The 144179-nt window shown below is 42.1% G+C and overlaps 3 protein-coding genes and 2 pseudogenes across 8 annotated transcripts in view; all 5 read right to left on the reverse strand.

The window, feature by feature from the left end:
• The window catches only part of LOC123464067 (zinc finger protein 260-like), a 12019-nt gene extending 10253 nt beyond the window's left edge, over positions 1 to 1766 (reverse strand). Inside the window, exons 1-3 of the mRNA XM_045160659.1 lie at positions 1742 to 1766; positions 851 to 879; positions 573 to 686 (exon numbers count right to left, since the gene is read on the reverse strand). Of these exons, the coding sequence (XP_045016594.1) occupies positions 573 to 686; positions 851 to 879; positions 1742 to 1766 (168 nt within the window). The remainder of the gene's footprint in view (positions 1 to 572; positions 687 to 850; positions 880 to 1741) is intronic.
• Positions 1767 to 26447: 24681 nt separating this feature from the next.
• Positions 26448 to 75372, reverse strand: LOC101611988 (zinc finger protein 883-like). 6 transcript variants are annotated; one of them, XM_045160285.1, is made up of 6 exons: positions 75287 to 75372; positions 67759 to 67912; positions 33576 to 33702; positions 33245 to 33337; positions 28828 to 30138; positions 26448 to 27896 (listed from the first exon to the last, which is right to left on the reverse strand). In XM_045160285.1, exons 2-6 carry the CDS (start codon positions 67771 to 67773, stop codon positions 27877 to 27879), a joined length of 1566 nt encoding a protein of 521 aa, XP_045016220.1. In that variant the 5' UTR covers positions 67774 to 67912; positions 75287 to 75372; the 3' UTR covers positions 26448 to 27876. The 6 variants fall into 6 exon arrangements, 5 of the variants coding, with proteins under 5 accessions (XP_045016220.1, XP_045016219.1, XP_045016216.1 ...); XR_006639306.1 differs by having other exon boundaries at positions 26448 to 27115; positions 27826 to 30138; XM_045160284.1 differs by having other exon boundaries at positions 26448 to 30138; positions 67787 to 67912.
• Positions 68498 to 75186, reverse strand: LOC123464068 (annotated as a pseudogene).
• A 23202-nt stretch (positions 75373 to 98574) lies between the features above and the next one.
• LOC101616423 lies at positions 98575 to 99498 on the reverse strand (annotated as a pseudogene).
• A 4239-nt stretch (positions 99499 to 103737) lies between these two features.
• Positions 103738 to 104184, reverse strand: LOC101612282 (60S ribosomal protein L23a-like). Its single transcript, XM_045160045.1, has one exon. It carries the CDS (start codon positions 104182 to 104184, stop codon positions 103738 to 103740), a length of 447 nt encoding a protein of 148 aa, XP_045015980.1.
• Positions 104185 to 144179: the final 39995 nt, after the last annotated feature.

Genomic DNA, 144179 nt, shown 5'->3' on the forward strand with positions numbered 1-144179 from the left:
GTATGGATTTAGGACCTGTGTCCTGTCATTCAGGGCAAGGTTCTTACCCGCAAGGCATCTCACACCACGCGCACTACCCCATGGCCTCTCCCTCACAGGGCAGTTTCCAGACTCTCCCCATAAAGGCCTCTCCCTAGCCTTCGCTTGATCTTTTAAGACTCCTGCTCCTGGTGCATGCAATTCCCCTTCCTCTTCCTCCACCCACCTCTGCATCTCTACCTCCCCCTGCCTTAAAACAAAGTCTGGGGTCCACGAAACTGTCTGGGTGCTCCCTTGCAAACTCCGAATCTAACAGGTGACAGCAGGAACGTGAGCTCACACCACTCACCTCTCTCAGCCCTTGCTGGCTGCTGATACTGGACTTGTCCACTTCAGAGACAGTCTGGAAATCCTCCCGGACCCCTGGAACCACACACCCACACCCCTCCTGGCGCCGGGTCTGGAGACACTGCAGTGCTGAGGCACAGGCCACGTGGCCCAGCACCCGGGGACCGCGGGCTCCGCTCCCCGAGCCCCCCAGACCCGTCACGTCCCCCTGGGCCCCGCGTCTCCGCCGCAGCGCCAAGGCCCACCTGTGCTCCTGCCACGGCCACGCGGGGGATGCGCGTCCGCCGCCGGGACCCCGAGGCCTCGGCTCCCCGCCCTGCCCCGTGGCCAGCCTCCGGGAGCCCCGCAGCCGGCCTCACCTGCGCAGCTCAGCCCACAGGGGCGGCCAGAAGGACACCAAGGAAACCGGAACAGCAGCTCTCCTGGTCCTGCTGTGGATTGGCCTGGGCGCGGGGACTACATTTCCCATCAGCCTACGGGGCTAGGAAGGCAGGGCAAATGGACCAGAAGCTCCCTTTGGTACAGCGATGTGGAATTCCTCTTTCTTAAATCCTGTGTTGATAACGCAACACATTGGGCAAAACGTAGGCTGCATTTTTCTCAGCTTATTTCAAATTATTTCAATCCAAGGAACCACGTCTATTCTTCAAACATCCATTCAAAAATATGAAAACCAGTGTCAATATTGCTTTTTATTTCCCACCAAATTAGAAACACGTGTAAAAAGATGTTTATTGTCACTGAACCAATTAGTTCCTCTTGTAATTATATAAATTTTCTGGAACTCTCTATCCTAATACAAAACTCGTATAAAGTAGCAGTGTCATACTCTTAAGTGAACCACATATTCCTTGTGACAATTTACAGAGAGTACCACATAATTAGTGGAGCAGGTTCCATGTTTAACCACCAACATATAGAAATATATAACAACTATAGTCATGTGTGTGTGTGACAGAGAATAAGATAGATAGACAACGAGAGAAACTTTTCCAAGGAATATTTGAAGGGATGCCTTTGTTGCACTATCCCTCACTCCTCATTCCTGTGCTATGTTTTCCCCTCCAGAGCACTCAGAATCATCACAATGATCTTGGAACAGTTCCCCTCCATGTTTCTGAAATGCACATGATTCAGGGTTACAGAGGAAAACTTCTCAGTTCCATATCTTTAGCCAAGCACATTATTACATTACAAGTTTAAATTTGATCAAACTGTCTGAGCATGGACAGCAAAACACAGCCAGCTCTTATGGCCGTAACCTGGTTCCAACAAAGTTCTCTGAGGTCTTCTTTCCCCTTAAAAAGTTCTTAAGCAAAGCGTCCAAATATATTCCTCTCTGTACTTAGCATTTTCAGACTCTCACCAGAATAATCCATAAAATTTGGCTTACTACTGTGTAAGGCATCCTCACCTGCAATTACCAAGTCCATGCCCATTCCTCCAAAACAAAAGTTCTGAAAGACCAAAATCCACATGGTTACCCACCCCACTTCTGGCACCAATTCTCTCAGAGTCAGCTTCACTTTGCTGGGATGAACTTCCAAACCAGGCACAGTTTATGGGACAAAGGGATTTATTTGAAGCTTACAGATTCAGGGAAAGTTCCATAATGGTGGAAGAAGCTGGCCTCCTTTCACAGGTCCATGTAGAGAGAAAAACCACCAGTAGCACCATAAGCAAGCACACTTCAGAAACCCCAGGTAGAGCTCAAGCACTCTGCACATGTTAGGATGGAATTCAGATCGGCCCCAGTAATACCTTAGGGCTGGACTCCAGGATCTAACCACATTGACATCTCCTCCAGCCAGGTGACTGGAGATCTATGTTACAAGCTTTAATGAACTCCTGAATCTATTGGGGGACATCCATTCAAACTACCACAAATGCTCATATGGAGTCTTTGGGTAGATAACCAGGAAAACAGTTTATAATTAACAAGGGCATTTCTTTATTAATTGGAGATGACATGATAATTCTTTGGTTTAAGTCATTAAGATCATTTTTCTTATTTATTTATTTATTTGAGAGCGACAGACACAGAGAGAAAGACAGATAGAGGGAGAGAGAGAGAATGGGCGCGCCAGGGCTTCCAGCCTCTGCAAACGAACTCCAGACACGTGCGCCCCCTTGTGCATCTGGCTAACGTGGGACCTGGGGAATCAAGCCTCGAACCGGGGCCCTTAGGCTTCACAGGCAAGTGCTTAACCACTAAGCCATCTCTCCAGCCCCATTTTTTTCTTTTTAATTGAAACAATGTCTCACTCTATCCCATGCTAACATGAAACTTCCTCCGTAACCCATATTGGCCTTAAACTCACAATGCTCAGCCTCTTAATAATCCCTCTCTGGGATTATATACATGAACCACCACACTCTTAAAATATTTTTATTTATATATAGAGAGAATGGTTGGATGGATGAATATGGGTGCACCAGGGCCTCTTACCACTATAAATAAACTCCAGACACATATGTTCACTTTGTGCATCTGGCTTTACATGAGTATTTGGAATTGAACATGGGCCAGTAGGCTTTGAAATGAAGTGCCTTTAACCACTGAGTCATCTCCCCAGACCTTAAGTTCTTTCTTTAGTGAATATTCATTGTTAACTAAATTTGTCATTATGTAGTTATGTATACATTTATTAATTCAGTCATAACTTTCATGTCTAACCTCTAGGAATGTACTTGTGGGCCCATTATCATGCTATCTTTCTTGCACTTTCTTTATAAGGGAATATTTTGTTAGTTTTGTTGTTGTTGTTTTTCTCTCCCAGCTAATCACTTTGAATTCTGAACAGGACATTCATGGACCAAGGTGTGCATATTCTCTCATGACCTCACACCATCCACCACCCTTACCCATATCTCCAGTGTCATTTGTGTGTTTCCAAGAGCAAAAATCAAAGAAACAAAAAGAAAAATGAGTGAATGTGAGGTGAGTTGTTATTCACTGAGTTACATACTGTTTCATGTGTGTTCATGGTGTAGACATCAGGAAGAGCTGCACAAGTTCACAGAGAGAACAATGAGATCCCAACTCCCAACAGTAGACACTGTAGAAATTATAGATACTTTTAATAGATTAGAGGTTCCCTTATCAAGTCTAATCATTTATATTTTTCCAAAATGTAAAATCTCCTGGCCATTACCATGTGTGGTAGTTTGAATAGATGGTCCCCAATATATTCAGTGTTTTGTTAGTTTGTAGTTTGCCTCTGCAGCCACCTGGCTGGAGTTGGTGTCACTGGGCAGATCTTAAGGTGTGGTGGTATTGAGATTTCAATATAAAGAAATGCAATGTGTGCCTAGCTGGAGTTCCTAAAGCATGCTATGGCTTTTGGCTTGTGCTTCCCTCTCAGTCTCTGTCTCTGTCTCTGTCCATCTGTCTGTCTCTCTCTCTCTCTCCTTGGACCTGTGAAGGCAGACCAGCTTCTTCTGCCATTATGAAACTTCTCCTGGGTCTGTAAGCTTCAATAAAACCCTTCCTCCATAACTGTGTTTGGTCTGGAAGTTCATCTCAGTGAACCTGAAGCTGTCTGCTACAATTATAATTACTTACATTCTTCCAAAATGTAAAATCCCCTGGCCATTGCCATGTTTTTTAAAATTCAAGAAATGACTTTGAAATTACTTCTTTAGAAAGTATCTGCCTCCAGTGTACCAATATTCATTCAAAAGAAGCTACCCACTAACTTACTAAATGTTATTCCAGAAATCCATTCTTCCAAAGCAGGCTTTGGACAGTACACTATTTAACTCTGTCTATAAGACTACTTAGTCCATTAGAAAGCAAAACAGCAAGGCGGGGAAGATGGCTTCATGGTTAAAGGAACTTGCTTGCAAAATCTGCTGGCCAGGTTCTGTTTCCCTGCTGCCCATGTAAGCCAGATACAACAAAGATGCAAGTGTCTGGTGTTGGCTTACAGCCACAAGAGGTCCTATGTACACTCATGTGCATAGACAAATAAACAAAAAATTAAAAAGAAAAAAATTATCCTTTAGGTCTTCTGTATTTTTATTAAAACATTAGGTTGAATCCTTGCAGTGGAGCCATTTATTACAAGCCAGCAAGTCTGACCTGTTTTCTATTTCTCCCAAATGCATTTAAAATTGGAGCACCTTTCATTAATGCAATTTTGCTTTTATTTTTCTCAAAGGCAAAGAAAGTAGGCCAGGCAACACTTTATACTTTTCTCCCAGAACACTCCTTACACAGACCACTGAGATGTGGAGTCACACTTTCATATTTCCATGTCAGGGCAGATAAGAATTGTACTGCTGGGCTGGAGAGATGGCTTAGCGGTTAAGCGCTTGCCTGTGAAGCCTAAGGACCCCGGTTCGAGGCTCAGTTCCCCAGGTCCCACGTTAGCCAGATGCACAAGGGGGCGCACGCGTCTGGAGTTCGTTTGCAGTGTTTGGAAGCCCTGGCACGCCCATTCTCTCTCTCTCCCTCTATCTGTCTTTCTCTCTATGTCTGCTGCTCTCAAATAAATAAATAAATAAATAATGAACAAAAAAAAATTAAAAAAAAAAAAAAGAATTGTACTGCTGTCCTCTAGTCCATATCCAGTGACACACTCATCCCTGTCCTTGAGGCTGTCATCAACAGTAGACAAGCCCTTCCACCTTGCCTAATGTCATCTTTTAAACCCCTCTGCTCAGAGGCCAGCCAGTGGCACACACTCCATTATGATGGCAAATACGTAGCTATGCTTTTGTTAATTTATTGTTAAATTAGCTGTACTTCAGCTCTTATTACAGAAAACCTGATAGAAGAAACCTAGGAGAAGGGCTCCTTCCTTCCTTCCTTTCTTCCTTCTTTCTTTCAACTCATGGTAACAGAGGGTTCTACCCATGGTTCCCTGGTTCTGTGACATGGGCAGAACATCATGTTTGTGAGAAAGAACATGTGGCTGAGAAGCAGCTTCACCTGACTGAGGAGAGCAGAAAGAAGGGATGAGCCGGGTGTGGTGGTGCACACCTTTAATGCCAGTACTCGGGAGGCCAAAGTAGGGGGATTGCCATGAGTTCAAGGCCAGCCAGAGACTACAGAGTGATTTCCAGGTCAGCCTGGGCTATAGCAGACCCTACCTCAAAAAACAAACAAACAAAAACAAAAACAGGAAAGATGACCCTGGCCCAGTAGTCTACTTTCTCTAGTGGGTTCCACTTCCTAAAGTTTCTACTACATGGCAAACGGTGACACCAGCTTAGGACCAAGGATTTAATAATGAACCCGGGTGGACATTTTTTATTCAAATTACAACACTGCCTAAAACACATCCTCAACATGTGCCAACTTAAAATAGTTTCATCTGGGCTGGAGAGATGGTTTAGTGGTTAAGGCACTTGCCTACAAAGCCAAAGGATCAGGTTTGATACCCCAGTATGTACATAAAGCCAGATGCACAAGGTGGCACCTGTGTCTGGAGTTCATTTGTAGTGGCCCTGGTGTGCCCATTCTCTATCTGTCTCTATCTGCCTCTGTCAAAAAAAATATTTAATTAAAAAGAATAGTTTCAGCCGGGCATGGTGGCGTATGCCTTTAATCCCAGCACTCAGGAGGCAGAGGCAGGAGGATCACTGTGAGTTTGAGGCCACCCTGAGACTAAATAGTGAATTCCAGGTCAGCCTGGACTAGAGTGAAACCCTACCTCAAAAAAAAGAATCGTTTCTTCTGACCTGTGACACTGCATTAGGGATTCTCTGCTAATGGCTTCTCTACTGTAGTTTAGGAAGTGATTGTATCATCTGACAGCAGAGCTGGGATGCTGTCCAGAAAGACTCACCATTGCCTAGCAGTGGATAGTGGGTAGGAAGTGGGGGAGCAGGGAGTTCAATGAGGGGCTCTTGTTCATGGTTTTTCCTGCGCTTCCCTGTGAGACTGTCTCAGGGTAGCTGCATTTCATACCTCATGTCTGGCTCCCATAAAATTTAGTGTCCCATCTGTCTGATCATATTATCTTTGAAGAGAAGTTCCTGTCTTCTCTTCTAATTTTATAGCTTGCTATGTTTTCCTTCTGTTTATTTGTATTCTTGCCAAATTCTGTGGTAAAGAGAACTGACAAGGACATCTTGTTCATCTGATCTTAGAGGAAACATCATTTAAAGAGATTTAACATTGATAACCCATGAGGTTAACAACTTTGGTGTCTTCCAGTACACCATTTACTGAAGTGTTTCCATGTATTTCTATTTTGTTAAGTGGTTGCACTATGAAGGTTTTCATGTAACTTTGGTCTTGGGTAATGCTGTCTCAGTAGGATGAGTTTAGTACTGTCTCCTTCATTTTGTAGAAAAGTTCAGGATCAATGTTAATGAGATAAAGTTACTCAACCTGCAGCACACACTGCCTCATAACCGTGGCTTTGGGGGCATCTTAACATCCACACTGTCAGTATTAAAATTTGTTTCTTTTCTCCCATATTTTCCTGGAAGTTTTGGGTATTTTACCATTCCTTACATTTTTAAGAGTCAAAATTATTTTGTTGGCATTCAGAAAATACACTGCTTAGCCAGGCATGGTGGCTCACACCTTAATCCCAGCACTCAGGAGGCAGATGTAGGAGGATCATTGTGATTTTGAGGCCACCCTGAGATTACACAATGAATTCCAAGTTTTTGTGTGTATGTGTGAGAGACAGAAAAAGAGACCAAATGAGAGACACAGAAAGAATTGGCATGCCAAGGCCTCCAGCCACTGCAATTGAACTCCAGATGGGTATGCCACCTTGTGTGCATGTGCAACCTTGCACACTTGTGTCATCTTGTGCATCTGGCTTACATGGGATCGGGAGAGTCAAACATGAGTCCTTAGACATTGAAGGCAAGCATCTTAACTGCTAAGCCACCTGTCCAACCCTCACTGAACTATTTATTTGACTTATTGTATTTTCCATTTCAAGTATTATTTCAGTTTGGAGTTTCTTAGTATTTTTTTGTAATATGAGAAAAAGAGAATTGGCACATCAGGGCCTCCAGCCACTGCAATCAAACCCTAGACATATGTGACCCCTTGTGCACATGTATAATCTTGCATGCTTGCCTCACTGTTTGTATGGCTTATGTGAGACATGGAGAATGGAACATGAGTCCTTAGGCTTTGCAGGCAAGTGCCTGAACCACTAAGCCATCTCTCCAGCCCAGTGTTTCTCTTTATTGAATCTGTTTTCATATCTTAAAAAAAACATTTATATAATCTGCAATGAGAAGTGAGGGGGAGAGAATGGATATGCCAGGACCTCTAGCCACTGCAAATGAACTCCAGATACATGCATCACTTTGTGGATCTGTCTTTGCATTGGTACTGGGAAATCAAACCAATCAAACCCAGTTTGTTAGGAATTGCAGACAAACACCTTAACCTCTGAGCCATCTCTCCAGCCCTGTCTTCATGTCTTCCATAGACTTCCTCATTTCTTTTAGCTGCTTATTTGTGTTTACAAAAATCATTGCTTTATTTGAACTTATCAACATCATTCTTTTTGAGGGCTCTTTTTTTTTCAAGGCAGGGTCTCACTCTAGTCCAGGCTGATCTGGAATTCACTATGTAGTCTCAGGTTGACCTCAAACTCACAGTCCTCCTACCTTGGATTACCAAGTGTTAGGATTCAAGACACATACCACCACACCCTGCTAATGTCATTCTTCTGAAGTCTTTGAGTCATTAAAACACTACTATGGAGACTTCCAGTTAAGATGGCGGTGTGGGAAACATGCCAAAGCAGCCTAGGGGAGGAAAAGCCAAAAAATTAAAAAAAACAGCAAAATACATTCTTCTAAAAACAGTGAGGGTATAAGAAATTATCAACTATAGCAGAGAAGTAGGAGAGATCCAGAGCATCTAGAGCCCACAGAAGCAGGCAGAAGTGGCTCCAGCATTGGTGGCACCAGGTCTGCATGGCCACAGCTACTAGGCTTGGCCTGAGCCATGGGAAAAGCCAGCTGAGAGGATTCTCCACTCACACCAGCCTCCGCACAAACTCAAGAAATGTGAAGGGAGAGGCTGGAGAGGTGGCTTAGCAGTTAAGCGCTTGCCTGTGAAGCCTAAGGACCCTGATTCAAGGCTCGATTCCCCAGGACCCACATTAGCCAGATGCACAAGGAGGTGCACATGTCTGGAGTTCATTTGCAGTGGTTGGATGCCCTGGTGTGCCCATTCTCTCCCTCTCTCTCTCTCTCTCTAACTGCCTCTTTCCATCTGTGTCACTCTCAAATAAATAAATAAAAATAAACAAAAATATTTAAAAAATGAAATGTGAAGGGATGATGGCAGGGAAGAACAGAGGAACCACTAGTGAGGAAGAGGAGCACAAGGACTCGAGGGAGAACTAGAGCCACCAACCACAGACTCCCCTTCCCGACCACCAGCACAAGCACCAACGAGCACCAGAGACCTGGGGAAGGGAACTCACCTGCACAGCACCCACCACCCGGTATAGGTGACCAGAGCAGTGACCCAGTGACCCAACCACCCTACCTGAGCCCACAGTGCAGCAAAGAAGGAACCAAGTGGGAATGCAGCATAACTGAGATCAAAACAATCCCAAAAGGTAACTGGGATGGCACCAGGTCAGTACCTGCCAAATAAACCTGGTATATAGGATTGAATTGGAAGTGCTAATTGTACCTTCCTTGTCAGGATAAGTTATATGTTAAATCTGATGGATGGTTGGATTTGCCATTGGTAAATAAGCTATATTTGGGCTTGTCATTTGTTGCTTCTTGATTTATAGTGCCTTTGTTTCCTCTTCTGTTTTTATTAGGAAAGGGACTCACTTGGTCACAGGCTGACTTGGAACCTTCAACAGACCAGAAATCTTAGCCTCCTAATTGATAGGGTTAAGGGGGTGGGGCAACACACATCCTAAGGGACTGTGACTCTGTAGAGAATCTGGTTGTCATAATACCTATTCCTGCATAAATACTCTGCGCTGCTTTTCACTGAATCTATACATTGTTTAGTTAAATTTTAGAACCGGCCTGTATTTTGCTGCACTCACCCTACTTGAATACTCTCAAAATAGGCAAACCCAACACCTAGGGTCACTTTTATAGATACTTTGAGAGTCATAAGAGCCACACCTAGCACCTTCAGCTCCTCCCCTGAAGATATCAGACTGACTGATACATCTAATAATATTGCAGCTAATTAGAAAATCCAAGCATTAAATTAATCCAAGATGCAAAAATATGTACATTATAACACAAGAAACACAAAAATTTAAGAAAATATAAATCCACCAAAAAGTATGAATGCATCAAAAATGACCTCTAGTGAGACTGATTTAGAGGAAATGAGTGAGAAATTTTTCAAAAGAATGTTTATAAATAGGTTCAAAGAAATTAAAGAGGAAATCAAAGGAATGAAAGAGGAAATCAATTTAATGGAATGAGGTCAATACAAGACATAAATAAGGAAATATAAAAAATAAAGAAAAACCAGTCAGAATTACTAGCAATGAAGAACACAGTTAATGAAATTAAAAACTGTAGAAAATCTCACCAGTAGAATGGATGAAGGAGAGGATAGAATATCTAAGCTAAAAGACCAGGTGGCAGATCTAATACAGTCCAACAAAGAGAAAGACAAAGTAATAGGAAAGTATGAATGGGAATTTCAAGATATTCAAGACACTATGAAAAGATCAAACATAAGAATTCAGGGTATAGTAGAAGAAGAAGAATTTCACTCCAAAGGCATAGTAGGCAATTTCAACAAAATCAGAGAAAATTTCCCCCAAATTGGGAAAGAGGTGTCAATGCAGGTACAGGAAGCCTTTAGAACACCAAACAGACAAAACTTGCAAAGAACCTTTCCTCACCATATTAAAATTAAATTACCAAATATACAAATGAAAGAAAGTATCTTGAAAGCAGTTAGAGAGAAAAATCAAGTCACATACAAAGGCAAGCCCATCATGATCACAGCAGATTACTCAACACAAACTTTAAAAGCCAGAAGGGCTTGGAATGATGTATTCCAACTTCTGAAGGATAACAACTGCCAACCAAGGTTACTTTATCCTGAAAAGCTATACATTCAAATAGATGGAGAAATAAGGACCTTCCACCAAAAAAAAAAAAAAAAAAGCGAGCTAAAGGAATATTTGAAGACAAAACCAGTATTACAGAAAATACTTGAAAGAACCCTCCATGCTAAAGAGAAAGAAAAGCACACATATAAGGAACCTAGAAAAACAAACCATACTCAAATACCAGTTAATACAAGACAGCAAAGGTAAAACAGGAAGAATTACAAAACCCAAAAAAATGGCATAAGTAAATACAGACCTTTCGATAATAACTCTTTTTTTAAAAATTTTTTATTTATTTATTTGAGAGCAACAGACACAGAGAGAAAGACAGATAGAGGGAGAGAGAGAATGGGCGCGCCAGGGCTTCCAGCCTCTGCAAACGAACTCCAGACACGTGCGCCCCCTTGTGCATCTGGCTAACGTGGGACCTGGGGAACCGAGCCTCGAACCAGGGTCCTTAGGCTTCACAGGCAAGCGCTTAACTGCTAAGCCATCTCTCCAGCCCTCAATAATAACTCTGAATTCAATGGCCTCAATGCCCCAACCAAAAGACACAGGTTTGCAGACTAGGTTAAAAAGCAGGATCCTTCAATTTGTTGCCTCCAAGAAACTCACCTTTCTACAAAGGATGGACTCTATCTTAGGGTGAAAGGTTGGAAAACAATGTTTCAAGCAAATGGGCCTAGAAAACAAGCAGGGGTTGCTATCCTAATATCTGACAAGGTAGACTTCAGTCCAACATTAGTTAGGAAAGATAAGGTCACTTTATATTGATTAAAGGCACACTCCAACAGGAGGGCATTACAAACCGAAACATATATGCACCTAACACGGGGGTTCCCAACTTCATCAAACAAATGCTATTAGAACTAAGGTCATGTATAACACCAGACACAGCCCACTCTCAGCAACGGACAGGTCATCCCAGCAAAAAATAAACAGAGAGCCATCTAGATTAAATGAGGTTATAGAACAAATGGACCTCACAGATATATACAGAAAATTTCATTCAAGCACTGCAGAATACACATTCTTGTCAGCAGCACATGGAAAATTCACTAAAATAGACCACATATTAGACACAAAGAAAATCTTAACAAATACAGGAAAACTGAAATAATTCCTTGCATTTTTATCTAATCACAGTGGGATCAAACTACAAATCAATGGCAAGAAAAGCTAGACAGCATACACAAAATCATGGAAATTAAATAATACACTCCTAAATGATGAATGGGTCAATGAAGAAATCAAGAAGGAAATCAAGAAATTCATAGAGTCAAATGATAATGAGAACACAACATACCAAAACCTTTGGGACACAATGAAAGCAGTCCTAAAAGGGAAACTTATAGCTTTAAGTGCCTATATTAAGTTAGAAAGGTCACAAGTAAACAACTTAATGCTTCACCTTAAAGCCTTGGAAAAGATGAACAAAGCACACCGAAAATCAGTAGACAGGAAGAAATAATAAAGATTAGGGCAGAAATTAATGAAATAGAAACCAAGAAAATAATCTAATCAATCAATGAAACAAAGAGTTGGTTCTCTGAAAGAATAAACAAGATTGATAAACTCTTAGGAAATCTGACCAAAAGAAAGAGAGAAGAGACACAAATTAATAAAATCAGAGATGTAAAAGGCACCATCACAACAGATACCAGAGAAATTCAAACAAATCTTATAGACATAAGAACATATACTCCACTAAGTTTGAAAATCTGAAAGCAATGGATGATTTCCTTGATTTATATGACATACCTAAATTAAATCAAGATGAAAGTAACCACTTAAATGACCTATAACAAGTATGGAGATCCAAGCAGTTATCAAAAATCTGCCAACTATAAAAAGCCCAGGCCCAGATGGATTCACTGGGATGCCTCAGAAGGCATTACGGTGTGAGAAGAAGTGACAGAGGTGTACTCAGCACTACAATATTTCTATCACACCATCCAAGGCTCAGGGTCCATCTAACCACTTACTGTTGCCATTATGATTACCACTTCTCAGTACAAGTTTAAAGCCTGGAGTAAAACTTTACTCACATTTCAGTCCCTTCACCACTAGTGAAGCTTTTTTTAAATATATATATATATTTAAATATCTTATTTTTATTATTTACTTATTTATTTGACAGAGGAAGAGGGAGAGAGAGAGAGAGAATGGGCATGTCAGGGCCTCCAGCCACTGCAAAAAAAAAAAAAAACTCCAAATGCTTGCACCCCCTTGTGCATTTGGTTAACGTGGATCCTGGGGATTTGAACCTGGGTCCTTTGGCTTTGCAGGCAAATGCCTTCACTGCTAAGCCATCCCTCCAGCCCATATATATATTTGCAAGCAGACAGAGGTACAAGATAGAGAGAATGGGCATGCCAGGGCCTCCAACTGATGTAACTGAAGTCCAGATGCATGGACCACTTTGTGTATCTGGCCTTACGTAGGTATTGGGGAATCAAACCTAGGTTATTAGGCTTTGCAGGCAAATGCCTTAACTTCTAAGCCATCTCTCCAGACACCTAATGAAGTTTTTAACTCTAGAAAGTAAAAGTTTTGTGTCATTAACAAACTACCAAAACAGGAAGATAGTTTCTATGATGTTTATTTTCTCCTACCACATCAAGTACAAAGCCAGGTGGATGATATATAAGGTATCTGTTAATGCCTTCCTCCCTTCTAGAGAAGCAGGATGTCCACATTCATGAGGGAAAACGTGCAGTTACAGGACATGGTGTCATTTGAGGATGTCACCGTGGACTTCACCTGGGAGGAATGGCAATATCTGGACAACTCTCAGAGGACGCTGTACAGGAACGTGACGCTGGAGACCTTTAGCAGCCTGGTGTCCTTGGGTGAGTGAAAGGCCTGCAGGTCCGAGGACAAGTGTGTTCACCTCAGGAAGTGCAGCAGCACTTATCAGGCTCACATTGTTTATGTGCAGTGTTCTAGGCCATGGATTCAGTGATTGCTCTTGAAAATATCTGGCCTCACAGAATTTGTCAAAGGCTGACATTCTTTCCTGTTAACAGGGCGATGCATGTCCAAACCTGAGTTGATCCTCAAGCTGGAATAAGGAGCAGAGCCATGGATAGGAGAAGAAACTTCCAACCAGAGCCTGCCAGGTCAGCCAGTGTACACTCTATGGGGAGGCAAATAGGAGAACCCCATAGGTTTTAACTGTATGGAAATTATTTTATCAGTGTATCCCCACATTCCAAACATGATGACTCAAACATCTTCTTTACATAATCTATGAGCTGCATTCTGTCTTATAGGCTTACCTTTCCTTGGGTACATTTTTTTCTCCCCCCCCCCAACCCTTATTTCTTCTCAGACATCATTCTCTGCTGTCTATCTTCTCTGTATTCTTCATTTCTTCTTATGTTCTTCCTTTGGACATTTTTTTTTTTGTTTTCAGTCATTTATTCATGAATTCTTTTTTTTGCAGCAGTGTATCCTAATAAATCAGGTTTAAAATTCTGATAACTACATACTTGCAAATATGACAGAATCATTCCAAGTATTGACCTTATTTGACAGAACTTAAATTCTGATGAAAGAAAATACTATATTGATGCTAAGTTGTTAGAATAAACTATAGATAATATTGAAACAGCATAAAAAGGAGAGAGTGGGGGCTGGAGAAGATGATTTAGTGGTTAAACACTTGCCTGTGAAGCCTAAGGACCCTGGTTTGAGGCTTGATTCCCCAGGACCCACGTAAGCCAGATGTACAAGGTGGCACGCACATCTGGAGTTTGTTTGCAGTGGCTGGAGGCCCTGGCGCTCCCAATCTCTATCTATCTGCTTCTTTCTCTCTCTGTCTGTTGCTCTCAAATAAATAAACAAAATAAGCAAAAAACAATTTTTTTTTTGTTTTTTTAAAAAACAATTTTTGAAAGGAGAGATATACATGGGATATGACAATTAATGAAGGATGAGGTGTGAAGACAGTGTTCACAGTAACTATCTTCTTGTTGTTTACTTGTATTTATGTGTGTATATTGTAGACTGTCAAATCCAGGGCCTTGGTTTGCTAGACAAGTGGTCTTCCATTGAGAAGACCTTCTCATGGAGAACAGTAGGTGCTTCCTATGAGTAAGCTTCAGTTTCAGTGATTAATTGCAAAATATACATAAGGGTGATTACACAGCATCTTTAAGACCAGAGTGGTCATCAGCTTCTCTCTCTCTTAATAAATAAATAAAGTATTTTTTAAAGTTATAGAGTACTTCACCTTCGGTGTGTCTTTTGGCAAAAAAAAAAAAAAAAAAAAAAAAAATCTAGCAATGTATTTTACCGAGCTAATTATATAGGAAGAAAAGCTATATATACTTATAAGCTTGTACTCATGATTTTGATAAAAGTCATGATAGTTGCCAGGCGTGGTCACCCACACCCAGCACTTGGGAGGCAGAGGTAGGAGGATCACCATGAGTTCCAAACTATCCTGAGACTCCACAGTGAATTCCAGGTCAGCCTAAGCTAGAGTGAGACCCTGCCTCCAGGAAAAAAAAAAAGTCATGAGTATGGGCTAAGAAGAAATCCATTCACATAAACTTAAAAATTCCTTCAGAAGTGCTTTAGTATCATTCATAGAAACTTTTTCTCTTCTTATTTCAGATGTCCATAATGTGGGGGATAAAATTAAGGACATCCATAAAAGTCAAAACAGATACTTAAGGGAGGAGGGTACTTAATAGGTTGATATTGTATATATGTAAGTACAATGATTGTGATGGGGAGGTAATATGATGGAGAATGGAATTTCAAAGGGGAAAGTGTGGGGGGGTGGGGAGGGAGGGAATTACCATGGGATTTTTTTTATAATCATGGAAAATGCTAATAAAATTTTTAAAAATAAAAAAAAAACCAGATACTTGTGTCAAGTTATTTCCGTCAGCAACAATGCACCAACTGAGGAGACGGTTGGGTTAGAAAACACGACTAATGGGAACTCAGCCAACACTTGGCATCTCATTGGAAATGATGGAAAGTTTTTAGGAGTGAGAAATGAGGAGTTGAAGAGATGTCAAAAGACTTGTGTGCCATGTGAACCTCATGGAATATATGCTGTTGAGACTGATGACTATCATAAAATAGGGAAATCTCTCAGGTGTCCTAATGATCATGGTCAAAATTATAGGATTCAAACTGGACACCAAAACTTTGAATACAGCCGACAAGACAAAACTACAAAGGAAGCAAACTGAAAAAAAAAAAATACTCCAGGTAAGAGCTGGAACTGACTTTCTGTATAAATAATGCATGTGAGGAAACCAACAATGCCAAGGTAGGAAGGAACACTTTTTCCCAAATATCTAACCTCACTAAAACCAAAAATCTCACTCAATTGGTAAATCCTATGAATGTCTTGAAACAATGTCAGCGTTCACTAGCAAATTAGACCTAACAGTTTGTCAGAAGACACATGAACAGAAAAAAGCCTGTGTGTGTATTCTCTGTGAGAAATCCTTTACCAATAAATATCCCCTTAATGCTCATGAAAGAATTCATTCACACAAGCAAAAATCTTTATGTATGTAGCCAGTGTGATAAAACACTTCATCGGCAGCCAGAACTCACTGTACACCAGAATATTCACATGGGGAAGAAGGACTTTTGCTGTATTGAATGTGGAAAAGCCTTTCAAAACAAATGGGCCTTACACAGTGTAAGAGAATTCACCAAGGTGAGCAATCATATGAGTGTAAAGTGTGTGGAAAGGCCTTTCTAAGCAAGTCATACCTTAGCATACACCAGTGAACCCACACCCTTCAGGACCAAGTCACAGCTCAACGCGCGCCAAGGTTCTCACACAGGTGAGAAACCACGTGAGTATAAAGAATGCGGAAAACCTTTCACCAGTGGGCAAGCCTTGGGATGCATGAGAAAAGTCACATGTGGAAAGGCCTTTAAGCATAAGACACCTCAGGGTGCATCAGAGAACTCAAGACACACCTGACAAAGCATCAGAGAACCCACACAGGTGAAAAGCCTCATGGATGCAAAGTCTGTGGAAAAGGCTTTGTAAACACGTCCTGTCTCAAAACACATCAGACTACTCACACAGGTGAGAAGCCAAATGAATGTAAGGAACGTGAAAAGGCTTTTAAACATAAGTGGTACTTCAGGGTGCATCAAAGAGCTCACACAGGTGAGAAAATATATGATTGTAAAGACTGTCCCAACTCATTTTTCCAAAAAACACTACTCAGGAGGCATCAAAGAACTCACATGTAACAGATCATTTAAAGAATGTGGAAAAGCCTTAACATGTCTTCTTACCTCACCACACATGAGAGAATTCACTCTGGTGACAAACCTTACAAATGCAGGGAATGTGGGAAAAAAGCATTTTATAACAACTTTGTTCTCAACAATTATCAGATAATTCACCCAGGTCAGAAGCCCTATAAATGTTTTTTAAAGGGGGTGGCTGACGAGATGGCTTAGCAGCTAAGGTGCTTGCCTTCAAAGCCAACAAGCCCAGGTCCAATTCCCCAGGACCCACATAAAGCCAGATGCACAGCATGGCGCATGTGTCTGGAGTCCATTTGCCATGTTTAGAGGTCCTGGCATGCCCATTCTCTTTACATAGCTGCCTCTCCCTCTCTCCCCTGCCCTCTCTCTCTCTCTCAAATTAATAATAAAAGATTAAAATAAAAGGTAGTTAACCCTGAGCATCCTGAAAGTCTCAGGTGAGAAACCCTACAAATACATTCCAATTGGAAACTGGTTTCCACAGATGTCAGCTCTCATTGTAAATGACAGAGTTCATATCAAAGAGAAACCTTATGAGTGTATTTGGAAAAACCTTTGCCCACAGATTAAGCCTAAGGAAACATTAGACAGCTCACAGGCAAGGGAATACCAGTGATTCTAATGAGTACAGAAATGCATAAAACTAATTCAGTCCTCAGAACACATCAAGTGTCTAAGCAGAAAACCGTAAGACTGTGAAGAGTGCAGAAGACATTCTTAAAGTGAATCACATTTCAGTACATGTGAGACAGTCTTGGGAGTGAAATGTAGTTGTTGCATGTAGAGGGACCTTTCCAGAGAGTCTGTGATGTGCCGGTCTTTGGAGAAATCACACAGAAGGGAATTCCTCAATCCAGATGTCAGACTTCAGTGTATATAGCTACTCACATATGAGAAACCATGTGAAGAATGTTGGAGAATGTTCTTAAAGGCCTAAATATTCCAAAGAGAACTCATAGGAGGGACACTGAAACGTCATCTTGAAAAACCTTTTATGTCAAACCAGTCCACAGGTAGCATCAGAGTATGCACATAAGTAAGAAAACATGCATGAAAGCAATGTTGTAAATCGTTTTTTTTTTGGTTTTTTTTTTTTTTTTGAGGTAGGGTCTCACTCTGGTCCAGGCTGACCTGGAATTAGCTATGTAGTCTTAGTGTGGCCTCGAACTCTCAGTGATGCTCCTACCTCTGCCTCCCAAGTGCTGGGATTAAAGGCGTGCGCCACCACACCCGGCTGTAAATCTTTTTAATAACAGTAGTGCCTTATGAAATATGAAATAATCCATGCTGTGAAGAAACTATTGAAATATAAAACTAAGAAAATGCTGTCTTGAAGTCATTCCTCCATAAATGTGCAATGAATCCTTTGAGGAAAATAGGAAGTAGCATGGATAAAATGTCACAGGAGGGATGGGGATATGGCTTAGTGGTTACAAGCAATTGCCACTTAAGCATGAGGGTCTCATGGGATAAAAAATGCTGAATTCAACTACCAAACCACATACAAATCTGGGCATGCCAATGCCCTAATGTAACCACAGTGTATGTAACCACAGTGTGTGGGGAGTAGAGACTGTAGAATTGCTGGGATTCACTGACCGACTGTAGTTCTGGTTGAGGGACAAACCCCATTCAAAGGTAGTATGCAAATGAGCCATAAGAGATGGACACCTGATGTTATTCTTCTATGGCCTCTATGCCCATACCATGGTGTGCATGTATGTGCATACATGTACAGACATCCTATTGCAAACCACACATTACAAACACATTTCACCTCGTGTATCTGAATTCACATAGGTGGTAGGTTCTATGAGTGTAAGAAATCTGTATATCTGAACACATTTGGCAAAGGAAACATGTAAATGTTGAATAGCCTTTCACTAGTAAGGAAGTGTCTGATACCTCCCACAAAGAGAATGGAATAACTCCAGTGGTAATTATTCCCAAATAGTATCTCTTTCATTATAACACCTATGATCCCCTATTGGTCATTGATTTTATGAATATATTTAATGTTTTATGAGAAATGACAGCATTTTATCAGGACATTCACACAGAACAGAAATCTTCACTGACGTCTTTCATCTCCAATTTTTGGAAGAATCAAATGTGGAGGGTGAAAAAAGTGATTTGTATTTGGTACTGTATTTATTGGGTAGTATATCTAGTTAGATACTTAAAAACAGGAAAATATAATTATTTTTCCTCAACAAATACAAATGTAAAATTATGTAATGGATATAAGTGTACCAAGTGTTATATCTAATATGTTATCAAAACCATGAAATAGGGCTAGAGAGATGGCTTATCAGCTAAGGCACTTACCTGTGAAGCCTAAGGACTCCTGTTTGACTTTCCAGGTCCCACATAAGCCAGACGCACAGTGACACAAGCTCCCAAATACCACACAGTTTTACAATCTCAGTTTCTATAAGTCATGAGTCTATAGTTTAGGTGAGTGTTCTGCTTGTGATCTCAAAAACCTTCAAGTCAATTTTCCTGTTAGGCTGCATTCTCAGAATCGGAAGACTCAGCAAGGCCTTGTATGGCCTTTGTTTCCTCCAGGCATAACATGATGCCATCTCTTGTCTTGATAACCATGGCTACTGTTGAACAGAACAATACAGTAGTCCTGGGTGGTTCTGTGGTCATTATACTGGAGCTGTTTCGATTGTCTGGTATAAGGAAGTTGGGGAGGGTCCCATACCCCTCACACAGAACTCCAGCTAGTACTCCTTGACCACCCCTTGCTGAAAATGATCATGGGAGATGCTAGAGTATCTAGGAAGTAGTTTAACTGGAGTGAGAACTCTGCAATGCAGCTTCCACGAAGTCATTATCTGTCATGGGGTGAGAATTTGGAGTGTTATACGTTATATAGACACCCACACTGTAAGTAATGCCTTGTTGTGCTTTGTAAGTAACCCAATGAACTTACTGGCTCACCAAATTGGCCTTTGGTGCAGTTGTACTTTGGTCTGTCCTTGTTGGATAGACATTCATTTACCTCCCCTAAAGAAAGGTTATTGTGGGCTGGAGAGAGGGCTTAGTGGTTAAGCCCTTGCTTGTGAAGCCTAAGGACCCTGGTTCAAGGCTCGATTCCCCAGGACCCACATTAGTCAGATGCAGAAGGGGGCACACACATCTGGAGTTTGTTTGCAGTGACTGGAGGCCCTGGTACGCCCATTCTCTGCCTCCCTCTCTCTCTCCCTCCCTCCCTCTTCCCCTCCCTCCCTCTCTCTCTCCCTCTCTCTCTCTCTCTCTCTCTCTCTCTCTCTCTCTCTCTGCCTCTTTTTGTCTGTTGCTCTCAAATAAACAAATAAATAAAAAATTTTAAAAAGCTTAAAGAAAGGTTAATGTGAATTCACAGGACATCAGAATACCATGGTGGAACCAAAAGGAAAATTAGCTCGCTCCTGGCTAGCCCTCATAGTGACAGAAAGCTTTATGGGAGCTGCTGGAAGACAACAGTTACCAACAGCATAAATACGCAGGGTATCCTGCAGACTATGAAATCAACCAGCCAGACAAGAGGTACATATGTGCAATAGTGGCACACAGCCTCTGTGGGTAACCAACTGTTCTCTTATTGGACATGAGGCCTGCTCAGTGGGAGAGACCTCATATTTGGTACTGGAAACCAAGTCAGGATCACATGGTCAGGACACTCAAGACTTCACAGACAAGGCCCCACTACTCTGTGGAGAAGAAGAGTAGGCTGGCACATCAAAAATCTCTCAAATATAAGCTGGGTGTGGTGGCACACACCTTTAATCCCAGCACTTGGGAGGCTGAGGTAGAAGGATCACAGTGAGTTCAAGGCCAGCCTGAGACTACATAGTAATTCCAGGTCAGCCTGGGCTAGAGTGAGACCCTACCTTGAAAAACCAAAATAAATAAATAAATTTTAAATATGAAAAAAAAAAATCTCTCCTGCAAAGCTAAAAGACCTCAGTTCAATTCCCCAGTACCCACATTAGCCAGATGCACAAGATGGCACATGCATTTGGAGTTCATTTGCATTGGCTGGAAGCCCTGGCATGCCCATTCTCTCTCTCTCTTTCTGCCTCTTTCCCTCTCTCAAGTAGATAAATAAAAAATAAAATATTAAAATGGCAAAAAAAAAATCTCTCAAATAACTTTGTGTGTCTCCTTTAATCCAAGCTGCTCTCACTCCTGAGTGAAGAATCTGTTTTATTTTACAGAAGGCAGAGAAACAGAGGAGAATCAAGATCCATCAATAAGACCAAAAAAAAAAAAAAAAAAAAGCCAACTGCCAACCAAGAGATGTGCCGCCTCTATCAAAACTTCCAGAGCCCAGGAGATACTAAAGAGGAAGGGGCAACATGACTACTTCTCTTTCTACTTGCCTGACAACCAGCTCCAGGGTGATGTTGATAGACACAGTGATCAATCAAGATCAATCAAAGCAGAAATCCAGAGGCTACAGAGAACTCAACACTAAATCAAACTGCCAACAGGCCTCCCATGGCTCAGGGAACACTGTGGAAGAGAGGGCAGAAAGATAGTTAAGAGCCACAGAGTGGGTAGGAATACCCTGAGGCATGGTTCCCCCCTACCCCACAGGGACTGACTGAAGCCTTCGTGAACCCACAGTGAATGCCATAACCCCACTGAGGAGGGCCCCAGGGAAATGGGAACAGGGGAGAAACAAGGAGATGTACAGAGTTCAGTAATGAGAAATGAGGGTTCAGAGAAAGTGATTATAAAAACTCTGCAATGCAGAGAGCCCTGACAAGTGTGCATCACAGACAGGAACAGTGATCTGTGCATATACCCCCAACATATACAAGGTGTGGGAAAGACCAGGGGGGAAGAAAAGACTTGAGAATAACCTGGGAAATGAGGGTTCCATAGGGCTAGGCCACCTTCCAGAACCTGATGGAAGATAAGTGAGCCTCTCCATTTGCTCATGCCTCTCTGATGAGCTCCCTTATGTCTTTTCTGTGCCTACTCCAATCTATAGGACCAGTGGTTTCTTTTCTCTGAAGCATGGAACTGTCACTTCCATCATGCTGGGAAATGCTGTGGGAGGACAAGCTCACTAAAGGATATTCCATGTGTACTCCAGGGCCTAATTCTACATCTTTTCAGTTGTTTTTGTTCTAAAGTCACCACAGCATATTTACTATTGGAAATTAACATGAGGATAAATTAAGAGGAACTTTAAGTAACTGCTGTGATAAGTCATGTTTTTAGTTTTATGGATCACCTCATGTGTGTGGTTGATGTTTCTTGCTTCATTGAGAAACAGGATCTTGCTGGTTCGTGCTTCTGTAATTTCTAGTGCTAAATGACTGTGGTGTACTTGCTGCAGGTTTGTGGTTCTGTGCTGATGTTCTGTCTTGTAAGGTACCTGGTCTGTAACTAGTATTCCTGTGATGGTCTTCAATTGTATCTTTGGTAGCTGTCTCCTAATGGCCAAAATGCTTTACTATGGCTAAACTACCTTGAAGCTACAGACAGGATCTTCCCACTATGACAGAAACAATGGTACAAGTACCTTCCCAGTGGCCACACATAGACACCAATGAAAGGAATGTATATATCAGGCATGCACTGGAACTGCTGTGCCATCTCTCTAGCCCAGGACAGCATACTTTAAAGGCAAAACTTTCATTCTAATGTTATGTGTGCAGTTGTGGCTCCATGTCTTGGGGAATTTTCTAGAGAATCATGGGAAGAGGAGATTCATTATACTATGACTTAAGAGGATGTTATACTTACTTTCATGCTACTGGGACAAAAATCTTGACCAAAAGCAGCTGATGGGAGGAAACGATTTATCTTAAGAGTCTCAAGAGGAAGCTTCACCATAGCCAGGAAAGGATGGTAGAGCAGAGGCTGTACACAATGTTGCCATACCAGCTGGCACAAAGCAGCAAGAGTGAGCTGAGCTCTGGCAAGGGAAAATCTGGACTGCAACACTCCAAAGCCCACCTCCCAGAACAGACCTCTTCCAGCAAGATGCCACCTCCCAAACTGCCACTAGCTGGGGATTAAGCATATAAAACACGTAAGACTACTGGGGACATCTTATTCAATCCACAGTTCTTCTCTGGCGCTGATACACTATGACCAAATTATGATGCAAACTGCATCTAATCCAACTTTGAAAGTCCTCATAGCTTTCTTGTTTTCCTTTTTCTATCTTTTTTTTTTATTTGAAAGAGAGAGAATGAGTGTGCTGGGACCTCCTGTCACTGTAAACGTTCTCCAGATGCATGCAGACTTTGTGCATCTGGCTCCACGTGGGTACTTGGGAATGAAACCGGGGCCATCAGCCCTTGCAAGCAGGTGTCTTTAACCACTGAAACATCTCTCTCCCCGCCATGCTGTTTTTTGTATGTTTGTTTGTTTATCTTCTGTGGTAGGGTCTCATTCTTGCCCAGGCTGATTTGAAACTCACTCTGTACTCCCAGAATGACCTCAAAGGCATGCACCACCACACCTGGCCCCATTGATGTTTTTCAAAATATTTTCTTATTTCTATTTATTTGAGAAAGAGGGAGGTGGGGGAGGGAGGGAACTACCATGGGATATTTTTTTATAATCATGGAAAATGCTAATAAAAATTTTTTAAAAAAATTTTTAAAAAAACATGTTGAAATGTCAGCAAAAAGAGAGAGAGAGAGAGAGAGAGAAAGAGGGAGAGGGAAAGAATAGGCATGCCAGGGCTACTACCCGCTGTAAACAAACTCCAGATGCATGAGCTAGCTTGTGCATCTGGCTTACATGGGCCCTGGGGAATTGAACCTGGGTCCTTTGGCTTTGCAGACAAGTGCATTAACCATGAAGCCATTTCTCTAGCCCAGCCCCATTGCTGTTTTTTAGTCAATCTCAACACTGTTTAAAAGTCAAAAGTCTTGAGGGCTGGAGAGATAGATGGCTCATCAGTTAAGGAACTTGCCAGCAAAGCCTAAAGACTCAAATTCAATCTCTCTCACTCTGCCTCTTTCTCTCTCTCAAATAAGTAAATAAATGAAGTCCATAGTCTCATCTGAGACTCAAAACAGTATCTCAACTGTTAGCCTGTAAAATCAAAACACAAGTTAAATATACATAGTAGCACCAAGTAATCATTCCCACTACAAAAAAAAAAAAAAAGTCTTAAGATACTGGACAAATGCAAAATGCAAGATAGAAACTAAGCAGGGCAACCATCAAATACTGCAGGTCCATGTCCAGCATCTGGGACCTATGGCAAAACTGCTAGGCTCCAAGTCCTCTCCTCCAGCTGGTCTGCTTGCCGCCTAGGGAGGAAAAAAATCTATCCCAAGCAAGCAGCTCTCCTTGTTGGCCATAGACCTGGCATCTCCAAAATCTTAACTACGCTTAATCTCCAGTTTAACAGAGGATTTCACACTCTCCTTTTTTGAGTTCATAATGTCTTTATTTTATAACTTCTAAATAACTTTTAATATGCCCATCAACTGCTTATGATTGATGATTTCCTTGGGTATTTTTCATGTCTAAAAGGGAAAGAACTTGGTACTCAACTAAAACAATGCCAAAACTACAAAACAACAAATAATCTTCCATTAGGCATTATTGTTATAAAACTTCTAATCTGGAGGCTAGAGAGATGGATCAATGGTTAAGGCACTTGCCTGCAAAGCTTCAGGATCCAGATGTACAAGGTGATACACGTGCCTGGAATTTGTTTGCAGGGGCTAGAAGCCTTACCAGACCCTTTCTCCCTTTGCTGTCCAACCCCGATAAATAAATAAATAAATAAATAAATAAATAAATAAATAAATAAATAAATATTTAAACTTCCAATCTAAGCTGGGTGTGGTGGCACACGCCTTTAATTCTAGCACTCAGGAGGCAGAGGCAGGATGATCACTATGAGATTGAGGATACCCTGAAACTGCATAATGAATTCCAGGTCAGTCTGGGATACAGCAAGACTCTACCTCAAAAAAGAAAAAGCAAAATTTCCAATCTGATTGCTCCTCCAGGTACTTTCTTTTGAAGGCTATAGTAGCTGACAGTTTTATATGGTCACTTCCAGAGTAATTAATCCCTGAAATTTCTATAGAGAAAGTTCTTTTGGCTAGCAGTGAAAAGAGCCCTCATTGAATCCACCATTTCTGCAATGTTCCCGGGGCCATCGTGGGTGTGACTGAACTGACTTGCCCAGAGCTAGGCACTCGGCTTTCTCCTCTTGTCATTTAGTAAGTCAGTCCTGGGTCTTCCTGGCATTCACCATTTCTGAAAAGCAGGTTTTCTGGGCTGAAGAGATGGTTTAGCAGTTAAGACGCTTGCCTGAGAAGCCTAAGGTCCCATGTTCAACTCTGCAGATCCCACAGGATCCAGTTGTACAAAGGTGAGGCAAGCACAAGGTCATACATGCCCACAAGTGGCACAAGCATCTGGAATTGATTTCAGTAGCTGAGGCCCTGACGGGCCAATTCATTCTCTCTCTCTCTCTCTCTTTCTCTCTCTCCCTCTCTAAAAAAATAAATAAAAATTCCTAAAAAAGAAAAGCATGTTTTCTAACCAAAAGTGAATGCAACATTAATCCAAGAGGATTAACACATTTGCAAAGCTTTTTGATGGGAATAATGCACTCATTTAGCCAAACAACAGTGGAAGCTTCCCTCTAAGGTCCATGTCCTCTCTAACCATAGGCTTTTGACTTGATTCTCAGTATTAGGGATGATTTTCCTATCACTGGGTAGGCCTCATATCCAATCAGAGAATAGCCAATCAGAGAATCACCCTTATAACTTATGTACCACTATTGTACCTCTTGGTAAAACTTGCCAGGCTACTTGTTTTTGTGGCTTGTAGGATCCACTGTCTGTTCACAATGTTGATGACCTATCCATCAGCATAGTGCTTTGGAGAACTATGAAAGATATCCAACAGGAATATGGTTCCATCTTAGATCCAGCTTGATTTCTCAATGTCCTGTAATTGCAGCCTGTGGTGTTTTCATCAGTAAGATTTGCCATCTAGTTTCAGTGAGTAACCAAGTGCTTTAGCAATGGCCTGCATTTTGTTTTTTGGTGGGGGGAGGCTCATGAGCCACCCTAACAGCTCACTGGGGGTGACCCATCTCCTGCACTTGGATTCACATACAATTTATGGCTTTCAGGTAAAGCTTTCTTTGATACTTTCATGTTTTTAATGTTGAACATTTTTTAACTCAGAAAATTCAGTCTTCATCACTCTAGACTGTTTTTTAGTGGGGTCTTGCTCTAGCCCAGGCTGACCTAGAATTTTCCAGGTAGTGTCAAGATGGCCTTGAACTCATGGTGATACTCCTACCTCTGTGTCGGCTACCAAATCCGGCTCATTTCTTACTTTTAATCATTAAATATTTGATTCCTCATTTTATTATTTCTACATTTTTCAATTTTAATTAGAGTTTAATGCTTATGGCCACATATAGCTCATAGTCACTCTGACTAACATGACTCAGGACCACCTGTGTTAAACAATCAGCCTGTGTAAGACAAAGAAAAGCAGCCTCTGCAGACATGTTGGAGGCTCAAGAAAAGATGCCTTCAAATTCAGGGGAATGCAGTGGGTAACACTTCCTTTTCTAGCTCTCAATTGTCAGCCCAAGTTCATTTTTATTTTTCTTCTTGAATATTCCCTTTAAGTCAGTTTTTTAAGTTAATTAACTTTAGGCAACACCAATTTATATATATATTTTATTTATTCAGAGAGAGAATGAATGAATGAAGATGCACAAGGACCTCATGCCACTGCAAATGCAAACTTCAGATGCATGCACCACTTAGTGCATCTGGCTTTTTGAGATTACTGAGGAACTGAACCCAGGCTGTCAGGCCTTGCAAGCAAGCACCTTAATCTGCTGATCCATCTGTCCAGAACAACACCAACTTTTTAATGTACAGCTTGCATTTATCTAATAGACTCTAGAATCATGTATCTGACAGTGTGATATCCTGCATATGGGACCTAAGACATACTACATGTGTCATCAAATTCCTATTCATTTTATTACAAGTTGTACTTTATAACCAACGTAAGATGGCTGTTACAATCTTCATAGACAGTGTATCAGAATCCCTGGCCCTATTCACCAGATAGCATTAGTAGGTCATAACACCCAGTTAAGTGAACCAAAAATGTCTATATTATTAGTTACATATAACTCAGGAGGCTATATCATCAGTTATATTTTATTTATGATAAGTACTCAAAGTTTTTGATATTATATTTAACAATTCTTTTGAAAAACCTATATACATATCCATATTACAAGAATTGGAAATTTTCCATTTATTACAAATTTTGATACATAACAATAGAAGTGTGATTTAAAGATTTGACAGATTTAAAAGATTTACATTTTCTAAGAGATATTCTTGCCTGACACATTTCCGAATAAGTCATTTCTTCACATTTGATTGACTTGAAGATGAAAGATGAAAATGTTGGTCTCTCTTCATTATGAGTATCCTCACTGCTCTCATCTCAAAAAGATGAATTATAACATGAATTACTTATAAAGTGAATTACCAACAAGGACCTACTAGTGTAATAATCAACACTATAAGTGCTTATTACTCATTTATGTAACAGGTAAAGGACACTCATAAAATAGGTGGGATGACCTCTGTTCAGTTTTTATGAATCCCCAATAAATTTCATCCAGTGATGATTACAAAGAACATCCTTAGGGTCACCTGTACTACATACTTGCATGAGGAGCAAATGTAAATAGCCTGGCTATTGTCTTTTGGTTAGTAACATCTATGAGGGCTGTTAGTTAGGCTCGTATTCCCCCTCAATAAACTGGTCACAACCACAATTAGGAGAAGCTAGGAATTACAGGCTTTGTCCAGAGATGTAAAAGCAAAAGATTTCTGGAAAAAAACAAAGCTCATTTCTGTCACTCAATATTTTTCATTTGTGATGTAACCAGTGCTTTATTTCTGAGGATGTTGTTACACATTTGTAGGACTTCTATGTGAAGTGTTAGATACATACTGAGGTATGACATGGCTGATAGTTTTGCTACATTTATAGGGTTTCCTTTCTGTATAAATGTTAATTCTCTGATACTTTTTGAATTTAACTTCTAGCAAAAAGCTTTCCCACACTAACTGTATTTGTAGACATTTTTCTTGCAACATCATCTCATATTTTTTTGAGGTAGGGTCTGACTTTAGCCCAGACTGACCTGGAATTCACTATGTAGTCTCAGGGTGGTCTCAAACTCATGGCAATCCTCCTACTTCTGCCTCCCAAGTGCTAGGATGAAAAATAAAATAAAATAAAAGGTGTGCGCCACCACGCCCAGTTCATCTCTATTTAGCAAGCAATGATTTCAAGTCAGTTTTCTAGTGATTGTATTTGAAGTTTTTCCCCCATGTGGATTATCTCATTTATTAATGCATGTGTACTGAAAAACAAATTTTATGTAACATCTAGTTATATTCATAGGATTCTTAACTTTAATAAAGGTTTCTGATGCTTCTTACAGACTGAATTTGCATATTCACAATGTTCATAGTTTCTCTCCAATATGAGTGAGTTGTCTCAACACATTAAAGAAAGATATAAGGTAAACCCTTCTCTTACATTTTTTATATTACTGTGTTTTCTCCTGTTGAACAGCTGTATGCACTAATTTTTTTCACTTGTGATGAGAGGTTTTTCCACATTAATTACGTTTGTAAGATTTTTTCCTCCTACATGAGTTCTCTGATAACTGCTGAGAAACGAATTTTGTTGGGAGTTTCTCCAATTCAGTGCACTCCTACGATTCTTCCTGTGTGAGTTATCTTATGTGAAATGAAAGGTGACTTGTGATAGGAAGATCCACATTGCTCAAATTCATAGTTTCTCCTCTGGAAGTATCTATGTATTCTAATGCGTGAGTTTCAGTCCATTGTTTCTCTGTACTTCTTAGCATCACAGGCTATCCCATATCTGTGAGTTTTCTGATGCCTACTTAAGTTGGAATTCTGGGTAAAGGTTTTTCCACACACATTACATTCATAGGGTTTCTCCCCACTATGAATTAGCTCATGTACAACAAGAGATGATTTCTGGGCAAAAGTTTTTCCACATAGAAGGCATTCATAGGGCTTCTCACCTGTGTGAGTGCTATAATGCTTACTGAGGACTACCTTCCACTGAAAGGTTTTCCCACATTTGTTACATTCATAGGGTTTCTCACCTGTATGAATTACTTGATGTCTGTTCAGGTATGACTTGTTTTGAAAGGCTTTTCCACATTCTTTACATTCATAAGGCTTCTCACCTGTATGAGTTCTCTGATGGATTCTGAGGTATGACTTGTTTTGAAAGGCTTTTCCACACTCAATACATTCATATGGTTTCTCTGTATTGTGAATTCTCTGGTGCCTCAGGAGGTCTGAATTATGGTAAAAGGCTTTTCCACACTCATTACATGCATACGGCTTCTCACCAGTGTGAGTTCTATGATGCATGTTGAAGTATGATTTGTTATGGAAAGTTTTTCCACATTCTTCACAATGGTAAGGTTTATCACTCTTGTGAGTACCCTGATGCATGTTCAGATATGACTTGTTTAAAAAGGCCTTTCCACAGTCTTTACATTCATATGGCTTCTCACCTGTGTGAGTTCTCTGATGCACACTGAGGTACCACTTATGTTGAAAGGCCTTTCCGCATACATTACATTCAAAAGGCTTTTCCCCAGTGTGAATTCTCTCATGTGCAATAAGTGCTGACTTCTGGCGGAAGGTTTTATCACATTTATTACATCCATAGGGCTTTTCCCCTGTATGAATTCGCTGATGAATGGTAAGGGAAGATTTGGTGCTAAAGGCTTTCTCACACTGGACACATACATGGGCCTTTTTTGTGGTAGGTGTTTTTTGATGAAATGTAAGCTCTAATTTGCTTGTGAAAGTTTTCTTACTTTCAAGGTATCCACAAGATTTCTCCCTTAATTCTGTTTCTTGGTGTTTAGTAAGTTTATAGTTTTTAACAAAAATATTCCTCCTTACCTTGACAATCCCAGCTGACTTATCAATTGCCTGCATAAATTCATTATGTTTACATGAAGTCAGTCCCATAGGGAGCCTTTTATATGGAGTAGTTATTTCCAATAACTCTGCCTCTCTCATGTCTTTATTTTGTCCACTATATTCAAAATGCTGTTGTCCCATTTGAATCTCCTGGTGCTGACCAAAATGGTCAAGACACCTAAGGGATTTCCCTGTTATATGACATCCATCAGATTTCTTTACATTGTTTTTTCCATGAGGCTCACAAGGAAGATATGTATGCTGAAATCCACTTAATGCTGAAGTCTTCACTAGTGAACAGTTTTCATTACTTATGATGAAATCCGAAAATTTGATTGAGCTCAAGTAAACAGTGTTTTCTAATTCTATTAAATCCTCAGTTGCTGTACTGTGTCTATTGGTAAAAACTTTCCACATAGGTCTGTCTTGACTTTTCTGGCTGATCTTAGTTGTGTCTTCCACATTGTGGCCCCCTAAAATAAAAAAAAATAAAATAAAATAAACAGAAAAGGAAATACCTATGAACAATATCTAGGCAGTTCTAATGGGATTTTCATGTATATAAAGTTTCTTCCTATTACTATTACCAAGATTTTTATCACAATCATGAGTATTGGCTAGTATGTATGTAGATTTCCTTCCTAATGACTTAATGTACTTAAATACACTGGTAGCTTTTCTAATTTTAAAATGTTTACCATTGTTTAATTTAATTTAATTTTGTTTTATTTTCGAGGTAGGGTCTCATTCTAGCACAGACCGACCTGGAACTCACTCTGTAGTCTCAGGCTGATCTCAGACTCACAGCGATCCTCCTACCTTTGCCTCCCAAATTCTGGGATTAAAGGCATGTGTCACCACTCCTGGCTAATTTTTGTGAAGAAATATTTGAATAAAATATTTACCTATGGCTAGGCATATTTTTCCAGTCAAGGAAGACTTTTCCTGTGGTTTTTTTTTTTCCTATTATTTTGTTACTATAAAAATGATGAATTTTGAGGCCAGGCATGGTAGTGCACATCTTTAATCCCAGAACTTGGGAGGCAGAGGTAGGATCACCGTAAGTTTGAAAAACACCCTGAGACTACATAGTGAATTCCAGGCTAGCCTGGGCTAGAGTGAAAACCTACCTTAAAAAAAAAAAAAAAAAAAGATGAATTTCTCTTGCTGGCATTCTTATTATTCTCTTAAGGGGCTAATAATTTCCAAGTCAAGTTCTCTGTAGAGTAAGAGTGAGCTCTAAGAGACTGCCATCTAATCTGAAACTTCTCTTTTGGGCAGGGTTTTGCATCTTTATTTGCTTAGAATTGTTACTTGAGACGATACCGTATAAACTACTGATATTTGAAATATAAAATCTCTTCCTTTCTGCTCTACACAGAGCAACTTCCAGCAATTTCTTAACTGAATCTCAGTTCCTCTTCTTTGGACCAGAACAAGTACAGTATGCTTCAGTCTGCCGCCCTGAATATGTTTACTGCAAATCATTGAAAAGCGTGTGGGTCTTTTTGAGATCATCAGCTCTGGAGTTCTCCCCAAAGCTGCAGTACATGCACCTGTGCCTAATAATTCATGTGTTGTCAAGACATTACTCTGCTTACTGGAGTTTTAGTTATATATGAGTTTATTAGAAAATGGAGTCTTCTATACAATTTTCATCCTCTTTGCTGATTTAGAATTTAAAAAAAAGGCTGGAGAGATGGCTCAGTGATTAAGTGAACTGGTTTATATAAGCATGAGGAAAAGAGACTGTTAAGAGTTCAAATCTCCAGATCCCACATGAAACAGCTGGGTGTGGGCATATGCACCTGTAATCCAAGTCATACGGGGGAAGAGATACCTGAGGATTATTGGAGCCTCATAAGCTCAGGAATTAGTAAAATGAGACTGACTCAAAACAAGAGCATGAGGGAAGAGCAATAGAATGAACACACGAAGTTCCACTCCAGCCACTGTGGGCAAATGCCCCTGACATATGGGGTACCACAAGGACACGTTAAACAGAGAGCCAAAGAGAAAGGGAATGAAATGCTACATTCAAACTATACTGCTCCTCAATATGCTCTTGAGTTCTTCAATATGAAAACCTGTTTCACTTTTCTGCTTAAGAACAAGAATCTCTTGATTCTCAAATACAAAACTATCCTGTTTCATGTGTTTATATTGGGTCCTCGTCATGACTTCTGAAAGCATGAGTCACAAATCTAATTTCTAGATATATTTCTAAATTTTCTCAACTCTATATCTGTAGCAGTCTGTAACTTCTATCTTTAAGTGACTAAATTCCAAATTTGTATTTCAACAGCTGGTATCCATTCTAGATTTCAGATATTGTATTCACCTATTATACATAATATTTTGAAAATTAACTGAAACTGAAGTTTTCCCAAAATAAGCAGCTAATAATCCCCAAAAGAACTTAACTTAATGGAACAGTACATGCTTAGCATGACAAGACCCTGGGTTTGAAATCAGAAACATAAACACAAGTAAATAACAGCAGCCAAGTACCCTTAAGACAGTTTTCTCTGATAACCCTTCACCAATTGTCACACCTCCTCTTTCTCCTTTCACTCTCATTCAACATTACATGTACCTGCTTTTGAAAACTTAGCACAAATAAATGCTTGGCTTCATTTTAACCAGAATTTCTATAAATTATAGGCAACATTCAATCATTTCTGTCCTATGTACAATTATACAATTACCAGAGCATGAAACCTGCTCCATTGGGATGTCCTGAAGCACAAATGATCATAACTCAATGTCTTTATACAAAAGGTCCATGAAAATAATAGGTAAGCTGGGCGTGGTGGCACATGCCTTTAATCCCAACACTCAGGAGGCAGAGGTAGGCGGATTGCCGTGAGTTTGAGGCCACCCTGAGACTCCCTAGTGAATTCCAGGTCAGCCTGGGCTGGAGTGAGATCCTACCTCAAAAAACCACACACACACACACTCACACACACACACACACACACAAAATAGCTAAGAGAAACCTGAGAGTACTGACATGGAAATTGCAGATAGAGTTTTAAAATTATTTATTGATTTATTATGTGTGTTGGGCACACCCATGTAACACAGAGCATGTGTAGAAATTACAGAACAACCTTGAGGTGTTTGTGCTCCACCTTCTTTGAGACAGGGTCTCTTGCTGCTGCAAATGAATTGTCAGACCACAGACTGTCAAACTAGCTGACTCTCAAGGCTTAAGATTCTCCTGGTTCTGCCTCCCATTGTTCTAAGTGCATTGGGATCACAGATGTTTGCATCTGACTTTAAGTGGGTTCTGGGGGATTGAACTCAGACTGGAAAACTTTATAAGCAAATGCCATTAACCACTGAGCAATTTCCTCAGACTTGAGGAAATGTTAGAAATCACTCAATGCTATGAAAAGTAGGAACGTATGTGTGAGAAACGCTCCCTGTATATAATGTCATACACATGTGTGAGGCATGCCAACCAGCTTCCTCACCTCCGGGACATGGGGGTAAACTGGTGAAATCAGCTTAGCCTGGTAAACCCTTGCTGGGCTCTCCTCTATTGGCCTCCCCATCAAGTGTGCACTGACTGACCTGGCAGGCTCTGGTGGGCAGGATCTCCTCCCGTCCATGGCTCTGCTCCTTGCTCCAACTTGAATATCAAGTCAGGTTTGGAAATGCATTGCCCTGTTGATAGAAGTAATTTAGAACTTTACAAAGTTCTAAGCCAAGTTCTTTGATGAAAAAAAAAAAAATTAAGTGTTAGGAATTGTACAATGAAATAGAAAATGTGCACTTTTCGAGTGGTAAGCAATCACATTATTCATGGCTCTGAACAGCATTAAACTCACAAGGGCTAGTATACTAACTACAAAGAAAGTGCGAACTCTTAACACTTACAAGGGCGGGGGGGGGGCACACTCACCCAGGGCCACCAGGCTGCTATAGGTCTCCAGCATCACGTTCCTGTACAGTACCCTCTGAGCATCATCCAGATCCTGCCACTCCTCCCAGGTGAAGTCCACAGTGACATCTTCAAATGACACCACATCCTGTAATAGCACATTTCTTCTCAAATTAGTTACTCTGGGCTTAAAAACAAGAATGTGAGTATTCATCTTCTTCAGAGTAGAGAGCAATAATACTATTTTGTATATTTACCTTGTTTTGCACTTGATATGGTATGAAAATGAAATGTACAAAATTATCCTCCTGCAATGATTTATTAATTTTAAAAGTACAGTGTTGGACTAGAGAGATGGCTTAGTGGTTAAGGCATTTGCATGCAAAGCCAAAGGATCCAGGTTCAATTCCCCAGGACCCATGTTAGCCAGATGCACAAGGGTGTGCATGTGCCTGGAGTTCGTTTGCAGTGGGTGGAGCCCCTGGCCCGCTCATTCTCTCTCACACTCTCTCTCCCTTTCTTTGTCAAATAAACAAATACGAAAAAATAAAATACTTTTTTTTAAAAAAGTACAGTGTTTACCAGAGGTAGGAGGATTGCTGTAAATTTGAAGCCAGTCTGAGATTACATAGTGAATTTCAGGTCAGTCTGGGCTAGAGCAAGACCCACTCTCAAAAAACAAAAAAAAACAAGTACAATGTTTACCTTGTAGATTTAAAACCTTCATCATTGTTGGTAGGGACTGATTTACAAATTAACTTTAGCTCCTTCAAGGAGCTTTACATCTGACATGAAGAATGTGTAAGTATAAAGACCCACAGTCAGTGGTTATATCAAACGAATACACAGAGCTTCAGTGTAAACAAAGCAAAACATCGTAACTTTTTGTTTTCATTTTCACATTTTCATAGTTCTGTGTTTATTATAAGGTTTCCGGTCATTGAAAAACCAACTTCCAGCTTCAAGTGTAGGTCACTTCCTAGAATAATTAAGAAGCGCAGAAGTCCTGCCTCAACAACAAACTCCACACAGATGGTATCACAGACATGTGAATGAACCTAGACTATGACAATGGATAAACACAGAATTAAAGGAACTGACCATGGAGGGAGGGATTATGTATTTACTCAGCTGAACAAATTTCAAACAACATGAATTTTTACATGCCTATTGTTACTCATGACTTTAATATTAAAATCATGTACTCTGAAGCCAGGTATGGTGGTGTATGACTTTAATCCCAGCAATTAGGAGGCTGAGATAGGAGGATCACTGTGAGTTCAAGGTCAGACTGGGGCTATAGAACATATTCCAGGTCAAACTGAGCTAGAGTGAGACCTTGCCTTGAAATAAAACAAATAATGTACCCTAGCCTTCCAACCAGGTCAGTAAACTGAGCAGAACAGCATTTCAACAATCATTACTTAGAAAAACTGGCTTATGGGAGAGCCAGAGAAGAAACTGGAGTGAGATTCTGGCTCTATCCCAGGCTGGCCTTAAATTTAGGTGACCCTCCAACTCACAGTGATCCTCCTACCTATGCCTCCTAAATTCTGGCGTTAAAGATGTGTGCCACCACACCCAGCTAGAGTGATATCTTTAAACAGAAAAACACACACACACAAAAAAAAAAAAAGCCCACAAAATATGGAAGTATTCTAAAGTGGAGAAAAAGAAAGCAAACAAGCAACCTGAAATAATCTGGCACTGACTTGGTGAGACTAGGAAAAAAGAAATTTATCTTCCAGAGTATCTACATGAAACTGCTAGTTAGATACTGGTGCTATAAGGTAAAATATGGAAAAAAGAAGAATCTGATGGCAAAAGGCAGACATGAGCACATATACAGTATGTCTCAAGTCCCATATGTGAGATGCCAAGCTGTAAAGAAAAAGAATGTGTATGGACACATACGTGCAAGCATGTATACATGTATATATAGCTCCACAGTTCTGCAGACAAACACAAGCTGTACATAAAGAAAGTTAGTGATCTGATGTTAACCAAGGGAAGAAATTGCTTAATGCAAATCTAAGTAATTCAAGAAAAAAAAAATCACAAGAGTAGAAGCTGAGGATATACATATTTAAGTAGAAAGCAAAATGAAAGAAATAGATTACAAAGAGTAAATTTAAGGCTGGAGAGATGCTCAGTGGTTAAGGTATTTGCCTGCAAAGGCTAAGGATCCTGGTTTGATTCCTCAGTACCCATATAAAGCCAGAAGCACAAGGGGGCACATGTATCTGGAATTCGTTTGCAGTGGCTTGGAGACCCTGGCATAACCATTCTCACACACACTCTCTCAAATAAATAAAATAAAAACAAAGAATAAATTTTCTGAGTTGGCCTCACAAAATAAGAAGAGTCAATATTCAAAATAAGAGATAATCACATCAATTGAAAAAGATCCACAAAAACAAATACTGCATGTTTTCGCTCATATGTAGAAATCATAAAGTAAACAAGATACTACTGGAATGGAACAGGGAGGGGAACATGAAGAAGAAAAGGGAATAATAGAGGGGAGAATATGATCTCAGTACATTAGCAATATATATGGAAAAGACATAATGAGAGCTGGAGAGATGGCTTAGTGGTTAAGGTGCTTGCCTGCAAAGCCAAAGGACCTGGGTTTGATTCTCCAGGACCCACATAAGCCAGATGCACAAGGTGGCGCATGCATCTGGAGTTCCTTTGCAGTGGCCAGAGGCCCTGGCGCACCTATTCTATCTGCTTTTCTCACTCCCTTAACAAATAAAATAAAATGAAGGGTTTTTTTTTTAAAAAAAAAAAAAAGAAGAAGAAGAAGAAGAAGATGAGATATAATGAAACACTGTATAACTGTGGTGCTGTTAAAAGAAGGGCTCAAGCCAGGTGTGGTGGCGCACGCTTTTAATCCCAGCACTCAGGAGGCAGAGGTAGGAGGATTGCTGTGAGTTTGAGGCCACCTGAGACTCTATAGTGAATTCCAGGTCAGCACCTGTGTAGAAAGCAAAAAACCCTACCTTGAAAAGCCCAAAGAGAAAGGGCTCAAAGCTGGCATGGTGCACACATATCACGCAGCACTCAGGAGGCTGAAACAGGAGGAACACACTGTGCTCGAGGCAGCCAGGGCTAACGTGAGCCTCTGCCTCCAAACAAACAAACAAAGAAATAGCTTGTGGAGCTGGACAGATGGCTCAGCAGTTAAAATGCTTGCCTGCAAAGCCTAAAGACCTGCATTCAATTCTCGAGCACACACACAGTACACACACAAAGCCAGATATAAGCCAGGTGTGGTAGGGCATGCCTTTAGTCACAGCACTCAGGAGGCAGAGGTAGGAAGATAATTGTGAGTTCTAAGCCAGTCTGAGATCAGCCTGGGCTAGAGAACACACCTCAAAAAGAAAAAAAAATAGCTAAAGCCAGATGCACAAAGTGGTTCAAGTATCTAGAATTAATTTGTTGGGATTGAGACCCTCACTTACCCATTCATACTCATTCATTTTCTCTCCCTCTCCTTTTTTTTTTTTTTTTAATTTATTTGAGAGCGACAGACAGAGAGAAAGACAGATAGAGGGAGAGAGAGAATGGGCGCGCCAGGGCTTCCAGCCTCTGCAAACGAACTCCAGACGCATGCGCCCCCTTGTGCATCTGCCTAACGTGGGACCTGGGGAACCGAGCCTCGAACCGGGGTCCTTAGGCTTCACAGGCAAGCGCTTAACCGCTACGCCGTCTCTCCAGCCCTCCCTCTCCTTTTTTTTTTCTCTCTCTCCCCCCTTGCAAATAAAAACATTTTTCTTGGGCTGGAGAGATGGCTTAGCGGTTATGTGCTTGCCTGTGAAGCCTAAGGACCCTGGTTTGAGGCTTGATTCCCCAGGACCCATGTTAGCCAGATGCACAAGGTGGTGCATGCCTCTGGAGTTCATTTGCAGTGGCTGGAGGCCCTGGTGTGCCCATTCTCCCCTCTCTCTCTCTCTCTCTCTCTCTCTCTCTCTGCCTCTTTTCCTCTCTCTCTCAAATAAATAAATAAAAAAGAATAAAATATTTTTAAAATTTTTTTCTTTAAAAAATGCTGTAGAAGCTAGGGAGACGACTCAGTGGACAAAAAACTTAGTTCTCAAGCCACATAGCCAAGTTCACATGTCCAGACCTACGCAATAGCTGGAAGCAGTCACAGGCCTCGGTAATCTCAACATGCTGACAGCAAGGAGGGAGGCAGAGACAGAACTTCCTGGAGGTTCAGAATGAGCACAACAAACAATAGTGAGATGGAGAGAGACACCTGCCTTAAAAGAGGTGGATGGCTGGGGCTGACTCCCCAAAAGTTGCCCTCAGGCCTCCACATTCATGCTATGGCACACACGTCTGTACAGATGTGTCTGAATTCACACTTTAACACACACACAAAAAAATTATTATTATTTTTTTTTTTTTTGGTTTTTCGAGGTAGGGTCTCACTCTAGCCCAGGCTGACCTGGAATTTACTCTATATTCTCAGGGTGGCCTCGCACTCATGGTGATCCTCCTACCTCTGCCTCCCAAGTTCTGGGGTTAAAGGCATGTGCCACAACGCCTGGCTAAAATTTTATTTATTTATTTATTTAAGAGTAACAGAGAGAGAAAGAGGGAGAGAGAATGGGGGTGCCAGGGCCTCCAGCCACTGCAAAGGAACTCCAGATGCATGCGCCCCCTTGTGCATCTGGCTAATGTGGGTCCTGGGGAGTCAAGCCTTGAACCGGGGTCCTTAGGCTTACAGACAAGCACTTAACCGCTAAGCCATCTCTCCAGCCCCAATTTTTTTTAATAAAAAAGGTGGGGGCCCAAGAAAACGGTTTAGTCGTCAAAGCCTGACAGCCTAGGTTCAATTTCCAAGCTACCCATGTAAGCCAGACACAAAAAGTGGTGCAAGTGTCTGGGATTCATGTGCAACAGCTAAAGGTCCTGGCATGTACATGTACATATATGCAAATAAATAAATGAAATAAAGTAAAATTAAAAAGGAAGGATCTAATAAGATAATTGTATTGGTGAATGACCTTCCTAGAAAGACTCCAAACCTAACTGAACATTCTGTGAGGCTGAAATACTGATTGGAACTTCTATGACTATAAAGAGTTGGAATATTGTTAAAGATGCATTCTTGCAAAGCTTACCATCCTGGGTTTAAGTCCCAAGTACCCATGTAACACCAGGTACACAAGGTGACCCAGGAAACTGGAGTTAGATTTGTAATGGCAAGAGGCCCTGGCATGCCCATACTCATTCATATTTATTCGTTCATTCATTCATTCGTATTCCTCCCCCTCCTCTCCTCTCTTCCTTCTTTTTCTTTCTCTCTCTACCTGCCCCCTCCCTCACAAATAAATGTTTAAAAACTAAACTACTTGAGAGCTGAAGAGATGGATTAGTAGTTAAAGGACTTCCCTGAAAAGCCTAAGGACCCAAGGCTTGATTCCCCAGTAGCAATGTAAACCAAATGCACAAGGTGATGATGCATGTGTCTGGAGTTTGTTTGGAGTGGCTAGAAGCCCTAGTGAGCCCATTCTCTCTGCCTCTTCTTTTCCCTTCCTCTCAATTAAATAAATAAATATTTTTAAAAGCTGGACTTCCAGTTAAGATGGTGGTGTAGTAGCCACGCCAAAGGAGCCTGGGGGAAAATAAACAGAAAAACAGCAAAATGCACTCTTCTACTGAAAAGTGAAGGTGTACAAGGAATTATCAACCACAACAGAGAAGCAAGAGAGACCCAGAGAATCTAGCCTAGCAAGCAGGAAATCTGCCAGAATCAGCTCCCGCTAGGCACCAGTAGTTCTGGCCCACACACCTGCCTGGCCCAGAACCACCAGAAGCAGAAGCCAGGGGAAGGGTTGTCCACTCACACAAACGGGACCAGCTGAGCAGCTCTGGCGCCACTCCAGGCATGCTGCACAGCCTCCCTCCTCCCAACCACCGGTGCTGTGAGCCGCCAGAGAGCTCACCCACCCCAGCCACATAACACCCAGTACAGCCAATGAGAACACCAGATCCAAGGACCCAAGCTGCCTAACCAAGTCCGCAGCTCAACAGAGAAGGACTGAGGTAGACACTCAGCACAGGTGAGATTAGCAGGCATCCTGAAAGATTTAACAGGGCCTTGTCAAAACATGCACACAGAACCAAAGGAGTTAATGAACACAAGGATGAGGAAGGCTCTCCTTGACACTTATGTTCCTGGAACAAAGGGTTCAGAACACAACAGCCAGTCTCTTGGGTCATGATGTACGTGTGTTCATGCTGCCCTGTTTCCCACTTTCTCTAAGATAACATTTGTTCTCACTTTAGTGTTTGTCCTTGAATAGTGTGACTAGTTTCCTTGGAGCTTGAGTCTGTAAAAAAACTTTGTTTTTCAAGATGTGTTCCCTAATTGCCTTGGATATAAACATGGCAGGCTCTCTGCAATAAAGTGTCAGATGCATAAGACTTCTGGCCCCTATGTCTTCATTTCAGGTCTCTCCTCCAGGATCCCGTGAATGGAGAATTCACAGCTGGCGCCTGAACCGGGACCCTGAAAGAGGTTGACTGAGCAGGGGAGAGATCTCTACAGAAAGAGGTGAGTAGACAATCATGGGACAGAAGGTAAGTAAAAATCCTTTTCTAGAAATTGTTCACCATTGCCTTAAATAGCAGGGAGCTACAATATCAAAAGCACAGTTTAACAAATGCTGGGAAGTAATAATTGAACACAGTCCCTGGTTTCCTAATGAAGGTACATTAGACTTGGGTGTATGGGAAAGAGTGAAACAAAATATTCTTAAGGCTCATAGACAAGGATGACATGGGCACTTATTTATGTTGTAATTCTCAGTATCAATGGGGAAAATGTAGATCTTGAAAAGGAAGCAGAGATCACTCATGAGTATGAGTCAGATGAAGAAACCCATGCAGAAGTAAAGACAACCCTTTTACCTTACCCACTGGAGAGGTGTTGCTGTCAGGCCCGCCTGACAAAAGAGTTAAAACAACTCTGAGCATCAAGCTTGTGGAAGAAATATGGAGGTCATCTCATTTGTATATTTCAGATAATGAGATGGAAACTCCCTGAAAAATCCAAAGAGCAAAAGCAAAAGTAAGGGAATTGCAGAGGCTGCAATTAAATGCTGCTGCTCTGGCTCTGCGATGATGAGCTTTCCCAATTACTTTCAATTATCAAAATCAAAATGGATTGAATAATTGGACTGGTTCTAGCTTCGACACAGCCTACTTCAATTTATTGCATGGAATTTTTATGAGCCTGGTGCCAAGAATCCATTTGGATTCCTGATGATTATTTTGCTATGGCTAGAACGGTGTTAAGTAAATCACAATTTCTACAATGGCAGATGTGGCTCTGTGATGAGGCTCGAGAAAAGATGAGACAACAGACTCAGAATGGAAATCCTGCTGGGCTATCCTTTGAGATGCTCACAGGTTCTGGACAGTGGGTTAATACTGCTTGTCAAGTTGCTAATACTACTCTTCCAGCAATAAGGCATGTTAGAGATGTGGCTCTCACTGCATGGGAAAAGACTAAATCAAGAACTGAGTTTCAAGGATCATTCACAAAAGTAGTGCAGGGACCTACAGAACCTTAGGCTGATTTCATAAGTCACTTGAAGGTTGAAATTGAAAAACAAGTTAAAGAGAGTGAATTACAAACACTGTTATTATGATAATTAGCATATAAGAATGCTAATTCGGATTGTCAAGCTCTCGTAAGACCCATTAAGGAAGAGGGAAATGTGATGGAATAGTTAAAAGCATGTAGGAATGTGGGAACTATAGGACATAAAGCTAAGGTAGCAGCAGCTGAAACATATGCAATTCAATTCAAAACCAGAGTTCTCTGAGATGTTCTAATTGTGAATAAACAGGACATTTTAAAAAGCAATGCTGATTACCATTACCGGGAAAAAGAATTTCCAATAAAAAAACACCTCTGCCTAATATTAATAAATTTCCACATGGCATAAGTCCTAGATGTAAAAAGGGACATTGGTTAAATGAATGCTGTTCAAAATTTGATGAACAAGAAAATCCTTTAAGAAATGCTAACGATTCTAAGCCATCCCCAAATCAAGCTTCATGCAAGGATCAGGGAAACTTTGTGTGGGGATCCCCTGTAGCCCTGTGAAACAAAGAGGGCAAATGTCATAGAGTTATGTGTTGCCACATCAGGCAGTGCTGTCTTCCTAGTCCTGATCATTATAAATTACACCCGGCTCAAAACCCTCATAAGATAAAATTATGCGGTATAGCAGTTAAGGTGTGTGCACAAAGCCAAAGGACCCAGGTTCGATTCCCCAGGACCCACATTAGACAGATGCACAAGGGGGCTCACGCATCTGGAGTTTTTCTGCAGTGGCTGGAGGCCCTGGTGCCCATTTTCTCTTTCTCTCTCTCTCAAATAAATAAATAAAAATAAAATATTTTAAAAAGATAAAATTAGGATATTATGGCCCTATCCCTGCCAATTCAGTAGGTCTGATACTAGGAAGAAGTAGTTTGTCATTGAAAGGTATCACTGTCCATAATGGGGTTATAGATGAGAATATTCAGGAAAAATTAGTCTTGATATCTGTTCAAGTACCATGGCATTTTAAGAAGGGAGATTGCATAGCTCCGTTCCTACTATTACCATATATTAAGCCTCCACACATAGACAGACTCCATACTGGAGGTTTTGGAAGTACTGATCCTATTATTGCTTACACTACTCTTATAAAAGAAGGAGAAAATCCCATAATCGATTTGCAACTTAATGAAAAGAGTTTTACAGGTCTTTTAGATACAGGAGCTGATCTATCTATCTATAATACAACTACAGAAGTGGCCCTCTCAATGGCCAAAGGAATTGGCCCCTCTTGTATTGACAGGCACTAGACACAGTAAAGCCCAAAATATGTATGCTAACACTCAATATCTTAAAGTAGAAGGGCCTGAAGGAATTCAGGCCATACTAAAACCTTTCATGACCAATAAGAAAAGTTAACAGAGAGGATGGCTGCCCTCACTTTGCCCAAGAGAAGGCAATATCGCCCTAATCAAAATAAAAATGTGATGCCAACTTGGGGTCAAATTTAGGCTCTTTCTTGCAAAGCTGAGGCCACTATTGCAAATACAGGCATGAACAGATCACCTGAAAATTTGTTGTTGGCTATGGTTGCTGTTTTGTCATGTGTCACTATGCTAAGTGCTAAGTATACCTATTGGACATATGTTCTGCATCCTCCTTTGCTACAATTGGTAGATTGGACAATGACAGCTCCTAATGTGTATACCAATGATTCTATTCATTTTACTAGTCCTTGTAGCACAGAAGGGCCAGATTTCCCCAACAAGGAAGGGAAAAATCTAAATATATCCCTGGGATATGAAACTTTGCCTATTTGTATTGGAGATGGACATAAGCAATGCCTAAAACTACGGTCACAATTATAGGGGCTATCATGCACAGACTCATATAGGATTTCATATGGGAATATTTGGAACCAATACCTTTTTATTTAGTGCAGAACAAAATTATTCTCATTTCATTGCTAATGTTACTAGTTTTCTAGGAAAACCTCCGGAATCCTGCTATGCTGCTGTCTCTTGGAAGAAACATGGATTCTTACCAACTCACTGGAGTACTTGCAGGGGATGAGTGGGAAAATTAACTAGAGGACTGTACTTTTGTGGGTTGGAGAACCCATGGTTATTCTGTAACAAATTGTAGAGAGGAAGAACATTATGACTATTGTGACCACAGTACTGTCTGTTTTAATATCTCTAGGTGAGGGTTGTAGAATGAACGACAACCTTTGCTCACATGGTTTAATGGAGGACTGTCACCTCCTTGCCCTTGTACCATACTTAATCATAAACTAGGGCCTGAGCACTGGCATATTTGGAAAATACCTTCAGCCTTATTTAGTTTTGTGTTATACACAGGAGGAGCACATACTTTAAACCTCAAAATTATACTTTTACCAAAAATAGTACAGGATATATAAAAACATGTGTAGCTTTCCCCTATGTCTTAGCAATAGGTACCATCTCATTTAATGAAACTTTACAAAGTAATGATTGAATTGGATGTAAACTTTGTACCTGTCTCACTCATTCTATCCATTTCAACAAAACTACTCAGAGTGTTTTAATTTTAAAACAATGATTAAAACTATGGTTACATGTTCAATTAGGACAAACTTAGCAGGAATCAGCTACATCAAATTTGCTTTTTGAATTCAGAGATAAGACCTTAAGACGGACAAAGTGTTTTATAGGATGGATTGTGTTAGTTATCATTAGACTAATAGCCATAACCATAATCACTACTACTTCAGTAGTAGCTTTGCATACAGCCATCCAGAATCATGACTTTATTGCAAAATGGCATGACGACTCACATACATTATGGATACATCAGGCTGTAACTGATACTTCCTTAGAATCAAAACTACAAGATGTGCAAAATGCAGTTGGATGGTTGGGAGAACAAGTAACGGAATTGCAACATTGGTTAACCCAGAAATGTGACTGGAACTTTACATAATTTTGTATCACACCATTAAAACATAATGAGACTTGACACCAATGGCCTGCTATAAAAGCACATTTAAAAGACTTATCAGAAATGATACTTGAAATATTCAAGAACTACAAAAGGAAATAGAGAAATCATTTAAAGACAATTTATCTATTGTTACTGGACAAAACTTACTGGAAGGAATTCTTCAAGGCCTGAACTCTATTAATCCCACCACATTGTAGAACACACTTAACTATGTATCTGCTTCTTATGGCTTAATATTAACTGATGTTTGTTTTGTGCTTATCTTAGGATACCTTAAAATGCAAAGAAAAATATATCAAACACATCATAATTCTTTAACTGTCATGTTAGCAACTTTATCATTACAAAAATAAAAGAGGGGGACCAGACCAAAGGAGTTAATGACCATAAGGACAAGGAAGGCTCTCCTTAACATTTGTTTCTGGAATGCAGGATTCAGAACACAACAGTCAATCTCTTGAGTCATGGTGAACATGTGTCTGTGCTATCCTGTTTCCTGATTTCTCTAAGATAACATTTGTTCTCAGTTCAGTGTTTGTCCCTGAGTAGCATGACTAGTTTCCTTGGAGTTTGAGCCTGTAAAAACAACTTTGTTTTTCAAGATATGTTGCATAATTGCCTTGGATATAAACATGGCAGGCTCTCTGCAATAAAGGGTCAGAGGCATAAGACTTCAGGCCCCTGTGTCTTCATTTCAGGTCTCTCCTCCAGGATCCTGTGAATGGAGAATTCACAGGGTCTATTTACATAAAGCCAGGTACATAGGCCTGCACTGGAAGTGCAAATCTCACCTGTCATGTTAGAGCAGGTTATGAGTTAGATTTGATTGAAGTATCCTTGGTACACTTTACCACTCTCAAATAAGCTGTATTTTGGCATTGACTACTATTGTCTTTGACGTTTCTTGATGGATAGGCCCTTTATCTTTTTCTTCTGTTATTACTGGGGATAGGATCTGACTCCGCCACAGGCTGACCTGGAACCCATTTCAGACCAGAGATCTCACCCTCCCAGCTGACAGGATTAAAGATGTAGGGTAACACACACCCTTAGGAACAATGACTTTATTAGATTATCTGCTTACTTTAATCCTCACTATTGCATAAATACTGTTGGTTTTTATTAAATGTGTATATTGATTAGTTGAATTTTAGAAATCACCAGTAATTTGCTCCACCAAGCCTACTACAATACTTGTATAGCAGGCAAACTCAGCACCTAGGGTTACTTCTGCCATTATTCTGGGAGTAATATAGCGGCCACACCTGGCACCTTAAACTCCTACCGTAAAGATACAAAAAGTCAGAATTATATGTCTAAGAATACTGCAATTATAAAATCATTCAAGATACAAAAATCTTTACATTAAAATACAAGAAACAAAAAAAAAATCAAGAAAATAAAGCTGGGCGTGGTGGCGCACGCCTTTAATCCCAGCACTTGGGAGGCAGAGGTAGGAGGATCACCGTGAGTTCGAGGCCACCCTGAGACTACATAGTGAATTCCAGGTCAGCCTGGGCTAGAGTGAGACCCTACCTCAAAAAACCAAAAAAAAAAGAAAAGAAAATTTCACCAAAAAATATAAATCCATCAGAAACGACCTCCAGTGAGATTGATTTAGATGAAATGCCTGACAAAGAATTCAAATAAATGATTATATCAATGTTCAAAGGAATCAAAGAAGAAAACAAACTCCTGAAGGAATCCCAAGAGAACACAAGAAACCAGCTTAATGAAATAAGGAGATCAATACAAGACATGAGTAACAAAATAGAAATATAGCTGGACAGACAGCTTAGCGTTTAAGGCACTTGCCTGCAAAGCCTGAGGATCCATGTTCAACTCTCCAGATCCCACATAAGCCAGACTCATAAAGATGAGGGAAGCACAAGCTTACACATGCCCACTAGGTGGCGCAAGCATCTGGTGTTCAAATTCAATGGCTGAGGCCCTAAGGTGCCAATTCTCTCACTCTCCCACTTTCTCTCTCTCTTTCTAAAAATTAAAGAAAAGAAATAGAAATAACAAAAAAAAACAGCAATCAGAGATACTAGGAATGAAAAACAGAGTAAGTTAAATTGAAAACTCTGTAGAAAGACTCACCAGTAGAATGCATCAAGGAGAGGACAGAATACTAAACTAGAAGACCAGTGGCAGATCTAATACAGCCCAACAAAGAAAAAGACAAACTAAAAGGAAGGCATGAATGGGAATTTCAAGATACTCAGGACACTCTGAAAAGATCAAACATAAGAATTCAGGACATAGTAGGAGAAGAATTTCACTCCAAAGGCATAGCAGGTATTTTCAACAAAATCATAGAAGAAAACTTCCCCTAAATAGTGAGAGATACGAATACAGATATATGAAGCCTTTAAAATGCCAGACAGACAAAATCAGAATAAAAACCTCTCACCACCATATTATAATTAAACTACTAAACACACAAACCAAACCACACACACCCACAAAAAAAAAAAAAAAAAAAAACAAAAAAAAAAAACTGTATTGAAAGCAGTTAGAAAAATTAAGTCACATATAAAGGCAAGCCCATCAGGATAACAGTAGATTACTCAACACAAGCTTTAAAAGCCAGAAAGGCCTGGAATGATGTATTCCTAATTCTTAACAATAACAACTGCCAACAAAGATTACTTTACTTTATCTAGCAAAGCTATTAATCCAAATTGATAGAGAAATAAGGACATTCTACAACAAAAATAGGCTAAAGGAATATGTGACCACTACAGCTCCACAGAAAATACTTGATGGGATCCTTCATGCTGAAAAGAAAGGTACACACATAAGGCAACAGGAAAAACAAACATACTTAAATAATTAATACAAGAGAGTAAAGGAAAAACAGAAAGAAATATAAAACAATAAGAATGGCAAGAATAAATGCACACCTTTCAATAGTAACTCTCAATATCAAAAGCCTCAATACCCCAACCAAAAGATACAGGTTTGTATACAGGGTTAAAAGGCAGGATCCTGTTATATGTTGCCTCCAAGCAACTCACCTTTCCATAAAAGATGGACACTATCTTATGGTGAAAGAATGGAAAACAGTATTTCAAGTAAATGGGCCTAGGAAACAAGCAGGTGTTACTATCCTAATATCTGACAGGATAGACTTCAAACCACATTAGTTAAGAAAGATAAAGAAGATCACTTTATATGGATTAAAGGAACAATCCAGTAGGAAGACATTAAAATTCTAAACATTTATGCACCAAACATGGGGGCTCTCAAGTTCATCAAACATTATTAGACTTAAGATCATAGAGTACACCAAACACAACTGGAGTGGGTGACTTTAATACTCCACTCTCATCAGTTGATAAGTCTTCCCAGCAAAAAATAAAGGAAGAAGAATCTGGATAAAATGAGCTGAGGCACCAAATGGACCTGAGAGATATCTACAGAACATTCCATCCAAATAGTGCAGAAAACACATTTTCAGCAGCACGTGGATCATTCTCTAAAATAGGCAATGTATTATGACACAAAGCAAATCTTAACAAATACAAGAAAACTGCAATAATTCCTAGAACTCTATCTGACCACAATGGGATTAAACTACAGCTCAACAGCAAGAAATTCTATACAGCATATGCAAAATCATGGAAACTAAACAGTACACTACTAAATGATGAATGGGTCAATAAAGAGATCAAGAAGAAAATTTTAAAAATTCATAGAATGAAATGATAATGAGAACACAACATACCAAAGGTGTTGGGACACAATGAAGGCAGAACTAAGAAGTGCCTATATTAAGAAATTAGAGCTGGGCGTGGTGGCGCACGCCTTTAATCCCAGCACTCGGGAGGCAGAGGTAGGAGGATCGCCATGAGTTCAAGGGCACCCTGAGACTCCATAGTGAAATCCAGGTCAGCCTGGACTAGAGTGAGACCCTACCTCGAAAAACCAAAAAATAATAATAATAATAATAATAAAGAAATTAGAGCCTGGAGTGGTGGTTCACATTGTTAATCCCAGCACTCAGGAGGCAGAGGGAGGAGGATAGTCATGAGTTCAAGGGCACCCTGAGACTACCCAGTAAACTCCAGGTCAGTCCAGGCTAGAGTGAGACCCTACATCAAAAAAAGAAAAATAAATAAGCAAAAAGGAAATGAGAAGGACTTCCAGGCAAGATGGCAGCCTCATAACCAAGCTTCAGCTCCCAGGATAATATCCGCAAGATCTCTGGGCTCCAGGTCGAGTAGGTCTTAGCAGACCTCCAATGGGTAGACACAGTTGGGAAACTGTAAATTCCCACCCTCTCAGGTAGCCCAATAGATCTTCAGGTCCCACCAACCACTCATCTCAACTTCCACGCCCCAGATTCCCTGACCAGGTTCTCAACTGTGCTACCTGCAGGCTCTGCTGCCCATGGCATGTTTGCCTTCCCTGCCTCCTGGAGGAGCCCACCCCACTGTGGCAGCTGATGACCCACATCTTCCCTATCTCCTGGAGGCCCCAACATTGCATCTGTCAATAGCACATGCACCTTCCCTGTTTCCCAGAGGTGCCCCGCAATGCACCTGTAGGTGCCATCAGGGAAATGCAAATTAAAACTACTTTGAGATTCCATCTCACTCCTGTCAGAATGGCTATCATCAACAAAATAAATGACCATAAATGTACTCAAAGATGTAGAAAAAGAGGAACCCTTCTACACTGTTGGTGGGAATGCAATTTGGTAGAGGCATCATGGAAATCATTGTGGGGGTTCCTAAAAAACAGCTATACCACTCCTAGGCATATATCCTAAGGACTTACAGCACTACGTTGGTGATTCTTTTTTTTTTTTAATTTTATTTTTATTGACAACATCCACAATTGTAAACAATATCCCATGGTAATTCCCTCTGTAATGCCATTGTCCCCCCCCCCCTTTGAAACTCCTTGCTCCATCATATCCCCTTCCCCTGTCAATCAATCTCTCTTTTATTTTGATGTCATGATCTTTTCCTCCTTGTGATGGTCTTGTGTAGGTAGTGTCAGGCACTGTGAGGTCAGGGATATCCAGGCCATATTGTGTCTGGAGGAGGACATTTAAAGGAGTCCTGTCCTTGCTTTGGCTCTTACATTCTTTCTGTCACCTGTTCCTCAATGGCCCCGGAGCCATGGAAGTGTTGAGATATTTCAGTGCTGAGCACTCTTCTTTCACTTCTTCCCAGTACCATGGTGCCTTTTGAATCATCCCAAGGTCACTGTCATCTGAAAATAGAAGGTTCTCTAACCAAAAGTAAGAGTAGCCTTAATATATGGGTATGAACATCGGGAGAACTGCTTACTGGGAAATTTAGTGAGCACAGTATATACACTTGGCCAGACAGCAGCAGATATTACACCCCTAGGGCTTATGACTGCCCCTGTTGTAGGTTTTAAGTATCAGGGATGTATTCCCTCCTATGGAGCAGGCCTACAGTCAAATTATAGGGCGGTTGGTTTCCACCATAACAGATGTGCCACTATTGCATCCATTGGCTCATTTGGCCTAGCTGGCCAAACATAAGGTTTGCAGCATCCACTGTTGGGTATCTTCACTGGTGATTTCTCTTTCTCCCATTGAACTGCATGCAGAATGTCTTCTTCCAGCCTTCTGTCAGCTGGTCTACATGGAGGAGGTTATCAGCTCAGTTCCAGTAGGATTTCTCAGTGACCTTGCAGCCCAAGTATGTGGAGTCTTTAGCAATAGGGTCTTACCATCTATTACTGGTGGGAAACCAAGGGCCTTAGCAATGGCCTGTAATGTTTTGGGGGCATCAGGGACCTCCCTAGTCAATAACTCACTGGAAGGTATCCCATCCCTGGCACTAAAAAATTTTCTAGTAACAATCTATGGCTCCTGAGTATGTTCCATTGTCCACAAAAGTAGGTTTCCATATGAGTTATTTATATCCTCTTATATTTTAATTAGCCCTCCCTCCAACTTTCCTTTACTTAATCTCTTCCGCTAACCTTACTTAGGACTTTTCACCCCCATTAATCTTTTCTTCAACTTAAATATATACAATACCATCCTATTAAGTCCCCACCCCCCTTTTCTATTCCCTTTATATCTCCTTCCTAGCTTATTGGCCTATGCTACTGAGTTTTCTTCCTACTCACACATAAGTCTAGTCATTTATAGCTAGGAACCACATATAAGAGAGGACATGTGATATTTGGCTTTCTTGGTCTGGGTTACCTCACTTAGTAATGCTTTCCAGATCCATCCATTTTCCTGCAAATTTCATAACTTCATTTTTCTTTACACTGAGTAGAACTCCATTGTGTAAATGTGCCACATCTTCATTATCCACTCATCAGTTGAGGAACACTGAGGCTGTTTCCATTTCCTAGCTATTGTGAATAAAACAGCAATAAACATGATTTAAGTTAAGATACAAGCAAGTATCTCTAAGGAAGTGAGATGAGTTCTTAGGATATATGCCTAAGAGTCCTATAGATGGGTCATATGGTAATCTATTTTTAGCTGTCTTAGAAACCTCCACATTGATTTCCACAATGGCTGGACCAGACTGTATTCCCACCAACAGTGTAGAAGGGTTCCTCTTCTTCCACATCCTTGCCAGCATTTATTGTCATTTGTTTTCATGAAGGAAGCCAATCTGACAGGAATGAGCAGAATCTCAACGTAGTTTTCATCTGCATTTCCCTGATGACTAGGGATGTAGAACATTTTTTCAGATGCTTACATGCCATCTGTGTTTCTTCTTTTGAGAACTCTCTATTTAGTTCCATAGCCCATCTTTTAGTTGGGCTGTTTGAATTCATATGCTTTAATTTTTTTAGTTCTTTCTTCTAGATATTAATCCACTATCAGACATATAGCTGGCAATGATTCTCTCCCATTCTGTAGTTGCCTCTTTGCTCTATTCATATTGCCATACAAAATATTTGTAACTTCATGAGGTCACAGTGGTTGATCTGTGGTTTTATTGCCTGAGCAAATGGGGTTATATCCAGAAAGTTTGCCAAGACCAATATGTTGAAGGGTTTCCCCTGCTTTTTCCACTAACAGTTTCAGAGTTTCTGGTCTGGTATTAATGTCTTTGATCCACTTAGACTTAATCACTGTGCATGGAGAAAGATAAGGATCTATTATTATCCTTCTCTGGATACATAGAGTTTTCCCAGCACCATTTACTGAAGAGGCTGTCTTTTCCCCAATGAGTAATTTTGGCATTTTTATTGAGTATCAGGTGGCCATAGCTATCCGGACATACATCTGAGTCCTCTATACTGTTCCATTCATCTACATGTCTCTTTTTGTGCCAGTACCATGGTGTTTTTCTTACTATGGATCTGTAGTATGGGTTGAAATCAGGTATATTGATACCTCCAGCTTTATTTTTGCTGCTCAAAATTATTTTAGATATTCAAGGTTTTTTGTGATTCCAAAAGAATTTTGGGATTGTATTTTCTATTTCCGTGAAGAATGTCATTGGAATTTTGATAGGGATTGCACTGAATGTGTAGATTGCTTTTGGTAAGACTACCATTTTCACAACACTGATTTTTCCAATCCAAGAACAAGGGATGCCTTTCCATTACCTACTACCTTCTACAATTTCTCACTTGAGTGTTTTAAAGTTTTCATTGCAGAGATCCTTCACTTCCTTGGTTGGGTATATTCCAAGGTACTTTATTCTTTTTGATGAAAGTGTCAATGGGAATGGTTCTCTAATTTCATCCTCTATGTGTTTGTTGGTAGTATATAGGAAGGGTACTGACTTATGTGTGTTTATTTTGTATCCTGCTACATGGCTATAGGGGTCCATCACCTCTAACAGTTTACTGATAGAGTGTTCAGAGTTCTTTATGTATAGAATCATGTCATCTGCAAATAATGATAACTTGATCTCTTCCTTTCCAATCTGTATCCATTTTATGTGCATCTCTTGCCTTATTGCTATGGCTAAAACTTCCATTACTATGTTAAATAAAAGTGGGGACAGTGGATACACTTGTCTTGTTCCTGATTTTAGTGGAAAAGCTTCCAGTTTTTCCCCATCTAGTAATATGTTGGCTGTAGGCTTGTCATAAATAGCCTTTATTATACTGAGATATATTCCTTCTATTCCCAGTCTCTGTAGGACTTTTATCATGAGGGGATGTTGGATTTTGTCAAATGCTTTTTCTGCATCTAATGATATGATCATGTGATTTTTGTTCTTCAGCCCATTTATATAATGTATTACATTTATCGATTTGCATATGTTGAACCATCCCTGCATCTCTGGGAAAAAGTCTACTTAGTCAGGATGAATGATCTTTCTGATATATTCTTGTGTTCTGTTTGCCAATATTTTGTTGAGAATTTTTGCATCTATGTTCATGAGGGAGATTGGTTTGTAATTTTCTTTTTTTGTTCTATCTTTGCCTGGTTTTGGTATCAGGGTGATGCTGGCTTCGTAGAAGGAGTTTTGTAAGATTCCTTCTTTTTCTATATTATGGAAAAGCTTAAGAAGCAATGGTGTTAATTCTTCCCTGAAGGTCTGGTAAAATTCATCACTGAATCCATCTGGGCCTGGACTTTTTTGAGTTGGGAGATTTTTGATAATTGCTTAGATCTCCATACTTGTTATAGGTCTAGTTAAGTGATTAATCTCATTTTGGTTTAATTTAGGTAAGTCATATAAATAAAGGAAATAATCCATTTCTTTCCGATTTTCATACTTAGTGGAGTATGTTTTTATAGTATGTCCCTATAATTTTTTGAATTTCTCTGGTATTTGTTGTTATGCTGCCTTTTTCATCTAATTTTATTAATTTGTGTCTCTTCTCTCTTCCTTTTGGTCAGATGTGCTAAGGGTTTACAATCTTGTTTATCCTTTCAAAGAACCAACTCTTGGCTGGAGAGATGGCTTAGTAGTTAAGCACTTTCCTGTGAAGTCTAAGGACCCCAGTTTCAGGCTCGATTCCCCAGCTCACACATTAGCCAGATGCACAAGGGGGCGCACATATCTGGAGCTCATTTGCAGCATCTGGAGACCCTGGCACACCCATTCTCTCTCTCTCTGTCTCTCTCTCTCTCTCTCTCTTCCTCTTTCTCTGTCTGTCGCTTTCAAATAAATAAATAAATACATAACATTTTTTTTAAAAATCTAAGAGGATATAAATAAGTCATATGGAAACCTACTTAAAAAAAAAACTGGGCTGGGACTTCCGGTTAAGATGGCGGCGTAGGTACCACGCCAAAGCAGCCTGGGGGGGGAAAGACCAAAAAAAAAAACTCAGCAAAATACACACTTTTACTAAAAAGTGAGGTGTATAGGAAATTGAGGCGGCAGCGGAGAAGTGGAAGAGTTATAGAGCATCCAGAGCCTGCACAGGTGGGAACAGCGGCTCCGGGGCGGCTCGGCTACCCGCCGCAGCCGCGGAGCGGCAGAAAACCGCCGGACTCTCAGCTCGAGCCGCAGGACAAGCCAGGTGCGGGATTTTCCCCTCACACCGCGCTCTCCACAACTCGGGAAACGTGAGGGGAGAGCGGCAGCGAGCAACGGAGGGGGGAGCAGACCGCGAGGTAAAAGCACACGTGGAGAAGCGATACAACCAGAGCAGCCGCGGCTCCCTCCCCTCCCCCGCCGCCTGAACCCAGCTCCAGCGAACACAGCAGCGGCCCGGGACCCGGCCACGCCAACTTGGGCTGACGACGGGACCCAAGCAGGAGCAGAATTCAGCAGCAACTTCAGCGGCTCCAGCACCAGTACCAGTGGCCCCAGCAGCAGCGGACCCAGGAGCGGCAGCGGTGGCAGATCCCGCAGCAGCGGCTTCGGGGTGAGCAGCAGCAGTGGACACGGCAACGGCAGCTTCAGCAGCGGTGGGGGCTCCGGGGGTGGCAGCTACAACAGCTGCAGAGGCGGCAGCAGCGGCTCAGTTTGCCCCGTAGGAAAAGCAAGTGCCCAGCTCCAGAAATCAGAACAGCAGCCCGACGACCCAGGCAGCAACTTGACTGAGACCACAATCACCCAAGGTAACTGGGATTGCACCAGGGAAGGGACTCACTTGGTCACAAGCTGACTTGGATACCTCAACAGACCAGAAATCTAAACCTCTTTGTTGATAGAGGATCTGGTCATTATAATAACTACTCTTGCATACATACTCGGGGCTGTTTTTGATGGAATGGGTACAGTGTTTAGTTAAATTTTAGAATCTACCAGTATATTATTCCACTCAGCCTGCTTGAATACTCCTATAGCAGGGAAACTCAACCCCTAAGAACATCTTTGTAGATACTCTGAGAGTCTTAAGAGCCACTCCTAATACCTTAAGGTCCTACCCTGAAAATATATTACATCAAATCAATTGATACAGCTAAGAATACACAGCTAGCTAGAAAATCCAAGCATTAACTTAATCCAAGATGCAAAAATATATACATTATAACACAAGAAACACTAAAAAGCAAGACGATATAAATCCACCTAAAAGTATTAATGCATCAGAAATGTCCTCCAGTGAGAAAGAGTTAGAGGAAATGCCTGAGAAAGAGTTCAAAAGAATAATTATAAATATGTTCAAAGAGGTCAAAGAACACATGAAAACAATCAAAGAAGAAATCAAAGAGGAAATCAAAGAGGAATTCAAAGGAATCAAAGAAGAGGCAGGACACCAATTTAATGAAATAAAGAAGGCAATACAAGACATAAATAGAGAAATAGAAATAATAAAGAAAAACCAGTCAGAATTACTAGCAATGAAGAACACAGTTAATGAAATAAAAAACTCTGTAGAAAATCTCACCAGTAGGATGGATGAGGGAGAGGACAGAATATCTAAGCTAGAAGATCAGGTGGCAGACCTAATGCAGTCCAACAAAGAGAAAGACAAACTTATAGAAAAGTATGAGTGGGAATTTCAAGATATTCGGGACACTATGAAAAGATCCAATATAAGAATTCAGGGCATAGTAGAAGGAGAAGAATTCCACTCCAGAGGCATAGTAGGCATCTTCAACAAAATCATAGAGGAAAATTTTCCCCAAATTGGGAAAGAGGTGCCAATACAGATACAGGAAGCCTTTAGAACCCCAGCCAGACAAAACCCAGAAAGAAACTCTCCTCGCCACATTATACTCAAACTTGCAAACACACAAACCAAAGAAAAAATATTGAAAGCAGTTAGAGAGAAAAATCAAGTTACCTACAAAAGCAAGCCCATCAGGATTACAGCAGATTATTCAACACAAACTTTTAAAGCCAGAAGGGCCTGGAGTGATATATTCCAAGTTCTGAAAGATAACAACTGTCAACCAAGGTTACTTTATCCTGCAAAGTTATCCATCCAAATAGATGGAGAAATAAAGACATTCCATGACAAAAGCAGGTTAAAGGAATATCTGAAGACAAAACCAGCTCTACAGAAAATACTTGATAGAATCCTCCATGCTGAACAAAAGGAAAAGCACACATATAAGGAACCTAGAAAAAACCAGCCATACTCAAATACCAGTTAACAGAAGAGAGCACAGGTAGAACAAGTAACACACACACACACACACACAAATGGCAAACATAAATACACACCTTTCAATAATATCTCTTAATATCAACGGTCTCAATGCCCCAACGAAAAGACATAGATTTGCAGACTGGGTTAAAAAGCAGGATCCTACAATTTGTTGTCTTCAAGAAACTCACCTTTCTACAAAGGATAGACATTATCTTAGGGTGAAAGGTTGGAAGACGGTGTTTCAAGCAAATGGGCCTAGAAAACAAGCAGGGGTTGCTATCCTAATATCAGACAGGGTGGACTTTAGTCCGAAGTTAGTCAAAAAAGATAAGGAAGGTCACTTTATATTGATTAAGGGCACACTACAACAGGAGGACATTACAATCCTAAACATATATGCACCTAACATAGGGGCTCCCAAATTCGTCAAACAAACACTATTAGAACTAAGGTCACAGATAACACCAAACACGGTGGTGGTGGGTGACTTTAACACCCCACTCTCATCAATTGACAGGTCATCCAGGGAAAGAATAAACAGAGAGGCATCTGGACTAAATGAGGTCATAGAAGGAATGGACCTAACAGATATATACAGGACATTTCATCCAAAGGCTGCAGAATATACATTCTTTTCAGCAGCACATGGAACATTCTCTAAAATAGACCATATATTAGGACACAAAGCAAATCTTAACAAATTCAGGAAAATTGAAATAATTCCTTGCATTCTATCTGACCACAATGGAATTAAACTACAAATCAGTAGCAAGAAAGGCTATAGAGCATACACAAAATCATGGAAACTAAACAATACACTACTAAATGATGAGTGGGTCAATGAAGAAATCAAAAAGGAAATCAAAAAATTTATAGAGTCAAATGATAATGAGAACACAACATACCAAAATCTCTGGGACACAATGAAGGCAGTTCTAAGAGGTAAATTTATAGCCTTAAGTGCCTATATTAAGAAATTAGAAAGGTCGCAAGTAAACGACCTAATGCTTCGCCTTAAAGCCTTGGAAAAAGAAGAACAAGGCAAACCAAAAAGTAGTAGACGGGAAGAAATAATAAAGATTAGGGCAGAAATTAATGAAATAGAAACAAAAAGAACAATCCAAAGAATTAATGAAACAAAGAGTTGGTTCTTTGAAAGGATAAACAAGATTGATAAACCCTTAGCAAATCTGACCAAAAGAAAGAGAGAAGAGACACAAATTAATAAAATCAGAGATGAACAAGGTAACATCACAACAGATTCCAGAGAAATTCAAAAAATTATAGGGACATACTATAAAAGCATATACTCCACAAAGTATGAAAATCTGAAAGAAATGGATGATTTCCTTGATCTATATGACCTACCTAAATTAAATCAAAATGAGATTAATCACTTAAATAGACCTATAACAAACATGGAGATCCGAGCAGTTATCAATAATCTCCCAACTAAAAAAAGCCCAGGCCCGGATGGATTCAGTGATGAATTTTACCAGACTTTTAAGGAAGAGCTAACACCATTGCTTCTTAAGCTTTTCCAGGAAATAGAAAAAGAAGGAATCCTACCAAACTCCTTCTATGAGGCCAGCATCACCCTGATACCAAAACCAGGCAAAGATAGAACAAAAAAAGAAAATTACAGACCAATCTCCCTCATGAACATAGATGCAAAAATTCTCAACAAAATATTGGCAAACAGAATACAAGAGTATATCAAAAAGATCATTCACCCTGACCAAGTAGGCTTTATCCCAGAGATGCAGGGATGGTTCAACATACGCAAATCTATAAATGTAATACATTACATAAATGGGTTGAAGGACAAAAATCACATGATCATCTCATTAGATGCAGAGAAAGCATTTGACAAAATCCAACATCCCTTCATGATAAAAGTCCTACAGAGACTGGGAATAGAAGGAACATATCTCAATATAATAAAGGCTATTTATGACAAGCCTACAGCCAACATATTACTAAATGGGGAAAAACTGGAAGCTTTTCCACTAAAATCAGGAAAAAGACAAGGGTGTCCACTGTCTCCACTTCTATTTAATATAGTTTTGGAAGTCTTAGCCATAGCAATAAGGCAAGAGACACACATAAAAGGGATACAAATTGGAAAGGAAGAAATCAAGTTATCATTATTTGCAGATGACATGATTCTATACATAAAGGACCCTAAAGACTCTACTAGCAAGCTGTTAGAGCTGATCAAAACCTACAGCAATGTAGCAGGATACAAAATAAATACACAGAAATCAGTAGCCTTCGTATATGCTAACAACAAACACACAGAGGATGAAATCAGAGAATCACTCCCATTCACAATTGCATCAAAAAAAATAAAATACCTTGGAATAAACCTAACTAAGGAAGTAAAGAATCTATACAATGAGAACTTTAAGACACTCAAGCGAGAAATTGCAGAAAACACTAGAAAGTGGAGAAACATCCCTTGTTCCTGGCTTGGAAGAATCAATATCGTGAAAATGGCAATCTTACCTAAAGCAATCTACACATTTAATGCAATCCCTATCAAAATTCCAAAGGCTTTCTTCATGGAAATAGAAAAAACAATCCAAAAATTCATTTGGAATCATAAAAAACCTCGAATATCTAAAATAATACTGAGCAACAAAAAAGAGGCTGGTGGTATCACCATACCTGATTTTAACCTATACTACAGAGCCATAGTAACAAAAACAGCATGGTACTGGCACAAAAACAGACATGTAGATCAGTGGAACAGAATAGAGGACCCAGATGTAAGCCCAAGTAGCTATAGCCACCTGATATTCGATAAAAATGCCAAAAATACTCATTGGAGAAGAGACAGCCTCTTCAGCAAATGGTGTTTTGAAAACTGGATAAATATCTGCAGAAGGATGAAAATAGATTCTTCTCTCTCGCCATGCACAAGAATTAAGTCCAAATGGATTAAAGACCTTAACATCAGACCGGAAACTTTGAAACTGCTAGAGGAAAAAGTAGGGGAAACCCTTCAACATATTGGTCTTGGCAAAGACTTTCTGAATACAACCCCAATTGCTCAGGCAATAAAACCACAGATTAACCACTGGGACCTAATGAAATTACAAAGATTTTGCACCGCAAAGGACACAGTGAAAAAAGCAAAGAGGCAACCTACAGAATGGGAAAAAATCTTCGCCAGCTATATATCTGATAGAGGATTAATATCTAGGATATACAAAGAACTCAAAAAGTTAACTAATAAGGAATCAAACAGGCCAATCAAAAAATGGGCTAAGGAGCTAAATAGAGAGTTCTCAAAGGAAGAAATACGAATGGCATATAAGCACCTAAAAAAATGTTCTACGTCACTAGTCATCAGGGAAATGCAGATTAAAACTACATTGAGATTCCATCTCACTCCTGTCAGATTGGCCACCATCATGAAAACAAATGATCATAAATGTTGGCGGGGATGTGGAAAAAAAGGAACCCTTCTGCACTGCTGGTGGGAATGCAATCTGGTCCAGCCATTGTGGAAAACAGTGTGGAGGTTCCTAAAGCAGCTAGAGATTGATCTACCATATGACCCAGCTATAGCACTCCTAGGCATATATCCAAAGGACTCATCTCATTTCCTTAGAAGTACATGCTCAACCATGTTTATTGCTGCTCAATTTATAATAGCTGGGAAATGGAACCAGCCTAGATGTCCCTCAACAGATGAGTGGATAATGAAGATGTGGTACATTTATACAATGGAGTTCTACTCAGCGGTAAAGAAAAATGAAGTTATGAAATTTGCAGAAAAATGGATGGACCTGGAAAGTATTATACTAAGTCAGGTAACCCAGGCCCAGAAAGCCAAGCGCCACATGTTCTCCCTCATATGGGGATCCTAGCTACAGATGACTGGGCTTCTGTGTGAGAATGAAAATACTTAGTAGCAGAGGCCAGTAAGTTGAAAAGGAGACATAAAGGGTGGAGAAAGGAAGGGAGGAGGATACTTAATAGGTTGATATTGTATATATGTAATTACAATGATTGTAATGGGGAGGTAATATGATTGAGAATGGAATTTCAAACGGGAAAGTGTGGGGGTGGGGAGGGAGGGAATTACCATGGGATATATTTTATAATCATGGAAAATGTTAATAAAAATTAAAAAAAACTGGGCTGGAGAGATGGCTTAGTGGTTAAACACTTGCCTGTGAAGCCTAAGGACCCTGGTTCAAGGCTCGGTTCCCCAAGACCCACGTTAGCCAGATGCACAAGGGGCCACACGCATCTGGAGTTCCTTTGCAGTGGCTGGAGACCCTGGCACACCCATTCTCTCTCCCTCTCGCTGTCTCTCTCTCTGTCTGTCGCTCTCAAAAATAAATAAACAAAAAATTTATTTAAAAAAAAGAGCTAACTCTTTGTTTCATTGGTTCTTTGTATTGTTTATTTTGGTTTTATTTCATTAATTTCTGCCATAATCTTTATTATTTCTTCCTGCCTACTGATTTTCTGTTTGCCTTGTTCTTCTTTTTCCAAGGCTTTAAGGTGAAGCATTAGGTCCTTTACTTGAGACCTTTGTAATTTCTTCATATAGGCACTTAAAGCTATAAATTTCCTTCTTAGGACTGCCTTCATTGTGTCCCAAAGGTTTTGGTATGTTGTGTTCTCATTATCATTTGACTCCATGTATTTTCTGATTACCTTACTGATTTCTTCATTGACCCATTCATCATTTAGTAGTGTATTGTTTAGTTTCCATGATTTTGTGTATGCTCTATAGCTTTTCTTGTTATGGATTTGTAGTTTGATACCATTGTGATCAAGTAGAGTGCAAGGAATTATTTCAATTTTCCTCTATTTCCTAAGATTTGTTTTGTGTCCTAATATATGGCCTATTTAGAGGATGTTCCATGTGCTTCTGAAAAGAATGTATATTCTGCAGCATTTGGACAAAATGTCCTGTAGATATCTGTTAGGTCCATTTCTCCCATGACCTCATTTAATCCAGACGCATCTGTTTATTTTTTCTGGGATGACCTGTCAATTCATGAGAGTGGGGTGTTGAAGTCATCCACTACAACTGTGTTTGGTGTGACCTTAATTCTAACAGCATTTGTTTGATGAAGTTGGGAGCCCCCGTGTTAGGTGCATATATGTTTAGAATTGTAATGTCCTCCTGTTGGAGTATTCCTTTAATCAATATAAAGTGACCTTCCTTATCTTTCCTAATCAATGTTGGACTGAAGTCTACCTTGTCAGATATTAGGAAAGCAAGCCCTGCTTGATTTTTAGGCCCATTTGCTTGAAACACTGTTATCCCACCTTTAACCCTAAGACAATGTCCATCCTCTGTAGAAAGGTGAGTTTCTTGGAGGCAACAAGTTGAAGTATCCTCCTTTTTAACGTAGTCTGCTAACCTATGTCTTTTGGTTGGGATATTGAGACCACTGATATTAAGAGTTATTATTTAGGGCTGGAGAGATGGCTTAGTGGTTAAGTGCTTGCTTGAGAAGCCTAAGAACCCTGGTTTGAGGCTCCATTCCCCAGGACCCACATTAGCCAGATGCACAAGGGGGCATATGCGTCTGGATTTCGTTTGCAGCAGCTGGAAGCCCTGGTGTGCCCATTCTCTATGTGCCTCTTTCTCTGTCTGTCTGTCGTTCTCAAATAAGTAAATAAAATTGTTTTTAAAAGAGCTATTAATTTTGCCATTTTTATTGTTTTGTCATTCTCATGCTTTTTCCTTTCCTTTTTTGTATTAACTAGCATTTGAGTATGGTTTGTTTTTTCCAGGTTCCTTATATGTGTGTTTTTCTTTCTCTTCAGCATAGAGGATTCTTTCAAGTATTTTCTGTAGAGCTGGTTTTGTCTTCAAATATTCCTTTAGCCTACTTTTGTTGTGGAATGTCTTTATTTCTCTGTCTATCTGAATGGATAGCTTTGCAGGATAAAGTAAACTTGGTTGACAGTTGTTATCTTTCAGAAGTTGGAATACATCATTCCAAGTCCTATTGACTTTTAAAGTTTGTGTTGAGTAATGTTATGTGCTTGCCTTTGTATGTGACTTGATTTTGCTGTCTAACTGCTTTCAATATATATTGGTAGTTCAATTATAATATGATGAGGAGAGGTTCTTTCCAGGTTTTGTCTGTTGGGTGTTGTAATGGCTTCCTATATCTGCATTGGTATCTCTTTCCCAATTTGGGGGAAGTTTTCTTCTATGATTTTGTTGCAAATGCCTACTATGCTTTTGGAGTGAAATTCTTCTCCTACTTTCCTATCAGTTTGTCTGTCTCTTTATTGTACTGTATTAGATTTGCCACCTGGTCTTCTAGTTTAGATATTCTGTCCTCTCCTTCATCCATTCTACTGGTGAGATTCTCTATAGAGTTTTTCATTTCATTGACTAGTGTTCTTCACTGCTCTTAATTCTGACTGGTTTTTCTTTATTATTTCTATTTCCTTATTTATGTCTTACATTGATCTCCTTATTTCATTAAATTGGTTTCCTGTGTCTTCTTTCATTTCTTTGATTTCCTCAAACATATTTATAATCATTCTTTTGAAATCTTTTTCAGGCATTTCCTTTAAATCAGTCTCACTAGAGGTCATTTCTGATGATTTAATACTTTTTGGTAGATTTATACTGTCTTGATTTTTGTGTTTCTTGTGTTATACTGTACATATTTTTGCATCTTTGATTAATTTAATGCTTGGATTTTCTAATTATTTACAGTATTATTCGATGTATCAATCAATTTGATGTTATATATCTTCAAAGTAGGAGATTAAGGTGGTAGGTGTGGCTCTTAAGCCTCTCAGAGTAGCTACAAAAATGCACCTAGATGTTGGGTTTGCCTGCTATGAGAGTATTCAAGTAGGCTGAGTGGAATAAAATACAAGCAGATTCTAAAATTTAACTAAACACTGTACACATTCAATGAAAAACAGCACAGAGTATTTATGCAGGAGCAGGTATTATGACAACCAGATTCTCTAACAAAGTCACAGTCCATTAGGATGTGTGCTGCCCCACACCCTTAATCCTGTCATCTAGGAGACTAAGATTTCTGGTCTCTTGAGGGTTCCAAGTCAGTCTGTGACCTAGTGAGACCCTTCCCTAATGAACAACAGAAAAGGAAACAAAGCCACAATAAATCAGGAAGCAACAAATGACAAACCCAAAATATAGCTTATTTAAGAATGGCGAATCCAACCATCCATCAGATTTAACATGTAATTTATCCTGACATGGAAGGCGCAATTAGCACTTCCGATTCAAGCCTATATACCAGCCTTATTTGGTGGGTACTGACCTGGTATGATCCCAGTTAACTTTTGGGATGGCTTTTGTCTCAATTATGCTGCACTCCCACTTGGGTCCCTTTTTGCTGCACTGTGGGTTCAGCTAGGCTGGCTGGGCTGCTGGATCACTGCTCTGATCACTTGTGCTGGGTGTTGTGTAGGTGAGCTCCTTTCCCCAGGTTTCTGGTGCTTGCTGGCGCTGATAGTTGGGTAGGGGAAGCTGTGGATGGTGGCTAAAGTTCTCCCACTGGTCCTTTTCCTCAGGAGCCATTCCATTCTTTCCAGCTATCATCCCTTCATTTTTCTCGAGTTTGCAGGCAAGCCATCATGAGCGGAGAATCCCCTCACTTGGGTTTTCCTGCAGCTCAGGCTGACTCTGGTGGCTGTGGCCACATCAACCTGGTTCTCCCACTACTAGAGCCACTTTTGCCTGCTTCTGTGGTCTCTAGATGCTCTGGATCTCTCCTACTTCTCTGATTCAGTGGATAATTTCTTATACTCCTCACTTTTTAATAAAAAAGTATATTTTGCTGGGTTAATTTTTGTTTTCTTTCTCCCCTAGGCTGCTTTGGCATGGTTCCTACACTGCCATCTTAACCCAAAGTCACTTTAAAGATTCTTGCTCAAACATGTTTATTGCTGCTGTGTTCACATTAGCTAGAAATGGAACCAGCCTAGATGTCCCTCAACTGATGAGTGGACAATGAAGATGTGGTGTATTTATAGAATGGAATTCTATTCAGTGGTATAGATAAATGAAATTATGAAATTTGCAGGGAAATGGATCGATCTGGAAAGGATTATAGTTAGTGAGGTAACCAGGCCCAGAAAGACAAATGCCACATATTCTTTCATATGTGGATCCTTGCTACAAATGTTTAGATATGTATGACAATTGAGGTAAAAATTGGTTGCAGAGGCCAGTAAGCTAGAAAGGGGCTAGATGTAAGACAGGAGATGGGAGGACTTAAGGAGATGGTCTTGTTCATATGAATGTAGATAACAGATTACTTTGGTGGAATGGCCTAAGTGAGGTCAGGGGAAGAGAGTGGGTAAAGGAAGAGTGGGGAGAAAGTTAATCAAAATTTAAGAGGGTATGAATAAGCTGTATAAAAACCTACTTTTTTGGACAATGGCACACCCAGAAGCCACAGATCATTACCATGTATCAGTGCCAAGAATGAGATAACTTCCAATCAGTTGTTAGCCAGGGAAGTCCCTGATGCCCCCAAAACATTACAGGCCATTGCCAAGGCTCTTGATTGCCCACTAGAAATAATTGGTAAGACTCCACATAATTGGGCTGCAATGTCACTGAGAAATAAAGGTGGAGCTAAGCTCCTCCCTGTAGACCACCTAACAGAAATTTGTAAAAAGCTATGTTGCATGTAGCCCTATAGGTGACAGAAGTCATCAGTGGAGATAAACAACAGTGGACACTGAAAGCCTTAAGTTTGGCCCGCCAGGCCAAATGAGCCAATGGGTGCAATAATGGCAAGTCTGTTGTAGGGGAAACCAACCATTCACTAATTGAACTAAGGCCTGCTCCACTCAAGGGAATATATGCCTAGTACTGAAAACCTATGATGAGGAAAGTTATGAGTCCTAGAGGCTGGTGTCTGGCTAAATGCATATATTATGCTCACCAAACTACCCATTAAGCACTTCTCTTAAAGTCTATATCCATATATTAATGCTACTCTCAATTTTGGCTAGAGAAACTTCTCTTTTCACATGGCAGTAACATCTTGAATGACTCAAAAGTCATCACAGAGCTAAGAAGTGACAAAGGAGTGCTCATCACTGAAACATCTCTATCACACACTCCAAGGCTCAGGGTCAGAAGAGGTGTTGGAAAGATTGTAAGAGCCCAAGGTAGGGTAGGACTGCTTACAATGCAATTTTCCAGACACAAAATGGCCTAGATATCCACGACTTCACAATGCCTTGTACTACCTACACAAGATCCTCTTAACAGCAAGAAAAGGTAAAGGTAACAAAATAAAAGACTGAGGGCTGGAGAGATGGCTTAGCAGCTAAGGTGTTTGCCTGCAAAGCTAAAGGAACCCAGTTTAATTCTCCAGGACCCACATAAGCCAGATACACAAGTGAGCACATGTATCTGGCATTCATTTGCAGTGGCTTGAAGCCCTGGCGCACCCATTCTCTCTCTCATTCTCTCTCAAATATTTATTTATTTATTTATTTATTTATTTATTTACTTATTTATTTATTTATTAGTTTTTCAAGTTAGGGTCTCACTCTGGCTCAGGCTGACCTGGAATTCACTATGTAGTCTCAGGGTGGCCTCAAATTCATGGCAATCCTCCTGCCTGTGCCTCCGAGTGCTGGGATTAAAGGTGTGTGCCACCATGCCTGGCCATGAATAAAATATTTTTTTTAAAGACTGATTGAGCCAGGCAGAGGTAGGAGGATCGCTGAAAAGCTGCTTGAAAAATAAAAAATAAAAAAAGACTGATTGAGAGGAGGAGGGATATGATGGAGAGTGGATTTGTGAAGTGGAAAGTGAAGGATACAAGGAAATTATCATGGTTAATTGTCTATAATTGTGGAAGTTGTCAATAAAATTATTTTTTAAAGCCACTGTCAAGGGCTAGGAAGATGGCCCAGTGGATACAAGCACTTACAAAGCCTGACAGCACAGGTTCAATTGAGCAGTATACACATAAAACCAGATGCACAATGTAGCATATGCATCTGGAGCTTATTTGCAGTGGCAAGAGGCCCTTGTGTGCCCATACTCTCCCTCACTCTCTTCTGCTCCCTCACTAACAAAAAAATATATTTTTTTTAAAAGAGGGTCAGGAATGGTGGTGTATGCCTTTAATCCCAGCACTCAGGAAGGCCAACCTGAGACTACATGGTGAATTCCAGGTTAGCCTGAGCTAGAGCAAAACCTTATTTCAAAAAAAAAAAAAAAATTTAAGGCAAGTAACAAAAATAATAACAATAAGGAAGGAAACAGTTCAGGGCAATGTCAGTGGTGAGTAAATGGTTAAAACCCATGAGATACTGAGTTCAATCCCCAACACACATACATACACACAAAGTAAATGAAAAGGGGTCCACTGGATACTCGACTAAGTATAAGTAAGACATGGGTAGAGAAATCTGGTCAACTGCAAATGCAAGCTTTTTCTAAAGATAAGCAGTATCAACTCAGACTGGCAAAAGCCCAGAGAACTGAATGAACACACACAGTATCTTTTCCAGAGAGGCTGGTATGCTGTAAGAAAAAACTGGCTCAAGTCCTCAATAGGAGAGTCCAGATTACTGCAGCCAAGGCACCTGAGCATCTTGCCACCCTTGTCTACTTACAGGTGCCTACCGTGTTCATGCCAGGCTCCTCACTAAGGACTGGTACGTGCAGGTAGGAGGTAAGAAGGCATCAAGACCTGAATTAACTTAATGTTCAAGCCAGTAGTATAACTGGAAAAACATTGTGCTGAAACTGGTAATGCCCAAGAATATATTCAAAAAAGTTTTTTTAAAGACGGGCGTGGTGGCGCATGCCTTTAATCCCAGCACTCAGGAGGCAGAGGTAGGAGGATCGCCATGAGTTCAAGGCCACCCTGAAACTACAGAGTTAATTCCAGGTCAGCCTGGACCAGAGTGAGACCCTACCTCGCAAAAAAAAAAAAAAAAATTGGGGGGGGTTTCTCAAAGTAGGGTTTCATTCTAGCCCAGGCTGACCTGAAATTCACTATGTAAGTCTCAGGGTGGCCTCAAACTCACAACAATCCTCCTACCTCTGCCTCCTGAGTACGAGGATTAAAGGAATGTGCTACCATACCTAGCTATGTTTAATTTTGCAGAAATGAAAGTAATTTGTGGCCAGAAGAAAAATAGCAATTTATTACTGCTGTAATTTCTATTACTACTAATTGGAGTTGGAGTCTAATGGCTCTCTGTGAACATGGACAGGTTTAAATTGATGTGCAGAGAATGGAAACAAATAAAACAGTATGTACAAGAAAGTGAGATGGGCTGCAGATCACCGGGAAATGAAGCTAGAAACCTCTTCCCTGTTGACTAGCTATGAGAATGCTAGAAAGAGCTAGGCTGCATGCAGCCTTTTGGGATACAGAAGTCATAAATGGTGTTAAACAGCAATGGTCTCTGCAAGCCTTATGGCTGGCCAGTCAGGCCAAATATGGCAACTAGTAAAATAGTGGCAAGTCTTTTATGGGGGAAACTAACTGCTCTCTAACTGGACTAGAGCCCTGCTCCATGGGAGGGAAGACATGCCTGGTACTGAAAACTTAGTCAAAAGCCTATGGCTGGGGAATTCCTAAGTCCTAGGAGAGTAACGACTGCTGATGTCTGGCTAAATGCATATATCATACCCACAAAATTGCCCTCTAAGCACATTTTTTATGTTTATGTTTATGCCTGTATATTAATGTTACTCTCACTTTTGGTTAGCAAAACTTCTCTTTTCAGATGGTGATGACCACCGGGTGACTCAAAACTCACCATAGTGCTAATAAGAAGTGACCAGTAGAGTGTTCAGCACTGACATACCTCTATCACATCCCCCAAGACTCAGGGTCCATTGTAGAAAAGGTGGTGGAAAGAATGTAAGAGCCAAGGGAAGGACAGGAATGCTTAAAATGGTTTCTTCGAGACATAAAATGGCCTTGAAATTCATGACCTCAACAGTGCCTGACACTACCTACACAAGACCTTCATAATAGGAGGAAAAAAATGATGAATTGAAATTAGAAGAGAGACTAATTGGAAAGAAGAAGGGGTTCAATGGAGGGTGGATTAGGGAAGGAGAAATGGAGGTGGTGGGTGGAAACTATCATGGTTTATTGTATATATTTATGGAAGCTGTCAATAAAAAAAAGCAAAAAATTATCAACTCACCGCATATTCATTCATTTTTTTTGCTTACTTTTTCTCTTGTAAGCACAGGTGACACTGGAAATATTAGTGGGAGAAGTGAGTGGGGTAGTCAGGAGAGGACATGCATTGCTTAGCTGTATAGTTGGAGTCTCCTGCTCAAACACGATACAATGAGCTGCAAAATATAAAACAATGAGATCCCTGTAAGAATAGCTGCTTCTACAACACAGCACAACAAAGGTACTATTGATGATGTACCCACAAGTACAGCCACTATGATTAGACATAATGATGGCTTTTATGAGTTAATACATATAGATATCACCAATTAATTTAGTAATAATGAATTTGCCTTTATATTTAAAACAAATAAATATGTTTTTCCTAAAATTGTTATACAAATGCATTGGGGAATATGAGTGCTATTCTCACTGCTAGCTGAGAACTTCTACCAGGAAGACAGCAGTAGACACTGAGGAGACTCAAAACTCATCAAAGCAAAAAATCAGAGGCTGCTGAGAGCTCAACACTAAAGGAAACTTGTATCATGCCCTTCAAGGCTCATTGTGGAAGAGGGGGTAGAAAGAAAGAAAAGCTACAGGGTAGGAAGGTGTACTCTGAGCAATGCCCTGCCCGCCACCGCAACTGACTGGTAAATTCATGACTCCACAGTGAACACTAATAACCTCACTGAGGAGGGCCCTCAACAGAATGGGGGCGGGAGAGGAGGTGATAAGAGCATTATAAATATGCAATATGTTCATACAATAAAGTTCTGTTGACTGAGAACTGCGTTTGCTCGAAACCATTGCAGGAATTCTGTAGTAAACACAAGGTCAACATCACAGAAGAAAAATAAAGACTCATTATTTAACTGGGAAGACCTACTTCAAGTGCCAGAGCTCTTGAAAACTCTCCAGATATAGGCAAAATCTGCATGTCAGCTTTAGGATACTTAACACAATAATCTTGCATCAGTTTAACTTGGTTGGCCTTGTCAGGGTTGGAGTCAGAACTGAAAAGTAGAATGACCAGCTTGACAGTCTGATTTGGGATGAGACATGTCTTCTCGAAGTCCCCCGTAAACCTCACAAATATGTCAAAACATCCAAAGGGATCAGAATGGTTTTCTCTTTGGGTTGTGTTCATTCTTGGACCCAGGAAGTAGAAGGGAACAAGCTTTGTCAGGGAATCAGACAGGAAGGACAGGGAGCCAGAACCCTGGTTGATTCTGTAACCAGCTCCTGGGCATCCAGTTCCTCGTGTTCCACAAACTGGATCTTGCTGAAGGTCTGCTGCAAGTATGCATGTCTCCTCATGAGGAGGACTTTCTCTTTCCTTTTTGTTTCTTTTTTTTTTTTTAACTTTTTTACATTTTATTTATTTATTTATTTGAGAGAGAGAGAGCCAGCATGCCAGAGGGAGAGAATGGGTATGCCAGGGCCTCCAGCCACTGCAAACAAACTGCACATGAGTGCAACCCCTTGTGCATCTGGCTTACGTGGGTGCTGGGGAACTGAACCTGGATCCTTTGGCTTTGCAGAAATATGCCTCAACCACTAAGCCAACTCTCCAGCCCCCTGTGCTTCTTGCACAGGAGCAGCAGGTCCAGGATGTATTCTGCCCTGTACATGAGGTTCACACTGCAGTAGCCATACTGGATCTCCTTGAAGTAGATGATATGTCCCAGGGTCTTGGCACTGATCATCTCCATTACCTGTATGATGAGGTCATCCAAGGCTTCCCTCTGCACTGAGTCCATCCCTCTCCAGAGGGGCTGACCATAACCCAGTCAGAAATTCCCATTCCAGGATCTCCTCTCACTGGCGGGCCTGAAGCACATGAAGGAAGGGGCAATGGCCAGCTGGAGGTCTTCCTTGAGGGCCTCTGCACTGCTGTACTTGCTCATCAGGACGATTTCCTGATGGAGCTGAGTCGTGCGGGTGCATCTTGGCAATCTTGCGGCTGAGCACATAACCGCAGCTGGCACTGGTACGGGGGTGTTGTTGGGGTGCAACACAATAGCTTGGTGGATTCTATTTTTATGGAGCTCTCTAATATACCTCACTCTGCTCATAATTCTCGTTTAAAAAAATAATAAAGCTGCTACATCTCGTAGGACCAGACACGTTTCCTGGAGACACTTGCCAACATGTGGTAGCACTTTTCAAAGTACCTCCCTGCTCATGGTCACACCAGGCCCCCATGCAGAAGTGCTCATCAGGCTTAAGAGCCAGTTTCCTCATTTCTTCTGTGGTGCCCAGTCCCAACTGCCCAAGAAAGAGGACTCATTGCTACTCAAACTCCTGAGGAAACTCTCCAGATGATCTCTTTTGATGTAAACATCATCATCTGCTCTCATAAACTAATCATATTTGTCAAAGTAGTGGTCATGCATGAACTTGAGCATCATAAAAGACTTCTTCTGGGGTGGGTAGGAATCACCCACACCCCAGAGTGACACTACTGGAATTGATATGGATGTGCCTGAACCCTCACTCAAGAACTCAACTTTCCCAGGAATTGTCTTGGACCAGGTTCTGTAATCAGCCACTATGAGGGTCTGTAGGTACTTTTGAGTGGTCATGACCACCGCAAAGAGAAAGTTGCTGTCATGTGGGCTGTCCAAGGTAGCCATGCCCTGGCCCCCAGAGCTACAACCCATGCACATCATTGCCCCCGTCCCGCTTCTTGCAGGCCTGCAGCCCACAAGGCTGTGGCGATGCCTCAGGCCCACTTGCTTCAGTTCAGAGGGGTGGGACCAGTCACAAGGCCAGCACAAAGTCCAGCACAAGTCCAAGCAGCACATTGAGCTAGAACTTCTGATTATCAGCCTGGGTCACTCCTGGAAGTAATATAGTAGCCACATCTGGCATCTTAAGATTCTACTCTGACCAGGTGTGGTAGCACAAGCCTTTAATCCCAGCACTTGGGAGGCAGAGGTAGAAAGATTGCTATGAGTTCAAGGTTACCCTGAGACTACATGGTGAATTCTAGGTCAGCCTGGGCTACAGTGAGACCCTACCTCAAAAACAAACAAACAAAAAAAAGATTATACCCCAAAGATATAATTTCTGATCTACATGTCTAAGAATACTGTTAATAATTATAAAACCCAAGCATTGAAATAATTGGAGATGCAAACATTTCTACACAATTCAAGAAAAAGCAAAAAAAATCAAGACAACATAATGTCTCCAAAAATTATAAATCCAACCGTAATGGCCTCAAGTGAGACTGAATTAGTTGAAATGCCATAGAATTTAAAAGAATGATTAGAAATTATGTTCAAGGAAATCAAAGGAATCAAAAAAGTAAATAAGCTCCTAATGAAAACATAAGAAACTAACTTAATAAAATAAGGAAGTCAATGCAGGATATGAGTAAGGTAGGAGGAATACTGAAAAATACCAATATGAAATACTAGAAATGAGAAACCCAGTAAGTCAAATACAAACTTCTATGGAAAGTCTTACCAATAGAATGGATAAAGGAGAGGACAGACTATCTGAGCCTGAAGACAAGATGGAACATCTAGAACATTCCAACAAAGAGAACACAAACAAATGAGACACGAGTGAGAATTTCAAGACATTTGGGACACTATGACGAGATCAAACTTAAAAATTCAGGGGATAGAAGGAGGGGAATGTAAAGGCAAAGTATTTTCAACAAAGTCATAGAATAAAATTCCCAAAAATAGGGAGAGAAGGCAATACAGATACAGGATGCATTTTGAACACCAAACAGACAAGACCAGAAAAGAACCTCTCCTCACCATATTATGGTTAAACTGCTAAACACAGAGACCAAAGAAAATATACCAAAAGTAGTAAGAGAAAAAGCATCTAGTTGCCCATAAAGGCAAACCTATCAGGATAACAGCAGATTCCTCAACACAAGCTAAAAAGCCAAATTATCCATGGTAAAAACAAGCCATAGGGGTCTGGTAGGGGGCCACACCTTTAATCCCAGCACTTGGGAGGGAGATATAGGAGACTCATTGTGAGCTCAAGGCCAGTGTGGGAGTATAGAGTGAGCACCACGTTAGCCTGGCTACAGTGAGAACCTACCTCAGGGGTGGGGAAAAAAAAAAAAGGAAAAAGGAATACATGACTATTCTACAGAAAATACTTGAAGTAGTCCTTTGGTCTGAAGAAAAGAAAAAGCATATATATGTGATAACAGGAAAGAGTAAACCATGCTTAAATAATAGCAAAAATAAACAGGATAACTACAGATTCAAGAATGACAGGAATAATAACTCCTAACAAATTTCAATAATAACTCTTTTTTATTTATTTGAGAAAGAAAGAGAAGAGACAAAGAGAAATGAGTATAGGGACACCATGTCCTCCTACCATTGCAAACAAACTCTAGATGCATGTGCCACTCCGTGTATCTGGCTTTAGCATGGGTACTAGGGAATCAAACCTGGGCCATCAGACTTTGTAAGCAAGTTCCTTTAACCACTAAGCAATCTCTCCAGCCCAGTAGCTCCTAATATCAGTGGTTTTAATGCTCCAAGCAAAAGTCACAGACTAGAAGACTCGAATAAAAGTCAAGATCCTTCTGTTGCCTCCAAGAAACTCACCTCACCATAAAACACAGACACTACCTTAGAGTGAAAGGATAGAAAATGGTATTGCAAGTAAATGGGCCTAGGAAACAAGCAGGAGCTGCTGTTCTAATACCTGACAGGATAGAATTCAAACCAACATTAGTTAGAAGAGATAAACAAGGTCACTTTATACTGATTAAGTGAATAATCCAAGAGGATATTACAATTCTAAACATGTATGCACCAAACACAGTTGCACCTAGTTTTATTAAACAAACACTACTAGATGTAAATCACAAATAACTTCATGCACAATAGTAATGAGCAACTTCAATAACCGACTGTCAGTGACAAACCATTTAGGAAAAAAAAAAACAGAAAAACATCTGGATTAAATAGCCTCATAGAACAAATTAACCTGATAGACATCTACAAAAGAATTCATCCAGGGCTGGAGAGATGGCTTAGTGGTTAAGGTGCTTGCCTGCAAAGCCAAAGGATCCAGGTTCAATTTCCCAAGACCCACATAAGCCAGATGCACATGGTGGTGCATGCGTCTGGAGTTTGATTGCAGTGGCTGGAGGCCCTGGCACGCCCATCCTCCCTCCTCCGCCCCCCACCTCTAATAAATGAATAAAAATTTTTAAAAGATTTCATCCAAATGTTGCAAAATACACATTCTTTTCAGCAATACATGGAACATTCTCTAAAATAGGTGATGAATTAGGACACAAAGAAAATCTTAACAAACATAGAAAAATTAAAATAATTCTTTGTATTCTACCTGATCACAATGGGATAAAACTACAAATCAACAGCAAGAAAGACTACAGAACATATACAAACTCATGAAAACTAAACAGTACACTACTGAATGATGAATGACTGATTGAAGACATCAAAAAGGAAATTTAAAATTTCCTAGAATCAAATGATAATGAAAACACAACATACCAAAAGCCATGGGATACAGTGGAAATCTTTGAAGATCCTTCTAGTTTAAAAAAAAAAATCTCAGGCCCTTGCCCATCTTTCTCAGCCCACCTCACTGGATTCCTCCAGAGCACTCCCTTGTTGACAGCGTCTAGAGAGTGTAGCAGTATTGCCCAAATGTGGTTCTCTCTAGGCAATAGGGTGGGTAATTGCTTAGGTCTTGCAAAGCTGGGATCTGTACTTTCACTCTGCTTCTGCCTAGCACGAGTGAGATAGGATTCCTATTCAAGGATGCCTCCATCAAACTTTGTAAACCCTACTTTGGTCCAAAGATAATGGACCACATTCAAATCCTTCTATATCCCTGGTAGAACTGGCTGTCCATTTGTAGATTTCAGAGAGAAGCCTCCACTGCTCTGTGGAGAAGAAAAATGGGCTTGCACCACAAAAAGTCCCTCAAGTAACTCTGCATGCACCTTTCAACCCAAGGTGCTGTCACTCTTGGTTGGAGAATCTGTTTTATTTTACAGAAGGCAGAGAAAATGGAGGAGAACCAAGATCCACCAACAAGACAAAAAGACAGCTGCCTACCACAAGACATGCCACATCTACCATCTGCAGGGGCACGGGAGAAATTGCAGAGGAAGCTGTGACATGAATGCTGCTCTTATTGCTAGCCTGTCAACCAGCTCCAGGGTGATGGTAACAGACAAGTTGGTCAATCAAAACCCATCAAAGCAGAAATCCAGAGGCTACACCGAACAACACCAGGGATAGAGAGATGGCTCTGTGATTGAGGTGCACAGCCTAAATACCTGGGTTGGATACCAAGCCAGATGCACAAAGTGGCTCATGCATCTGGAGATCTGGAGTTTGTTTCTAGCAGCTGGAGACCCACGTCCTCATTTTCTCTGTATTTCTTCTCTCCTCTCCTTCTCTCTCTCTCTCTCTCTCTCTCTCTCTCTCTCTCTCTCTCTCTCTCTCTCTCTGCGTGTGTGTGTGTGTGCGCGCGCGCGTGCATGTTCGTGCGTGCGTGTGTGTGTCTCCTTGGAAGTAAAATATTTTTTAAAAGAAAAGAACTCAAGTTGGGCATGGTGGCACACACCCTTAATCCCACACTCGCATTTGGGAGGCAGAGGTAGGAGGATGGCCACGAGTTCAAGGTCACTGTGAGACTGCATAGTGAATTCCAGGTCAGCCTGGTCTGCTAGAGCCAGACCTGACCTCCTAAAAAAGAACTCAACTCTATCTGCCAACAGGGCCTGCTATGGCTCAGGGAGCATTGAGGAAGAGGGGGTGGAAAGACTGTAAGAGCCACAGGATGGGTAGGAATACACAGAGGCACAGTCCCCCACTACTCCACAGGGAAAGACAGAGGCCTTCATGACCCCTCAGTGAATACCATAACCCCCCAGGGAAACGAAAAAAATATATATATTTTTTTTAATAATATTTTATAAATATAAATTTTTTTTTTCAAAAACATGTCCCTCAGAAACAAGAAGCTAAACAAGTACAACTCCAAATGAGCAAGGCTGGGTGTGCAGTCACTACACAGTACTTCTCTATGAATTTGGGGGAACTCCATTAACATTGTTAACACCCTCTTCTTACAGAAGGGGGTGTCACAGGACCTAGGGCTCTAGTTCAGTAGTGTCAGGGATACCTGGACCACACTGGTACAAAATTCCCTAATGGGGACTGGCTTCGTTCTCTGGTCTCTTGTTAATGGCCTTCCCTCCACAAAACTGATGCCACTCAGGTAACAGGTTTCTGGGCACAGCCCCCAGGCTGGCGGCAAGACAGCGCCCCGTCCCACCGCCCCCTCCCCCGCCCCCCAGTCGCCATCTTTCACCGGCGGAGCGTCTGGAAATCCTCCCGGACCCTGGAACCACACACCCACACCCCTCCGGGCGCCCCCTCTGGTGACACTGCAGTCCTGAAGCACAGGCCATGTCGCCCACCACCCGGGGACCGCGGGCTCCGCTCCCCGAGCCCCCCAGACCCGTCACGTCCCCCTGGGCCCCGTGTCTCCATCGCAGCGCCAAGGCCCACCTGTGCTCCTGCCACGGCCACGCGGGGGATGCGCGTCCGCCGCCGGGACCCCGAGGCCTCGGCTCCCCGCCCTGCCCCGCGGCCAGCCTCGGGGTCAGCAAAGCCCTGACTCTCTGGGCCGCGAAGACCAAGAGAGGAGCAGAGGTCCGCGCAGGAGGAGACCCGCACGGCTACTTCCCCGGTCCGGCGGTGGGTGCGCCTGTGCGCGCTGGACTACATTTCCCATGAGCCTAGGCGGCAATCGGAAGGCAAGCAACGAAGGACATTTTCCCTCCAGCACCAGTCTAACCTGGACCCCGCCTAGTTACAGCGAAGTGGAATCTCTCTTCTTTATTAAATCTTGTCTTGATAACCCATGATAACTGTGGAAAGCATAGGTTTAATTTCTTCAGCTTATTTAAAGGTATTGCAAGAATCCACCTTCACTGTGTAAACATCCTGTCTATATGAAAACCCGGCTCTCTAGTTTACTTTATATTTTCCACTCAACTAGAAGTTTACCAAGTAACTTCCTTCAAACCAATTTAAAAGATATTCACGGGCTGAAGAGATGACTTAGCGGTTAAGGCTCCCGGCGAAGCCAAAGGACCCAGGTTGCCACGTAAGCCAGATGCTCAAAGTAGCGAATGTGTGTGTTTTTTTTGCCTTGGCTGGACACCCTAGCAAGCCCTTCCTCCTCCTCCTCCCCCCCCTCCTCCTCCTCTTCCCTTTCCCCTCTCTCTCTCCCTCCCTCCCTCCCTCCCTCCTTCTCTCTCTCTCTCATAAGTAAAAATAAAATATTTTTAAAAGATATTCACTAAATTTATTGGTCCCTACTAAGAAGATTGTCAATCAGCTGTAAAGTCTACTCCAATGCAAATACTAGCAAAAAATATCGGGGTCATAACATAGGACACTATATAATCTTTATGACAACTCACACTCCAGTGCCTAATAATTTTCTGAACATATTCCCACTTCTGAAGACCAACACGTCAATTTATATGTCAGAGTTTGTGGCGGGGGCGGGGGGGATGCTGTTTTCTTTCCGTGGGTTTCTGCCACAAGGTTTTCAATGAGCATTCCACGGCTCTGCTGTTCCTTTTAGGAACATGTCCCCATTTGAGTCACTCAGGTTGATGTGAACTTCAGTGTGGGATGGGCAATAGCATAAAATGAGGTGACACTGGAGAGGGGCTCTGGTGATTTCAGTATGACAACTATGAATGTTTTTGATTTTTGTCAAAGACAAATCCCTGGTTTCCTCGTTTCCCACTGTATGCTCTCTCATGTTCAGATCCCCCCGCACCCCATCATCTCTGATCCCACAATTGCCTCTCAGTGACTTGTATCCTGCAGATCCAAGGAATTCAGCCTTGATCTTCTCAGAGATCTTTTTGCTCAGGCTTTGGAAATTGTTGCCTCAACCCACTGGAGCCCAAGGGTTAGTGGCAGAAAAACTGGCCTAGCATTAGAGATACTAAATTCCGGCTGCAGTGATGACTTAGCGGTTAAGGTGCTTGCCTGCGAAGCCTAAGGACCAGGTTGGACTCCTCAAAATCCACCTAAGCCAGACGCAAAGATCGTGCATGCCCACAAGATCACACATAGCACAAAGTGGCACACGTGTTTGTAGTTCAATTGCAGTGGCTAGAAGCCCTGGCACATTTCTCTCTTTCTCTCTCTTTCTCTTTCTCTCCCTCTCTCCCTCTCTCTCTTTCTCTCTCTCTCTCTCACTAATAAAAAAGAAGAGATACTAAATTTAATCCCCCAAATCTCCAAAAATTCTGTTTTAGGGTGAATTGCTACTGGATAATAAAACAAAAAGAAATTACCACTTAGATCTTAGGAATCAAATTACAAAACACCCAGCTGATGTCTCCAGTGCATTCATTGCTTTCTTTCCAGGTGTATGGGGGCCATACATTTATCTAATGTCATAAGCAATCTGTATTTTGATAGTATGCTAGAAAAGAAGGTGAGTTTAAAGAGATTTTTAAACATGTATATTTATTTGTTTATAAGCAGAGAGAGAATGGGTGTGCCAGGGCCTCCAGCCTCTGCCAGGGAACTCCAGATGCATGCTCCACTTTGTGCATCTGACTTTATGTAGGTTTGGGGGAATCAAACTCACGTTGTTAGGTTTTGCAGGCAAGTGCCTTAACCACTGAACAATCTCTCTGGCCCTAAGTAAATTTTTTTCCTTATTTCCTTCAGATTTAGAAAACAATGACAGTTTTTTTTAAATATCACATGTTCAATTACTGGTGTAATTTTTGTTTTACTTTTTTTTTTTTTTTTTTGGTTTTTTGAGGTAGGGTCTCACTCTAGCTCAGGCTGATGTGGAATTCACTATGGAGTCTCAGGGTGGCCTCGAACTCACGGCGATCCTCCTACCTCTGCCTCCCGAGTGCTGGGATTAAAGGCATGCGCCACCATGCCCGGCTTACTTTTTATTTATTTATATTTTTGCAAGCAAAGAAAGACACAGAGAGAGAATGGGCATACCATGGCACCTAGTTGCCGTAAACAAACTCCAGATACATGCACCACCTTTTGTACCTGCTGTATATGGATACTGGGGAATCAAACCCAGGTCATTAGGCTTTGAAGGCAAGTGTCTTAATGGTTAAGCTATCTCTCCAGCCCCATAATTATTTTTTAATTTTTATTTATTTATTTGCAAACAGAAAGAGATAGAAGAGAGACGGACCGAGAGAATGGGTAGACTAGGGCCTCTAGCCGCTGCAAACAGTTTGTGCATCTGACTTTACATTGGTACTAGGGAATCGAACTCTGGTTGTTAGGCTTTGCAAGCAAGCACCTCAACTGCTGTCCCATCTCTCCAGTCCTATTGATGTAATTTTTTCAACTATTTTTGACACATATTTAGTTGAACGCATAAACGTGAAACCCTTGGGTGTGAAGACCTGGGTGTATATTTTTGCTGCGGTGCTTGGGGAGAGCACACATTCTTGAAAACTTAAGCAAATACCCTACCACTGCACTATAACCCCAGCCTATGTTTTTTCAGACAAAGTCTTACTATGTAGGTCAAGCTGACATCAAACTCACGGAGTAGCCCAGACTGTCCTTAAATTTATGATACCCCTGCCTGTGCTTCCCAGTACTGAGATTATAAGTATGCAAAATTATGTCTGTTTATAGTTAATTTTTTAAATATTTTATTTAGTTGAGATAAAGAAAGAAAGAAGTTGGGCCTACCAGGGCCTCCAGCTGCCATAAATGAATTCCAGATGCATGTGCCACCTTGTACATTTGTATTACGTGGATACTGGGGAATTGAACCTGGGTCCTTAGGTTTCACAGGCAAGCTCCTTAATGGCTAAGCCATCTCTTTCCAGCCTGTACATTTATTTATTTATTTATTTATTTATTTATTTATTTATTTATTTATTTATTTATTTGAAAGAGGCAGAGAGAGATAGATTGGGGATGCTAGGGCCTCTAGCCACTGCAAACGAACTCCAGATGTATGTGCCAACTTGTGCATCTAGCTTACATGGGTCCTGGGTATTCAAACCTGAGTCCTTAGGCTTCACAGTCAAGTGCCTTAACAACTAAGCAATCTCTCCAGCCTGTACATTTAATTTTTTTATATAAGATTGCAGGTGGAACTAAAGTTTTTATTTCGGTTTATAGTCTCAAAGGGAAGCTCCATAATGTCAGGGGACGGCATGGCATAAGTAGAGGCTGGACATCACCTCTGCCACAGCAGATAGAAAACAGCAGGAGACTGAGCCCGATGCTTGCAAGGAGAAACTGGGCTATAATGCCCTTGAACCCATCCCTAACAGTGCATGTCCTCCAGCAAGACTGCACCTCGCAAATTGCCAACAGCTGGGACCAAGTATTCAGTACACATGAACAACCCAGCACTGCCATGCATACCTCTAAAGCCAGTGCCAAGGGTGGGGGTGGAGACAGAGGGGACACTGGGGTCCCGTCCCAGTCAGCCATGACAACATGTTGATGGACCCAAAATAGTGCAAGATACTAACAGATACTGGGAGGTCATGAATGCAACAGCCACCCCATGTCCAGAATACAATGTTCCCAAGCACTCCTGACCATTCTCTGGCACTTCCGCCCCCTCTTCCACAATGTTCGCTGAGCCTTGGCAGGTGTCTCATTTATTGCTGAGTAACTATTGCTTCTTGTGAGCACTGTGATGAGTTTGAAGCTCCCCAGCAGCGACCACCAACTTGTAAAAAGAAGCTTCTCTGTCCAAAAATGAGAGCTTTGGAGCTACTGGATTTTTGTTGTTGTTTTTGCTTTCTTTTTCTTTTTCTTTTTTTAATTTTAATTTATTTGAGAGAGCAAGAGAGAAAGAGACAGAGAAAGAGAGAGAGATCGGGAAAGAGAATGGGCACACCAGGGCCTCCAGCCACTGCAAACAAATTCCAGACGCATGTGCCACCTTGTGTATTTGGCTTATGTGGTTCCTGGGGAATCAAACTTATGTCCTTTGGTTTTGCAGGCAAACGCCTTAACCACTAAGCAATCTGTCCAGCTCCCCCCCCCCTTTTTTTTGGTCAGAGGGATACAAAAGCTTGACTTGAAGCAGAGTAGTAAACTGCTCTTACACTCTGGAGCCCTAGAAAATATAATAATCAATTATATATAAATATAGTAATAAATTGTTATTAATAGTGGCAAAATTTTAACCCATTGAATTTTGTAATAATGTTAAACTGCAATAGATATTACAAACTAAAAATTACTAAAACTACAATTTTAATATATTTTATTTATTTATTTGAGAGAGACAGAGAAAGAGACAGAGATAGAGAGAAAATAGGCGTGCCAGGGCCTCCAGCCACTGCAAATGACCTCCAGATGTATGCACCCCCTTGTGCATCTGGCTTATGTGGGTCCTGGAGAATCAAACCAGGATCCTTTGGATTTGAAGGCAAAGGCCTTAACTGCTAAGCCATCTCTCCAGCCAGACATCTATTCTTTTTACAGATTATTTTATTTAAATTTGTAGTTTTAGGGCTGGAGAGATGGTTTAGCAGTTAAGGTGCTGGCCTGCGAAGCCCAAGGGCCTAGGTTTGATTCCCCAGGAACCACATAAGCCAAATACACAAGGTGGCTCATGTGTCTGGACTTCGTTTGCAGGGGCTAGAGGCCCTGGTGGGCCCATTCTCTCTCTATCTGCCCATTTCTCTGTCTAATAAATAAATAAAAATAGAATATTTTTAAAAGGAATAGATGTCAGGCTGGGAAGATGGCTCAGTGGATAGAGCATCTGTGGCATAAGTGTGAGTACTTGATCCCGGCTCTCCAGAACCCCTTACAGCTACTGTCTATGACAAGGTAGGCAGGTACAAGAGAATCCACCAGAAGCTCAGGGGCCAGCCAACCTGGCAAATAGAGTAGAAAACACTTAGAGGCCTTGCCTTAAATGAGCTGGATGGTGAGGACCCACGACACCTGAAACTTGTCCTGTCACCTGCACATGCGCACCACGGTACGTGCACCTTCACAAACATGAATGCACACATCATATGCACACACTCCCAAAACAGAGTAGGTGTCTAATAATATTTATTGTCCATGAGGATGATTAGTAAACTCACTTCAATAATTACACAATCAATGAAATGATGACTGTACTATATTTTTAAATTTGATTTGATTTATTTATTTGTGTGAGAGACAGAGAGAAACACAAGGCCTTCAGCCACTACAAAAGAACTCCAGATGCAAGCGCCACCCAGTGCATCCGGCTTTACATGGGTTCTAGGAAATCAAACCCTGGGTCCTTAGGTTTTGCAGGAAAACACCTTAACCACTGAGCAATCTCTCCAGGCCATGACTGCACCTTAAATTAATGAAGATCTTGGGATGAGTCATCAAAAAGAAAGAATTAGCTGGGCATGGTGGCCCACGCCTTTAATCCCAGCATTTAGGAGGCTGAGGTAGGAGGATTGCCTTGAGTTTGAGGCAACTCTGAGACTACAGGGTAAATTACAGGTTAGCCTAGTCTAGAGCAAGACCCTACCTCAAAAAAAAAGCAGGGGGGAGAAAGAAGGAATTATTGTTTAGCATAGCAAACTTTGTATATTTGTTTAAGCAGTGAAAACATCCCTTCATCTATTAATGCACTGAGTTTTAGTATTTACATAAACAGATTCACCAATCCTCAGTTACGTCAGGTAATAAATAGTTTTACTGAACTTAAAATTCACTTTGTGGGCCTAAATTGCATTTATTTCCATAATTCCAATAGAATCCATGACCAAAATAGCACTTGCTTAAATAGGGTATGAGTGCCCTCTTGTGATAGACTAGACAAATAAGTTGACGTGTACATATTTTTCAATAATTGAACCAAATCATTTCAGAAATATAAAATGCCCTCTATGACTAGGCCTAGATGGATTAGTATTTTCTTACAATTCATTCTCACGTGTCCACACAAGAGAGAGAGAGGAAGAGTGCACGAGGGCCTATTGCTACTGCAAGCGAACTCCTGATGCATGCACCACATGGTGCATCTGGCTTGACATGGGTCCTGGGGAATTGAACCTAGAGCGGCAGACTTTGTATTCTCGGCTGAGCCATCTTCCCAGCCCTGGACAGCTACTCTTTTGTTTTAGGAGAGAAGTGTGAAAGGGTATACTTTATTGTAAAGTAAAAGCAAAGGAAGGAGGAAGACAAGAACACAGCCTCCTCCTGAAGGAGGGGGGTCCAGAGCTAGAGTTCCAGATCAGTTCTTTGTTGTTGCATTGTTTTGTTTTTGTTTTTTTGAGACAGGGTCTCACTCAAGCCCATGTTGACCTAGAATTCACTCTGTAGTCCCAGGCTGGCCTTGAACTCACAGCAATCCTTTTACTTCTACCTTGCCTTTCTGGGATTAAAGGCATGTGCCACCATGCCTGGTCCATAGGATCAGTACTTTTCTGTTTTTGGTTTTTCAAGGTAGGGTCTCACTCTAGCCCAGGCAGATCTGGAATTCACTATGTAGTCTCTGGGTAGCATCAAACTCACAGCAATCCTCCTACCTCGGCCTCCTGAGTGCTGGCATTAAAGGCATGCGCCACCATGCCCGGCAGAATCAGTACTTTTAAGAGGAGGAGTATTCGAAATTTCGGTTAATGTTCATTATTCATGAATCTGAGGGGGATGGCTCAGCAATGAAAGGCACTTGCTTACAACACCTTCCTGTCCATGCTCAATTCCCAAGCCAACCCCATAAAGTTGGATGCAAACAGTGGCACAAGCAGCAGAGACCCTGGTGTGTACGTGTGTGCACCCACAAGCACACACACACACACACTCACACACACACACACACCACCACCACCACCACCATCACACGTATGCATAAACAAACAAAAAATTCAGATTAAATGTTCTTTCTTTAGTTCTGCTGGTAGCTCAAATAAAGGCTTAGTAAAGTGGAGAGTCTTTCTGCTGGTCACCACCAAACCTCTGTGGTGAAGGCCTTCTGTCCTGCTTTGAAAGATTCCCAGACAAGAGAAAGCCCTGGGGCTGGAGGGATGGCTCAGCAGTTAAGGCATTTTCCTGCAAAGCCAAAGGACCCAGGTTTGATTCCCCAGGACCCAAGTTAGCCCCATGCACAGGGGGCGCACGCGTCTGGAGTTCGTTTTCAGTGGCTGGAGGCCTGGAGTGCCAATTCTCTGTATCTCTGCCTCTCTCCCTCTCCCTCCCTCCCTCCCTCTCTCTCTCTCTCTCTCTCTCTCTCTCTCTCTCTCTCTCTCTCTCTCTCTGTTGCTCTCAAATAAACAAGTAAAAACAAAAAGCATAAAAGGACCAAAAAAAGAAAAAGAGAGAAAGACCTATACCAAGCCAGACAGCAGGCACGCTTCCACCGTCTAGCTCCCCCTCGGTAAGGCGTCCGCTTCCCGCGGCCAGTTGTTTGCACCTGAGCTACTTATGTCAGCTGCGCTTAAATAATATACAAACTAATGATTTATTAAAAGGGAAAGAAAGAAGTATGTAGGTAAAAAAGAAAACTAGGTTGGTGCTTTGAAAGGACTTTGGAAAAGATAATTGGGGGGGAAATGAGCATTTTTAAAATTGTACATGGTCATGAAAACTATGAAAAACAGAGAAATTAACTGGTATGGCAATGTGTGTTTGTAATCCCAGCACCTGGGTGGCTTAGGCAGGAGAATTGTGTGTGGGGGACGAGAGCAGTCTAGAGTACATAGCAAGACCTTGAAAAAGGAGGAAGGAAAGAGAGGAAGGTAGGGGAAGGGGAAGGTGTTCCGGCCAGCTCCATGATGTTGGGATAAACTTCCAAACAAGACACAGTTTAATGGGAGGAAGGGATTCATTTCAGGCTTACAGATCCAAGGAAATTGCATAATGGCAGAAAAATCTGGACCCTTTAACAAACCCACATGGAGAGAAAAACCATCTCTAGCTCCACAAGCAAGGGAAAAATCCTGGCAGCCAAACAGCAGGGAACCCAGACAGACTGCTGCATACCTTAGGCCAGAATTCACATCTGTCCCCAGAAACACCTCAGCACTGGGCCCCAGGATCCGCCCACAGTGACACCACCTCCAGCCAGGCAGCTGGAAATCCAAGTTACAAGCTTTAATAGGGACATAAATTCAAACTACCACAGAAGGAAAGGGAAGAAGAGGGGAGGAGAGAGGAAGGGAAGGGAGAAGGGGGAAGGGGGAAACAAGGGAGGGGAGGGAAGGGAAGGTTTGATTTGATTCGCCAGTACTCAGGTAAAGCCAGATACACAAAGTGGCCCATGCATATCTCTCTCCCTCCGTCTCTCTCTCTCTCTCTCTCTCTCTTATCTCTGTATATGCTTGCTATTAAGTAAATTAAAATTTAAAAAAATAAATAACTAGAATCTGGGGAGATGGCTTAGCAGTTAAGGTGCTTGCCTGCAGAGCCTAAGGACCCAGGTACAATTCTCCAGAACCCACATAAGCCAGATGCACATGGTGGCACATGTGTCTGGAGTTCATTGGCAGTGGCAGCTGGAGGCCCTGGTGCTCGCTCCCTCTCTTTCTCTCTCCCCCTCCCTCCCTTTCTTTGTCCCTAACAATAAATAAAAATAAAATAAATAAGAAAATAGCCAGGCATGGTAGCACATACCTTTAATCCCAGCACTTGGGAGGCAGTGGTAGGAAGATCACTGTGAGTTCGAGGCCACCCTGAGACTACACAGTGAATTCCAGGTCAGCCTGGACTAGAGTGAGACCCTACTTCAAAAATACAAAAAGAGTCAGGCATGGTGGCGCATGCCTTTAATCCCAGCACTCGGGAGGCAGAGGTAGGAAGATTGCCGTGAGTTCGAGGCCACCCTGAGACTCCATAGTGAATTCCAGGTCAGCCTGGGCTAGAGTGAGACCCTACCTCAAAAAAACAAAATAAATAAATAAAGAGAAAAGAAAAAGGAAAATAATTTTAATAAAAGCTCTAACTCATCAAAACAGTTATGTATCTAAAATGAAATACTTTTGGTACAAATGATTTCTTGATTTTTTTCTTTAATATTTTATTTTTAGTTATTTGAGAGACAAAAAGGCCAAGAGAAAGAATGGGTGCACCAGGGCCTCTAGCCACTGCAAACATACTCCAGACACATGTGCCACCATGTGCACCTGGCTTATATGGGTACTGGGGAATTGAACCTGGGTCTTTAGGCTTCACAGGTGAGCACCTTAGCAGGTAAGCTGTCTCTCCAACTCTACTTTCTTTCTCTCTCCCATTCCCCGCCCCCCCCTCTTGATTTTTGTTTTTTGTTTTTTGAGGTAGGATTTCTCTGTAAAGGCTGACCTGGAATCACAATGTAGTCTTCGGGTGGCCTTGAAATCATGGTGATCCTCCTACCTTTGCCTCCCAAGTGCTGGGATTAAAGGCATGCCCCACCACACCAGGCTCCAAAATAGTGGATTTTTTTTAAAATATATTATTTATGTATTTAGGAAACAGAGAATGGGCATGCTAGGGCCTCTAGCCTCTGTAAACAAACTCCAGACAAATGTGCCACCTTGTGTATCTGGCTTTGCATGGGTCTTAAGGAATCAAATCTGGGTCCTTAGAATTTGCAGGCAAGCGCCTTAATTGCTAACCCATCTCTCCAGCCTCTTGATTATTTTCTAGATAGTAAATAATTCTTTTTTATTCATTGACCCTATTTTTCTTCATCTGCTCCTACTTTATAGGTTTACAAAAACTTGTATGAAGTGTGCATTATGTCCAGATTCTAAAAGGAATTCATATCCATGTGATCAGAAATGCGGGAAGTTGATCTCTGGTGAAAAGTCAAACCATAGCATCTGACATTGACCTGTGGGGATATTCATATGAACTTTTGACCCTTAAAGGTATACTGTGACCTGAATATTTGATTTAAAATGTTCCACATAACTACTGTTGAATCCTCACCAAAAGAGGGCACTCCACAACCATCTTAAATAAACCCAGAGGACTTCCTTGTAAGTCAGCATCCTTTTTCATGGTACTGGTACCTTCAGAGAAGACAACTCCTATTTATTTGAGAGAGAGACAGAGAGGAAGTGGCAGACAGGGTATAGGCATACCATGGCTTCCTGGAGCTGCAAACAAACGCTAGATATATGTGCCACTTGGTTCATCTGGCTTTACATGGATACTGGGGAATCAAACCTAGGCTATCAGGCTTTGAAAGCAAATGCCTTTAACTGTTGAGCCATATCTCCAGCCACACCTACCTCATTTTCAAAATTGCTTATATTCTTTATGTATTTATTTGCAAGGGGAACGAGAGAGAGAGAGAATGTGCACACTAGGGTCTCTTGCCACTGCAAATGAACTCCAGATGGATGCACCTCTTTGTGCATCTGGCTTTACATAGGTACTGGGAAATTGAACCCAGTCCATCAGGCTTTTAAGCAAGTACCTTTAACCACTAAACTATCTCTCCAGCTCTACAATTGCTTTGTAACTATCCTATGTATTCATAATTAAGCAATTATGAACGCAACAAGCCCAAATAAATATAAACAGCCAATGTTTCTTCAAATTACATTTAATATTTTGAGCACCTACAATGTTCTTCTGTTTTTCTCTTGAATTTACTCAGAGGCCTCATTAATAGTCACATAAATCAGTAGGTTTTCATATATAATTGTCTGTCTTTGGACTCTGTGGCAGTTTGAATGTTGAATGTCTATAGCCCTGCTGTGGGATTAAACTATGTAATCTCAGGCTGGCCTCAAACTCACAGCAATCCTCCTACCTTGGTCCCCTGAGTGCTAGGATTAAAGGTGTGTGCCACCACACCCAGATAACTCTTATACTGCTTTATTGGGTTTTTTCCTTTTTTAATGTCTTATTATTTATTTTAGACACACATAGACACTCTCTAGTGAGGTAGGATGGGCACACCAGGGCCTCTAGCCACTGCAAACGAACTCCAGATGCATGTGCCACCTTGTACATTTGGCTTACATGGGTAATGGGGAATTGAACCTGGGTTCTTAGGCTTCACAGGCAAACACCTTTACCACTAAGACATCTCTCCAGCCCTAGTCTGAGTTGTTTTGAGCTAATCTTATTATGACATGAAGTGAGGGCTTGAACTTATCTTTTGTCTTGAGTCTAGGAGTCTCAGCACTGTGAGGCTTGTATGGTTGTGAGGGGACTGGAGGCTTAAGTCCAGAAATCTTTGCGGCAGTACCAGAAAGGTCATGCTAGGGCTGGGGTGCAGCTCATGGTACAATAAGTACCTCGTATGTGGAGGCACCTGAGAGTTCAATTTCCAGCACCACTGAAAAAAAGGCAAGGTAGATCTCCAGCATAGTAGCATGTCATCTTCTCCTTTGAAACTGTCTTCACTAAACTTTATACCTTTTTGTTTTGGCTTGTTTTTTTTTTTTTTTTTTTCCAAGGTAGAGTTTCACTCTAGCCCAGGCTGACCTGGAACTATGCAGTCTCAGGGTGATCTCAAGCACATGACAATCCTCCTACCTCTGCTTCCCAAGTGCTGGGATTAAAGGCGTGTGCCACCATGGCCGGCCCTTAAACCTTATACTTTTAAAAAATATTGTTGGGGCTGGAGAGATGGCTTAAAACATTGCTTACAGAAAGAAGGAAGGGAGGGAGGGAGGGAGGGAGGGAGGGAGAGAGGGAGGGAGGGAGGGAGGGAAGGAGGGAAGAAGGGAGGAAGGGGAAGGGAAGGGAAGGAAGGAAGGAAAGAAGGAAGGGGGGAAGGAAGGAAGGAAAGAAAGAAAGGAGTCCAGTGGGAGCACTGACCGGAAGTGGTTCAGGTGAGGTATATGGTCCATGCCATCCAGGCAACTGAGCAGAGCATCTGCTTATGAGAAACATTAGCTAATCTGGACCACTTGGTTTATTTCATCTCTAAAACCATCCTCTGGATTGAAGAGCTAGTGTTGCCTCTGGCGTCAGCAGAGAGAAACAGCATCTAGGAGCTGCCTGACATTACCTCTGTCTTCTCCCACGGAGTCTGGTCAGGGATCTGAATGACATGTTCTGAAGATGGGATGGGCTGCACGCAACAGGGGAAAGAGAGAAATCATCCCAGCACCCTTTTGGGTAAAGTCCGGTTGATGGAGAAACCCTGTGGCCCCAATCCTAGTCATTCCAATCTGAAGCAGCATCCTCCCTTGGCCCTGGACATGGTGAAGGACTTCTGTGACATCCTGATACCTTTGAACCAGGTGGGCTCCACCCATCCAATCCTGGCATCATGGAACTCAGATGTCCCTGTCTTCTTAGATGGCATCACTACTGTGGTGTATCCTAAGAAAATCCAGAAGAACTGTTGAGATGGTTAGGGACTTTAAAGATGACCTCTGAACAGAACAGACTTGCATTATCACAAACAATGTCATACCAGATTTAATTGTTCATGTGGGCATTTATTGACCTATAACATGAGCAGAGGCAGGGCCAAGAATGGAGCATGAAGACTGGTATAGTTTTTGTTGTTGTTATTTTGTTTTGTTTTTATTATTGTTTTTGTTGTTGTTTTGTGGTAGGGTCTCAATCTAGTCCAAGCTGACCTGGAATTCACTATGTAGTCTCAAGGTCAGTTTGAACTCACAGTGATCCTCCTGCCTTTGCCCCCTGAGTGCTGGGATTTAAAGATGTGCACCACCACACCTGGCTGATTTGTTTTTTGGAACTAGGCTGACCAGAAATTCCCTATGTAGTCTCGGGCTGGCCTCGAACTCCCGATGATTCTCCTACCTCTGCCTGCTGAGTGCTGGGACTGAAGGTATGCGCCACCACGCCCAGCCTGATATGTTTTTAGAGGGCAGCAGTGACTTCTGAATTGCTGAATGTTTTCTCTTTGTTTAACATTTCTTCAGCATCTCATATGTGCATAAAAAGACTTTAGTATCTACTGTATGTATAAAAATTGAAGAGAAAAATTTTGCGAACAGCCCAGTCAACCTAATCCGTGAACACTGGTGTACAGAATGAAATGGGTTATGTGGCTGCCTGATTTCATACTACACTGGGGCTGATGCCCAGCACTCAGTCCTGGTAAATTTAGACTGATTTTTCTTTCCATCAGTTACCCTCCCAAGCCCTCACAGATATCAATAGTAGGATAAGGGCACTGGGCTTCAAGTCTGCTGTGTGAAACCTTTTCTGGGGAGATGTCAACAAGCTCTTGGCCCCTCCAGGCAAGGCACCCACACAACAGAATAAAGGACAAATTCACCCAGGTTCAACCTGGTAAACCAATGAATGTATTGGGCTTTCCCGCAGAGCATGGGTGAGGGGTTACTTACAGGAGAATGGAGACCCAAAAGTAGCTGTAGCCTTGAAAACTCTCATGGATGACAATTGCCCCATAGCTGCGTAGATGGAGGCCCTTGCCCCTCGATCTCCTACCCTCTATATACTGTATCTCCCCCTGAGACTCTTATCTTCCCCTGAGACCATAAGATCTCATGCATCAATGCAGACAGCAAGCACAGGGGCAAATGAGATCTCACGTGAGGGTCTGACAGCCCTCCTATGGGGGAACTTCAACAGGCCCAACCTTGAGAGCCTGTAGCGAGCAGTAGCTTCTGATAAAGATGGTAATCGTTGTTTTTCTAGGAGGATAACATCACCCAGTGGTCTCTCAATCTACTCTTGAGCCCTGGTGTCCTGAAGTGGGCTCAGAAAAGCCTAGGGAACCTTCAAGATGTAAATTATGTCTATAGGAAGAAGTCTCTAAGTAATGTTCTGAGTAAGCACAAGTCAAGTGGAAGAGATCTGAGGTAAAAGTAGGTGGAAGGTCATAATTAATAGTGCCTGGAGGGTTCATAGCCTTGCCCTGAAAACTAGAGGGTACTAAAGAGTTAATAACTAACCTTAAAATTAGAAGGCCTTAAAGGATAGAGACAACCAGTCCTCCCTAGTCAACTCTGCTCAAGAGCCTATTGTGATCAAACAACTTTGATGCCTTATCTACTTCCTCGGACCTGCAGCTGGTTTAGTCTGTTTGGCTTAGGATCCTCCTTATAAGTTTAAACCCCAGCCTGACTTGGTGCTTCAGCCTTCATCCCACTGGAAGGCTGCTGCCCCTCACTGTTCCTCTCAATAAACTGTCTGTAAAGATCAAGTACGATGTTCTCTTTTGCTTTTCTCCTACATTTTCCTTAGTGTCTATTATGACAGCTATGACAGATAAGGAAATTGACCTTGCAAAACAAACAAACAAAACTGAGTTCAAAAGTTCACTCCAACACTGAGAAATCAAGCTGGAGCTAAGCAGAAAACCTCCTCCCTGTGTACCAGCTAGAAGAAACCTGGGAAAAGCTATGCTGCATGCAGCCCCATGGGAGAGAGAAGCCATCAGTGGTGATAAACAACAGTGGACATTGCAAGCCATAAGATTGGCCAGCCAGACTAAATGTGGCAACTGGTGCAACAGTGGCATGTCTGTCATGAGGAAAACCAACCCCTCTCTGATTAGACTGGAGGCCCACTCCATGGGAGGGGATACTTGTCTGATGCTGAAACCCAGTCAAAAGCCTATGACAGGGGAGATCATGAGTCCTAGGGGAGTAATGCCTGCTACTGTCTGGCTAAATGAAACTGCCCTGGAAGCACTTTTCTTAATGTTCATACCCATATATTAATGCTACTCTCACTTTTGGTTAAAGAAGCTTCTCATTTCAGATGGTGGTGACCACTAGGAAGACTCAAAAATCACCATAGTGGGCTGGAGAGATGGCTTAACGGTTAAGGCACTTGCCTGCAAAGCCTAAGGACCCAGGTTTAGTTCCGCAGAACCCACATAAGCCAGATGCACATGATGGCTCATGTGTCTGGAGTTCATTTGCAATATCTTAGGAACCTTGGCACACTCCTTTTCTCCCTCTCTCCCCTGCCCTCCCGCTCTCAGTCTCTCATAAATAAATGAAATATTTTCTAAGTCACCATAGTACTGAGAAGACCGAAACATATCTATCACATCTTCCAAGGTTCAGAGTCCATTTCAGGATAGGTGATGAAAAGAATGTAAGAGCCAAAGGAAGGGTAGGACTGCTTACAATGCTTACAATCTTCAGATACAAAATGGTCTGGATATCCATGACGCTACCTACACAACACCCTCATGATAGGAGGGAAAGATGATGACATCAAGCTGGACAGATGGCTTAGTGGTTAAGATGTTTGCCTACAAAGTCTAAGGATCTAGGTTCAATTATCCAGGCCCCATGTAAGCCAGATACATAAGGTGGTGTATGCATCTGGAGTTCATTTGCAGTGGCTAGAGGCCCTGGCACACACATTCTCTCTCTCTCTCCTCTCTCTCTCTCCTCTATCTCTAATAACTAAATAAAAAATAAATCTTTTTTAAAAAGACAATGGCATCAAAATAAAAGAGAGACTGATTGAAAGGGGGAGGGGATATGATAAAGGGTGGATTTGTGAAGGAGAAAGTGGGGAGAGGAGGAAATCATCATGGCTTATTATCTGTAATTATGTAAATTCAACCAAAATGTTAAAAAAAAAGTTCACTCCAAGCCAGGCGTGGTGGCACATGCCTTTAATCCCAGCACTCGGGTGGCAGAGGTAGGTAGATCGCCATAAGTTCAAGGCCACCCTGAGACCACATAGTGAGTTCCAAGTCAGCCTAGACTAGAGTGAAACCCTACCTTGAAAAAAAAAGTTCACTCCAAACCCAGTATGGTGTCCCATGCCTTTAATCCCAGTACTTGGGAGGCAGAAGTAGGAGGATCACCATGAGTTCAAGGCCACCCTGGGACTACATAGAGAATTCTAGGTTAGCCTGAGCTAGAGTGAAACTCTACCTCAAAAAAAAAAAAAAAAAGAGAGAAAGTTCACTCCTCTGGTTCTCTTTCTATGGCCTTTAGTGGAAGTGCCAGGCTCCAGAGTCCTATTCCTTGTTTCTTTGATCTCCCCAAACTTTGAACATTTTAAAAATTAAATTTGATTTAATTTTTTTTGGTGTTTTAAGGTAGGGTCTCACTCTACCCCAGGCTGGCCTGGAATTCACTATATAGTTTCAGACTAGCCTTAAACTCACAGTGATCCTCCTACCTCTGTCTCCCAAGTGCTGGTACAAAAGACATGCCCCACTCTGCCTGTCCTCACTTGCTTTTGCTATGTCCATTTTCTCGTATTAGAAAGATGGACCTGGGTGTGGCAATATATGTCTTTCATCCCAGCACTCTGGAGGCAGAATTAGGAGGACTGCAGTGAGTTCTAGACCACCCTGAGATTACATAGTGAGTTCTAGGTCAGCCTGGGCTAGAGTGAGACACTACCTCAAAAAATTTAAAAAAAGAAATTAAGGTGGAGATCACTAAAGAAGACACCCTTTGGCTTCCACATACATGAGTATCCCTCCACACACACAAACATGTACATATACACATATATGCAAAAAAATGAAAAATTAAATCTTACTCACTAAACAGCATCAATGTTAGATAACCATGCTAAAAGGCTTTGACCTTTTCATATAAGGCAGCATATGTCATCATGAGCATGAAATCTTTATTTACCATAATTAAAGTAATAAGTCATATGACTATCAGGAACTGAGAGCCAGGGTATGAAGGTAAAACAAAACAAGATAAAGCAAGACAAAAACATAGCCAGGCATTTGGAGCACTCCTGCCATCTGGGGTACAGACATGAGGATCGGGAGTTCAAGGCCAGCCTGGGCTACACAGTGAGATCTTATCTTCAAAACAAAACAAAAAAAAAAAGAGGCCTGGCCTGGTAGTGCACGCCTTTAATCTCAGCACTCTGGAGGTAAAGGTAGAAGGAGATCTGTGACTTTGAGGCCAGCCTGAGACTACGTGGCGAATTCCAGGTCAGCCTGGGGGCTTCTGGAAAAGATGGCATACTCTAATGACTTCATGCCACCTGGTAAAGAAGAGTCAGTATTAGAAACAATTCGCTTTATTCCCAAGAGAGAAAGAGAAAAACTGCTGAGATTGATAAAAGAGGTGTTGGGACAGCTGAAAAGGACGGAGAAACATAAGGGCAACGCCCCCAAAAGAAGGTGGCCAAGCAAAACAGGACTGCAGCCGCACAGCTCCTCAGCACAGCGAGGGACAGCTGAAACCTCACCCAAAGGCTGGCAAGAGAAGCAGCCCACAGACCCCAGCTGACCCAGCTGCTGGTTGCGGTGAGACAGTGGCCGCTCTAGGCAGATGGCTCAGCAGTGGAGAATTCCATTTTGTCGCTCTGTATGGCTCAGAGGGCACTGACCAGGTAGCAGAGAGCCTGCTGCTTAAAACTGAGCCGACCTGGGGGCCTGGGAACCCCGAGCAATCACAAATCAGACAGCCTAAATTCAACCCGCCACAGCCCCGGGGCGAGAGACAGCCCCGATAGGCAGGTGAGGAGAGCGGACACCTAGACACGCTGAGTCCAGGCAGCAGGCGGCGCTCCTCAGGCAGTGAAGTGTCCAGGGAAAGGCTTCAGTGGCCAGGCACAGACCTTATGGACTGAGAACGGCTCTGAGCTTGACAGCCCTGAGGATGAGGTCAGTGAGCCGGTGAGATTCTAGATCTAGCATTCTCTGAGGTTCAGGGGAGTCAGCAGAACACTTGGTAGTCAAAGCCATGTCACTCCAGCAAAGTGCTGGCTTATTATATTGTTGTTGTTTTTTCCAGGTAGGGTCTTGCTCTAACCCAAACTGACCTGGAATTCACAATGTAGTCTCAGGGAGGCCTTGAACTCACGGTGATCCTTCTCCTTCTGCCTCCCAAGTACTGCCACTGCAAACAGACTTCAGATGCATGTGCCACCCTGTGCATCTGGCTTCATGTGGGTCCTGGGGAATCAAACATGGGCCCTTGGGCTTTGCAGACAAGCATCTAAACCACTGAGCCATCTCTCCAGCTCGCTTATTAGATTTTGAAAGTACAAAGAAAGGACCACCTGTACAGATCTCAAGGTTGTGGTTGCATTCCCCTCTCCCAATGCATTTGAAGTACCCTACAGCTATAACATTAGCCATCCCAGCAGAGGACAAACTGGGACATCACTAAAGGGTAAGAGAACCTTCCCAGCTCACAGGTTGTAAACTTAAGTGTGGTTGGCAGAGATTCCTGTGATGCGAAGGATGGAAGTGACGAAAGTGAAGACAGCTCTGGCAGACCTGGGATACTTGTCCACTACAGAGTCATGATGAAATGCAGGAACGATGAAAATCCACAAATCCCCTTCACTCTTGCTAGTGCTCCATATACCTGGCAGAGTCCAGTTTCAAAGGTCCCAGGATGAAGCTGCTTTTTTCATATTTCCTCTTTTTTGTTGCTGCTGTTTTTGTTTTTGTTTTTGTGTTTGTTTTTCGAGGTAGGGTCTCACTCTAGCTCAGGCTGACCTGGAATTCACTCTGTAGTCTCAGGGTGGCCTCAAACTCTCGGTGATCCTCCTACCTCTGCCTCCCGAGTACTGGGATTAAAGGCGTGCACCACCACGCCCGGCTGTCATATTTCCTCTTTTTTTTTTAGAAGGGCCAGGGGGGTTGAGGTAGGGTCTCATTCTAGCTTATAATTTGCTATATAGTCTCAGGCTGGCCTCGAACTTACAGCACTCTTCCGACCTCTACCTCCCAAGCATTGGAATTAAAGACATATGCCACCACCCCCAACTTTTCCTTTTTTTGTTTTTGTTTTTGTTGTGTTTTGAGGTAGGGTCTTGTTTTAGTCCAGGCTGACCTGGAATTCACTATGTAGGCAGTCTCAGGGTGACCTCAAACTGAAACTCATGGCAATCCTCCTATCTCTGTCTCCCGAGTGCTGGGATTAGAGGCGTGCTCCACCATGCCTGGCTTCCGTTTCTTTTCATACCTTGTGTGTGCTGCTTGCTTCTTTTTACTATGATTTTAGAAGTTTTTTGCTTTATTGTATTCTTTAATTTTTTTATTTATTTAAGAGAGAGTGAATGGGTGTGCCAGAGCCACCATTCACTGCAAAAGAACTCCAGTCACAAGCCCTATCTTGTGCATCTGGCTTACATGGGTCCTGGGGCACTGAACCTGGGTTCTTTGGCTTTGCAGACAAGCACTTTAACCAGTAAGCCATCTCTCCAGTTCTTTGATTGTATTTTTACAAACCTTCTTTATTCCCCTTCATATATTTTTCTGAAAGTTTCTTGCACCTCTTTTTAATTTTTTTTTAATGTTTATATATTTGTGTGTGAGAGAGAGAGGTAGAATGGGTGTACCAGGACCTCCAGCCATTGCAAATGAACTCCAGATGCACGCACCACCATGTGCATCTGGCTTACATAGGTTCTGAGGAATTGAACCTGGGTCCTTAGGCTTTGCAGGTAAGCACCTTAAGTGCTAAACCATCTCTCCAGCCTCCTCTTTTTTTTTTTTTCATTATTGGTTTAATGGTTATTACTGTCAACTTGACAGGCTCTAGAATCATGTAAGAGACAAACTCCTGAGCCTGACTATGAGGAAGCTTCTCCATAAGATTAACTGAAGAAGGAAGAGCCACCATGCCTGTGGGCGGCACCAGTCCATGGACTGGATCCAGTCTGGATGAACAGGAGAAAGCAACTGAAGTACCAGCATTCGTCACTCTTTGCTGCTTGTGCAGCCTCTTCAGGAGCTCCATGCAGGGAATCTGACCCAGACACAAGCTGCCCGGCCTCAGCAACCTCTGGAGCCACCGGAAGCTCCTGTGACAAGCTCACTCTTGCATCTAGCTCTCCTGCAAAGATGGCACTGCTAGCTCAAGACGTAGCTGAGACCTCTCATAATGCAGCGGCAGCAGTGTCTCTGTGTACGTGTGGATAAAGCTGGAAAATCATTCCCCCACGTGTGCCTCCGAGGCTGTCTTTATTCAAGCACTCAATTTTGAAGTGAAAAGCTTTCAACTGAGTTTGCACTGTGGCACTCTGTAGTCCCCAGTGGATGGGGTATTACCTTCAAGGCGCCTTTCCCATTGTACCACTGCAAAGTACAAGGCTGCTTCCTTATGGGTTCTTTTCTTTCTGGGTTTTTTTTGTTTTGTTTTGTTTTGTTTTTTTGTTTTGTTTTGTTTTTCAAGCCATGGTCTTGCTCTAGCCCAGGCAGACTTGGAATTCACTATGTAGTCTCAGGCTGGCCTCAAACTCACAACAATCCTCCTACATTGGCCTCCCAAGTGCTGGGGTTAAAGGTGTGTGCCATCTCACCTGGCAGAAGAAAAGAGAGAATAGGCACACCAGGGCCTCCAGCTACTACAAACGAACTCCAGACACAACCTCTGACAGCCAGCTCCAGTGAGACGGTGATAGCCACTGAGGACACTCATAACTTATCAAAGTAGAAATCCAGAGGCCACAGAGAGCTCAGCACTGACGGAGACTTAACACACCTGCCAGGCCTCGGGGGAACGTTGCAGAAGAGGGAGCTGAAAGGTTGCACGAGTCACGGGTGGGAAGGAGTATTCTGGAGCGTTGCTCCCCACCCCAGCACACATACAAAGACTGATTGATGTATTCACAACCTCCATAGTGGGAACACCAATAACCCCAGTGATGAGGGCCCTCAGTGGACTGGGGGCGGGGAAGAGAAGTTATAAGAGTATAACTTGATGGAAATATAACCAGTACCCAATAGGGTCACACATTAAAATCCATAATCAATTTAAAATAAATAAATAAAATACAAGCATTCTGAAAAGGAAATAAAAACCATTTCTTTTTTTTTTTTTTTTTTTCTTTTTCAAGGTAAGGTCTCACTCTAGCCCAGGCTGACCTGGAATTCACTATGAAGTCTCAGGGTGGCCTCGAACTCATGGCGATCCTCCTACCTCTGCCTCCCAAGTGCTGGGATTAAAGGTGTGCGCCACCACGCCCGGCAAAAACCATTTCTTCATACTAATTTTCTATATTACTTTACTTGACTTGTTGATACAGCCAAACTTCTAGAAAGAAGCCATTCAAGGGGACAAAGGGTGATTTGGGCACGCACTCCAGCACAGCAGAGAAGGCATGGCAGCGGGAAGGCCGCTGATTGTAGCAGCAGATGCACACTTTCACACATCTGGGCTGATTCGGAAGCAGACACAGGGGAATGCTACCATGCCTAGTTTTCTCACTTGCTTTCGACTATACTTTTAGAAGTAGTCTGATTTTGTACTATTCATTTTTTTGAGGTTTTTTTTTAAAATATTTTTTGTTTATTTTTATTTATTTATTTGAGAGCAACAGACAGAAAGAGAAAGAGGCAGAGAGAGAGAGAGAGAGAATGGGCACACCACGGCCTCCAGCCACCGCAAACGAACTCCAGATGCATGTGTCGCCTTGTGCATCTGGCTTACATGGGTCCTGGAGAATTGAGCCTCAAATCGGGGTCCTTAGGCTTCACAGGCAAGCGCTTAACCGCTAAGCCATCTCTCCAGCCCTTTTTTTTTTCTTAACAAAACTTGAATAGAAGATGGCAGGCTGTTTCTTTGTGAGCCAGGAGACAGTCAGATTTTTGTTGTTATTGTTGTTTTCCAGGTAGGGTTTCACTCTAGCCCAGGCTAACCTGGAATTCACTACATAGTCTCAGGGTGGCCTCGAACTCATGGCAATCCTCCTACCTGTGCGTCCTGAGTGCTGGGGTTAAAGGCATGAGCCACCATGCCTCCTTTAAGAGAGTCAGATTTTTTTTCATCAAATTAGATTTTATTAAAATTTTCAAATAAGTGATTCTTTATTTGGCGTTTCATATGGTTTCTGCCTTTATTTATTTTTTCTTTTTTATTATTTATTTTTATTTTTTATTTTATTAGTTTTGTATTCAGCAAATACAGGCAGTTTGGTACCATTATTAGGCTCATCCGTGACCTACCCCCTCCCCATTGGCTCTTCCTTGTTGAGGTATATGGGTCGTGCATTGTGGAGTTAGCCCACAGTTATTGGTATGATAAATGTCTCTGCATATCATGACCCAACATGTGACTCTGACATTCTTTCCACCCCCTCTTCCGCAAAATTTCCCTGAGCCATGTTGGGTTCATTTTTGGTCTGCTTCAGTGATGAGGTGTTGGGGGCCTCTGAGGCTCTGGATCTCTGATTTGATAGGAAGTTGATTTTTCTCTGTGTTGGTCTCCTTCCCACTTGTGCTGGTATCAATTCATCAGGAAAACAGCACCCTTGCTTGTTTCGCCAATTTTCCTTAGTTTCAGCCAGACCCATAGCTGGAGCTGGGAAACAAGTCAGAACCAAATCCAAAAATAAGCCCTCTCTCCAATATCAAGCTACCATCAATCATGGGCTACAAGAGGGCCTACACCTATTAAACTCTCTATAAAAAAAAGTAAAGGTTATCTCATTTGTCCTGGTGCTAACTTACTCTCCATTGGAGAATCTGCTTCTCTTTTTCAGATAGATGTAGATCCTAAGGAGAGAGTCACCCCATCATACCTTAAAAGAAACTATTTTGAAGAAGGAAAGGTTGCTAGGCTTTGAATATAGGTAGTGGTCATATGGATCGGCAATTATTAGCACAGAATCCAGAAATCAACTTGAAGAAAGGGATAAAAATCAGGGGAAAATCACCAAAAAAAAACTAGTTAGGCTAGAGAAGCAGAGACTGAATAAACAATAGCAAAGACCTTGACGTCTCTCTATATCTCATGCTATCTCTTCCTCTGCATAAAGTGACTCAATAATAACGAGTATATTTTCTCACATTGTCTCTTTTCCTGAAGAAATTAATAATCTCATTCCTAAGATAGTAACACAATAAACTAACACTAAAAGACTAATAGTGAGTATTAGTAATGACACTAATAGTAAGTATTCTTTATTGCATTCATCAAGGGTAAATCAAGTTGGGAAAAAAAAAGATATGAAACATCCATTCATCTTTTATCATCTGAGATCACCTTCTTCCTCCACAGCTTCCCCATGGCATTTTTCACTTGTGCATTCCCCAGTGTGTAAATCAGAGGGTTGAGAAAAGGTGTACCAATTGAATAAAACACTGATACCATCTTCTCTATGGACAAGGTGGTTGCAGGGCGTGTGTATATAAATATGCAAGGTCCAAAAAACAAGATGACCACAATGATGTGGGAGGCACAGGTGGAGAGGGCTTTTCTCCTCCCTTCAGCACTGTGGTTTCTCAGTGAACACAGGATGAGGACATCGGAGATCATCAGCATGAAAAAACTCACAGTACAAAGAGATCCACTGTTGGACACCAGGAGCAGGTTGATCACATAGGTGTCTGTACAGGCAAGTTTCAACAAGGACTGCAAGTCACAGAAATAGTGATCCATCACTTTGGGACCACAGAGAGGCAAACCCAAGGCCAGAAAAATCTGAGCCAAAGAATGCACACAGGATCCCACCCAGGCCATGGCCACCAGCACACTACAGACCCTATGGCTCACGATGGTCATGAAGTGCAGGGGCTTGCAGATGGCCACATAGCGGTCAATGGCCATGAGGATGAGAATGAAGATTTCCAAAGAAATGAAATGAAAAGAGTTGAACAATGCACTCATCGAAAGAAATAGTGGCTTTCCTCAAAAGGGTATCCACAAACATTCTCAGGGCAATAGTAGTAGAGAAACAGGTATCTGCCAAGGATAAATACAAAAGAAAAAAGTACATCAGATTCCCAAGATCTGAGCTGGTCTTGATTGTAGCATTAATCAGCAAGTTACCAATTAACATCCCCATATAAACAGTAAAAACACAACAAATACTATTTTCTTCCTAAATAGATCCTGTGTCAACCCAAGTAGAATGAATTCCATAACATTATTAATCAGTTGCATGGTTTCATGAGAGAAAATTGAACATGTATCATATCATCTGCTCTTTGGTGGACTCAGTTCCCAGTCCTCCCAGGCTGGGTGCTGGACGCTGGACACCGTGTCTCAGCAGCACAGCTAAGGGTGAGGGATGAGCATGGCGCTCCTCGACTTCCGCGGCGTCCAACTCCTCCAGCAGACCGACAGCAGCAGGTTCGAGGCCCAGGTCCAGGGGCGCCGCCATCCCGCCTGAGAGCCTGGCCACAGAGCCAGATTTTTTTTTTTTTAAATCAAATACACTTCAACCTTAAGGCAGAAACAAGCCACGTGTGCTGGACTGTCACAGTCACACAAAACTTCCAGTGAGTCAGTGGCCTCTAGGCAAGCCACAGATCATAAAGGGTGACGTTTAGAAAGATATTTTTTTTTAGATTATAGATAGACCACAAGAGAAGGAAAGAATGTGGAGCTCTTGCTCAAGAGGGAGCAAGAAGGGGTTCCAGAAAATGGAAAAGCCCACCTGGAGACCCTGATTGGGGTCTTAAAAGACAAAAACATAGAACGCCAGGCAGAACTCAAGCAATCTGCATACCTTTCACTAGAATTCAGATCCACCCCAATAACAATCACTTTAGTGCTAGCCCCCAGATCTGCCCAGTAACACCTCCTCCACCCAGGAAGCAGGAGATCTAAATTACGAGCTTTAATAAACTCATGAATTGAGCCAGGTGTGATGGTGCACACTTTAATCCCAGCACTCAGGAAGCAGAGGTAGGAGGATCACCCTGAGTTTGAGGCCAGCCTGAGACTATATAGTGAATTCCAGGTCAGCCCAGGTTAGAGCAAAGCCCTACCTCAAAAAAATAAATAAGTAGCTGGGCGTGGTGGCACACACCTTTAATCCCAACACTTGGGAGGAAGAGGTAAGAAGATCACCGAGAGTTTGAGGCCACCCTGAGACTACATAGTGAATTCCAGGTCAGCCTGACCTAGAGTGAGACCCTACCTCGAAAAAGCAAATAAATAAATAAATAAATAAACAAACAAACTAACTAACTAACTCATGAATCTATTGGTGGGAATTCCTTTAAAGAAGAGTCAAGGAAAGGCCAGATTCTTCAGACATTTCTGACCTCTAGTAAAGTGGAGACCAAGGAGATTCCTCACTTTTACTTAGGGGAGGTCCTGTTAATGCAGGATTTGGGGGCTTAGAAGGGGTCTTCCAGAATTTATGAACCCCAAGTTTTGGTTTTGTACTACCTTTAATAAAAAATTAAGGCCGGGCGTGGTGGCACACGCCTTTAATCCCAGCACTCGGGAGGCAGAGGTAGGAGGATCACTGTGAGTTCAAGGCCACCCTGAGATGACAGAGTTAATTCCAGGTCAGCCTGGACCAGAGTGAGACCCTAACTCAAAAAACAAAAACAAAAAAAAAAATTAATAAAGATAGACTCAAGAAGGATAAATTATGATTTATTAAGTTTATTCCGTAGGAAATCATAAACTTATTTAAGGGAGATTGGGTTTTACGAGAAACTGAGGCTTTAACAGAGACCAGAGGAAAGTTGCTGGCATGTGGAAGTCTCACTTAAGAGAGACTGAGGCTTGGGTTGGAGGGATGGCTTAGCAGTTAAGGCCTTTGTCTACAAAGCCAAAGGACTCAGGTTTGATTCCCCAGTACTCAAGTTAGCCAGATACATAAGGGGGTGCATGTGTCTGGAGTTCCTTTGCAGTGGCTGGAGGCCCTGGTGCACCCATTCTCATTCTCTCTCTCTCTCTCTCCATCTCTTCCTCTTTCTCTGTCAAATAAATTAATAAAATATTTTTAAAAAGAGAAACTGAGGCTTTCAAAAAAAGACTAGAGTAAAGCTACAAGCATGTGGAGGATCGAATTTAAGAGCTTGTGTAGGAAGATTTAGAAGGAACACCTGTGGCATCTTCCCTATGCTTCCCCACGGAAGAAAATTAAAGGAGCAAATGATGGTGACCTTAAGGAAGAATAGCAGAAAAAAAAACATCAAAGCAGAGACCAAGAGATTCAGAAGAGAAATGAGTAATGAAGAGAGTTACACTGTTAACCCAAGTTTAAGGAAATAACGTAGGTAGCAGGCCAGGAGTTAGTGAGAGCACCCATGTGGTAGATCTAGAGTGTAAGGGAAATATGCACGTAGTAGATTCACAGATTAGAGGAAAGTCATGCATGGAATCAAAGTGAGAAGCTAGCCCAAACTGTAAAGCAGAGGCAAGCAGAAGAGCTCCCCCAAACCAAGAAACAGTGTTATGCTCTCCTCCCTAGGCTCAAGTGCATCCAAGCCGAGATGAGAGAGAAGCCAGAGAGAGCTCCACAAAGAGGAAAGAGGCCCAGAAGATGAGAGCCTTTATATACAAGAGGAAGACCAGATTGAATTGCAGATTTGGAGGATGGACCGCAGAACCAGCCCACATGGGCCAGTCCATCTAAGTAGTGTGCTAGACTGTGGGCAGCGGGGAGTGCCGTAGATCAGACCCTGTTAGGCATAGGTCCTCCCTCTCTCTCTTTCTCTCTCTCTCTCTCTCTCTCTCTCTTTCTCTTTCTTTCTTTTTAATTTATTGGTTTTTATTGACAACTTCCATAATTATAGACAATAACCCATGGTAATTCCCTCCCTCCTTCCATGGGTTCCATTTCTACCAAGAACTCCGTTCTTGTGCCAGGGTGAGGTGGCATATGGGGTGGCGTCTCCTAGTTCTCTCTGGGTCTCAATCTCTAACTGAAACTATCTAAAAGAAGCTAGCTTTCTCCTATCCTCCTTCCTATTACCCCTGAACTGCCCCACTAGAGAAGTAACAAATACAGCTTCATGAGTTCACCAATAGTAGAGAGAAAGCAGCTGCTTCCAAAAGCTAGCCACTACACGCCAGGCAATTCTACTGTCAGCATAAGCCCACAGCTCTCATAAACCATCAACACAGTTGTGAATTCTTATTTTAACATTTTATCTATTTATTTGCAAGGAGAGAGAGAGAATGGGTGCACCAGGGCCTCTAGCCACTACAAACTCCAGGTGTGTGTACCACTTTGTGCATCTAGCTTTACTTGGGTACTGGGGTATCAAACCTGGGTCGTTAGACATTGTAGGCAAGTGCCTTAACCACCGAGCCATCCCTGCAGCCCTGCAGTTGAGGATTCTGATGAAGCAGTAATTGCTCTGATACCTAGGTTAGTGCATCAAGAAATCCCATTTTGTCATGCTATGTGACTTGGAGAGTACTGGCCAGTGGTCATCTCAAGAAAGAATCTGTTCTTCAAAACAAAGCTACCCTAGGGCCTGAGGTCAGGGAACATCCAGAGATCTGGGAGCTACAGTTGGACACACCAGAGCCCCAGGGTGAGGGAAGGCCCACAGGGAGGTGTTGAAAGCAGGAGAGCTGAACACTGGAAAGCTGGATGGTGTAGGAGACAGGAAGCTGGCTCAGGCTAGGAAGTGCCTAAAGAGATAACCCTGTCCTCAGTGGCTGGGAACAGATCTCATCAACTGAGAATAACTCTGGAATTTAATAGGTGTGAGATGGGCAGGTGGATCAAATGCTAGCAACGCCTATCTGGCATTGAGGGCCAAGCAGAAGTCCAAGAACTCTGAGGTTCCAAGGGACATACATGAAAACCCACAGAGGCAGACCTCCAGAAGAGTGGTTAGTACTCAGGAAGTCTTTAAAACATGAAGACAAGCCCTGTGCCTGTACCAACCTCAGTAATGTAGCTCATCCCAAACGACCAATACATGTGGGAAACAGCCTTCAGCGAAGCACTAGCCATCAGGGGTTAAGATGCAGGGAATCTCAGGAGGGTGAGAAAATCTGCCTAGCCTAAAGAATGAAAAGCCTGAGTGTAGCCAGCAGAGCCACCTACGACGCAGAGTTTAGTAGTGGAGTTATGACTTCCTGGAGAAGGGAAACTGCTACATGTTTCCGCATCTTTTATTTATTGATTGATTTTGTTTATTTTTACTTATTTATTTGAGAGCGACAGAGAGAGAAAGAGGCAGATAAAGAAAGAGAATGGGCGCGCCAGGGCTTCCAGCCTCTGCAAACGAACTCCAGACGCGTGCGCCCCCTTGTACATCTGGCTAACATGGGACCTGGGGAACCGAGCCTCGAACCAGGGGGTCCTTAGGCTTCACAGGCGAGTGCTTCACTGCTAAGCCATCTCTCCAGCACTGTGTGTCTTTTTTGTTTTGTACAGTGAAAAAAAGGTGTATTTAGAATTACCTAGCTGGATCCAGTTTAGATGATCCCAATTTTGTTGGCAACTTCCAAAGCATCATAACGGGGAACCAGCTGAACGCACGTCGTCTTCTCTCCATCAGGCCTGGTCAGTATTGACCTTGGGGTGTCACGGCGTTTCTTCTGTTTGGTCTGGCGCTTGTTAGCCTTGACGTCCACAGGGAACACCAGGGTGGGGTTGTCTCCTGTCTTCTTCTTGGCCGACTGGGTGGTGGGGGGACTTGGTGGCGGCACAGTGGTCGAGCTTGCTTCTCGGGGCGCTCTTCCCAGGGTCTTCAGGCTGTCCGCGGGGGTGCAGTGTGTTGGGTCGCTTAAAGGTGGAGACGTGGGGATCTTTTTCTTTGTGTGGCTGTGGACGCTTTCAGCGCCGCCTTCTCGGCGGTGGGAGCCTTGCTTTGGCTTCAGCGCTGGGAGGAGCGGAGCTTCCTTCTCTACTTCTGGTGCCATCTTGGCAGAAAGCTATGCGTCTCTTCATTTGGAACAGTGTGTTTTCTTTCCCAGTTTCTTCTTGTTTTGTTTTTGTCCCTTGTTTTTTTGTTTGTTTGTTTTCATTTTCCCTCTCTCTACACTTAGTAGTATTTTAATGTTACCTTTTTGGGCTTTGTCCATTTAATACTCTTTTTTTAAAAATTTAGCCAAGGGTGGTGGCACACACCTTTAATCCCAGCACTTGAGAAGCAAAGGGAGGAGGATTGCAGTGAGTTCAAGGCCAGCCTGAGACTACATAGTGAATTCCAGGTCAGTCTGGGCTAAAGTGAGATCCTATCTCAAAACAACAACAACAAAAAAAAATAAGTATTCCTTATATATTTATCTAGTTTTTTTTTTGAATTATTTTATTATGGAAAAGTCTTTTTTGGTTATCTTTTAATATAATTTTCTAGACTCTTACCTTTTCTTTGGGGGAGGGGTTGAATGAGGGTCTCACTCTAGCTCAGGCTCAGGCTGACCTGGAATTTACTATGTAGTCCCAGGGTGGCCTTGAACTCACAGAGATCCTCCTACCTCTGCCTCCCAAGTGCCAGGATTAGAGGCATGCACCACCACACCCAGCTTACTTTTTTCTTTTTAAAATATTTATTTATTTGAGGGAGAGAATGGGTGCGCCAGGGCCTCTAGCCTCTGCAAACTCCAGATGCATGTGCCATCGTGTGCATCTGGCTTACCTGGGTCCTGGGGAATTGAATCTAGGTCCTTTGGCTCTGCAAGCAAGTACTTTAATGGCTAAGCCATCCCTCCAGCCCACCAAAAGCTTTTGAATAGGTTGTCAGTATCAGGCATGAATTCTCTCCAATGGAATGGGTCTCAAATCCAAGGAGTGCAGTAGGATCCCGTCATAACAGACATGCTACTATTGTACTAGTGGGCACAACTTGCCTGGCTGACCAATTGTGGACCTTTCAGGGTGCACTGCTGGTTAAGATTGTTGATAAGTATTCTCCCCAACCAGGTTTCACAGCATTTTCCAATACTATGACATACACAAAGGATTCTAAGTCAGGATACCACAAAGATACCTGCACAGTCAGGTTTATCATGACATCATTCACAATATCAGAAGTATGAGATCAGGTTAAAGCTCTATAAGGCAGATAAAAGGAAAAGGAGAATGTGGTATGTATACACAATGGAAATTTATTGACTACTAAAGATGAGTAAAATTATAACAGTTCCTTCTTGATTTCTTCATTGACTCATTCATCATTTAGTAGTGGATTGTTTAGCTTCCATGATTTTGTGTATGCTCTATAGCCTTTCTTGTTATTGATTTGTAGTTTGATTCCATTGTGATCAGATAGAATGCAAGGAATTATTTAAATTTTCCTGTATTTGTTAGGATTTGCTTTGTGTCCTGACATATGGTCTATTTTAGAGAATGTTCCATGTGCTGCTGAAAAGAATGTGTATTCTGCAGCATTTGGATGAAATATCCTGTAGATATCTGTTAGGTCCATTTGTTCTATGACCTCACTTAATCCAGATGCATCTGTTTATTTTTGCTGGGATGACCTGTCAATTGATGAGAGTGGGGTATTGAAGTCACCCACTACAACTCTGTTTGGTGTTACACATGAACTTAGTTCTAATAGCATTTGTTTGATGAAATTGGGGGCCTCCATGTTAGGTTCATATATGTTTAGGGTTGTAATGTCTTCCTGTTGAAGTATACCTTTAATCAATATAAAGTGACCTTCCTTATCTTTCCTAACTAATGTTGGCCTGAAGTGTACCCTGTCATATAATAGGATAGCAACCCCTGCTTGTTTTCTAGGCCCATTTGCTTAAAACACCATTTTTCAACCTTTCACCCTAAGATAGTGTTCATCCTTTGTAGAAAGGTGAGTTTCTTGGAGGCAACAAATTGAAGGATCCTGCTTTTTAGCCCAGTCTGCAAACCTATGGCTTTTGGTTGGAGCATTGAGGCCATTGACATTAAGAGAGATTATAGAAAGCTATGTATTTATTTTTGTCATTTTTCTTTTTCATAATTCTTCTGGTTTCACCTTTGCTCTCTTGTATTAACTAGTATTTAAGTATCGTTTGTTTTTTCCAGGTTCCTTATATGTGTGCTTTTCTTTCTCTTCCGCATGGAGGATCCTTTTAAGTATTTTCTGTAGTGCTGGTTTTGTCTTCAAATATTCCTTTAGCCTGCTTTCATTGTGGAATGTCCTTATTTCTCCATCTATTTGAATGGATAGCTTTGCAGGATAAAGTAATCTTGGTTGGCAGTTGTTATCTTTCAGAACTTGGAATACACCATTCTAAGCCAGCCCTTCAGGCTTTTAAAGTTTGTGTTGAGTGATCTGCTGTGATCCTGATGGGCTTGCCATTGTATGTGACTTGAGTTTTCTCTCTAATTGCTTTCAATATATTTTATTTGGTTTGTGTGTTTGGTAGTTTAATTATAATATGGCGAGAAGAGGTTCTTCCCAGGTTGTGTCTGTTTGGTGTTCTAAAGGCTTCTTGTATCTGCATTGACATCTCTTTCCCAATTTGGGGAAGTTTTCTCCTATGATTTTATTGAAAAGACCTACTGTGTCTTTGGAGTGAAATTCTTTTCCTTCTACTAGACCCTGAATTCTTATGTTTGATTTTTTCCTAGTGTCCTGAATATCTTGAAATTCCCATTCATACCTTCCTATTAGTTTGTCTTTATTCCCATTCATACCTTCCTATTAGTTTGTCTTTCTCTTTGTTGGACTATATTAGATCTGCCACCTGGTCTTCTAGTTTAGATATTCTTTCCTCTCCTTCATTCATTCTACTGGTGAGATTTTCTACAGAGTTTCATCCCAGTTACCTTTTGGGGTGGCTTTGGTCTCAATTATGCTGCACACCTGCTTGGGTCGCTCTTTGCTGAGCTGTGGGCTCAGGTAAGCTGGCTGGGTCAGTGGGTCACTGCTCTGATCATCTGTGCTGGGTGGTGTGTAGGTGAGTTCCCTTCCCCAGGTCTCTGGTACTTGTTGCTGGTTGTGCTGGCAATGGGCTAAGTGGAGGCTGTGGGTGGCAGCTGAAGTTCTCCCACTGGTCCTCGTGATCTTGTCCCTCATGAGCTGCTTCACTGGTCCCTGCCATCCTCCCCTCACATCTCTTGAGTTTGCGAGGAGGCTGGTATGAGTGGGAAGTCTCCTCACCTGGCTTTTCCTGTGACTCAGGCTGAGCCTGACAGCTGTGGCCTTGTGGACCTGTTGCTGTCACTGCTGGAGCCCCTTCGGCCCACTTCTGTGGTATCTAGACACTCTGTATCTCTCCTCCCTCCCTGCTGTGGTTGATAATTCATTATACACCTTCACTTTTTTAGTAGAACAGTGTATTTTGCTGGGGTTTGTTTGGTTGGTTGGTTGGTTTGGTATTTATTTATTTATTTACTTACTTCTTCTCTCTAAGGCTGCATGGGCATGGTTCCTACAAAAAAAAATAAATAATCATAGAATCAAATAATAGTGAGAACACAATATACCAAAACTTTGGGACACAATGAAGGCAGTCCTAAGAGGTAAAGTTATAGCTTTAAGTGCCTGTATTAAGAAATTAGAAAGCTGGGGCTGGACAGATGGCTTAGCGGTTAAACACTTGCCTGTGAAGCCTAAGGACCCCGGTTCGAGGCTCGGTTCCCCAGGACCCACGTTAGCCAGATGCACAAGGGGGTGCACGCGTCTAGAGTTCGTTTGCAGAGGCTGGAAGCCCTGGCGCGCCCATTCTCTCTCTCTCCCTCTATCTGTCCTTCTCTCTGTGTCTGTCACTCTCAAATAAATAAATTTTAAAAATTAAAAAAAAAAAGAAATTAGAAAGCCGGGCGTGGTGGCACATACCTTTAATCCCACCCCTCAGGAAGCAGAGGTAGGATTGCTGTGCGTTCGAGGCCACCCTGAGACCCCATAGTGAATTCCAGGTCTGCCTGGGCTAGAGTGAGACCCTACCTCGAAAAACAAAAAAAAGAAAGAAAGAAAGGAAGGAAGGAAGGGAGGGAGGGAGGGAGGGAGGGAGGGAGGGAGGAAGGAAGGGAGGGAAGGAAGAAAGTAATTAGAAAGCTTGCAAGTAACCAACTTAATGCTTCAACTTAAAGTCTTGGAAAAAGAAGAACAAGACAAATGGAAAATCAGTAGATGGGAAGAAATAATAAAAATAAAAAAAGGGTAGAAATTAATGAAATAGAAACAAGAAAAAATACAAAGAATCAATGAAACAAAGAGTTAGTTCTTTGAAAGGATAAACAAGATTGACAAGCCATTAGCAAATCTGACCAAAAGAAAGAGGGAAGTGACACAAATTAATAAAATTACACATGAAAAAGTACCATCACAACAGATACCAGAGAAGTTCAAAACATCATAGGAACATATTATGAGAACATGCACTCTACTAAGTTTGAAAATATGAAAGAAATGGATGATTTCCTTGATTTATATGACCCACCTAAATTAAATCAAGATGAGATTAACCACTTAAATAGACCTATATGGAGATCCAAGCAGTTATCAAAAATCTCCCAACTAAAAAATGTCCAGGCCCAGATGGATTCACTGGTGAATTTTACCAGACCTTCAGGGAAGAACTAATACCAATAATTCTCAAACTTTTCCATAAAATAGAAAAGGAAGGAATCCTGCCAAACTCCTTCTACCAAACCATCATCACTTTGATACCAAACCAAAAATAGAATAAAAAAAGAAAATTACAGACCAATCTCCGTTATCAGCATAGATGCAAACTGTTAGAGTTGAGAAACACCTATAGCCATGTACCAGCACACAAAATAAACACACAGAAATCAGTAGCCTTCCTATATTCTAACGACAAACACACAGAGCATGAAATCAGAATATTACTCCCATTCAAATTGCATCAAAAAAAGTACTTTGGAGGCTGGAGAGATGGCTTAGCGGTTAAGCGCTTGCCTGTGAAGCCTAAGGACCCCGGTTCGAGGCTCGGTTCCCCAGGTTCCACGTTAGCCAGATGCAGAAGGGGGCGCACACGTCTGGAGTTCGTTTGCAGTGGCTGGAAGCCCTGGCGCGCCCATTCTCTCTCTCTCCCTCTATCTGTCTTTCTCTCTGTGTCTGTCGCTCTCAAATAAATAAATAAATAATTTTTTTAAAAAAAGTACTTTGGAATAAACCTAACCAAGGAAGTAAAGGATCTCTGCAATGAAAACTATAAAACACTCAAGTGAGAAATTACAGAAGACACTAGGAAAGGGAAAGACATCTCTTGTTCTTGGATTGAAAGAATCAATATTGTGAAAATGGCAATCTTACAAAAGCAATCTACACATTTAATGCAATCCCCATCAAAATTCCAAGGGCATTCTTCACAGAAATAGAAAAAAAAAATCCAAAACTTTATTTGCAAGCACAAAAAAAATCTAAAACAATTTTGAGCAATAAAAATAAGGGTAGTGGTATCACCATACCTGATTTTAACCGATACTACAGAGCCATAGTAAAAAACAGCATGGTACTGGCACAAAAATAGACATGTAGATCAATGGAACAGAATAGAGGACCCAGATGTAAGCCCAGGTAGCTATACCCAACTGAACTTGGACAAAAATGTCAAAAATACCACTGGAGACAAGACATACTCTTCAGCATACAGTGCTGGGAAAACTGGATATGTATCTGTAGAAGGATGGAAATAGACCCTTATCTCTCTCTATGCACAAGAATTAAGTCCAAATGGACCAAAGACCTTAACATCAGACCTAAAACTCTGAAACTGCTAGAGGAAAAAGCGGGGGGAAACCTTCAACATGTTGGTGTTGGCAAAGACTTTCTGAATATAACCCCAATTGCTCAGGAATTAAAACCACAGATCAAGGCCTGGGACCTCATGAAATTACAAAGCTTTTGTACAGCAAAGGACACTGAAAAGAGCAAAGAGGCAACCTACAGAATGGGAGACCATCTTTGCCAGCTATATATCTGATAGAGGATTAATATCTAGGATATACAAAGAACTCAAAAAAGTAAATAATAAGAAATCAAACAACCAATTTTTTTTAAATGGGCTGTGGATAAGAAAAAAAAGAAGAAATACATATGGCATATAAATATCTAAAAAAATGTTCACATTCCTGGTCATTAGGAAAATGCAGATTAAAGCTACGTTGAGATTCCATCTCAGTCCTGTCAGAATGGCTATCATCATGAAAATAAATGACCGTATATGCTGGTGAGGATGTGGAAAAAGAGGAACCTTTCTACACTGTTGGTGGGAATGCAATCTGCTCCAGCCATTGTGGAAATCAGTGTGGAGGTTCAAGACAGCTAAAAATAGATCTACCATATGACCCAGCTATAGCACTCCTAGGCATATATCCTAAGGACTCATCTCACTACCTTAGAGATACTTGCTCAACCATGTTTATTCACAATAGCTGGGAAATGGAACCAGCCTAGATGTCCCTCAACTGATGAGTGGACAATGAAGATGTAAATTTACACAATGGAGTTCTACTCAGTGGTAAAGAAAAATGAAGTTATGAAACTTGCAGGAAAATGGATGTATCTGGAAAGGATTATACTTAGTGACATACCCAGGCCCAGAAAGCCGAATGTCACATGTTCTCTCTCATATGTGGATCCTAGCTACAAATAATTGGACTTCTATGTGAGTAGGAATAAAACTCAGTAGCAGAGGCCAGTAAGCTAGAAAGGAGATATAAAGGGAATGGAAAGGGAGGAAGGGGGGACTTAATAGGATGGTATGGTGGTTTGATTCAGGTGTCCCCAAGAAACTTAGGTGTCTGAATGCTAGGTTCCCAGCTGATGAACATTTGGGAATTAACCCCCTCTGGAGGTAGTGTACTGTTGGGGGTGGGCTTATGGGTGTTATAGTGAGTTTCCCCTTGCCAGTGTTTGGCACACTGTCCTGTTCCTGTTGCCCACCTTATGTGGACCAGGAGGTGATGTAATCATTTTCCCCTGCCATCGTGAAGCTTCCCCTCAAGCCTTTAAACCAAAATAAACCTCTGTTTCCCACAAGCAGCTCTTGGTTGGGTGATTTCTACCAGCAATGTGAACCTGACTGTAACAGATGGTATTGCATATATATATAAGTAGAAGAACAGATTAATGGGGATGAAAAGGCCTAAGTGAGGTCAAGGGAAGAGATTGAGTAAAGGAAAGGTGGAGAGAGGGCTAAAATAATTCTAAGAGGATATAAATAAGTCACATGGAAACCTACATCTTTGGACAATGGAACACTCAGAAGCCATAGATTGTTACTAGAAAATGTTCAGTGCCAGGGATGGGAGACCTTATAGTGAGTTGTTATCCAGGGAGGTACCTGATACCCCCCAAACATTACAGGCCTTTGCTTAAGCCCTTGATTTCCCAGCAGGAATAGATGGTAAGACCCTAGTGCTAAAGACTCCACATACTTGGATTGCAAGGCCACTGAGAAATCCTGTTAGAGCTGAGCTGAAAACCTCCTCCATGTAGACCAGCTGACAGAAAGCTGGAAAAAGCCATGCTGCCTGCAGTCCAATGGAAGAGAGAGAAATCATGAGTGGAGATACTCAACAGTGGACACTGCAAGCCTTAAATTTGGCCAGTCAGGCCAATGAGCCAACTGGTGCAATAGTGGCACATCTGTTAGGGGGAAACCAATCGCCCTCTAATTTGACTAGAGGCCCACTCCATGGAGGGAATATATCCCTGATACTGAAAATCTACAACAGGGGTAGTCATGAGCCCTAAGGGTGTAATGTCTGATGGTGTCTGGCTAAATGTATATACTATGCTCACCAAACTGCCCAGTTAGCACTTCTCTTAATATTCATACCCATATATTAATGCTACTCTCACTTTTGGTTAGAGAAGTTTCTCTTTTCAGATGGCAGTGACCTGGGATGACTCAGAAGACACCATGGTGCTAAGAAGTGGATGAGGAGTGCTCAGCACTGAAATATCTCTATCACACCTTCCAAGGCTCAGGGTCCATTGCAGAAGAGGTGTCAGAAAGAATATAAGGGCCAAAGGAAAGGTAGGTCTCCTTACAACATGCTCCTCCAGACACAAAATGGCCTCGATACCCATGACCTTGCAGTGCCTGACACTACCTACACAAGAGCCTCATAAAAGGAGGAAAAGATGATGACATCAAAATAAAAGGGACACTGAGAGGGGTAGAGGATATGATAGAGAGTGGATTTGTGAAGGCAAAAGTGAAGGAGGTGAAGGAATTATAATGGTTTGATGTCTTTAATTATGGAAATTGTCAATAAAAGAAGTTTAATTTAAAAAAAAGGAATGAATCGGGTTTGGTGGCACATGCCTTTAATCCCAGCACTCAGGAAGCAGAGATGGGATTTTCATGAGTTCAAGGCCATCCTGAGACTAAATAGTGAGTTCCAGGTCAGCCTGAACTAGAGGGAAACCCTACCTCGAAAAAATGGAAAAAACAAACAAACAGGGTTGTTAGGCTTTGAAGACAAGTGCCTTAACCACTGAACCATCTCTCCAGCCCTGTATTTTTTTTAATTACCTTATTTTGAGTCAGTCTCACCCTAGCCAAAGCTGATCTGGAACTCACTCTGTAGCTCGAGCTGGTCTTGAACTCATGGGGTTCTTACCTCAGCCTCCTGAGGGCCAGGATTACAGGAGTAAACCAGCACGTACTACTGTATTTGTTTTGTGGAACAGCTCCTCAGTACTGTAGCCCAAGCTGGCCTGGACCCCAAAGTCCCCGTGCCTAGGCTTTCTTAGTGCTGGGACTGCAGGTGTGTGTTACAACAGCCAGCTAGAGTAGTCTTCCAATTGTAACCTCCCAATGACACATAGTGACATCAATCCGCAGGTAGATTATAATTCTGACTTTCTGTGATTCACTTTTAAAAAAACAAAACTCTTTATTGGGCTGAAGAGATGGCTTAGTGGTTAAGGCACTTGCCTACAAAGCCAAAGGACCTCAGTTCGATTCCCCAGGACCCATGTAAGCCTGATACACAAGGTGTCTCATGTATCTTGAGTTTGTTTGCAGTGGCTGGAGGCCCTGGCATGCCCATTCTCTTCTCTTTCTCTCTCTGTCTATGTCTCTTCCTCTGCCTCATTCTCACTCTCAAATAAAATAAATAAAAATTAAATATTTTTTAAAACTTTTTATTGACAACCTCCATACATATAGCTAGTATATAATGATCATAATCCCCTCCCACCATCCTCCTTTTCCCCTTCCCTTACACTCCCTCCACTGAATCACTTCTTCTTTCCAACAGGTCTCTCTTCTATTTTGATGCCATCATTTTCCCCCTCCTATCGTGCAGGTCTTATGTACTTAGTATCAGCCAGTGTGAGATCATGAATGCCAAGGCCACTTTGTGTCTGGAAGACAGATTGCAAAGCACTCCTCCCCTTCCTTCGGCTCTTACATTCTTTCTACTATCTTTTCTGAAATGGCTCCTGAGCCATGGAGGGTGTGATAGAGATGCCTCGCTTAGTGCTGAACACACACTGCCATTTCTCTCAGCACTTGGATGAGTTTTGAGTCTCCACAGTGGTCACCGCCATCTGAAAAGAGCAACTTCTCTAGTTGGTTCACTTTTACTGGCAGAGCCTCTTCCCTACTCCTGGGGCTTAGAGGAGCTTAGTGGGCATCGTTCCCCATTGTTTCTCCCACTCTTCCTTCTGGAATCTATCCCACCAGGACATGTTCTTTCCTTCCACACGTCTGTGTTGGCTCTCAGTCATAACTTCTTTCAGACTGCACACATTAGCTCTTGCTTTTCAAAATCAACCTGGTCTGGGATGGAACATTCAACTTCATGTAATTGGCCCCTTCTTTCTGGGAAGAAAAGAGGATTCCTGATAAAAATTCTTAAGCAACTTTCAGATAAACTTTAGTGGAATTAAGATTTGTTTTAGGAGAGTCAGGTTACATAAGATGGCATATGAGTCTACTCAGGAAGTTGTTGGGTAAGTACAGTTTCTCTAAAGGCATAAAGCAGAAGCCAAACTAGAATGGACTGAAAAATGAAGAAGTAAGAAAATAACAACCTGGGTACTTGTCTGCAAAGCCAAAGGACCCAGGTTCACTTCCCTGGACCCATGTAAGCCAGACACAGAAGGTGGCACATGTGTCTGGAGTTCAGTCTCAGCAGCTAGAAGCCTGGCATGCCCATTCTATCTCTTCCCCCAACCCTGTCCCTTGCTTTCATTTAAATAAATAAATATTTTTTAAAGAAAGAAAATAATGACCATGAATGTGGGTGACTGTTTCAAGAATATTAGTGGGGCTGGAGAGATGACTTAGCAGTTAAGGCACTTGCCTACAAAGCCAAAGGACCCAGGCTCGATTCTCCAATACCCACATAAAGCCAAATGCACAGTGGTACATGCATCTAGAGTTTGTTTGCAGTGGCTGGAGGCCCTGGCACACCCATTCTGTGCCTATCTGCCTCTTTCTCAAAGTAAATCAACAAAATATTTTTTTAAAAAGAAGAAATGAAAGCTAGCTATCATGTGTGAAGCCCTGCATTTGATTACCAAACACATACATACAGAGAGAGAGAGAGCTGGGAAACAAGGAAAAATAGAACAGGCTATTTTCAAGGATGGATGTTGGACACATGATTCTATGTGGAAGGAAAGGAGGGTTATAACTACCTATACATTTTTTTTGTTTCTGAATAAAAATTTTGCCATTTGTTACAAATAAGATAATATACTCTGATTTTATTTCACTTCATTAGGATAGAAATTTAGATTGAGTAAAGGAAAGGTGAGGGAAGAGCTAATCAAAATCTAAGAGGGTATGAATAAGTCATATGGAAACCTACGTTTTTGGACGATGGAACACACAGGAGCCATAGATTGTTACTAGAAAATTTTCAGTACCAGAGATGGGATATCTTACAGTGAGTTGTTGGCCAGGGAGGCCCTTGATGCCCCCAAAACATTACAGGCCATCGCCAAAGCCCTTGGTTTCCCACCAGGAATAAATGGTAAGACCCTACTGCTAAAAATTCCACATACTTGGGTTGCAAGGTCACTGAGAAATCCTGCTGGAGCTGAGCTGAAAACCTCCTCCATGTAGACTAGCTGACAGAAAACTAGAAAAAGCTATGCTGCATGCAGGTCAAAGAGAGAGAGAAAAATCACCAGTGGAGATACTCAATGGTGGATACTGCAATCCTTAAATGTGGGTCACTGGGGTTTCCTGATCAGTCAGGCCAAATGAGCCAATGGGTGCAATAGTGTCATGTCTGTTATGGGGGATAACCAATCTTTAGTTGGACTGGAGGCCTGCTCCACAGGAGGAAATACATGCTTGATACTGAAAACATACTACAGACTAGTCATGAGCCCTAGGGGTGTAACATCTGCTGCTGTCTGGCTAAATGTATATAGTATGCTCACCAAACTGTCCAGTAAGCACTTCTATTAATGTTCACACCCATATATTAATGCCGCTCACACTTTTGGTTAGAGAACCTTCTCTTTTCAAATGGTGATGACCTTGGAATGACTCAGAAGACATCTTGGTGCTGAGAAGAAGTGACAGAGGAGTGCTCAGCACTGAAATATATTTGTCACACCTTCCAAGGCTCAGGGTCCATTGTGGAAGAAGTGGCAGAAGGAATGTAAGAGCCAAAGGAAGGGTAGGACTCCTTACAATGTGCTCCTCCAGACACAAAATGGCCTGGATATCCATGACCTCATGGGGCCTGACACTACCTACACAAGACCATCATAATAGGAGGAAAAGACCATGACATCAAAATAAAAGAGAGAGGGGGAAGGTATATGGTGGAGTGTGGAGTTTCAAAGAGGAAAGTGGGGGGAAGGAGGGAATTACCATGGGTTATTTTCTGTAATTATAGAAGTTATCAATAAAAAGTAAATTAATAATAATTTTTTTAAATTAGGGATGTGTCTGTGTGTGCGTGTGTGTGTATGGCTGACCATCTCACTGTATTTTAAGATTTTTACAAAGACTGAAAGGTTAAAAAAGAAAAAAGGACCTACTGCATTTATTACATTTTTTCTTTCTTTCTTTCCTTCATTTCTTTCCTTCTTTTTTTCTTTCTTCCCTTCTTTCCTTCTTCCTTTTCTTTCTTTCTCTCTTTGTGAGAGACAAGGAGAAAGAGGCAGAGAGAGAGAGAAGGGATATGCCAGGGTCCTCAACCACTACAAACAAAAACCAGTTGTGTGCACCCCCTTGTGCGTATGTGAAACATTTCACACTTGTGTCACTGTGCAACTGGCTAACATGGGACCTGGAGACTCTAATATGCATTCTTAGGCTTCACAAGGAAGCACCCTAACTGCTAAGCTATCTCTCCAGCCATGCATTTTTTTTTTAAATATTTTTTAGAGAGAGAGAGAGAGAATTGGCCAGGGCCTCAGCCACAGAAATCAAGCTACAGACACTTGCACCACCAAGTGGGCATGTGCAACCTTGCACTTGCCTCACCTTTGTGCATTTGGCTTATGTGGGATCTGGAGACTCAAACCTGGGTCCTTAGGCTTCATAGGCAAGTGACTTAACTAAGCCAGCTCTCCAGCCCTGCATCTTCTTTAATAACAATAAATGAGGTTCTTAATTATATGATAGTCTTCATAAAGTTTTGGCAAGATGAAAAGTGACTAAATTGGCTCATCAGTTATCTTATAATCATTACTGAAATCTTCAATCATACACATATTGAGAAGAGAACTCAAGACACAAGTCCAGCAGCACGTTCATACCATTTAACAGTCAGAATACTTAAAATGATATACCAAAAGTACAAAGTACTGGCAAGATGGCTCAGGAGGTTGGAGCACTTATTGCATAAGCATGAGGATCTGAGTTTAATCCCTAACTCCCTCATAAAAATCTGGTGTGTTTGAACATGTGTCCAGGACTGCCAAGCACAGGCTGGAGCCTTCAGGAGATGGGCCTGAGCTGCCAGGCCTGGCTAAGGACCCCCAGGCTACAGGAGAGCCCTCCCTCTCCAAGCCTGGCACACCTGAACTTAGGCTTTGCACATAGCCCTGTGACCTTTGGCCAGTTGCCTAGGCAACTCCTAATCAGCCAGCAGCCTTCACACAGCCCATCCCCCTGCGACCCTCTTCCTGCCACTTTGTAGATCACCTGACTCTCTCCCTATGTGCTGGAATGAACGTCCCTAGACATTGGCTAGCAACCTTTGAACCCACCAATCTCCTTAGGACCCTTTCCCACTCTCAACTACTTATAAACCCATTTCCCTATTAAATAAACAGAACTACTCTCTAAAGTCCTCTCCCGGGTCTACATCCCTTCGTGCTCATGGCCGCTCAAGACCCTGCTCTCCATGGCTGCCTGGATGCCTTCAGGGAACCATGGCCCTGAGGATCCAGGGACCCACAAACATGTCTGTTATTACCCCAGTATTGAGGTGGAGGGCAGAGACAGGTGGGTCACTGGGGTTTCCTGATCAGCCAGACATACCACAAAACGGCAAGCTGCAGGCTCAGTAAAATGAGGTGGACAGTAACAGATGAGATCACTGATGTCCTGTTCTGGCTTCTGCATATGGGATGCATACATCTGTATACATACATACATACATACAGTACAAGCACAGAGAGCGAGAGAGAGTAGTATATGGTTCAATTTTGTAAGAAAGCTTATGTCTGTCTTTCACTAGATGTTTCATATATACAGACACACTGTCAAGTCTAGTTACCAGAAGGTATTTCTTTAAAAGATACTGGGGACTGGAATGATGGCTTAGCAGATAATGGCTTGTCTGCAAAGCCAAATGACTCAGGACTCACGTAAGCCAGATGCACAAGAGGGCACATATATCTGGAATTTGTTTGCAGTGGCTGGAGGCCCTGGCATACTCGCTCGCTCACTCTCTCTCTCTCTCTTTATCTCAAATAAATAATAATTTTAAAAAAAAATGAGACTGAAAGCTGGGCATGCTGGCACACGCCTTTAATCCCAGCACTAGGGAGGCAGAGGTAGGAGGATCACTGTGTGATCAAGGAGACTACATAGTGAATTCCAGGGTCAGCCTGAGCCAGAGACCTTACCTCGAAAAAAAAAAAAAAAAAAAAAAAAAGAGAGAGAGAGAGACTGAGGCTGGAGAGATGGCTTAGCAGTTAAGGCACTTTCCTGCAAGGCCAAAGGACCCAGATTTAATTCCCAGGACCCACATAAACCAAATGCAAAAGATAGCACATGTGTCTAGAGTTCGTTTGCAGAGGCTGGAGGCCCTGGCACATCCATTCTTTCTCTCACCTGCCTCTTTCTCTCACTCGATCAAGTAAATAAATAAAATAAAATGTTTTAAAAATGGTTTTAAAAGAAGAGATGGGGGCAAAAACTTTTAGATGGGATTGCAGCTGCTTCTAAGTTTGCCCAATGGTCCATTGTAAGAGGGTCACACATGCATTTATGTTAAACTGTAGATTTAACGTTTATCCTCCATTATTTTCCAAGTGCACTTATCTTTTCTGTTTTGAACTTCATGCCTGGAGGGATGGCTTAGCAGTTAGGGTGCTTGCCTGCAAAGGCAAAGTTCCCAGGTTCGACTCCCCAGGACCCATGTAAGCCAGATGCACAAGGGGGCACACACATCTGGAGTTCATTTGCAGTGGCTGGAGGCCCTGGTTCCCCTATGGTCTCTCTACCTGCCTATTTCTGTATCTCTCTGTCTCTCTCTCTCTCTCTCTCTCAAATAAATAAATAAAAATTCAAAAACATATTTTAAAAAGATGTGAACTTCTTTTTCACTTTGGGGACCTTGGGCCCTCTGCTTGGAATTCTCATTCTCCTAATCTTCTTGTCAGGGGTCAACGCCATATTGAAGTCTCGGTTTGCATGATGACAGTGTCAAGCTTGAAGGTGATATTCTTCCTCCCAGGCTTTTATTTCTTTCTTATTATAGAAAGCATATAGGTAAGTCTGTGGCTTGCTTTGGGGCATTTTGAGTGTCCTCAGTATCTGTAGTCATCTCCCTGGAGCTGGTTGTCAGGCGAGCAGTGAAAGCAGCACTCATGTTACATCATGACCTATAATGTCTCATGGGCCCTGGAAGATGAGATGAAGATGGGTTGTCTCATGCTAGGCAGTTGACTATCTTTTTTATTACTATTTAAGAGAGAGGGAAGGGGAGAGAAAAAGGCCTATATAGAGAGAAAATGGGCACACTGGGGCTTTCAGCTGCTGTAAACGAACTCAGATGCATGTGCCGTCTTGTACATCTGGTTTATGTGGGTCCTGGAGAATCAGACCTGGGTCTTTTGGCTTCACAGGCCACTAAGCCATCTCTGCAGCCCCACTGGCTAACTTTTGACAAACCACTTGGTTACGCACCAGAGTTAAATGGTAAGACCTTATTGCTGAAGGTACCACAGGCTGTGGACACAGGACATGGAAAGGTTACACTGGAACCCAAAAGCAAGCCAATTCCCTACAGAACAGTCCTCCTAGTACTGGAAAGTACTATGTGAACTTCTGGGGGATAATAGCCACCAATAACATGAACAAGGACAGGACCCTTCATGCTACAAAATCAACAAGCTGGACAAAATGCACACATCTGTGCAGTAGTGGCACATAGCCTATGCAGGTAATCGATAGCTTTCTGACTGGATATGAGGCTTGTTCAGTGAGAGAGAACTCATACCTGGTATTGGAAACCAAGTTAAAATCCTATGGGTAGGAAGGTCAGACTCCAGAGTAAAGCTCCTACTAGCCTTTGACCAAGAAGAGTGGCTGTACCCATCCTAAAGTCCCTTAAATGACTAAGCTTATCCCCTTTAATCCATGTTGCTCCAACTCTTGGTTGGAGAATATGTTTTGTTTTACAGAAAGCAATGAAAAACAAGAAGAGCCTAGATCTATCGATACCATCTCCATTTTTCTAATAGAGAGCAACAGGTGGAGAGCCTGATCCACAGCTGGCAAGGAAACTGTCCCCTTCTTCAGCAAGATGTACAGAACCAAATAGTGCCTGAAGGACAGCCTGGCAGCTCTACAAGCTGATCATTAGCCAGCTGCTGTACCATGGCTACCTCAGCATTGCCAATCACCTCACCAATGAGATCAAGCCTTGGTCCATGTGTGAGCTCTTCATGATGCACCTGAATCCCATCCAACTAGGGATGGAAAATGATGGCTCTGTACTTCAATATGCAATTGAGCGGTCAGATACAGTTTCCCCATGTGGGAGGAACAACCTGGATGAAACACGCTATGCCATGTCCCAAATACTTGACACTGAAAGAATGCCAGTCAAAAATGCCATGATCAAGCCAGGAGCGGTGGCACATGCCTTTAATCCCAGCACTCGGGAGGCAGAGGTAGGAGGATCACCATGAGTTTGAGGACAGCCTGAGACTATATAGTGAATTCCAGGTCAGCTTGAGCTAGAGTGAGACCCTACCTTAAAAAAAAAAAAAAAAAAGCCACAATGAACGAGACTGCCCAACAGAACATGGAAAACCACCCAGTGATTTGAACTCTGTGACCACATGTTCTGGCTTGCTAAACAGAACAGATCCTGGCCTCTGGTCCAAGGAGTTATACTCTTTTTTTTTTTTTTAATAATTTATTTATTTATTTATTTGAGAGTGACAGACAGAGAAAGAGGTAGAGAGAGAAAGAGAGGAAAGTGGGTGCACCAGGGCTTCTAGCCACTGCAAACGAAATCCAGACGCATGTGCCCCCTTGTGCATCTGGCTAACGTGGGTTCTGGGGAATCGAGCCTTGAACCGGGGTCCTTAGGCTTCACAGGCAAGCACTCAACCGCTAAGCCATTTCTCCAGCCGGAGTTATACTCTTAAATTGATTGTTCCAAACTGTCTGTAAAAAGAGCCTTCAGGACTAAGTGAGGTAACCCAGGCCCAGAAAGCCAAGTGTCACATGTTCTCTCTCATATGTATATCCTAGCTACAAATGATTAGATTTCTGTGTGAGTAGGAAGAACACTCGGTAGCAGAGACCAGTAAGCTAGAAAGGAGATATAAAGGGAATAGAAAGGGAGGGAGGAGGGACTTAATAGGATGGTATTGTATATACGTAAGTAGAAGACCAGACTAATGGGGGTGAAAAAGCTTAAGTGAGGTCAAGGGAAGAGATTGAGTAAAGAAAAGGTGGAGGGAGGGCTAATCAAAATCTAAGAGGATATAACTAAGTCATATGGAAACATATTTTGGACAATTGAACACACAGAAGCCATAGATTGTTACTAGAAAATTTTCAGTACCAGGGATGGGATACCTTACAGTGAGTTGTTGGCCAAGGAGGTCCCTGATGCTCACAAAACATTACAGGCCATTGCCAAGACCTTGGTTTCCCACCAGGAGTAGATGGTAAGACCCTATTGTTGAAGATTCCACATATTTGGGCTGCAAGGTCACTGAGAAATCCTGCAGGAACTGAGCTGAAAATTTCTTCCATGTAGACCAGCTGACAGAAAGCTAGAAAAAGCCTTGCTACATGCAGTTCATTGGGGGAGAGAGAAATAACCAGTGGAGATACTCAACAGTGTACATTACAAGCCTTATATTTAGCCAGCCAGGCCAAATGAGCCAACGGGTGCAATAGTGGCATGTCTGTTATGGAGGTAACCAACCACCCTCTACTTTTACTGGAGGCCCACACCATGGGAGGGAACACATCCCTGATACTGAAAACCTGAAACGGGTAGTTAGGGGTATAATGTCTGCTGCTGTCTGGCTAAATGTATATACTATGCTCATCAAACTGCCCAGTAAGCACTTCTCTTAATATTCATACCCTTATATTAATGCTACTCTCACTTTTTGTTAGAGAAGTTTCTCTTTTCAGTGACCTTGGGATGACTCAAAAGGCATCATGGTGCTGAGAAGAAGTGACAGAGTGCTCAGCACTGCAACATCTCTAACACACCTTCCAAGGCTTAGGGTCTAATGTGGAAGAGGTGGCAGAAAGAATGTAAGAGCCAAAGGAAGGATAGGACTCCTTACAACATGCTCCCCCAGACCCAAGGTGTCCTGGATATCCATGACCTCACAGTGCCTGACACCAGCTACACAAGACCATCATAATAGGAGGAAAAGATGATGACATCAAAATAAAAGAGAGACTGATTGAGAGAGGGAGGGGATATGATGGCAAGTGGAGTTTCAAAGGGGAAAGAGGAGGGAGGGAGGGAATTACCATGAGATATTGTTTACAATCTTGAAAGTTGTTAGTAAAAAAATTTAAAAAGAGCCTTCAGGGCTGGAGAGATGGCTCAGTGGTTAAGGTGACTGCCTGCAAAGCTTAAGGATTAAGGTTCGATTCCGCAGTACCCACGTAAAGCCAGATGCACAAGGTGGTGCATGCATCTGGAGTTCGTTTGCAGTGGCTTAAAGGCCCTGGCACACCTATCTCTCTCTCTCTCTCTCTCTCTCTCTCTCTCTCTCTCTCTCTCTCTCAAATAAATACATAAAGTTAAAAAAAGAGCTTTCAAATACACTCAGGAAGCTGAAATGTTAGTCACCATCTCTTTTCATTCTCTCCCGCCACCCCCATCATTATACTTGGCACCCTATGCTTTGCTTTCATGGTATCAACACCTTTCAATGTTTTGTCTCTTGCACACCATGCTTTCTGTTCCCTGAGTTACAACTCTGGTGCCAACATGTATATTACTGGCAGCAAAGATGGCTGCATCAACTTCTGGGGTGGTGTTTAAGATCTTTATATCACAACCCCTGAGAAAGCCCACCACAGTGCTGAAGTCTGTTCTGTTCTTCATTCCAAAAGTTTGGAATAAAATCTCTGGAGTGGAAAAAGGCTCCGTAGCTAAACGTTGGGGAATACCAACAGAACGATCACTGGTCAGATATGCAGGCCATGTTTAACCACATGGAGGACCTGACCTAAGGACCATGAGGCCTTGCTGTGGGGGCTCCAGGTGGCAGAATGCAGGGCTCTTCTGTCTCCCCGGGGCACAGCATCACGCACTCACCCAACAGCTAGGTTCCACAATGCGCAGCAATGCCTTCCTGCTGGGTCCGACTCTACCCTCCTCCCTGAGTCCGGTCAACAGCTTCGGTGGTAAGTGGTTATGCCATGCAGGGAAGCTCTTCTGCCACCTTTCTCCATCATTGGATTTGTACAGAAGCTCTTAGTTTTTCTAAATTTATTTTTAATTTTTTTTAATTTTCTTTTTATTTGAGAGAGTGAGGGAGAAAGAAGCAGAGAGAGAGAATGGGCACGCCAGGGCCTCCAGCCACTGCAAATGAACTCCAGTCACATGTGCCACCTTGTGTAACTGGCTTACATGGGTCCTGGGGAATCAAACTGGAGTCCTTAGGCTTCACAGGCAAGTGCTTAACCGCTAAGCCATTTCTCCAGCCTTACTTTTTTAATATATACTTTATTATGTATTTATTTGAGAGAGAGAGAATAGGCACACCAGGGATTCCAACCACTGTGAACAAACTCCAGATGCATGCGCCACGTTGTGCATCTGGCTTACATGGGTTCTGGGGAATTGAGCCTCAAACCAGGGTCCTTAGGCTTCACAGGCAAGTGCTTAACCACTAAGCCATCTCTCCAGCCCCATACTTTTTCTTTTATTAGAGAGAGAGAAAGTGAGAATGAGGCAGATACAGAGAGAGGAAGGGCGCACCTGGGTCTCCACCCGCTGCAAAGGAACTCCAGATGCATATGCCACCGTGTGCACCTGGCTTACAAGAGTACTGGAGAACAGAACCTGGGTCTCTGGCTTTGTTGGCAAGTGCCTTAACTGCTAATCCATTTCTCCAGTCCCCAAAGCTCTGCTTTTCCCCCCTTGCTACAGAATCTTGGTGGACAATGCTGGAGACAGGTCTGTGCAGTCATTCTGCATTCACTGATTTTCGATGGGCTTTGATATACAGAATTTTCCATGTCTTCATTCTCCAGACCCTTTGGTAAAGGACACCATTAAAAGTGCTTTCTTGGGCAGCCACGTGTGATGGTATACACCTTTAATTCCAGCACTCGGGAAGCAGAGGTAGGAGGATTGCTGTGAGTTCAAAGCCACCCTGAGACTACATAGTGAATTCCAGGTCAGCCTGGGTGATAGTTAGACCCTACCTCGAGAAAAAAAAAAAAAGTGCTTTCTTGGGCTACAGAGATAGCTTAGCAGTTAAGGCAGATTCCAGTCCCTAGTACCCACATAAGCCACATGCACATGATGGCACATGCATCTGGAGTTCTTTTGCAGTTACTAGAGGCTCTGGCATGCCCATTCTCTCTCTCTTGTTCTCTCTCGCAAATAAATAAATAAAGATTAAAAATAAATAAAAGTTCTCAGGGGTTGTCATGAGCCCTAGGGGTGTAACATCTGCTGATGTCTGGAAAAATGTATATACTATGCTTATCAAACTGCCCAGTAAGCACTTCTCTTAATATTCATACCCTTATATTAATGCTACTCTCACTTTGGATAGAGAATCTTCTCTTTTCAGATGGCAGTGACCTTGGGATGACTCAGAAGGTATCATGGTGCTGGAAAGAAGTGACTGGAGTACTGGGTAACATCTCAATCACGCCTTCCAAGGCTTAGGGTCTAATGCAGAAGAAGAGGTGGAAAGAATGTAAGAGCCAAAGGAAGGGTAGGACTCCTTACAACGTGCTCCTTCCAGACATAAAATGGCCTGGATATCCATGACCTCACAGCACCTGACACTACCTACCCAAGACCATCATAAGAGAAGGAAATGATCATGACATCAAAATAAGAGAGAGGCTGATTGAGATAGGGGAGGGGATATGATGGAGAATGGACTTTCAAAGGGGAAAGTTGGGAGGGGAGGGTATTACCATAGGATATTTTTTATAATCATGGAGGATGTTAATAAAAATTGAGAAAAAAATAAAAGGCATGGCAAGGAAAATAAATAAATAAACAAAAGTTCTTTCTTGGTGTCAGGAGGTCTGTCACCTTTCATGTCTGTCCTGCTGCCCCCACTGTCCTTCCTCCCCAGGTGCATTTTGGCAAATGAGTAAGTATGAAGCTCTGAGGACCAGGAATTTTGTGACATGTTGGAATCAGTTCTGAGAATCTCAATTCTCTCCTAAAATGACATCATTCCAGTAAATGAGCTTGAATCAGCCACTTTCCTGTTCTATGTTTTCCAATTCAATGAAACCAATGGTGAGTTTTCCAAGACTCATGACTTCTATAGTCCTTTCAGTATCAGCAAAGTGTATCTTGTATAAATATATTAAATTTAATTTATTTTTATTTTTTAGCTTAGCTTCTTTTTTTAAAAAAAAAGCAAGTTTATGTAAATTAGATAAAGCAAATACAGTGCTATCAGGTAGAAATCCAATGTCATTTATCATAAAACTTGGGGGCTGAAAGAATGGCTTAGCAGTTAAGGCATTTGCCTGCAAAGCCAAAGGACCCAGGTTTGATTCCCCGGACCCACGTTAGCCAGATGCACAAGGGGGCACACACATCTGGAGTTCATTTGCAGTGGCCAGAGACCCAGGCATACTCATATTCTCTCTCTCTCTCTCTCTCCTCCTCTTCCTCTTTGTCAAAAAAATACCACAATACTTGGGGGCTGGAAAGATGGCTTAGCAGTTAAGCATTTCCCTGCAAAGCCTTAGGACCCACGTTTAATTCCCCAATACCCATGAAAGCCAGGTGCACAAAGTGACGCATGTGTCTGGTGTTCATTTTCAGTGGCTAAAGGCCTTGGCACACCCATTCTCTCTCTCTCTCTCATAAATAAGTAAAAAAAAAAAAACTTTTTAGGGGGCTGTAGAGATGGCTTAGCTGTTAAGGCATTTGCCTGCAGAGCCAAAAGACCCAGGTTCAACTCGCCAGGCCCCATGTAAGCCAGATGCACAAGGGGCGCATTTGGAGTTCATTTGCAGTGGCTGGAGGCCCTGAGTGCACATTCTCTATCTGTCTCTTTCTCTCTCCTTCTCTCTCTCAAATAAATAAATAAAAATAAAAATATTTTTTAAAAATTTGGGAACAAGTAACAAGCTCCCTCCTTGGGTCTAATCACATGTCAGAGGTAGTTTATTTATTTTTATTTAATTGAGACAGAGAAAGAATAAGTGGGGGAGGAGAGAGAGAGAGAGTATGGATGCTCCAGAGGCATCTAGCCACTTCAAATGAATTCCAGACTCATGTGCCACTTTATGCATCTGGCTTTACATGGATACTGGAAAACCACACCTGTGATATCAGACTTTGCAAGCAAGTGACTTTAGCCACTGAACCATCTTCCCAGCCCAAGTAAGTATATTTCTAATAAGATGGTAGCACGCACTTATAATCCTTGCTCCTGGAAGGTGAAGGCAGAAAGATGAAAATTTTGAGGTCAGTCTCAGTTAAGTAGAAAGTACAAGGCCAGCATGAACTACATGAGACACTGTTTCATAAATCAATATCCCCATCAAAGATGGCAATAGGCCAGGCATGGTGGTGCATGCCTTTAATTGCAGCACTATGGAGGCAGAGGCAGGAGGATTGCTGTGAGTTCAAGGCCACCCTGAGACTATGTAGTGAATTTCAGGTTGGCCTGGGCTAGAGTGAGTCCCCACCTCAAAAAAAAAAAAGATGGCAATAATTTAATGGGACACATACTCAAAAATATGTCCAATCTCAATTAAAATAGAACAAATCATGGTGGCACAGGCCTCTAATCCCAGCACTCAGGAAACAGAGGTAGGAGGATCACTGTAATTTCAAGGTCAGCCTGAGACTACATAGTGAATTCCAGGTCAGCCTGGGCCAGAGTGAGACCCTACCTCAAATGGGGCAGAATACATGCTATTACTCTCAAATGTTGCTTATCTTCATGAATGGTTAATAAGTGATTCATTCATAGGTGATCATAAGTCTTTTTAGCTCCCTTCATCTCAACAATGACATGGATGTGTATGGAAGCTGCCTTCTCAGAAGATTTATACACTTAATCATCAAATACAAGTTTTCTTTTTCTTAAAGGTAAGAGTAAGACATTCCCAGGCATGATTACTATGTTACAGGTGAAGGCTTAACATAGCACCCAATTACAACAATGCATATCAATATTTTCAACTGAAATTCCTAACAACCACAGACATTTAAATAAAAAAAGCAAGCATGTCACTGTGAGTTTGAGGCCAGCCTGAGACTACATAGGGAATTCCAGGTCAGCCTGGGCTAGAGTGAGACCCTACCTCAAAAAACAAACAAACAAAACAAAAAAAGGCAGCCAGGCATGGTGGTACATGCCATTAATCCCAGCACTCGGGAGGCAGAGGTAAAAGGATCACTGTGAGTTCAAGGCCACCTTGGGACTACATAGTGAATTCCAAGTCAGCCTGGGCTAGAGACCCTACACTGAAAAACCAAATGAAAGAAAGAAGGGAGGGAGGGAGAGAGGGAAGGAGAGAGGGAGGGAGGGAGGGAATGAAGGAGGGAGGGAGGGAGGGAGGGAGGGAGAAAGGAAGGAAGGAAGGAAGGAAGGAAGGAAGGAAGGAAGGAAGGAAGGAAAGGAGGAAAGAAACAGAGAAGGAAAAGAAAGTTAAAGAGAAGCTGTAGGGCTATAACACCAGAGTTCCATCTCTAGGTGGAGCTAAACTGGACAGTCCCCTGTTGACTAGCAATGGGGATGCTGGACAGAGTTATGTAGCTCGCAGCCTTTGGAAAGAGAGAAGTCATCAGTGGTCTTAACAAGCAATGGACTCTGCAAGCTTTACAGTTGGCTAACCAAGCCAAATGTACCAACTAGTGCGGTGGTGGCTTGTCTATTATGGGGGAAGTGTTCTGCTTTCTGGACTTGAGGCCTGCTCCATGGGAGAGAACTCCTGCCTGGTACTGAAAACTCAGTTAAAAGCCTATGGCTTGTGGACTGGAGAGATGGCTTAGCAGTTAAGGCTCATGCCTACAAAGCCTAAGAACCCAGGTTTGATTCTCCAGGTCCCATGTAATCCAGGTGCACATGGTGGCACATGAATCTGGAGTTCCTTTGCAATGGCTAGAGGCCCTTGTGTACCCATTCTCGCTCTCAATCTCTTTCCCTCTGTGTCTCAAATAAATAAATAAGTAAATTTTTTTAAAGCCTTGGTTGGAGGGGTGTCATAAGCCCCAGAAGGGAAACAACTACTGTTGTCTGGCTAACTGCATATATTATACCCACCAAACTACCCCTAACACTTGTATTTATATGAACTTATATGCCCATATATGAATGCTACTCTCACTTTTTTTTTGGCTAGATAAGCTTCTCTTTTCAAATGGCAGTGACCATAGCAGGGAAACTCAACCCCTAGGAACACCTTTGTAGATACTCTGAGAGCCTTAAGAGCTATACCTAACACCTTAAGCTCCTATCCTGAAGATACATAACATCAAATCAATTGATACAGCTAAGAATACCCAGCTAGCTAGAAAATCCAAGCATTAACTTAATCCAAGATGCAAAAATATATACATTATAACACAGAAACACTAAACAGCAAGACGATATAAATCCACCTAACAGTATTAATGCATCAGAAATGACCTCCAGTGAGAACGAGTTAGAGGAAATGCCTGAGAAAGATTTCAAAAGAATGATTTTAAATATGTTCAAAGAAGTCAGAGAACAAATCAAAGGAGTCAAAGAGGAACTCAAAGAAATCAAAGGAATCAAAGAAGATACAGGACACCAATTTAATGAAATAAAGAAGGCAATACAAGACATAAATAAGGAAATAGAAATAATAAAGAAAAACCAGTCAGAATTACTAGCAATGAAGAACACAGTTAATGAAATAAAAAACTCTGTAGAAAATCTCACCAGTAGAATGGATGAAGGAGAGGACAGAATATCTAAGCTAGAAGACCAGGTGGCAGGTCTAATATAGGCCAACAAAGAGAAAGACAAAGTTATAGAACAGTATGAGTGGGAATTTCAAGATATTCGGGACACTATGAAAAGATCAAATATAAGAAGAATTCAGGGCATAGTAGAAGGAGAAGAATTCCACTCCAAAGGCATAGTAGGCATCTTCAACAAAATCATAGAAGAAAACTTCCCCCAAATTGGGAAAGAGGTGCCAATGCAGATACAGGAAGCCTTTAGAACCCCAGCCAGACAAAACCTGGAAAGAACCTCTCCTCGCCATATTATAATCAAACTACCAAACACACAAACTAAGGAAAAAATATTGAAAGCAGTTAGAGAGAAAAATCAAGTTATCTACAAAGGCAAGCCCATCAGGATTACAGCAGATTATTCAACACAAACTTTAAAAGCCAGAAGGGCTTGGAGTGATGTATTCCAAGTTCTGAATGATAACAACTGTCAAATGGTGGTGACCACTGAAGTGACTCAAATCTCATCAGAGTTGTGAGAAGAAGTGACAGTGAAGTGGTCATCACTAAGACAGACATCTCTATCACACCCTCTAAGGCTCAGGGTTCATTGTGGAAGAGGTGGCAGAAAGAATGCAAGAGAAAAAGGAAGAGGTCATCCTTACAATGCTGTCATCCAGACACAAAGTGGCCTTGATATTCATGGCCTCACACAGGCTGACACTACCTACGCAAGACCTGCATAATAGGAGGGGGAAATGATGATACCAGAACAGAAGAGAGTTGGACGTGGACGTGGTGGCACACCCCTTTAATCCCAGCATTCCAGAGGCAGAGGTAGGAGGATCTCCGAGAGTTCGAGGCCACCCTGAGACTCCATAGTAAATTTCAGGACAGCCTGAGTAACAGTGAGACCCTACCTCGAAAACTATTCCCCCCTCAAAAAAAAAGAGAGACTAGTTGCAAAGAAGGGGTTCAGTGGAGGGGGATTTGGGAGGGGAAAAGGAAAGTGGTAGAGGGGGACTATGGTTGTGGTATGTTGTCTGTATTTATGGAAGTTGTCAATAAAAAGTTTAAAACGATAAAAAATTTTTTAAAAAAAGAAACAAGGGCTCAGAATATAGCTCACCAGGTCAGAATGCTTGCTCCACGAGCTTGAGGACCTGAATTTGAACTCTAATACTAAAAAGGTAAGATGGTGGGTGTGACCATGCTTGGCTTTAATCCCCAGTCCTGTGGAGGCAGAAACAGGAGAATGGCTAAAGCTCACTGGCCAACCAGTCTTACCAAGCAATGGCAGCTCCGGATTCAGCGAGACACTCCGTCCCCAGGACATAAAACAGGAACGTGACAAAAGAGGACACTTACTTTCTCTTCTGGCCTCTGCAAGCATACACATGGGGGCGAGCCTCTGCCCATAAGCACATGCGTACACCATCCATATACACACCCACCAAAAAATATAGTGATGCCGGAGGGAGACGGTTCAGTCAGTAAAGTGCTTCCCAGGCAAGCATGAGGACCTGAGTTTGGATTCCCAGCACCCTAGAAAAAGCTGGGTGGGCAGCACATGCCTATGATCCTATTGCCGGGGAGGTTATTGTTAAAAGGGTCAAGTGAATGGCAAGTAGGTCTTCTTCCTAGTTTGCTTGCTGTTACCCAGGTTTCGTTTCATGGTCTGTCGATTAATCTGCTATTATGCGTATGAGTAGCTCATACGTAAGGCTCACAAGTGTTCAGTTATGTAGCAGAGTTTCAATCGGACTAGCGTGTATGGATGTCATTATTGTATGGACTTTGGTTCATGAGGCAATGTGTCCTAGACTGGTCTCAGTCAGAAACTAGCCATCCTTGAGGAAGCTGGCCAGTCCCACTCCAGTATCCTTGAGTTTCAAAAACCTGACTTTGAACCAAGTCACGCCACCAGCTGGAACCCTTGGAACTTTGTGTCTCCTCTGGTTAGGGAGAAAAGGAAGTGTTCCTTATAAGTGTTCAGTCCCTCCAGCAAGACAGCCGTTGTTCATGGAGTTGCCTGCCCAGCTGGGCCCCAGTCAGGCTGTATCTTGGATGTAACACTTTACTTAGTGATGGAGCTTGGCTGAGATTGTTTTGTTAGCAGGTTAGTGAGTTTCCAAGTGAGAACTGTCATCTTGGAGCTTAACACCATATACTACACTTCAGTCATTGGGTGCTGTGTTTCAGGACAGCTTAAAAGCAAGCTAAGAGTTGCCATTTGAAGGTGATATATCTTGGGGTCACTTCAAATCACTTATGTATTTAAAACCCATGGGGACAACTGGACATACGACTCAGTGGTTAAGACATTTGCCTGCAAAGCCTAGCCACCTGGTTCAATTCCCCAGTACCTACATAAAGCCAGATGCACAAAGGGGTACATGTATCTGCAGTTCATTTGCAATGGCTAGAGGCCCTGGTGTGCTCATTCATTTTCTGTCTCTCTCCTTGCAAATAAATAAGTTAAAAAAAAAAAAAACTATGGGAGCCAGGACTGGTGATGTGCATCTTTAATCTAGCACCCAGAAGGCTGAGGTAGGAGGATTGCTATGAGATCGAGGCCAGCCTGAGGCTACATAGTGAATTCCAGGTCAGCCTGGGCTAGAAAGAGATCCTGCCTTGAAAAACAAAAAATAAATAAATAGGGCTAGAGAGATGGCTTAGTGGTTAAGGCAATTCCTTGTGAAGCCTAAGGACTCATTTTCTAATTCTCAGATCCCACATAAGCCAGAAGCACCAGGTGATGTATGTGCAAGGTCACACATGTGACAAGGTGGTACACACATCTGGAATTCAAATTTAGTGGCTGGAAGCTCTGGTGTGCCAATTCTCTCTCTCTTTCTCTCTCTCTCTCTCTCCCACTCTGGCTCTCTCTTATTAAAAAAAAAAAAAAAGCCAACTGGGCATGGTGGTGTTAATAAAAATTTGGAAGAAAAAAAAAGAATAAAGTTGGGCTGGTGAGATTGAAAAGAAAAATTTATCTTTAAGAAGAATTTTTTCTCCATGATGACTTGAGTTACATTAGCATTTTTAATTAAATATTGTTATTTTTATTTATTTATTTGAGAGAGGAAAAGAGGCTGAGAGAGCAAGAGAATGGGTGTTCTAGGGCCTCCAACCACTGCAAATGAACTCCAGATGCATGCGCCACCTTGTGCATCTGGCTTACCGTGGGTCCTGGGGAATTGAACCAAGGTCCTTTGGCTTTGCAGGCAAGCCCCTTTACCCGTAAGCCATCTCTCCAGACCTTAATTTTTACTTTTGAGGGAGAAAAAGAACAGGCATGCCAGGATCTTCACGTGCTGTGAACAAACTCCAAACACATGTGCCTCCCTCGTGGTACATGCGTGACGCTGCGTGCTTGCATTACTGCATCTGGCTGTGTGGGACCGGGAAATGCGAACATGGGTTCTTAGACTTCGCAGGCAAGTACCTTCACTGCTACGCCATCTGTCCAGCCCTTAAGCTTTTATTTGTTTATTTATTGGAGAGAGAGGCAGAAAGAGAGAGAGAGAAAAAAAAATGAGTGTGCCAGGTCTTCTAGCCACTGCAAATGAACTCCAGACATATGTGCTCCCTTGTGCATCTGGCTTATGTGTGAACTGGGGAATTGAACCTGGGTCCCTAGGCTTTGCAGGCAATTCCCTTAACTGCTAAGCCATCTTTCCAACCCCATTAGTATGTTTTTTGATCTCCTCCTTAAGTCACTGGAGAAAAGTAGTAGGCAATTTCTGTTCTCCCTATATTATATAATTAAACCCAGTTCTCAAAGAGGCTGGCTAGCAGAGACTTTTGGGGTATCTTGGAAGCCAATTGTCCCATCTGAAATGAAGTGGAAGAAAGTGAAAGAAGAATGTGGAGTCAGGTTATGCCCCATCCTGTCTCACATCTTCTTGTTGGAGGAGGTCATCCCTCCAGCCAGAGTTGGGAGAAGAAATTAGTTTTACACACACACACATACACACACACACACACACACACACACACACACACACACATGATTTATTTGAGAGTGAGAGAGAAAGAGAGAGGAAAAATCAGATAGAGAATGGGTGCACCAGATCCTTTAGCCACTGCAAACGAACTCCAGATGCATGTGATACCTTGCGCATCTGGCTTATGTGGGTACTGGGATTCAAACCTGGGTCCTTAGGCTTCGCAGGCAAGCATCTTAACTGCTAAGCCACCTCTCAAGTCCCAGAAACCTGTTTTTCTATTTTTCTCCTACAGGAATACTAACCCAAATTTCCCTATTTAGTCCCAAATCCAAAGGGGACACATAGTGCAGTCTATGCCTTCTGGAGCAAAGAAGGTCCAAGATAGGATATCTGTGCTCATCCTGCAAGGCCAGCTCCCAGGCTTGAGTTTCTCCAGCCCCCTGCACATTCCCTACATCACAGCCTGTAAAGACTGCCACTGGCGTGTTTTTTAATTTTGTTTATTTTTATTTATTTATTTGAGAGCAACAGGCAGAGGGAGAAAGAGGCAGAGAGAGAATGGGCGCACCAGAGCCTCCAGCCACTGCAACCAAACTCCAGACGCTTGCACCCCCTTGTGCATCTGGTTAACGTGGGTCCTGAGGAGTAGAGCCTCGAACTGTGTTTCCTTTGGCTTCACAGGCAAGCACTTAACCACTAAGCCATCTCTCCAGCCCCACCACTGGCATTTTTAATGCCCAAGTGAGAAGATATCTGCCCTTACTCCCCTCTTGATAGCTTAGATACTCTATAGGGGGGTGGTTCCTGGGACCCCTTTCCTTTCTCCCATCTGTGGGAGCCTGGGACATGGGGGCCCCTCCCCAGTCTGTGAATGATTCAGAATGGTTTAGGAACCAAAGGGCATTTTTTTAATTTGTTTATTTTATTTATTTATTTATTTATTTATTTTCTTTTTTCAAAGGGATATTATTTTAAAGGTAACCTCTGAGTTTATTAACTTAAATATAGGGATCCTACCCTTTGTTGATATCTGAGAGAAGGAGAGATAGATGAGAGAGATCACTTACTTAATATCAATATCTTTTTATCATATCTGTTTAAACCTGATATACATTTTAGGTAAGTCTGATTTTTGTATTCTGTAAGGAGCTTGTAACCTGATCAAATACCTTGGCTCAGTTTACCCATCTGGCCTTTTCATCTACTGAGAAATATTATCTGGCAGAGGTGACTTCAAGTGTTTAAAAGAAAGGAAGTATAGAGCTAGGTATAGTAGAGCACACTTTAATTCCAGCACTCAGGAGACAGAGGAAGGTGGACCATTGTGAATGCAAGGCCACCTTTAGACCACATAGTGAATTCCAGGTTAGCCTGGGCTAGAGAGCAAAACACTACCTTGAAAAAAACAAGAGGGAGAGAGAGAGAGAGGGAGAAGAACTATAAAGAGAACCAAAGTTATATGCTGTTTGGTATTCCCTTTTCCTTGTTAGAGACAACTGGACATTTTTTCTCTGGACAGGGTCTGGGGGACACATGGCTTAAACTTGTATGGGGTCTGAGATAAAGGGGCGCCATCCCTTTCTTCAGAGTCCAGCTTGCCATGACTGTAAATAGCATGTAACAGTAAGCAAGAGCAAAAGGAAATGATGGTGCAGAGAGCTAAGCATCCTGACATTTCTGGCCCTATTTTGAAATTGTTTATTTGTTTTTACCTAGGAAATTCATTTTACCCATTTGCAATACACAAGGGGATAGAGTCTTGTCTGTGTCTAACCTGATTAGACCTCCAAAGAATGTGAATTACATCTGTGCTTAAGACTTTGGACCCACCCAGGAGAGGACATCACCTGTGTCTAAATGTAACCTGAATTTAAATTAAGCCTGTGTCCTTACATAAAAGTTTTAGAGGCTAGAGAGATGGAATAGCAGTTAAGGCACTTGCCTGCAAAGCCAAATCCCAGGTTCAATTCCCCAGGGCCTACATAATGGTATATACAAGGCGGCACATGTGTCTGGAGTTCATTTGCAGTGGCTGAAGGCCCTGGCATGCCCAGCCCATTCTGCTCCCCCCCCCCCTTCTCTACGAAATTAAAACTTCACAACATCCTAAAGAGTCTGTAACAGTTGAAAAACCTTAAATTTTAGTCATGGTGTTTATGTTTAGCTTGAAAATTAGATTTTTTGTTCCTTATAAAAGGAAATTAAGCCAGGCATGGTGGCACATGCCTTTAATCCCAGCACTCAGGAGGCAGAGGTAGTAGGATCGCCGTGAGTTCGAGGTCAGCCTGAGACTACAGAGTGAGTTACAGGTCAACCTGGACTAGAGTGAGACCCTACCTCAAAAAACACTCAAGCAAGAAATTGCAGAAGACACTAGAAAGTGGAGAAACATCCCCTGTTCCTGGATTGGAAGAATCAATATTGTGAAAATGGCAATCTTACCTAAAGCAATCTACACATTTAATGCAATCCCTATCAAAATTCCAAAGGCATTCTTCATGGAAATAGAAAAAACAATCCAAAAATTCATTTGGAATCACAAAAAACCTCGAATATCTAAAATAATACTGAGCAACAAAAATAAGGCTGGTGGTATCACCATACCTGACTTTAACCTATACTACAGAGCCATAGTAACAAAAACAGCATGGTACTGGCACAAAAACAGACATGTAGATCAGTGGAACAGAATAGAGGACCCAGATGTAAGCCCAAGTAGCTATAGCCACCTGATATTTGATAAAAATGCCAAAAATACTCATTGGAGAAAAGACAGCCTCTTTAGCAAATAGTGTTGGGAAAATTGGATATATATCTGCAGAAGGATGAAAATAGATTCTTCTCTCTCGCCATGCACAAGAATTAAGTCCAAATGGATTAAAGACCTTAACATCAGACCTGAAACTCTGAAACTGCTACAGGAAAAAGTAGGGGAAAGCCTTCAACATATTGGTCTTGGCAAAGACTTTCTGAATACAACCCCAATTGCTCAGGCAATAAAACCACAGATTAACCACTGGGACCTAATGAAATTACAAAGATTTTGCACTGTAAAGGACACAGTGAAAAAAGCAAAGAGGCAACCTACAGAATGGGAAAAAATCTTCGCCAGCTATATATCTGATAGAGGATTAATAGCTAGGATATACAAAGAACTCAAAAAGTTAAATAATAAGGAATCAAACAAGCCAATCAAAAAATGGGCTATGGAGCTAAATAGAGCATTCTCAAAGGAAGAAATACAAATTGCATATAAGCATCTAAAAAAGTGTTCTACATCACTAGTCATCAGGGAAATGCAGATTAAAACTACATTGAGATTCCATCTCACTCCTGTCAGATTGGCAACCACCATGAAAACAAATGATCATAAATGTTGGCGGGGATGTGGAAAAAGAGGAACCCTTCTACACTGCTGGTGGGAATGCAATCTGTTCCAGCCATTGTGGAAATCAGTGTGGAGGTTCCTAAAGCAGCTAAAGATTGATCTACCATATGACCCAGCTATAGCACTCCTAGGCATATATCCGAAGGAATCATCTCATTTCCTTAGAAGTACGTGCTCAACCATGTTTATTGCTGCTCAATTTATAATAGCTGGGAAATGGAACCAGCCTAGATGTCCTTCAACTGATGAGTGGATAATGAAGATGTGGCACATTTATACAATGGAGTTCTACTCAGCGGTAAAGAAAAACGAAGTTATGAAATTTGCAGAAAAATGGATGGACCTGGAAAGGATTATACTAAGTGAGGTAACCCAGGCCCAGAAAGCCAAGCGCCACATGTTCTCTCTCATATGTGGATCCTAGCTACAGATGATTGGGCTTCTGAGTGAAAAGGAAAATACTTAGTAGCAGAGGCCAGTAAGTTAAAAAGGAATTATAAAGGGAAGAGAAAGGGAGGGAGGAGGGTACTTCATAGGTTAATATTGTATATATGTAAGTACAATGATTGAGATGGGGAGGTAATATTATGGAGAATGGAATTTCAAAGGGGAAAGTGGGGGGGGAGGAAGGGAATTACCATGGGATATTTTAAAAGACATTCTTTGAAAGGCTATTATACAAAATATGGTATATTTACCATTATCAAGGTTAAATGTTATGTACATATTCCTGATAACTCTGCTAATATCTCTTTTGTTTTACAAGCCATACAGAAACATTCAGACACTACTATGCCATTCAGTGAACAGTTCTGGGAGAAAATCTCAGCCAGCTCATGCTCACATGGTCCTGAGACAATCCAACTCCATCTACCTGGGCTCCCTCGAATGCTCCCCAACACCTAGAAGCCCACAGGAAGGACAACCTGAAGGTGACCAGTATGCTGTGTGCCCGTTTCTCATTAACTCCTTGCTTTTATTTTTTCTCCCCAACATTTTCTTCCAAGACTATCTTCCTGCACTCCATCAATGCACTTTCAGGTCCTTTAGAATAGCTCTCCCTTTTGGAAGAGACTCTAACTGCTGTATGTCTACACCCCTGTTCAGCCAGAAGCAGTTAAAGACTGGCCAATCAGCATCTTCTTTCCTCTAACAACACTTAGAGTGTCTTCTCAAACGAGGGGAGAATGAGAGAGATAAACAGTTAGGGTGACTGGGTCCCTGAAAGTAAAAAAAAAGATGGGATGGAGAGATGGCTTAGTGGTTAAGGTATGTGCCTGCAAAGCCTAAGGACCTGGGTTAGATTTCCCCAGTACCCATGTAAAGCCAGATACACAAAATGACACATGCATCTGAAGTTTGTTCGCAGCAGCTAGAGGTCCTGGCATTCTCTCTTTCTCTCCCCAAATAAAAAAAGATAATACAAAGCTGGGCATGGTGGCACACACCTTTAATCCCAGCACTCGGGAGGCAGAGGTAGAAGGATTGCCGTGAGTTCAAGGCTAGCTACCCTGTGAATTCCAGGTCAGCCTGGGCTTGAGCGAGATCCTACCTTGAAAACCAAAAAAAGAAAAGAAAGAAAGAAGGAAGGAAAGGTAGGTCATCTGACACTGGTTCTGATGACAGCAAATCAAGGAAGAAGAGAGAGGTTGCTAATAACTCAGTGGCTTTGCCAGAGGTCTGCATCCTGTGTGGATAATGGATGCCACAATGATGGAAAAGGACGTTTCTTGTGAAATGAAAGGATTCAGAGGAGGCAAGCGGGGTGCCGGCAAAAGAGCTGAATATGACTCATCCTCAAATTGCATTTGCTTTTTATGAAAAGGAACTAACTGGGCATTCTTATCTAGAAGATGGAACTCAATCATTGCTTGCATTGTTGCACACACACACACACACACACACACACACACACACACACACACATGGACACATGTACATATATATAAATATATAGGCTGATGTATATTTTTCATTTATTTGAGAGAAGGCCGAAAGAGAGAGAGAGAGAGGAAGAATGGGCATGCCAGGGCCTCTTGCCACTACAAATGAAATCCAGATGCATGTGCCACTTTGTGCATCTGGCTTACATGGGTACTGGGGAATCAAGCCTGGGTCCTTAGGCTTCACAGGCAAGCGCCTTAACTGCTAAGCCATCTCTCCATGCCTAGACTGAAAATGTGTGTGTATGTGTGTGTAAGATTGAGTCTTGAGGGTTGGGTGTTTTTTTGTTGTTGTTTTTGTTTTTGAGGTAGGGCTTCACTCTAGCTCAGGCTGACCTGGAATTCATCTGTACTCTCAGGGTGGCCTTGAACTCATGGCGATCCTCCTACCTCTGCCTCCTGAGTGCTGGGATTAAAGGTGTGCACCACCACGCCCGGTTGAGTATTGAGTTTTTAATTACTAGTATGGAAAAATAACTACATCCTACTGAAAATCAAGTTTGACATGTTGGTTTTTAAAGTAATGACAGAGCTGAAGAGAGGCTGAGTGGTTCAGAGCACTTGCTTGCAAAGCCTGATGGCCTGGGTTTGATTCCCCAATATACATGTAAAACCAAATGCATAAAGGGATGCACACAGCCAGGCATGGTGACGCACGCCTGTAGTCCCAGCACTTGAGAGGCAGAGGTAGGAGGATCACCATGAGTTTGAGGCCACCCTGAGACTTTATAGTGAATTCCAGGTCAGCCTGGGCTAGAGTGAAACCCTCTCGAAAAACAAAAACAGAAGAAAAAAAAAAACAAGATGCATGCATCTAGAGATTGTCTGCAGGGACTAGAGGACCTGGTACTTAGTGTCTGTCTCCCAATCTCAATCTCTCTCTCTCTCTCAAATAAATAAATAAATTTTTTAAAATAATAAAATTGAGCCGGGCGTGGTGGCGCACACCTTTAATCCCAGCACTCAGGAGGCAAAGGTAGGAGGATCACTGTGAGCTCGAGGCCACCCTGAGAAAAAATAATAATAATAATAAAAAAATTGAAGTACTGACAGTTGTTGGGACTTATGTTTGTTTTGCATCAAGAGCATTGGTTAATTTAAACAAATAAAATAAAGCCTTTCTGTAATTTGCTTCCTGTTGTGGTCAGCTCCACACTGCTGGGATAAACTTCCAAACCAGAAACAGTTTATGGGAGGAAGGAATTGATTTCAGGCTTACATATCCAGGGTAAGTTCAATTGAAGGCAGAAGAAGGTGGCCCCCTTTCACAGATCCAAGCAGCCAGCACCACAAGCAAGAGCCAAAACCTGGCAGTCTGATGACAGAGCAACCAAACAGCAGGGAACCCAGGCAGAGCTCAAGCCCTTTGCCTACCTTTAAGCTGAAAATCAGATCCCCACCTCCAAACACACTTTGGGCTGAACCCCAGGATCCACCCCCAGCGACACCTCTTCCAACCAGGCAGCTGGAAATCCAAGTCATAAGCTTTAATAAAGCTTTAATAAAAGTTTATTGAGGGACATACATTCAGTTTCTTTAACAAAATAAAATTTTATTTTTTCAGGTTTTTAAATCATTTATTTATTTGAGGGAGAGAGAGTAAGAAAGAGGCAGAGAAAGAGAGAGAGAGAGAGAATGAGAATGGGTATGCCAGGGCCTCCAGCCACTGCAAACAAACTCACACATGTGCCCCCTTGTGTGTCTGACTTACCTGGGTCCTGGGGTATTGAACTGGCATCCTTTGGCTTTGCAGGCAAGCCCTTTAATTGCTAAAGCATCTCTCCAGCCCTTTTTCAGTTTTTTTAAAATGTTTTAGTTAATTAGTTATTTATGAGAGAGACAGAAAAGGCAGATAAAGAGAGAATGGGCACACTAGGGCTTCCAGCCACTGCAAACAAACTCCAGGCGCATGCGCCACCTTGTACACCTGGCTTATGCGGGTCCTAATGAATTAAACCTGGGTCCTTCAGTCCTTGGTTGGCAGACGTGACTGTGGCAGCAGAAGTCATGTTGTAGGTCCAGGCCCCACCAGCCACGGTTTGCATGCAGGACCCACAGTGCCAGATGCCCACAGCCCATCATTGCGTCTTGGTTTTGCCACAGAAGGAGCAGTGTACCTGGCGTGCTGGCTGATATCAATTTTCATCGTTTTCCAGAGGGAGGCACCACAGCAGTCCCGTACTTACCGACCATGCCAACCTTCTTGGTGTGTTTGGCCATGTCGATGACCAGAGCCAGACCACAGAGAGCAAAGCCATATTCTTGTGGCCAAATCTGTTCTCTTCTTTTTCTTCCCTTTGTTACTCCTGGAGTTCCCCTGTGGGCTTTCTGAATGTTGCTTCCCATTTGTGGATTCTACCCAGCCTATATTGCTGGAAATCATTAAGTCCATTCTGCTTTCTGTTTTTCGAGGTAGGGTCTCACTGTAGCTCAGGCTGACCTGGAATTTACTATGTAGTCCCTGGGTGGCCTGAAAGTCACTGTGATCCTCCTACCTCTGCCTCCCAAGTGCTGGAATCAAAGGTGTGCATGGCTACACCCAGCTTTTTTTTTTTTTTTTAAGTAGGGTCTCACTTTAGCCAAGGCTGAGCTAGAAATCACTAGTCTCAGGGTGGCCTTGAACTCACAGCAATCCTCCTACCCCTGCCTCCCAAGTGCTGGGATTAAAGGTGTGTGCCACCATGCCCAAAAGCAACACAGTGCAGTGTAGCTTCTCCATGGCACCCTCCTCCCCTGTGGTCATCTCAGGGAACAACTGCAGGGATAACAGGGACTTCTTTTGGTGACGTCTCTGGCACATGAAGGCCTGCCTCCACTGTGTCCTCGGTGTCCCTCAGGACAGGGTCATACTGAAGAGTACAGAAAGCTTCATGAATGGCTCTCTAGGGAGTTTTAGGAAGGGCCCTCATAGCTGGGAATATCAGTCGCATGCTCTTTGCAGCCTAAATCCAAAGAGTTCTCAAACTCATCTCTGACTCTGTCCTGTTGGATCTTGTGATGTTGTAAAATATATGTATTTGGTCCTCATCCTCATTTACCGACATACAAATCAAAATCTTTAGAATCTCACAAGTGGTAATATCTTTTGGTATGCTAATGAGCAGCTGGTAGCCTCAAGATAGCATCAGCATGGTGGAGTGGGGGGTGGTCACCAAGAAGATCTACATATGATTTAGGACTGGGACATTTGGTTTGTATTCCCAACCTCTGAAGAGGCTGTCAGGCTGAAGGTTAAACTGATCACCGGGATGTGAGGGTGATCTGGACCACACTGAGCACCATGGTTGACTCTGCTGGCCTGGCTGGCCACGTGGATGTCTTCTTCATATGTGCCCTGCTCAAAAGCCATTCTTAGCCCAACATGCTGGCACATGCCTTTAGTCCCAACACTCAGGAAAGTGAGGTAGGAAGACCACCACGTGTTCTGGGGCAGCCTGAGACTACAGAGTGAGTTCCAGGTCAGCATGGGCTAGAGTGAGACCCTGCCGTGGGAAACAAAGGAGCAGAGACCGTTCTTCAGTGGAGGATGTAGGAGCAGCTGGGCCCCTTTGCTAGAGACTCCAAACAAGTGCTCAAGTAGGTCACTAGCGGTCACGACTTTGATCAGTCAGGTCTACATAATGAAGTATCCATGTGTTTTTAGATTGCTAAAGAAGTGGGGAATCCTGAGAAGGGGTACACCTGGAAAACGCATAGAACCTTCATGTCCTTTTCCCCATATCTTAACCAATGCACTCCCATCTGTAGATTTTTTCAGATTCTCTGAAATAAAGGAGAAATGTGCCTTCCTAAATTCTATGAATCACTAAAGCAAATTAACTGAAACTGAAGACGATTTTGTGGGAACCCAGAGCTATCGCTGGTGGCTCAGGAGCACAGCAAAACAATCTTGGATTTGGCTGGCATCGAACATGACAAGGAGGGAAGTCTTGTGGACAGAACCCTCATCTTATGGTACCTAATACTACTTATCACGGGACTGAGGAGATAGCTCAGTGGTTAAAGGCACTTGTTTGATACTATCGATCTGTAGGTAGATTAGATTAGAGGACACCAGGCTAACATCTGTTGCAGCATTGAGTGTGCTTACTGCTTGGGAGAGATTGCCACATCCTTTGGAAGTTACTGAAGTCTTCTGGGTCGTGTGGCATGAGATTAGAGGCAAAAACAGGCCATCTGTGATTTCTAATAAAACCACAGAGAGACTGTGATTGTCTCATCCTGAGACTCTGGGGTCTGCGACGTCTACCTCTTCACCAAATAAATAACCACTTGTGGTAGTTTGAATGTGATTGTTTGAATAATGTTTGGACTCATAGGCTCAGTCTTTTTTTAAAATTAGATATGTTTTTTAATATTTTATTTATTTATTTATTTGACAGAGAGAGAGGAAGAAGCAGGTAGAGGGAGAGAATGGGCACTCCAGGACCTCTAGCCATTGCAAACGAACTCTAGATGTATATGCCACCTTGTGCATCTGGCTTATGTGGGCCCTGGGGAACCAAACCTGGGTCCTAAGCTTCATAGGCCAGTGCCTTAACTGCTAAGCCATCTCTCTAGCACTAAATTTTATTTGTTTGTTTGTTTGTAAGCAGAGAAAGATAGAAAAGAGACAGAGAATAGTGCACCAGGTCCACTGCCAACAAACTCCAGATATGTGTACCACTGCATCTGGCTTTATGTGGATACTGGGGAATAAAACCCAGGAACCAAACCCAGGTCATTATTAAACTTTGTAGGAAAGCACCTTAACCACTAAACCATCTCTCCAGCCCTAGGCTCAGTCTTTTTTTAATTAAACTTCCTACTTGAGCCCCTAGCAGGCAGATTCCTGCTACAGGGGGCATGTCACTGGGGACAGATCTTGGAGTCCAGTCTAAGGTGTGTTTGAGGGCGGATCTTAACTCTAGCCCTAAGGTGTGTGGAGAGCAGTTTGAGCCCTGGCAGTTTTGTGGTGCTGGCTATTTTGTGGGGTCTCTCTGCTCAGATCTATGAAAGGAAGCCATCTTTTTGCACCATTGATTGTGTTCCCTGGGCTCTGAAAACCTGAAATAAACCCCTTTCTTCCCATGAGCTGTGTTTGGCTGGATATTTGTCCCAGCAATGAGAAGCTGACACCATTCAAGCCACATGGGACTTAGTATTAGTTACTTTCTCATTGCTGGCACAAAATACCTGTGGTGGTTTAAATCAGATGTCCCCCATAAACTCATGTTCTGAATGCTTTGTTCTCAGCTTGTGGCAACTTGGGAAGTAGAGCCTAGCTGGAGGAGGTAAGTCACTGAGGGTGGATCTTGAGGTTTATTTAGCCCCTAGTTTTCCATTGTTAGTTGGTTCACTATCCAACTGCTGTTTTGTACCAATTGTGGCAAGGAGGTGATGTCCAGCCTCTGCTCATGCTGTCCCCTGCCATCATGAAGCTTCCCTTCCAGACTGTAAGTCAAAAACCTGGGCTGGAGAGGTGGCTTAGTGGTTAAGGCACTTACCTGCGAAGCCTAAGGATCCAGGTTCAATACTCCAGTTTCTATGTAAGCCAGATGCACAAGATGGTACATGCACCTGGAGTTCATTTGCAGTGACCAGAGGCCCTGGTGTGCCCATTCTCTCTCTCTCTCTCTAATAAATTAATAAATAAAAAAGAATACTTCTTTTCAAACAAATAAATAACCAGGCATGGTGGTTAACACCTTTAATCCTAGCACTCAGGAGGCAGAGGTAGGAGGAACATTGTGAGTTCAAGGCCGCCCTGAGACTACATAGTGAATTCCAGGACAGCCTGGGCTAGAATGAGACCCTACCTCAAAAAATCAAAAATAATAATAATAAATAAATAATAAAAATTTTCCTCCCATCTGCTGCTTTTGGTCACATGCTTTGTCCCAGCAACAAGAAGGTAACTGCAACAATACTCA

This window comes from Jaculus jaculus, chromosome 10 (genome assembly GCF_020740685.1).
Source record: "Jaculus jaculus isolate mJacJac1 chromosome 10, mJacJac1.mat.Y.cur, whole genome shotgun sequence".
Classification (NCBI taxonomy): domain Eukaryota; kingdom Metazoa; phylum Chordata; class Mammalia; order Rodentia; family Dipodidae; genus Jaculus; species Jaculus jaculus.

What these genes read in the sequence shown, in the direction of transcription:
- LOC101612282 (XM_045160045.1), bottom strand. Translation starts at nt 104,184, where the DNA reads ATGGCACCAGAAGTAGAGAAGGAAGCTCCGCTCCTCCCAGCGCTGAAG.
- LOC101611988 (XM_045160281.1), bottom strand. An exon ending in TAGCAGCCTGGTGGCCCTGG is followed by an intron (nt 33,338 to 33,575) that starts GTGAGTGTGCCC and finishes TTCTATCAACAG; the next exon opens with GGCAATGCATTTCCAAACCT. An exon ending in TGCCCACCAGAGCCTGCCAG is followed by an intron (nt 30,139 to 33,244) that starts GTCAGTCAGTGC and finishes TTTTTATTTTAG; the next exon opens with GGGGCCACAATGTGGAAGAC.